The following is a 133002-nucleotide window of genomic DNA, read 5'->3' as shown; positions in this document are numbered from 1 at the left end:
TTTTCTTGCCATTTCTCTCTGCTGTTCTTTGGCTGGACTTCACGGTAGGAGTCACAGAATCACAGAAGTAATTAGGTTGGAAAAGACCTCTAAAATCGAGTCCGACCTATGACTGAACACCTCCTTCCAAAGTGCGGTACCTCCAGGCACAGTGACTACACCACCTTCCCGAGCAGACCATTCCATAAGGAACACATCCATGGAAAACAGGCACTGGGGTTATTCTGTGCATCCTCAAAGAAATAAAATTTCACAAATCTTTGAATTACGAAATCACCTTTAAATGCTGTTTTAGTAGCAGCTCTTCCCTATAACTTCAATTGCATGTTTTCACTGAAAAATCAAGAACCTAACTGCCTAGATAAGTTTTATGCAACTAATAAATTATATTTTCTGGGGAAATGGCAAAAGAGAACATGTTTGGGGCATGAGGAAAAGTCTAGCTCAGTCTCCAAAAAGGAAAGCGTTCAATTTTGTAATCCATATAATCCTTTTGGATAAGAAGTGACAGGACACGCAACTCAATTGCACTGCACCCAGATCCCATATTTATGGCAGCAGCACTTGTGAAAGTGTTATTATTGGGGCTCAGTTCAATTACAGCATCCTGGAGTCCAATTTTCTCTTCTACTTTCAGATACAGTCCTGGGCCCATCAAAGTCACTGTCAGATTCCTTTTTGGTGATGGAAGGACTTCATTAATTTCCTGCTTAGTCTCCGTCTAAAGGTTAATTGCTTTGGAAAGTCAGAAGGAAAATTACTTGGCACCCACAAGTAATCTTAAGCTGCAAACACTGATTCAGCTCCATCAGTTGCTGTCATCACTGTCTTTTTTCTTTTCTAGGCAAAACGTGTTTTTCCCCCTGATCTTCTCCACAGTCGCTATCTTCTCAGTTTGTATTAGGGCATTCCCAGTGTTCTTGCTGAGGCCTTGGGGGTGCTGATTCATGGCATAATTACTTGGTTTTGACACTCCTTACACTCCTTGCCTGCATATCCGTGTATCATGCTCAGTTTGCAGAGGTGTGCTGTTGACACCTGTTCATTTAGACTCCCACTGTGCCTCCCTCACCCTTCTCCCCTTGCTGCCTGTGTTGTCACAGCTCAATCCTCTCACTTCCAGTGAGGTGCACTGAGCTCTCTTCATACAGGTCTTCTGATTTCTCCCTCTAAAATTCTCACCATCACTGCTGAAGTGCTCGCAATGCTTCTCAAGTGGTATTTTTGGACCATGCAATCTCCACCACAATATCCAGACTGGACAATTCCATCTTGTGTAGTGACAGAGGTGAAGTATCACTTTCTGCTTTCACAGAGCTCCTTCGACTGGGTCCCTGCTGGGCCAGAGGCCACTGAGACATAACTGTGTTAATGATACTGGTCATTTCTCCCTGAGCTCTTCCTACTCTGGGGCCTTCCCAGTCCTGTGCCTGGTCTGGTGCAAGAGATTAGCAGGGCATCCTGCAGTTCCTCTAGGGGTGGTGAAGGCTGGAGACAACACCAAACCTCAACTCTGAAGAAGCTTGTACCAGCTGTGAGTGGGTTCAATGTGTCACATTTCAGAGGAGAAAGTGCACATTGATTTAGAGCATCTGAGACAGGAGATACAAAATTCTGGGCAAGAACAGCCTTTACATTAGGGACAGTCTGGATCCATGAGTAAACAAGCACAACAGAGAGACCAGCCTCCCACACAAAACGTCCTGCTCTGTCTTTTCCCCAAGAGCCACATTTCAGGTAGATAAGTGTGAGGTATAAATGGAATTTGGCTTTAGCCAAATTTGGCCAGCGTTAACCCTGTCCCTGTCCTGGGGAACACAGAGCAGCTGCACTAAGAGAGTGCTCACACTGAGCTACAGCCTCACGGAGTAAATCCAGAAGAGAGGAAATCATGGGGTTTGCTCTAAAAAAGGAGACAGCTCATGGCTGAGGTGGAGTCCCCTGGCTGGAGGAGTGGTTCTTTACAAGGACCATGAGCCCTTCCCTGGTTACACCACAGGCTCCACTTTTCAAAGAAAGCTCTGCAGGGGCTACAAGGACAGTTTGTTCCTGTGTTTTGTAACTGCTTCTCTGTAGAGAGAGGATTTCAGTCTCCAAAACACTCCTCTTGCACTAAGCTAGTAAACACCACTAGCAGGTAAAAGAAGTGGAACAAGCTCTTTGACAAAGATGTCAGTTGCCAAACAGGGAGGGCTGGCTCTGCTCCCCGTGCAGCAGCAATATCAAAAGAAGCTTTCCCCAGCAGATGGCACAAGAGCTCGAGCTGCTTCAGTCTCTGCTCTGGCAGCCCCTACCTGCCCTCAGGTGTGCTGCTTCTGGTACAGGAAAAATGAACTGGAGATCTGTGCTAAAATAAGTGCATAAACCTTTGCTCAGAAATGCCATCCTGACAGATCACTCAATTTTTGTGATTTTTTTTTTTTTTTTAATTTTGGTAATTTCTGTTGAAAGTAGTAGGTCTCAGCTGCTGTGGGTACCAGAATCAAACAGTTGATGGCACTGCATGATCACTGTCCCTGCAGTTATGTCTCCGTCCAGCCTGACTCAATGAAAAACAAGAGTGTTTCACTTCCATGCTGTAGGTAAGACACTCACAAAATGTAATTGCCACCTATTAAGTATATTTAATTTCTTGATTGTTCTGATACTCATTTTCCCAATCTTCTGCTGTATGTATGAGAATGTACAGCCTGTTCAGTTGTTCTAGAGCTGGATCTCACAGATCAGTAAATAGTGGATCAGGTGATGGATCCCAAATGGAACTGGTGGTTTATGGCAGCTGACACAACTGCCCTGCTGGAGCTGACAGCTGGGATGTCCACCAGAAGTCTCATCAGTATATTAAGAATTCCATCATTTGTCAATGCTTGTTGTGGTGTACTTTGAATAGCACATGGTAGCCCTAAGAAGGAGACTTGTAAGGAAGCAACAAGAAATACAAAAGAGCAAAACAGTATTTTTTAAATTAATATTTTTGCAATAGGAAATAAAAAAAGCTCCAAGGGAAAAACTTCTGCATTTCTTGTCCGTGTTGTATTTTCTTTGTGCATAAGCTGCTTGTGACATTACAGAGTATTTGATGAAGTTAAAACTAGAATTAGGTTAGTTAGAACTAAAATTACAACTGGGCTCAGGCATAAATATCTTGCATAGGATAGAACTATTAATAAGTTTAATTGAAGCAACATTTAAAGCAAAGAGCAGCAGGTTTTCCTCATGGTCCCTGCCAACTAAATGCTAGACTAAATAATACTTTTTTGGGCATCTTTCAGTCCTTCCTAATGTCCAAGGAATGCAAGTGGTTTAGTGAAGTTTCTCTATTAAATGTGATTTGGACCAAAGTCAAATGGCTGTTTTAATTTGAAGGTGTTTAAAGGTCTGAAGGTGACTTTAGAGAACACAGTTAAGAGCATAATTGCAAAGCAACTTACAAGAAGTAAATGTAGGAACATGAAAATATAAATGACCTAAATAGTATAAAATAGTATGATGTGAAATATGGTTTGAACAAATGTCTTGGATGGGATAGGAATTCAGCTCCAGGAATGCAATTTTGGCAGTAGTGCCCCAAACAGTGAATGCTATTTAGGGAAATGCACTGAACTCTGGGTCATGAATTAAACTCACGTAATTTATGTTCTGCTCATAAAAAGTGGCAGTGCAAAAAACAAGCAGAAATGGAATGGAATATATTGCTGTAAATTTTGTATCTGCTGGGACCTGGAAAGTCGTCGTGTACTTCTGATGCCAGGTAATGCCTAAGAAAAATTCAAGCCAAGGAACACATTGCAAACCCTTCAAAGCTGCCAACTCAGTGACCCTAAGGAAATTCAGTTCCAAAGCAGACTGTGAAGAGAGGTTTGAAGAGGTGACTTCCCAAACCCTGAACTTTATTTATTAGCTGTTTCTGACAAGCTGTAAAGAAAGGCAAATGTCCTGATGTTTTGAAATTGCATGGCATGCATTCATTTTCATAGGAAATGCTGATCTTTAGGAAATACCAATATTATTCCATTTCCTGATTTCTCATTCTTTTCTCTCTTCGTATTTAATACCAGTCTGCTCAGCAGAACTTCCAAGCCAGTGTCTCTTCCAAGACTTGGCTGCCTGGGTCCCACAGAGCTCCAGCTTCCTCACAAGCAGCTATCTTCCAGGTGCCTTTGAAGTGGGATTTCTTCTAGAAAAGCAGCTATGGAAGAAATAACCCTCCCTGTGGTAATGACAGTTATGTCTGCTAAAGTTTTGATAACATTCCACTCCTTAGCATGTGCAGGTCAGCTGGAATTCTTTATGGGGAGATGCAGCCAGACAAGAAACCTCCACTTGGCAGAGGGATGGGTCCCTTTGGGATTTGGTGAGATCAGCTTGGACAAGCCCAGGCCCCTTATGGCAAACTGGGAGAAAACTCTTCCTAATAAATGGAGTGGTGGAGCTCCTTCTTTGATATAATGCATAGGGGAGCCTGGCATGACGTTTTCTCTGGATGTCTCTGGGGAAAAGCAGCTTCTTTCCCAGCAATTATGTATCTGTTTCAGGCCATACTTCAAAGTCCAGCCTGGGTTTTTGGTGTTTACTTTTCTCCTTTTAAACAGGAACTATCCAAAGGGCTAAAAATCTGAAGTTTAAAGAACTATACAAGCTGCCTGGAGCTCCAAAGTGTTTCTTTATAATTAGTATAAATGCATTAAATATTTAACCTTCATCCTGTGAAAACCTTGACTTTTAAAAAAGAATTTACAGCACAGGGTGGAGTTTTATCTACTCCTAAATAGGACAGCAATTTCCTTCTTTCCATTTCTGCCCCAAATCTCAAATTCCAGAGTGCAATGAATCAATTGCAGAGGAGGAGATGACTGTTCATCCACCTCCCCGTGCAATTGACTCTCAAAAACTTGATTTTTCTAATACAAATCAGGGTGAGAGTTCTGAAGTAGCATGACTCCAGCTGAGTATCTGTTCTTTATTCTGGCTTGTGTTTCAAGGTGTCTTTTTCTTAATAAGCACCTACCACTAGACTGTTAATAGTTTAACAATCCACAGCTTCCAAGGAAATGCTTGCCAGCAGTCAGAGCTGGAAAATAGTTCAGAGAATGGCATAAGCCTGATAAAAGGATTAATAACTCACAGCCCTGAGAGCTGTGAGTTCAGTATTGTCTGACACTGGCTCTAAGGATTATTTTGTGCATTCAGTGCTCTTAATTGCTTTTTCTCCCCGGAAGTTTGTGTGCAGCTCTGGGATAGATTTGGAGAATTTTTCCAAACAAACTGAACTAGATTTCTTCCTAAATTACATTTAAACTCTGGTCCAGTATTTGAGCTGTACTGAGGGGGCTGAAAAACAGAGAGGGGAAGCAGTGACACGTCTTCTCACAGCAAAAGTAGAATATTTCTGCAGAATGAGACTGCCAACCATTTCAACCTAGCTCTGCTATACCACTTTTACTGGAATTCTCCCGTCTGTTTCTCTGAAAATGAAAGTCTGTTTCTGCTCCTGCCACCTGCTATTTCCATATGAAAAAGCTGTTTGGTTACAATGAAGGTACCATTTCTCCCAAGGGCAAAGTAAGGACGTTTCATCACGCTGCTTGTCCTGAAATTTCAGTAACCAGATTCAGTATGTTACCAGATTTGATCTACTTTTTCACAAAGCTTAAACCCTTTAAGGGAAACCTCAGGTTCTGTCTGTGAGTACTTACAAAACAAAATCATTTCCCTGCTGAACTGTAAGACAGTCTGATCTGGCAAAACAAAAAAGAGAATCCAAAACCAAGATTCACTTTAGCTTTGAGACTTGCCCAGTGACAAGCTTTTGGAAATCACAACGATCTCCAAGCACAGACCATATTTTTATCCCAGGCAGGATCCAACAACAGCATAAACAAAATGTTCCTTCATGCTGACCTCAATGTGAGCAATGGGGGACAGTTGAGATGGCCAGAATTTGGGTTCCTGAGCAAGTCAGCATTTTGCAATGGTTAAACTGTCCCTTAACTCCAGGAGAGGCTCTCCAGATGAGTCACTTTTGACACCCACCTTTTAATGAACCCCTTGACATCATGATCTTTGTTCTCCTGCTGTCCAGGAACAGAGCAAGAAAACAGTCTGAAGGCTGATACTGGGCCACCTGAGTTTCCTCAGCAGGATTCCTGGAAAAGAATCATGGAAAATTGATCCTCCTCTTAACATTTGTATAGCTGACTCAGTATCTAACCCATGACAGAGTGTACTCTGGAGGTATGTGACACCCAGGAGTTTATAACAAAATCATTTCAGTGTTGCAGGCCTGGATTCACTGCAGGAGATTCCCAAATGTCTGATAAAGGCTTTGGCAAGTGAAGGAGTAGGGGGTCTGCTCTGGGTCATTTGCTGCACTTTCAGCTGTGCCTCAAGTCACCTTTTCTGAGCAGTGCAGACACGAACGCGAATCAGAAAAGATTGCACAGTTAAAAAGCTCTTTTCAGCACTGCATCCTTTTTCCTATAGCCTGGGCTGAGATACATTCTCTGCTTTATCCAGGGTTAATAGGTATTATCAGGGATGGAAGGGTACAGGCTGCACTGAACACTGAATAGAAAACATAGCTGAATTTTTTCTCAAATCCCCAGAAAGCCATCACCTGTGACTAGAGCTCTGGTCAGGATACTACAGCTCCTTGGAGACTATATAGGCTCATAAAAACACACTAAGGCCTCTTGCTGCCTCTTTGACTCCTTTAGGTTACAGCCTAAGTTGAATCCTGCAGGAATGAGGATTGAGGCCTGTAGCAGACTGAGGCTTTCTTGAAAATCCCAATGACACACCCCTATTAATATTAAAGACCTGCCTGGTTTTTGCAAGTCATCTTTATTTCAGGCCAGATTCATCTATCAGATACTCACAGATCAGCCAAAGGCCAGGGCAGTATATGGGAATGTGTTAACAGGTTCACTCTTAAATTGCCAAAACATTATCCAATTATCTGTGCTAATGCCAGCTGCTTGGAATATGGAAAGCTGCTAATAAAGAAAAGACTGTGGTAAAGAAATGATGAAATGAGAATAGCTGAAGATGTTTCCCCAGGCTGGGTGAGACAGAGATGCAAAGGAATAAAAAAGTCATCACAAATGAATACCTAAACATTTTGCAAACATGAATGTATGAAGGGATGAAGTCATTGTAGCCCCAGAAATAAGAGGCAGAATGTGTCTTTTTGGTTTAAATCGGTTTTCTGACAGATTTCTTGGAGGTAGCAGCACAAAAGTGCTGTAAGCCCTTAACTACAAGTGCTACCAGCCACTAGATGTCCCAGAGCTGCACACAAACTGCACCCATCAGCTGCAGACAGAGGAAGGGCAAACTTGGTGGTACAAGAAACAAGGTATAATTTAACAGACTAACTGATTTATCTGCAATCAGCACATATATGCCTTTCTTTAGGGCTTGTATTGTACCTCTGATGGTGCAAGGAAATAAGGGATCTGAACACATGGATCTGAGGAAGACTTTCCACATCCCAAAGCTTGTCTTGCTTTATTTATTACCTTAAAGGTACAGCAATACCACACAGGAAAGCAAAGAGAGATGGAAAAGCTGACACTTCAGTGTTAATAAGCTCCTCAGAATAGCAATATGGAAGAGCAGAAGGCAAATATTTCTGATCTTGTCAAGCTGGTGTAACTGTGGGATTTGCACGTGCACATAAAGGTGCAATGTCAAGTTGCTTTTCTTTTCCTGTTCCTCATTTGTGGTTTAGCATCTTTGCTCAGCAAGCTGCAATGATGCAAGTTTCTATACACACATGCAGTGCTCTGCCCCCACTGTTTCTCCCTTCATGTAATTGCTTTGCTATGATATTCAGAAGTGTTGTGATTCTGCATTTGACTCAGGAGAAAGCTGTGAACAGCTCACTCAGAGGAAAAAAACAGAAAATGGCTCAAGCATGGCTTGTGCTCCTTCCATACAGAAGTGGTTTAGAAACATTCACCTTTCAACATGCTGATTCCCACAGGGCCTCCTTCAGCCTATGTTTAACTTCCCTTCACCTCCAGTTCCTGGCTAATTCTTCTCTCTGAACAATCTTTATGATGATCAGCCACATCTCTGCTTGTATAAAGCCTCCTGCAGCACTGGAGTGTTGTGGTAGGGCTCCCATATTCCTCTTCCCCGTGTCTTCCCTTCACCTCCAGTTCCTGGCTAATTCTTCTCTCTGAACAATCTTTATGATGATCAGCCACATCTCTGCTTGTATAAAGCCTCCTGCAGCACTGGAGTGTTGTGGTAGGGCTCCCATATTCCTCTTCCCCGTGTTGCTCTGTTGCTCAATGCATCAGATACAGCCCAAGCAGGATGACTGCCTGACATGCACAGCATACCCTGGCACTGTTCTGAACACACCCCTCAGACATGGTTGGGATCTTGGGGTGCTCAGAAACCCTGGGGAAAAATCCTCAAAGCCCACTGCTCTGCTTCCTGCTTGAAGTAATCTCTTGCACATTATTTTTTCCTGTTTATCAGGGAAAATAGAGACTGTGGTCCTGCAGCATTCCTAAATCTGTCTCGTTCCTATGGCACACACTTGCCACTCAGTTGCTATTTCTTCTCTGTCAGAGCAGTAATTTAATAATGCATACCAGGATCCAGCCAGCATGTCCAATAAAGGAACAGTAGCAATTTAATGTGATTCATGATCAGTCACAACTAAGCAACAGGACTAATTCTTTGGCATTCATTCCTGGGAGTAAAGATTCAAGGAAAAAAATATATTCTTGATTAGATTCAAAGAAAGTAGAGGAGTCTACAACCTCTTCAGTGTCAGAAAGGAAGGGAAATGAATCCAGGACATAATATTTTTGTAAGTGACCCCCTGCACTGCTGGATGACGAGGGAGAAAGGATTGTGTTGGAGAAATGTGGTACTGCCTCCTCCAAACCATTCCTGCCAGAGTCTAAAAAATTTCAGGAGACAAGGCTGGATGTGACAGCAAAAGGTTTTTGAGGTACTCTGATATCTTGCTTGCTTTCTTTTGATACATCAACTACTAAGCAGGATGAGATAGAAATGGGGTTTTGGATGCAGAAAGGTTGCATGGGGGAATCTGCTTTCCATTCTGGTGCAGAATGGTAGTGTCATTTATGCTTTGCAGGTCCTGAGGATGAATGAGAGAGAACTAATGAGAACATCAGAAAGAAACCATTTATTAATGCTTCCCTTGCTAGGAAAATCCATTGTGTCAGTCTCCTGTTCCTTCTACCTTACTTACAAGTCCGTGACACTGGATGACATTTTTAGCTTACTCATTTTATCAAGGCTGTGTGATAAATCACTGCCCATTGTGGGAAATGAGCTCAGCAACATTTATAGCAGTGGGGTTTAATGAAATCTTAATTTAATGACCTCTGAGTAAGAATAGAGGCAAATATATGCCCCTGTCAGGCACCCACATCCTGGACTCAATCAAATCCTGCCATCTACTTCTCTGGCTGTTCAGATCCTGTGCTGCAAACAGGCCCAGGACTCAGCTGATCCTCTCCTTCAGCCTAACGGGAGCGCCCAGAGAGTTCATTTCTGCAGCCAAAGCTGCAGGCAAGAGAAATACAACCTTTCCCCAGGATGCAGCAGTGCCAGTGAAAGAGCTGTCAGTCACCAGGACTGCCAGGCACGGGCTTTAGCTGATAGTTAATGCCATCTAAAGGCAGGCAGGGAGGGAGCAGGAGAGCCTGTAGCCTTGCTCTTCTGAAGCCTGGCTGCGACATAAGAGCCACAATCAAGACCTGTTACAGCATTATCACATCACATTCATCTGACAAATCTGTCATTTGGCCTGGGGAAGCCCCATGATGGGCAGGATGGCAGCCAAGCCTCCATCTATGCATGATGTGACAACCCTGTCACAGTGCCTAGGGACCTCCTGTGGCATGAGTGGCCCTGTAGTTAATGGCATTAACCCAGGCAATAACTGCAGGGATCAGGACAATGCCCTGAGAACTGCACCCCAAAATCTCAGTGATGACAAGTCCACAGTGCAGCTGCGCAGAGCTTGTGACCAGCAGGCAGCAAGACAGAGCACAGAGTGGGCTCCTGAGCAGGTGAGCTCAGACTGTCCAGGCTGTTATATTCTTTAAGTTGTCAGAGGAATGGTGTTACAGTCCTTCATAATCCATCCCTTCAATGCCTCTTTATCTACCCACTTCTCTTTCTATGGCCAAGCCTCTGTGCCCTTCTCTTCACATATGTCTAAATAAAGGAAGAAATCAGAAGAAACATTGGGGCAGCAGTGATACCTCTTTTCCCATGATCATCATTATTTGTCATATCTACCATCAGTTATGGTTTGTTTGTGCTGGGATTTGTCCAAAAACATGGGAATAAGACATTCCTCACCAGAGGAAACACAGAGTGCAGTTTAGGATGTGATGCAACAGGTGGGGGTGTTTCAGACTGGCAGGGAGGATTGGTCCCTGTTCAGATCTCTCTGGCCCTGGGCAGGAGACAGCCAGGGAGCCTCTCACCTGCAGGGAGGCAAAGAGAAAGCATTTGGTGTCAGCTCGGCCTGGTGACAAGGACAGGAGCGCTCCTCAGAAGTGGAGGAGTGGCTTTGCCAGGCAGCTGAACTCCTGGCTGGTGGGATGAGGCTGTCAGGAAGCCCGGCCAAATGTCTCAGAGAGCCTGTGACGTGGCACTTCTTTGCCACCACACACATACCATCTGCCACCAGCCGTCCCCAAGCACAGCCTCAAAGTGTGCTGCTCTGCAAAGCAAGGCTGCAAATTAGCTCTGGGAGAAGGAGGCTGGTAGGAAATGCCACCCCAGGCAGGGGTGCTGAGTGTGGGCTCTGAAGTGAGGTGGGGGCACTGCACGGTGTCCTGGCCACCAGTGTCTCCCATGGCTGAAGCCAAGGACTGCTCAGTCTGCCCAGCTCATACAACCACCATGTCCATGGGGCAAAACAAGTTCCTCATCAGTGGCTTCCTCACAAAATTCTGAAGAAAATCTCCTTAGAGAGAGAGAGGAGACAGCTCACAGTGACAGGCTGACTCTGGGCTGTGTTGGGGTAGTGGAACATGTGCATGTGCAGCCCTTTGCACCTTGGTTTGTTTGAGTAGATTTGGAGCCCAACTCACAAGCCAGCACAGGGTTCATCAAACTGCTGATTCCTCTGCCAACTTCATTCCTCTTCTGCAGCTCAGACACCCCTGATTTCCCCATGAGATGCTGCAGGGCTGAGTCAGGCTTCCATCCACAGCATGGCCATGGAAAGCACACTGGTCCCTGCCATGGGTGCACAAGATAGCCTGGAACTGGTGTTGCTTTCTATAGAGCCTGTCACCCATACATGGTCCTTTGCCTTCTTTACTGATAGAACTCCCCTTGAACCAGAAGAATTTGCCATTTTAAGTGGAAACACTTATTGATAGCACTGGGGTGTCACAGGTTTTACTGTCCTCTACCCTCTCCCTTTCCTCTCTAAATTTTCTTGTTGTTGGAGACAGCCATTTGCTCTGCCTGCCCCAGGGCTCAATCTTGGGGTTATGATTTCTCTAAGCAGTCCTGAGCACAGGAAAGCTATGAGCCAGTAGACTCTGAGCACCAGAGTGAGAAAATAGCAGACCCAGCCTAATCACCACCTTGGAGCACTCCCTTTACTTGGGAAACTGAGACTGGCGGTGGAGAGAAGTTGCTCTGTGTGATCACTGCTGCACATGGAGCAAACCTCTGCCAGGCATCTTCCTGGGTTCCCAGGCTACTTGGCACCTGTCTGCCACCCAGCTCAAATCCAGAAAGTTTGCAAAGAAAAAGAATGCCAATCTTCTGAACTGCTTACCAGTGAGTTCCTTCCCAAGAAGGAACTTTCAATGCCTTTCAATGCAGCTCCTGTTCTCCAAGGGGTTTATGGTAATCAGCTGCAGCCCAACAGCACTGTGAGGAGCCCAGCAAAGTCCAGATCTGTGACACAGTCAGCAAGGACAGAAAGAGCTGGCAGCTCAGGATTGCCCCTTGCCTGGCCTTCTGCAGACTGGGACTCCATGGAGCTGCATGGGGCTGATAACCTGCTGCACTGCTTCATGGGCACACCACAGAGCTGCAGGGACTGAGCCCCAGGACTCTTCCTCAAGAGGGTGGAATGTCAAGTCCAGCTTGGCCAGGAAAATCAATTCCTTCCACCCAAGGGCAGGGTGAGTTTAGCAGAGGACAACTAGCACTGACAAAGTTGTTTCTTGGAGAGTTGAGCTTCACCATGCAGGGCATTTTCCCTCCTCCCTCAGGAAACAGAACTGTGCTCCACTTTTTCCTCTAAGAACTTTCCTTTCTCCCAGCAGTCTTTAGTTAATGAGACTAACCCGCTCTAGAAATTCTGAAAAAAAAAAAGTAAATTGTTGCCAACTTTCTTAGAGATTTCGTTACAAGGAATCCAATAAAGCACAGAAATAGATCTGATTTGCTAGAAAGTAGGACTTTTATTTTCCCTAGAGCTTGTTCCTATTGCCATGGAGAAAGCTCCAACACAGTGATCCACCTGCACCTGGGAGTGTGGTGGGAACAAGCCCACAGGCAGGTGGTGGATCCCTGGCTCAGCAGAGCTCCTGGAGTGCTGGCAAGGGCTCCATGCAACTGCTCTGCTCACAATCACCTGGTAGGATTTTAAAGTAGGACAGGTGTACATTAATTCCATTTCTCTGACCCTCCTGCCAGGTATTAGCTGTACATGCTGGAGATTGTGCTGTGAATGATTGATGTAAACAGAAAGGAAAGTTTATACCAGACAAGAAGGAGTGACATGGAGTGAGCCACAAACAGCCCTCCAAAGAGGGAGCTGGGTGTCTGGGAGTTTTTAGATCCAGGCTGAAAGTTGTCCTACTGAAGTGGGAATAAGGAAAGCACCACAGCTGCACACCTGTTCAGGTCACTATGTCCAGCCCAGGAGAACCTAGAGCCCACCTGCACTCCCTGAGAAGGATATCTACATAATCCCATGTTTACAGAATGCCCACTTAGTGCTGGAGCTGGACACACTGGGATGAGTGCCTTTGCCAGGGAAACACACTCACTCAGGGTGACAGGCTGCCTGTAGCCCTGCACAGGCGTGTAGGACAGGAAACCAAGGAGAACAAATATCCTGTTCAAATACTGGAAGACAGCGTGTAATTACCTGAGCTGGGAGCAGGCCAGGCCTCCAGAAGCCATAGTGCTGCAAGAGCAAGAGATGAAAAATGTGAGGGAGTGATGGATGGAGGAGGTGGGGACCAGAGAACCAGGCACTGAATTTTACTCTATTTAAGAAGGCAGTGTCTCTGCACTGTGCCCATTGCTGGGGCTTTGATCCTGCAAGGATGGAGAGAGATGTGTGTGCCTGCTGCATCCTTCCCAGCCACTCCATTGCCCTGCAGGGCTGGAGATCTGCCCAGGGGAGGCTCTGGCCCAGGTACCCCTTGTACAACCCCTCACTGCTGTGTCCCAGCCACAGCCTCTCACTCAGCAGCTCCACAGGACTCTGCTCTGGGCGTTATACCCTGTGTGATGCTGGGATGGCACATAAGCATTTCAGCCCAAAGCAAAGCCAGAATCTGCTGAGGAGGATGTAGATGGGTTGGAGTAATGCATCACAAAACACTTTGGGAACAGAGCAGGGAGTCACAGCCTTCAGCTGATGGTAGGAAACCCCTGTCACTGGCCTGTGGTGCTTGCAGACACTAGTCCACAGTTTCAGCCTCACCTCTGTGAGCTTCCTCAGAGCTGGGTGAAACCTGCTGAATTCAGACTCCTGCAGGCATTTCAGGGCTATCAAGCACCAGGTCAGGCTGTGCTCTCTAACTCAATAGCTGCCAGCTGCTGTGTGCATCAGGGAAGTGGCTGTGCCAGGCTACAAACCAGGATGAAACCCTCTGCACTTTCTGAGCAGTGCCAGAGTCTTTGCTAGAGGAGCTCTCCCAAATCAGGCTAAACCCTCCTGGCTCAATTTTTTGCCCCTATTTGAAGGAATCTGGGTGCACACAGGATGATGTGCTGTTTTCTCAGGACTCTGCTGGGTTCCCTTGGCCGTCTCAGGCTGTGCTTCACTTCCCCAGACACTCGGAATGACTTGTTGTGTTTGGTGATTAAATGGACCGGGGAGGAGACTCTCACCTCACAGAGCTTGGTCCCACCTCCTGTGGCTCATTCTTCTTGTGCTGCTGGACCAGATCTATGACCACCTTGCCTCAGTGGAGCCCCTGGCTTTGGCTGAGATGCAGACCAGAGCCATGGCTGGCAGCACCTGGGGAAAGCAGACAGCTTGCTGGCTCTAGAGAATGTGTGTTAGCATTCAGGAGTTACTATCAGCCCTGAATCGTGTCCTATGGGATCTCACAGCTGCTGTTCAACTGATTCAAAGGCCAGCCTGGTCTCAGGAGCTGCATTTCAGTGGCCTTTGGAGCCCTGGGCTATGCAGTTCTGTCTGTGGAGAAGTGTCAGCCTCCACCACCTCTTCCTTCCCATCCACATTGCCACATATCCCTGCACACTTTTCAAGAACCATTTTTCTCCTTAATCATCAGCCCCAAGTTTCGAAGTTAATTGGGGCTGGTGAGGTATAAATAGATGCTGGACCAGATGGAAACTCTGTCGTGATTTATAGCTCGCTGAGCCATCACATGTTTCACTTGTACTCTGAGCAAGGGCACCATTAATTATGACACTGCCCAGGCAGATCGCAGGGGAGGTTTCAACAATGATTTTCAAGCTGAGGACTTAAATATAACCAGGTTGTGACGTTTTGCTGAGTGAGCGAAATGCAGGCAGGACCTGCTTGTTGCAGTGGCCCCGTTTCCAGAGCACTTCTCCAGCCAGCCCCAGGGGAGCAGGTGAAGCTGCTATTTTGGAGGCTTTTGCATGGACAGAGCCAACATAACCAGTCCTTTGCAAGGTCCTGCTTTTGTGCAGTAAAGCTGAGAGATGTTTTCTAAGCCCTGGGAAAGGAGAACTGCACTCCTGGCCTGAGGAAACAAAAAACAGAAAGGAGATGTGGGCATCCCATGGTACAAGCTCTGTGTCCTTGGCTCCACAGCTCGAGCTGGATATGGACTGTCATTCATCACCCCAGGGGCTGCAGTCCAGCTGATGAGAGTAGTGGAGAGGGACATATCCTCATCAGTGTTTCCAGGGGGATGTAAGGATCAAAGGACTTGCTGGAGGTCATCTGGGAAGGTCTAGTGCTGCACCAGGTCTCCTGAGTTTCAGGCCTCCTTTTATCACTGCCTGTTTCTCCTTGTAGCCCACATTTAAAACTTCTATTCAGTTATCCATTGTGAATTGGGATTTTGCTAATTAGTGGAAGAAAGGGAAGCTCAGGGCAAAGGGGGTGACTAGTCCTGCCTTTCCCCAAGCCCTTCCTGCCTCAGGAACACACTCCCCATCACTTGTGAAGCACCCAGTTCAACAACAGTTTGCAGTTGTCCTGATTTTCCTGGGACCTGCTGCTCAGAGCTAAAACAAGAACACAAGCCACAGCCTCCTCTTGCTTTTCAAAAGCATTGACCTCTTGCCTTCCCTGCACTGTGCATCTTCAAAATACAGACACATGCCCCTCCCTACTGCCAGATACGGAGAAATCTTTACAAAATCTTCCTTGGGAACCCTTTGCATGACAAACTGAATAAGATGTGCAATTGCAGAGCTATGATTTAAGAACTTAAACCCCAGCTAAGCTCAATAGAAGGTATCAGACTTAAAAACAATATGTAGAGAGAATTTAATCTTGCAGGGACTGCAGTTATTTGATGGGAGAGATTGTGTTTGGGATTAAGAGTCAAATTACTCCACAAGTTTTTATTAAACCTTTATATTTTCAGCTGTACCTTCTTATGGGTGTTTTGGGACAGAAGCTTGATTTTATGATGGTCATAAATCTCCCTGAAATAGTTTGGATTCACTGAAATAGGCAAAACATGAACAAAATGGATTTGAACTTTATCTGGGCTGCTGATGACTTAGAGCCCAACACAAACATTTCATTAAGGCATGCAATTTTCCAGAAAGCAAAAAGAGGTCCAAAAAATATCTAATTTCCCTAGTATTCCTAAAATCCCAAAGAAGCCCTGAACACATACACACACCCCTTGCTGGAAGCCCTCCTGTTGTGCATGACACTCCTGCTGGGAAGCACATGTCTGAGCATCCCTGTTTTGAATCCATCCCAGCATTGACACACCACAGAAACATTCACTTGGGGAACCAACGTCCTGATTATCTTAGAGCTCCAGGCAGCACTGCCCAGCTCCTCTGGGGGATGCTGGGTGGGATTAATGGGCTCTGTCAGTGCCTGGATGGCCACAACCCTGGCTGGACACACACTGTGGCTTTATGGTGGTGGGGGCTGGGGGCTCAGAGGCTGCCAGGGGTATCCACAAATTTCCACCTTCCAGCTGATGAATTAATCCAAACACACAGACATTATGTCCTGATGTGCAGTGGATGTATCTGTGCAAGACAAATGTTTGGTTTTGAGTGAGCATCATTGCTGCAGCAGAGAGGGCAGGAGCTGGGACAAATGTTTTCCCCACTGAACCCCACTGTCTCTGATTAAAAGTGGCTTTATTCAGCTGGCAGCCAACTCTGGGGCTGGGCACTGGACTCAGAGCTGAATGGAGCTGGCTGTCCCCAGCTGCAGGATGCATCCCTCTCCAGCTGTGTGATGGGTAAAGTCATGCTGTCAAACCAGCACTGCCTGCAAAAATACCTGAAAAAGAAAAAATGAGTGTCTCTGTTTGATGCAGGCAGTGCTGGCACTGAAGTCCCTGTGCAGCAGCTCATCCTTGGTGCCATCACCCAGCAGAAAGTGCTCTTCTTGCCAGGTGATATTGAACAAACCTGCTCCTGTCTCTGCACCTCTGTGAGTGGGGTGACACATGCAAAGTGCTTTAAGGTCTTCTCTGGGAAGTAACTCACTCCTGCTGCCAGACCTGAGAATGTGAACAGCATTTTATCTACAAGGAAGGCAGGTCCATGCCAGGTAAACATGGGTATAGATTACATGTCATTAAATGGACCATGGAGTCTGGGAGCTGGGAGAAGAAAGGACCAATCTGAGACAGGGAGCTAAATCCTGAGCACACACTGAGATGTTTGCAGGTCAGACCCACCGCACCAGGAACACTTGTGTGCTGTGTCTCTGCACCGAGTCTGTGCCACCTCCCCACAGGCAGGGCTCTGTGCAGGCAGTGTCACGGCTGCCATGGCAGAAGGAGGAAGGTCTGCTCCCTGTCACCTCCTGCTGCAGTGCTGCCACCTCACCCACTGCTCCATAATGGCTCACTCTTCCCAGCTCCTTTGCTGCTTTGCTCTTCCCAGCCCAGCCCAGCTACTTTATTCCTGCTAGGGTTCACACAGAGTCCTAAATTGGCTGAGTCTGGGCAATTCCAGCTTGTGCCAGGACCCAAAGACCTTTTCACCTTTGCACTTTTCATTGGGAGAGGATGAGACAAAGTGGGGCAGCATTGTGCACCAGGGTACCTGAGGTGAGGTGGGTGCTAGGGAGCTGCACCTCTGAAAGCATCACAGGTACATGGATGTGGGTATTAAAAGTTATTTGAGGAGTAGTGTGGAGCACACTGCCATGAAACTGTTCTTGTCATCATGGCGGTGGTCACTTGCCATTGCAGAATGATCCTGGCAAAGGTTGTCCAACAGCTGTGCAAATGCTGGCTGCAATCCTGGGCCAGCAGGGCTGGCCTGCACCACCCTCCCAGGGCAGCACCACCCTCCCAGGGCAGCAGGATCCTCCCAGGGCAGCACCACCCTCCCAGGGCAGCACCATCCTCCCAGAGCAGCACCACCCTCCCAGGGCAGCACCACCTCCCAGGGCAGCAGCATCCTCCCAGGGCAGTACTATCCTCCCTGCCCACGCCCACTTTTCTGCCAGGCAGCAGAAAGGCAAAGGGCAGGGAAATATTCATCAGGTTCAGGGCTGGCTTTGTACTCAGGAGAAGCCCTGTTCTCTCAGCAGGATGAGCACCTCTAATTTATGGTGGCAGAGGGAAGTAATTTGATGTTTTCTGGGGGATGCACCCTTCTGTCAGCCCAAACCTGACTCTGGTGGTGTAAGGCACTGGCTCAGTGGAGGGAGCTGGCAGGAAAGGAAGTCAAGGGCCCTTCCCTCCAGACCTTCGCCCAAGCAGCACCATCCCTGATGCAGGGCTGCTTCCTCCTCCCAGAGCCGCCAGCTCCTTCCCAGTGACCCTGGCTCACTCCCACTGCGGTTGCTGCCGTTCTGGGTGATTAATTCACTGTGAGTAATTTCGGAGCAGATGATCTCATTCATGTGGTTCCTGCTATTTGTCTGGCAGGGAGAGGAGAGGAGAGGAGAGGAGAGGAGAGGAGAGGAGAGGAGAGGAGAGGAGAGGAGAGGAGAGGAGAGGAGAGGAGAGGAGAGGAGAGGAGAGGAGAGGAGAGGAGAGGAGAGGAGAGGAGAGGAGAGGAGAGGAGAGGAGAGGAGAGGAGAGGAGAGGAGAGGAGAGGAGAGGAGAGGAGAGGAGAGGAGAGGAGAGGAGAGGAGGAGAGGAGAGGAGAGGAGAGGAGAGGAGAGGAGAGGAGAGGAGAGGAGAGGAGAGGGAAAGGGGGAAAGGGGAAAAGGGGAAAAGGGGAAAAGGGGGAGGAGAAGGAGAGGAGCATGATGTCCATGAGACTTGTCCCTCTGTACATGCCCAGGAAGCCCAGCACCAGTTTGATGACCACTTAGTGGTACAGTGCTACAGGCAGAGTGAAAGAAAATTTGCTGGCAAATTGGTTTTTCTCAATACAGAGCAATTTGATCATTTAGGCTGATAGGAGCTCAATTATGGCTTTGTAGCAAGGCCAGCATTTGGGACAGCAAGTGGCTCCTGTGGCTGAGGAGCAGTCTGGCTTGCTGGGCTCCTGGGGGGCTGTGGAGGGCCCCCAGTGTGGGATGTGGCCCTTGGGGACTGCCAAGTTCTGCCCCCACCAGGGGCTGGGGAGGCTTGTGAGGAGCTGCAGGGACTGACTGCAGTCCCCAGTTACCAGTAGGAAACCCCAGTGGATTTAAAAGCCTCCAACTGCCTGCTGAGAGAGTCAGAGACATTAAAGAAATCTGTGAGCCCGTGTTTGGAGAGGCAGGACCTGTGCTGAGGTGGCTGCTCCACATTGGCAGCATGGGTGATGGGAGGGCGAGGGCAGCAGCCCTGCCCTGTCCTGGGATGCACCACGAGCAAACTGGAATGAACCCTATGAAATGGGATGAGATTAACAAAGCAGCTGAATTATTCTAAGCTAATAAAGTACCAAGTGCGGATGGCTCCCACTATGAATACTATTAAAGAGAAAAACTCAGGGTAAATTAGAAGATTTGAAGCTAAGGCTTTTCATGTACAGAAGATGCTCTGTGGGGTGGGCAGCTGTCTCCTCTCCCTGGCTACCTCCAGGGGCAGAGATTTGGTGCTGTTTTTCAGCCCTGGAAAAAGGACTCTGTGCTCCTTTTCACTTATTTTTTGCTGTCTTTCCCTTGGAAACCCATGCTTGTTACTTCTTGACAGTGCCAGGTTTAGAGCCATGGGAGCATCTTCCTGCCACACATATGCCCATGCAAATCTCAGCTGCCTGGGGATCCATGTGCAGAATTATTTCCCAACCCCAGGAGTGGTGTGAGCCCCCAACCATCTTTGTGTTGGCCCCCTCTCACTGTCTGATGAGATCCTACTCAAAGACTTTCTGTGAAGGGAGTAGAAAACATGAGTTTGCTTCTGAGTTTTGGTGCCTGAAATAAGCTGTAAGCAGCAGTACACCTATGCTGTGTTTGCCATGGGAACGGCTGGGCTGTATCCCTGCATGCAGAAGGGCTCAGCAGAAGGCTGCATTTAAGGGCCAGATCCAGACCACAGCATGCCAAGGACTGTTTATCCATCCCTCAGCCTGGGGAAAGCATCCAGAGGCAATGAGTGGCTGCAGAGCTGGGGCAGTGCTTACCAGGGCTCAGAGCACCTGGGACATCTGTGCCATGCAGAAGGCAGTGACAGCTTGGGACATGGTGTTGACAGCAGCCAGAGCAGCTCAGGGCAGGGCAGCACAGCAGGCAGGACCCAGTAAGTGCTTAGAGGCACAACGTTTCCTACCCACCATGGTGTCTGGCTGAGGATGGGCATTTAAAACACATCCTTGTTTCAAGAAGGAGGAGAAGAAACCATGGCAGGATGGGGGAAGAACTGGTTTTGCTCCATCCACAGTGCCTGGAGCAATAGAAGACTGATGTGTTTAGTTTCTGAATTACCCTGATGAGATGTATAAGCTTGTTATTTGTTTTAATTAATGTGAAGGAAACTGTTAGAGTGCCAGAAAGTGTGAAGAGAGGGGAAGCAGAGAGGGGAGATGGGGTCATTTGGAATTGAAGCATCCTATTAATATCTCTGCTGTTAAATGAAAGGTCATTAATGATCCAAAGAAAAATGAGCGTGGAGAGAAACAAGAGAACCAAATCCCTCTCTGCCTCCCATCACCCACGTTGTTAACAGAACATCTTCCAAGCCCTGCTGTGGTCCTGCTGCCCCTTGTTCTCTGCTTTTTCCTGCTGTCTTTAATCTACCACCCTCCCATTGCTGCTGGATGGTGTGGGAAGTTTTCAGGGAAGATGAACACTGACATGAAGCACCTCAAAACTGCACCCTGCTGCTGAGATCCAGAGCAAGTCTCCTGCCTTTGTCCCAGGACATCACCTGGACACAGCAAATCTTGATCTCTGCTGAAGGCATCAAAATACCAGCCTTGGAGTGATGTTTAACAGGCAGAGGTGCTGCAACAGGCAGGAAAACCTTACTTAGTTTATTTGGCTAATTTTTTCTGCTCTTTTCGAGGTTACCATGACCAGTGTGCATTCCCAGCCCTGCTCTGAAACTCTGCTTGCCCAGGAATTGATTTGCCATGCCTGAGGTGGAAGCAAACACAAATTAAATTTAAGCTATTTGTTCAGTATCTCAGTTATGCAATTGGACATCATAGATTAGGGAAGGTGACCTCCTGTAGCACAGGGGGGATTTATTGACATGTTTGAACAAATATTACACTTCCTGGGATCCAGCACAGTTCAGGATAAAGGAGAAAAAGGTACTGGCTGGCTGCCCCCCTGCACAGACACCTAAACCCCAGTGATCTCTGTCTTCCCTCAGAGCCTCAGGCTGGAGGACCCATGATCTCCAAGGCAGGGCCAGTCCTGATTCCTCCCACAAGGAGGAAAAGGAGAAAAGGAAAGAAAGATAAATGAAAGGAGAAGGGGGAAAATGAGCCTTTGCAGGGTCTCAACTACCTGCTAAACCTGACCAGCCCCAGGAGATGCAGGATTTTGTTCCAGTCACCATCACCCACACTCCTGACTCCTGGGAGTTTCATGGTGTTGGTAAATCCAAGGGTTGGGGCTGTGCTTGCTGCAGGGAGGCTCCCAGGTCCAGGGCTGCTCCGAGGGCTGTGGCAGTGGCTGGGGAGCAGATGGAGGAGAGGACACAGCTCTGGGGACCACGGGCAGGTTCATTTGCTCAGGAGGCCAGGAACGGACCAGCAATTTAAAATTGAGATCTGCGTGCTTAAAAAAGAAAAGAAAGAGAAGAAGGCAGCCAGGGCTGGTGGCTGCAGTGCAAGCTGTCAGTGTGTGTTTGTGAAAAGGCTTTTGACTGACAGCAGAGTTGTCAGAGGCGTCTGATGTCAGAGCTGCACAGCGAGGTATCGAGGCACCCAAAGGCACAGCTTGCCAATGGCAGCAGCAGCATCAGCTGCCTCTGGGCACCCTGAGCTCTCCTCCTCCTCCTTTGTCACCTTGGCTCGATTTTGGAGCTGGCTGCCCCAGCACTGAACTGCCTGCTGCCTGTGCAGCTCCCAGGTGGAGGAGGAAAGGGGAGATGCTCCCTGGATGCCACATGGCTCTGGAGCTGTTGGACCCCCTGGGTGAAGACATCCTGGCACAGGCAGGGCAATGTCCAGGGCCACCTCCTTGTCACTGAGCCCTGACCTCCATGGGCTGGGACAGGCTCAGCTCAGGGAGTGGTAAGGGGAGCTGGGATCTCACAGTAGCACTGTGCCAGAACTGGGTCTGCCTTGCATTTCCCACACCCCTCCCACTCTTCCAAACCTCACCCAAGTTTGGAAGGTTTTACAAACCCAAGTGCTCCACAGCTCCTTCTCTGGCTCCATAAAATTAATGAATTTGCTGACTGCTGGAGTGTAACACTAACCCTGAGCCTTCCCACTCGCCTTGCCTCGTTCTGTGTCACCTCCCACACAACCTGGGCAAAGCCAGGGCTCTACCTGAACAAACCAGGCAAACCAGATGGAACCTAGACCTGTTTCTGCAAGCTTTAGCACTGAAAAAATACAGTGGCTGTGGCCAAGGCATGAGCAGGGCAGAGCTGGGACAGAGGGAGAGGCTGGGGCGAGGGCAGCACCAATGGCTCATGTTTGCTCTCTTGATGTGAGGTCTTGCAAATGGAAATGATTCTCCAGGAGCATCTGTTCCTCAGGCAGGGGCTGTACCATTGCAGGCATCCTCCAGAGACATCACTGGCACATTGTGCAAATAAATAAATCAATAAAAGCAGTGGCTACAGGAAGCGATTTGGCCTTCTGAGTCACCCAGGATAGTCACCCTGTGGCCTTGGATGGATGGGTTTTCAGAGCCTCGACACACCTGCTTGTTGCTGAAGTGGTTTAGCCCATCTGTTTAATGCTGTGCTAGCTGGGAAATTGTTTCTCTGCTTTAGCTTTAAATGATGATTTGTTGCCTGAAAGATTATCCTTTGTTTATCTCTGTTCTAGTGACCCGCTTTGCTGCCTCTGCTCTAGTCACAGCAGTGAGGGCAAAAGGAGCAGGAGATGTGATCATTCCCAGCCCTGAGTATCAGGCTGCTGATCTTTCCTCTAAAAATAAAATAAAATTCTGCCTCTTGTCCAGTTCATGGTTTCTGCAGAACACACAGCAGGATGTGGCACTCCTGAGACTGGAAAGGAGCACCTGAAAAATGGAATAGCTTGGGATGACCCCAAGTCCCAAAACCACCTGTGAGAGCTCCTATTTCATTTGTGTGTTCCTGAGAACTGCAGCCTGAATTCCTCTCTATTTCCTGACAACTTGGAGCAAGTACTTGGGAACCAGGTTTTCATGCAAATAAATTCAGAGAGGAGACGAAGCCATTACAAACAGGATTGGATCTCACTGAGGAAGCTTCTTGCAAGAATAAAGTGATGAAGTGACAGAATGGATTAGTCTTTAATTTGGTTAAAGCTGGGGTGGCAAATCTGCAGAAGGTCACAGTGACACTAAACAAGTGTCTTATACTAAACCCAGCTCAAGTTTTCATGTCTCAGTAAAAGAGCTGGAGCATCTATAACTAGTAACAGGTTATTTTTGGCATCCCAACCTATTTTGCAGCTCCCATGAGGACAAAACTGCTTCTCTTTGACTTTGCAAAGCCTGGATTTCTTTTTGTGTCGGCAGGATGCTGGGATCTGCATTTAAATTTTTCTGACACTGCCTGTCTTAACAAAAAATCACAGGTCCAGGCAATTACTGCTCTTGCTTGCTTTGCACAGAGCAAAGAGTCCAGTCTAGATGAGGGCTGTGTTCAAAATAACAACACAAAAGTTATGTTGAGAGACCAGCTTTGAGGGGATTGGAAAGACAGGTAGGTGTGGTGTGTCTTGGGAACATGGATTAGTGGTGGTCTGGGCAGTGCTGGGTTACAGGTGGGCTCAATGATTTTATAGATCTCTTGCCACCTGAGTGATTCCATGATTCAAAAGGTGCCACAGCTCTAAAAAGCCTCAATCTTTAGCAGACACAGTGGTCCAAGGGGTCACTCTGTCTCTGTTATTGTCTCACCACAGGCCACAGGGCCACAGACATTTGTCCAAGGTCACTTGGGAATCAGCAGCAGCGGGATGCCAGAGCTGGGCCATCAGTGTTTTATGTCATCAGACAAGTTTCCATGGCTCTCCCTCTTCCTCTGCTGTCCCTTCCTGGGCCCCAGCTGCACCCACACTATGTTCCCACTCTTCCTGAGGCTGTTTGCCGGATGGGTGCCAGATCTCCAGCTCTGCAACGCGTGGTATGACATCTGCTCTGCCTTCCCTCCCGCTTCTCCCAAACAGACATAGCCGGAAAAATATTTAAGCACACACAGAACCATCAAAATCAAAGTGCTTCACAAAATTTACTGCATTTCACTGGAATTTTGTTTTGAAATGAAACAAACAAACAAAAAAATTGGCAGAATCAAAACATCTTGTTTTTAGAAGAAAGAAAACCTTCCTGTTCTATTCTGAAAAAGCTTTTCACAGCTGAGGTTGTTTCAGAAAATAGCTAAATCAAGCAAAAAGCAAATTAAAAAATCAAAGTCTCTTGGAGATGGATCCAGTTTCCAGATTTTTCTCTAACTGGCAGCCAAGAGGAGCAGTGCCAGTGCTCTTTGGGCATCCCACAGGTGCTGGTGCAGCACTGCTCTCCTCTGGCTCCCTGTGTGTTCATGGATAAGACAGGGAAGAGCAGGGATGTGACCCTGGGATAAAACCTGGGAAAACCAGATAAAATCAGGGAAACCCTACTACTGATGAGGAGCTTCTCCTTCTCTCATCAAGAACAAACCTCCAGAATAGAGTTGTGCACTGGTGAGAGACGAAGAGCACCTAGAGGTGTTCAGACAGCTCCTGCCTCTTTTTGCTGCTTGAGGAAGAACTGGGTGGGTTCTTCCACTGCATCAATGCACCAAACACCCACAGCACCCACATAGGGACAGGAGTGTTCCCACACTGCCTGAGTCCTGTGCCAGCAAGGTGGGGACAACAGATCTGGTGCTGCAGCACCCTGCAGCCCCTCCCAACAGCCAGGTGATGGGAGCAAATCTTCAGAGCTGAAGGTTTCTGCTGCAAAATCCATCACAGGAGAATTTGCATGGAATTCAGATCTTTGCATGGAATTCAGAGCTCTGGTTTAACCCTGGTTTTCAATTTCTCAAAAAGTTCATCTCTTCCTATGTCAGTATTTCACATGACCTTCAAATATTTGGATGTGCAGCCCCTCTCACTCTCGTTGGCACAATGGAAAGCAGCCTTGTTAGGAGGTAGAGCCCCTGGCACAGGGAAGTTGGGCAGAAGCCTGTAGAGCCATCTGCTGGAGATGGGGAAAGTGTCTATGGGGGCAGCTCTTCCTTCTGTCTGACCAGGGCTCCACACTGCATGCATTTTGCCTTGGAAAACAAAAATCGGCATCTGCTCCAATAAGTGATTTGCCCAGGGCTGCAGTGCTTGTGCTGGAGAAAGAGCACATCTGTGTTCAAGATAAAAGTGGAGCAGTCAGTGGAGCTGGGATGCTGCACGGGAACAGAGCACGGTCCCAATGGCCCTGGAAAACAGGACATCTCCTGGGGTTACACACCCAGGGTGCATCCCTGTAAGAACTGACACATACAGGTTGAATTTGGCCCTTTGTTCAAGAAAAACAAAAATGTATTCAAGCCACTGGACCTCCCTCAGTGAGCTGGTACAAATGCTGAGTGTGTCATCAGCCCTTTAAGACCTTGGGCAGGTGCTGCTGGATGAACAAAACCTTCATCTCCTTTAGTGATGTGAATTTTAGAGAGACAGGAGAGAAAGAAACTAACAAGCTGTTTACAAAATAAAAAAACCCAAAACAACCCAAAACTAAACCTGGACCTCCAGGGAAGGGATTGTGCTGTCCCCCCAACCAGGAGCTGGAACAATCTGTTCTGATGCATTATGAGCAGTGAATCCCTCCTGCCCATATTTCTACATCCCTCACAATTTTACTGATATAAACTAAAAGCAATCTCAGACCTTGTAAGACAAGGTAGTTATTTCCACAGCCAGCTAGCAGCAGATTTATTGACCTCTAAGATGCATTAAACCATACTTGCTTTCATATGACAAGTGTCCTGTTTTATCAAAGCAGTTTTTCAGCAGTCCTGAATCACTGCTGCAACTCCATTTTGTCAGAGGCAAACTGAATATGTTTTCCACTGGAGTCAAGGCAACTCAGCACAATATCTTTGTGAAATGGGGGACATCAAGCCATTAATGATAAGAATTGAAGTAAAAAAAGGGCAGATTTTCAGGCAATGATGATAAACACTTCAATAGCTGAACTCTAAAGTGAGGGAGTCTTTTTGGCAGCAAAAGCAAAATATGGTAAATTGTTTTGTAGTACTTTTACTAAGTATTTGAATGAGTAGGCCTAATATTTTGAAGATTGGAAGCAATCTAAATGAACTTGAAAATTTTTCCTTGTGAAAAGTGTGAAACGCAGCCTGAATTGCATGAGGAATGCTGGCAACTGTGCCCTCAAACAGACTGAAAAAAGTGAATGATTTGATGAGACTGCAAATGTAAAAAAGAGTTGAAATTAAATGTGAAGAGGAGAATAAAAACAAGATGGGTGAGATAAGAAATGGAGTGATATATTCCAGTACTTGGGGTGAAATGTAGCATCTGTAAAAACATGAAAACATTATCTGGATATTCACTGGTATTACCAGTGAATCTTTATAGGCAGATGATAAGAAATATAATAACTCTGAGAGTACTAAAACAATCAATGTAAAAATACATTTCCAAGACATGCTTGTAGTGAATTTCATAGTGTGCTGCTTTAATTTTAAACTTTCAGAAGATATACATTCTGCCAAGTACAGATTCCCCTACATTTCCTTCTATAGTTTTCTATACTTAGAGATTTAATAGAGGAGTTACAACACTTGAAGGAGCAGTCTGTTGATAGCATATATAGATAAGGCATTTCGAAAGGTAGAGCAGTTTTTTTTTTATTTTAGGGCTGTCAGAATGGAGTTGTGAAGCTAAATGTGAGAACTACAACAGGTCATTGAGATCTCTGTTTATTTTCAAGCAGATGCAATGTTTTAGGGTATTATGATCAAACGTGTTATCACTTGGTTGATCAGCACTGGCCTTGCTTTCAGTTTGCAGTTCCACAGTTTGAGTCACAGCTTTGAACTATTTGTCTTGCATAGTGTTCTATAGACAATCTGTTAGGGGTTTCTTATGTAACATTATTCCTCTCAAAAATGCTGCATCATGAAGAATGTGCATAATGTATAACAAATTTAGCCCCTCTGCTAACTGCTGACAAGTGAATCTTCTTTTCATTTGGGGACAAAGTTATCCCAGCCTGGAGGAAGGAGGGAGGGAAAAGGCAAGGCAAAGCAAGAGAAAGGGTTAAAGCAGCTTTTGTGGCAGAGCAATAAACATGGAAATACATTTCACCAAACTGTTTTTAGCATAAGATGAAGAAAAGGCATTTTCTCCCTTCTCCATTGGCTTCTAGTGCGTTTCCCAGCACTGTGGGGCACAAAATCCTTTTAAGCTGAGACCATCCCCAGCCCAGGTGCAGGCACAAAATGAAGACACATCTGAAGTATCCTCAAGTTCTTGCAGGGATTTATCTGCACAAGTTCCAGCTGTGCTGCAGCTTCATCACCTCATTCCATAAATCTGCCAATGTCCACCCAATCCTGGAGCAAATCCATTTGCTACAACTTTTACAGGTACTGAAGCTCATCTGCAGGAAGCCTCACAGAGAATTATTTCTGTCCTCTTCTTATTAGAGACTCAGCAGACTCATTTAGAAGAGGCGTTTCACAAAGCAGTTGCCTCCCAGGCTGAGAACTGTGTGAAAGGGGCTGTAGTGCAAAAGTCACTGACCTCAGCAGCATCCATGGCCTGGATGGGCCTCTCCTGCAGGAAGCAGAAATGCTGGGATGAGGCAGGTGGCAGCAAGGAACATTTTGTCAGCATGATTACATGTTCTGGCAACAGAAGGACGCAAATCCTAACATTAAAACAAAATTAAATTACCATTCCTTGGGCTGCTGAGAGGTCTCAGCTCTAAGGGACATTTTTGGCAGAGATTGCAGCAAAACCAGTAGGTTGAGGGTGGTTCTCTCCCTCTGCTCTGGTGAGACCCCACCTGCAGGGCTGCATCCACCTCTGGGGACCACAGCATAAGAGCATGGAGCTGCTCTTATGAGCAGAGAAGGTCCCAAAGATGCTCCACGGGCTGGATCCCCTTTGCTTCGGAGACAGGCTGGGAGAGTTGGGCTATGCAGCCTGGAGCAGAGAAGGCTCTGGAGAGCCCTTAAACCCCTTCCTGTACCTAAAGGGGCTACAGAGAGCTGGAGGGGGGCTTTGGACAAGGATTTGCATGGATTGACAGGACAAGGAGAAATGGCTTCAAACAGCCAAAGGGCAGGGTTAGATTAGATATTAGGAAAAAAGTCTTACCTATGAGAATGGTGAGACCTGGCACAGATTCCCCAAAGAAGCTGTGGCTGCCCCACCCCTGGAAGTGTCCAAGGTTGGATGGGGCCCTGAGCAGCCAGGTCAAGTGCAAGGTGTTCCTGCACACAGCGGGGCTGGTACCAGATGTTCTTCAGGGTGCCTTCCAATCCAAACTATTCTGTAATTTTATAAAACCAAAACCAAACCAGCTCTCAGATAGCCTGAGCCCCAGCAGCACACTGGGCACAGAGCTTGTGTGCCCTCATTTACTTGATTTCTCCTAATGAGGGTCTGAGCTGTTTTAGTGCTGGAGGGACTGTCCTGGGCATGGGCTGGTCCCTGCTATGGAATGCTTCCCAGAGTGGCTGGGAGGTGTTCAGAACTGAGGGCTCCTGAATGCCAGGTGTGGGGGTAGCTCACAAATGTATTCTTAGCTAAAAAGCTAAATTCACAAACTCAGAATACCAGAAATATGAAATGTCTGTTATGATTCTATGTTTCTATTTTCTGTATTCCTTCCAAAAAACGCTGTAGTTGCACAGGTAGCAGAACTCCCCAGTCTTGGCAATGAATATTATTGCTACCAACAGCATTTAATTATTTCCTCTCCTTTCCTCTGTGCCTGTGTGAGTACTCAGGGGAACCAGATAGAGACACAGCCCTTTGAGTGTCAGCGAGAGAAGCAAGCCTGAGTCTCTCTAAGCCTGGCCTGGGATGGCTGCCATACTATTAATATGTAATTTGGCTGGGTAGTTCTGAGCAATCTTAATTCTCCAGTCATCATTGCTTGGTTATCATTCATACATTTCTATGTGCTAGTTTGCTTGGAGGAAAGAGATTGGACATTTAGAGTGGATGAGTCTATATTTTTGGAATTGGAGCTGAATTACCCACTAGTTGAAGCATTATTGTGTTTTACAATAATTGCTGATTAAAATTCAAATGCACTAAATTCCACCTGTCATTCCCAGCAGTGCCTCTCTTGTGACAATGCCAACACCACAAGTGGATAAGAACTAAAGGACCGAAGGAAGTGGTTTGTCTGCAGAATTCCATCCTTTCATTCTGCCAAAATCTGCCAAACTCCTGTCCCAAACCCTTGGGATATTTTCCACGAAATGTCTGCTCTTTTTGGTGCTTCACAGAATGAGAACCCCATGGTTCAGGTTTCCAAAGCAACCTCTGTGATTTTACACCCACCTGCCTGAGCTGCACCCCTCTCTCATGTGTGGTCACCCAGCCAGGTGCTTTAAAACACTGATGCTCATGGCTGGTGGAGTTTCCAGATTGGCTTCTCTCTTTTTTGGAGGAGCTAGATGGGCTGTTTGTATACACGAGCTCCTACTTAGTGTCTCTTTTTCTCCCAGCCACAGGATGTGCCCAAGTCCATTTCTTCAGCTTTCTTGAACTTGCCTCTGGCTGCAAAACTTTCTTGGACTTGTTAAACTCCCCAGTCTTTTTCTTCTCTTGTGCCTCCCACACTGCTGCATTTTTGGCCTCCTTCTTGCTTTTGATCTTCCACTCTCTTTTTCCCAGATCTCAAGCTTTTCCTCACTGTGCCTAGCCATTTCCCAGCCTGGAGAGCTGGGGAATAGCACAGCCCCCGGAGAGATGTTTTATTTATTATAAATCAGGGAAGTGGATAAGCAAATACTTGCTCTTAACAGCACTTTCTACATGCAGGTGCTTCCTCTTCCCTGTCACATGTGAGTGAATATTGCAACAGACAACATATCTGCAAATCACCACTACCCTGCACTTCATCAGTCTGGGTCTGCATTTTAGTCATCAGAAGAGAATCAGCCTGATTTAATATCCTTTTACTCATCCTGGCTGGCTGAACCAAAAAAAGCCTGACCCAAACCCCAGCATTGAGAAGGACACAGTGAAGCAGAAGATGTCTGCTGAGTTACACCCCATGGGAGTGTCCAGCCCATCCAAACTCCTGCTGCCAGGGGTTGGAAGCCACTGAATGGGCTGAACTCATGCAGTTTTAGCAGATACCAACAGTAAAAACAGAGTACAGCACGTGCTGTGAAACCTTGAGTTCAGGAAAACCCTGGCTAGACAAATGTGAGAAGAAGCAGGGCTAGCAAGGGACCCAAGGCTGACGGCTCAGCCTCTCATTACTCATCCTCTAGGCTCTGTCTCACTAGTCATTTAGCACCTTTGTGGGCTAGTTTTTGATAGCTAGAGAGGGAGTGAGAGAGATGTTACTAAAATAGCAGGATCTCTGCTTTCAGATGGGTGCCAGGTTTAAGTAAGTGCAGAGCATTGTGAAGGGCTCCACACAGGTATCAGCCTGGCTTGTTCTTTAGGACATTATGTAGTTCAGCTGTGCACAAACCAGAGCACTCCTGGCTTTTCTGGAGCCCAGCCAACAAAGGATGTTGTAAAAAACCTGTCTAGCTTATAATTTAATTTTGCTAAGTTTAGAATAATGCTTCTATTAGTAAAAAGCAGAAGGTAGTTTTGAGATTATGGCAGGAAATCTACAGTCAGTTCCTAGCTTCAATAGAGACTTTCCTTATACAGTGTTGGGCAAGCCAACGAAAACTCACATGCTTTGAACCCTGAACTGGTATTAAAAAAAATTATACTGCCTTCTGTTCTTTGTCTTGGCTACTTGGACAGTGAACACTTGGGGAAAAGAAAGGCTTTCACTCTGGATTTATGCTGTGCCTGGTTCTTCGAGGCGTCAGCCTGCAGTATTTCCTCTACACAAATAGCAAGAAAGAATATGTAAGTTAAAATGTGTATTGTTATGTAAGTGTACAACAACCAAGCCCAGTGAAGCTGTGGTGCTTGGTGTGTTGGGCACATGAACCAGTACCTCTGAGCATCACTCTGATTGATGCCATGCCATGGGACCACAGGCTCTTCTCTGGTGTTTAGTGCTTGGTTCTGTGTATCCACATTCAGCACATCTCACCTCCTGCCCTCCAACCTGCCCAGAAAGGCCAAGAGGAACTTCTAAGTGGAATCAATTAGAGATCTGAAGAGCATGGTCAAGTCTTCATTTGTTTTTGGGTGCTGGAGGACATCATGTGCTGCCAACCATGAGCTGCCTGGCTCCAGCATCAGCTTTGCTCAGGGCAGGGAAGGGGTAGCATGAGACAGGGAGAAGCCCAACCCTCCTCACCCTTAGGAATGCTGTAGTTACTCTGAGCAGATTTATGTATGAGATGTGTTTTCACTAGTAGAGCTTGTTTCTCTGCTGCATTTGAGCTCCCAGCATGTGGACTATTTTTTGAGCAAGCAGTGGGCAGAGAAAGCAGAAAAAGCAAACACACACAAATCAGAGAGTTTGGTTTTATTTCCAAGCAGACATACACAGAACCTTAGGGGGTACAAGAGGGAGAGGGCAGCATATCCTCTTGCTCCAGTATAAAAATGAACTTCTTAGGCTGACCCAGGCAACTAAGAGTAAAGGCAAAAATATAAACTACGTGACTAGTGGGAAGAGAAAGAGTCAGCAGGAAAAATCTATCAGAGCTTTCCATGGTTCAATCAGTCAGAGCCTGCTACACTGGGGAAACAATCAATTAGCCACTTCTGCTAGGGCAGCCACAGACGTGCTGTTCTGGTGGTAGTAAATCTTTGAGTTTATTTGTTCTTGGTTGCACTCTCAGCTTATTTACATCACAGGAATCTTCCTCCCTGTTTATCCTCGCTTCTGCAAGTCCCTCCCAAGGATCTTTCTGTCTGTGTCGATCAATGAAGAAGAACAATGAATTTCCAACTTCATTGCAAATCTCTATTTCCCTTAAACAGGCAGCCAAAACAGTTTCCTCCAGGCATCCAGAGGGCATTACACCTTTAACTGTCTCTCCGATTTCCTGCTGTCAATGCATTTTGTCTCACTTTAAGGCAGATGGTTTTGGTTTAGGGTGTTTTGACCCAATTTTGATCCAAGAGCCCTGCAGAACATATATTTTCTCCCATCCTGAGGAGCAAAACGTAGCAGTCAAATGAGAGGCAGATGACACCAAAGCTAAGGGATGATGTTTAGAGCCCTCAGCCAAAGCCGCTCTGTGGCAGACAGAAGCATGGAAGGACACAAGTATGGCTAGTCCCACAGATATAATAAAGAGGGAGGTGAAAGACAGCCTGGAAAAAATGCACAAAAAGGAGCATTTAGAGAGTGTGACCAAGTGGTGCTGAGTTGTGCAGGTGCAAGGGGCTCTGACTGTGTCTCTGGAGGAAGCTGGCAGATGGATGAGCATGGAGAAAGGTGCACAGAGGTGAGTGGGGATGATGATGGCTCTCCTCAGCACCTCAAAAGGAGATCTCAAAGCATTAAAAGCAGAAAAGTCTTCAGCCCTAGTATGCTGGTGAAGACAACAGTGTTGGGCACAGAGATTCACTCTCCAAACCACAGGCCTGTGTCTGCCATCACTGTGCTTTCAAGATTTAGTGAAATGAGCAATTTAGATGGCCAAAGCATAAAGCTGAAATTAAACTCCCAGTCCCCATTTATATTTTTTATTGCAGTCTTTAAATTAAAATAAAGCAGTTGTCAGCACTTTTAGGTAACTGCTGTGCCTGGCAACCTGGAAGAAAATTTTGACCCACAGATGCCTCTTGTTCCTCTGATCAAATGTGCTGGCAGGACTGGTAGACAGGAGCTGTCTTAACAGTTTTAATGCACCTAAATTTGTGCCTGTACCTGCTGTGAATGCCTTGATTGGTGCTATTGAAATCTCTTCTAAAACATATGGTAATACATTCCTCACTGATTCCCCTGCCTTTCAAAACTCAGACCTGAAGATATCATTTTCTGTAATAAGTTCATTCTGTTCCTTCTGCTTTACTGCCTTCCTGGCCTAGCTTTGATGAAGTAATTCAAATAACTTACTAACTCCAGAGCAAGTTTTGATTAGTTTTTTAATAAAATAACATATTTTCTTTTGGAAAGTCCTGCAAATTCATCTTGGCATCTGATATTCATATCATCTCTGCCATCCTGCATGCACGAAGTCCTGAAGAATCTGGATGTCAGGGCTGAGAGTGCACTAGTTGGCCCTAACAGCCCCAAAAAGCTTCATTCGGGTATCGTATTTACCCTCCATTTAGCCTCCAAGCCTGAGGGGCTTCTAGCTCTTGCCTGGGCTGTAGGTGAGACTGTCTCAGACCTGTTCCTGAGCTGATGTTTGGCTTTCCATGGATGACTTTGGAGTTGGTGTGTTGATGGAAGCCAGTGCCACCAGGCCCTGATCTACCTCCCACGGCAGGGGACTGTGCCTGGTCATGGGCTTGTCCCTGCCCTGTGCAGAGGCTGCTCCTGGCACTCCTTCGCTGGGAGCAGCCCTGCTCTGGCTGCTTCTTGGCACTGGCAGCCACAAATACAATACAGCTCTGGTAGGATTTTCAGTAGATAGAAGACTTTTAATGGGTTGATTTATTAACTGTTTGAGAATGGAGAATACAGGCTGTTATTGTGGAGCACTCAACATGTAGTAGTTTTAGCCCCACTTCTCCTAAGGGAGATATTGGACTTCTAATATGCATTTTTGGATTAGCACATGCAGGCCTGTCATTTCAGTGGAATGACATTTAGTTATCAGGATGGGGGGACAGATCACGAGGAACATCTTCCTTTGTTCCCTGAGGACAAAGGAGGGAACAGCAACCTTTCTGTGCAGACCATGTCACTAGTGGAAAACACTGTCTAATACCATCTCAGGGTTTTTTTGCACTGAAAAAAATAAGGCTATACTGCGTTTCCTTCCCCAAAGCAGGAATGGGAGATGTTGTGATGTCTGTGCCATAGGTAGCACCTGTGGACAGCTGGCAGTCTTGAGCCACTAATTCTCCATAAAGCTTGTTGGAAAAAAATGAGACTTGGGGAAGGATCTCAAATTCACTCATTTCACAGAGCACAGCAGCTTCTGTCCCACGGTGTGCAGCAGAATGGGCTTAATGCTGAGCCACAACAGGCACGAGCCTTCCTATTCAATGCAACACACCAAGGAAAACCTCCCAGTTTATGCGCTTTCTGCCTGGGAGCTTGTATACATCCAAATAGTGGCTTTTATATTTTGGGGAGGGATTTTTTGTGCGTCTAAAGAGAGGTATGTGGGAGAAGGCTGGGAGCCGACCTGCTCCTTCATTCACACCAGCACCACTTATATCCCCTCTGTTTCGTGAGAAAGCTTCAAGGTTCTGCTCCTGAAAGCTTCAAGGTTGTTTTCACTGAGATCAAAGCCAGGACCACGCTCTTCCTCCTGCATCTCTTCTTCTGTCTATTTCGCTTTCTCACATCAATTCACAAGCAAACCTGCACCTGCGTTCTCTCTGTGCTCGGGATGTGAAGGATCTTTTCCGGCCCGGGCAAGGCGAGAACAGAACCGGGGGTCCCCAAAGCCGGGCTCAGGCAAGGCAGGGAAGGCGAGAACAGAACCGGGGCTCCCTAAAGCCAGGCTGGGGGCAAGGCGAGAACAGAACCGGGGGTCTCCAAAGCCAGGCTCGGGTCCGCGGGGGAGACGCGAGAACAGAACGGGGGTCCCTCAGGCCGGGCTCAGGGCAAGAGGAGAACAGAACCGGGGGTCCCCAAAGCCGGGTTCAAGGCAGGTAGGGAAGGCGAGAACAGAACCAGGGGTCCCAAGGCGAGAACATAGCCGGGGGACCCCCACGTCGGGCTCGGGGCAAGAGGAGAACAGAATCAGGGGTCCCCAAAGCCAGGCAAGGGGCAGGGCGGGCAAGGCGAGAACCAGGGCTCCCCAAAGCCGGGCTCGGGGTATGCGAGAACAGAGCCGGGGGTCCCCAGGCCGGGCTCAGGGCAGGTGAAGAAGGGGAGCACAGACCCGGGGGTCCCCAGGCCGGGCGCGGGGCACGTGGGTAAAGCGAGAACAGAGCCGAGGATCCCCAGGCCGGGCTCAGGGCCGGGCTCAGGCTCCGGGCGGTGCTGGGCCGCCCCCGGGCCGCGATTGGCGGCGCTGAGGCGTTGGGGCGGGGGCGGGCGGCGCGTAGGGCAGGGCGGCAGCAGCAGGTGGCTGCGCTCTGCTCCGCGCCGTTCCGCGCTCCCGGCCACCTCTCCTACCTCTCCTACCTCTCCTCTCAGCTCCCCGCCGCCTCAGCGCGGCCCCGCCGCCGCCAAGACGCCGCGGGCCGTGCTCCGAGTGAAGAATGGGGCGGCCAAGCTCGCCAAGCCGCCCGCGGCCGCGGGCGAGACCCCCGGCGGCGCCCCCGGAGCCGGGCTCTTCATGGAGCGCTCGCAGAGCCGCCTCAGCCTCTCCGCCTCCTTCGAGGCCCTGGCCATCTACTTCCCCTGCATGAACAGCTTCGACGAGGAGGACGCGGGTACGGGGGACAGTGGTGCCCGGAGCTGTGTGTGTCGGGGCGGTGTGTGTGTGTGCCCGGGCGGGGTGGGCAGGCGGGGTGGGTGTGCAGCCACCGGCGCTGGCCCCGACCCCGCCGTGGGCTTGTGTTCATCCCGGGGGTGTGCGGGGCGTGCTGGGGACTGCTGGCCAAGGGATGCGTGTGCCGGTGGAGGTTAAAACTGGGAGTGTGTTCCAGCGGTGGAACACGCTCCGGCTGCTAATCGATAGCAAACACGGGTTGTTTGCAAATGGAGCGGCTAACGCTCCATCCTCTGTGTGAATGAAGGGCAGCGGTCAGGGAACAGCGTCTATTCTGCCGGTGGTATGTCCATTCTGATTTATACACCATCAGCTCTCAGGCCGATTGTTCCAGGGATTGTTAGCTCCGTACATCGTGCTGCCTTTGGAGAGGGGAATAAAGGGATTCAGTTTAATGAGGGCAGAGTAAATCCCAAAACAAAAGCCTTGCAGAATGGATGCGGTGATTTTTTTTGCCGGCATCAGAAAGACCTTTCTGGCCTCAGATCGTTTGCAGTACTCATAAAATGTGACCAAGCTTAAAGAAGGGCAGGGAAAAGCAGGAAAGGCATTGGGTTGAACGGTGGGGAAGGGTGGTAGGTGCTGGGAGTAGAGGGCAGCACAGCCTTTGCGTGGGTAGGGAGGATGGAGAGCGGTCACAGAGCACTCTGTCCATTCCCCATGGCTCCCTGCGAATTGAGGGGTGTTTTTTCCAGCGCACACTGTACCAGAGACTGAACCTTTAAGTGAATCTTGTCAGTGGGAAATAACAAAAGTTGGTAACTACGGTGTATTTTAACACTGACTGTCATGGTTGCATCCCTCAAAATGCCGGTATGCTCCTTTGTCTAGTGGCTCATCCCAAGATGTGCAGATGCCAGCAGGAATACATCAGCCTGCCAGCTGCTACACCTGTAACAATGTTGTTTTTAAAGGAGTTGACGTAAGAATCAATTCATCATCTGTGTGATTAACCTAGACTTGTCATCAGCATCATGCAGGGGTGGCAGGCAGAGGATTGTCTCCTCCAACAGATATGGCTTTTAAAATTTTTGTCTAAAAATTTTGCTGACAATTTATTTGCACTTCACTTCAGATTTGGTTCCAATGCTGAGGAGCATACAAGACAATAATGGGAGCTTTGGGAAGTCTCAGCGCTGTTGCTTCAGGAATGATTGATAGTGAGGCATGCTCAAATATGAGAACCCAACACAACGCCTGGGACAGCATTTCATTCCCTGGTGTCCAATCCCTCCTGCTCTGAGCAAGGTGATAGTTTAGGTGGATGCTTCCTCTTCCACTGCTTTTAAAAAAAAAAAAAAAAAAAAAAAGCTTTTTCACTGTATTGTATTTGTTCACACTGAGTGAATGTTCATGCATGAATGTTAATAAGCTGCTCTGAATAAAACACAAGTACTTGTCTCTGAATTAAATAAATCTACAATTAAGACCTCATTCTCCAGCAGCTTATGAGCAGACCTTGCCTGTGTGAGTTGTCTCATTAGTGAAGCTGCTCAGGGTGGATTCAGTGCGATGGGAATGTTGCAGTGTTGCTCCTGTATTCCGTGCCTGAGAGTGTGTGTTCAGACACGTATGAGCAACCAGCCAGGAAGAACATGTGCTGCCTTCTATTTTTGGTGTTAAAACTACAAGTGTATAATTTTCTCAAGCGAATAGATGACATGAAAGAGAAATTATAAGAGAAATGCTGAAATTGTGCCAGATAAGATTCTGTATATCCATGCACACTTCTGAAATTGTGGGAGATTCTGACCAGTTTGGGTTGCAGCATGATTTCTGTCAAAAAAATAGATCTCAATAGCTCATTCAGGGAGATGAATGCTGCACTTGGCAATATGTTCTCCATAGGAGGTGGCAGGAAAAAAATGAAATTGATCCCAGGGGCATTGACAAAGTAAACAATCCTATTTCAAACAGACACATCATCCATTTTGTCTGAAGCTGAGAACCACATCTTTAAAAGAATAGCTATCCTACGGAAAAAGGAGAAGAGCTGATAAATGGCCAAGTTTAAAGGAAATTTTACCTTTTCCTCTGAAAGAGGAAAACAGCTTAATGATCGCTTAAATCTACAAACGAGAAATATTCTTGAGGTGTTTCATTTAAGTTACTATCAGTGGGTTATATCAAAGCAGCCTAAAAGGAAATTTACAGATGTACTGAGAGCCGTGGCTACATTTGGGCAGTGGTAACAATACCTCTGGCTTGCAGTATTTCACCCTTTTAGTCTGGAAAAATGACTCTGCTATTTAAAAACACAGTATATACTTTTATTTATACAATATTTCCTTTTCTGCCATGGCTCTTTTGTTCTTCTTCACTGTCTACCTTGTGCACATAGGGTGAGAAGACTCTCCTCATCTTCCAGACTTCCTTTGCCTGGTACATCTGCAGTGTGCCTGACTGGATTTCTGGGCAGTGAACTGGGTGGAGATGATCTCTTAGTGTGCAGAAGCAGGCAGCCAGTGGAGGCAGGAAAGCAACAGGGCTTGGAGCAAGAGACAGGATCAGAGCATGAGGGTGATGGAGTTTCAGATATGTCATGTCCATGTATTTCTCCAGAGAGGCAGATGTGGACTTCAGTGTTCTAATGCCCTTTTCATTTCTCTGCTGTGACTACAAAGAAGATGCTCTGAGCAAATGCGGAGCTTTTTTTTGCCAGGAAGTTGCAGTGGGGCTTTGAAATAGCCAAAATGCACTCAGCAGTTCAAGGACTCGGGGTTAATAACTCTTTTGATCTCAGCATGGTAATGTTGCTGGCCTTCCTGCTGGCTGAGTGCCATTGCCTTTGCTCCACTGAGATCCCCAGCAATGTCACTGAAGTTTAAGGATTTTTAAACTGCAATTATTATTGGAATAATTGTTGGTTTAACTTATGCAAATGTTTATCCTACATTTCAGTTATGGAGTAGTAGAGTAAGAAGAGGTATAAGTCAGTCATGCACTCTTTGTGGGCACATTTCTAGAATGCCTCTTTCTAACACAAATTGTGTGAACACAAATCTTAGCTGTTCTGAGGATCTGCCATACACTTGGTCTTCGCTGGAATCAGCCATTTGGAATGCTGATATTCCTGTGGGAACATGTCAGAAGGAACCAAACTGCTGAGGACTGAACTACCAAGTGGCAAGTGTGTGTGTGAGTTAATAACAGGATCCATGATGACTGTGGGCACCTGACTTGTAAGCAGCTTGTGGTGCACCTGGATGCAACTCATAATTAAAACTGAGGGAACGGGGTGTATGAAATCCCCCTTTGACTGATGGTGGCCTTAGCAGAGCTCTCCCCAGTTCAGGATGAGAGTTAACCTTAAGGTTAATGGCAAGATGGAGAATCATCTTGCTCTTTGTGTGGAGCATGAGGTTTGGAAACCTGGCTAAAGCAGAACAGAAAGTAAGGTTTTTGTAGAGAATGACAACAACCGACTTAGAGCTGCACATGCAGAACAAGCAAGCTTTGGGCAGGAGAGAGGAGGTGGTTTGAGTAGCTGGGACAGTTGATGTAGCAGTGTTGAATCTGCTGGGAGTTGGGAAGTCAGAAGCAGTGCTCAGCTCTAGAGGGATGAGGATCCCATGTACTACAGAGGACAAGAACTACACCTAAAGAAAGACAGGTAGGGAAATGTGAAAAACCAGTGGAAGGGATGGGTTTTGCTTTCTTGTGCCTAAACTGCAGGACCCAGCAGCACTTCTTGGGTCTGGCTGTGTGCTCCAGCTGTGCTGTGGCCCAAGTGGGTGAGACACTGCAGTGCACCAGCTCCTTTCATCCTTCATCCTGTTTTTTTTTTTGGGAAGGACAACTGCTTGTACTGGCAGAAGGTATCTGAAGCATGCCCTGACAGGGATGCAGATTTGAATGTATGGAACTGTAGCTGTGGGTCACACTGCAAATGCAGCTACTCTGGAATCCAGATCCAGCATAAACATCTACACAAGGTTCCTTACACACACAGGTGTGAAGAGCAGGGCTGCTCTGGTCAGGGAGCAGGGAGAGGTACAGAGCAGCTGTGAGGGACTTGTAATTGTCCCCTCCCTGGTCAGGACCTCAGCACAGAGACTGCCCAGCTTGGCAGACCCCTGCCCTGGCTGCAAGACAGGAGAATCAAATCGTGTCTCAGCCAGCTGGAACTAAGTGTCTGGCAGAGAGAAAATGGTTTCCAAAGTCAAAATGTCTCCTGGATACTGACAGTAAGCCTTCCTTGTGTCAGCTGCTCATTCAGAAAAGAGTTGAATTAGAGATAAAATTCAGCCCGGGCTGCTGCTTTCACACATTATAAAGTACTGGCAGAGGCACTGTGTTACAATCAATTGCTTTGAAGAGAAGTATGTGAAATACTAATTTAATGGATTGATAAAAAACATTTAAACCATTGGAGTGTAAGAAGGGGCTGTGGACATTTAGGTTAGTTTAGAATATTATTTTGTTTGGGTTTTATCTATTGAATTTCCTAATAATTTTAAACATTGGCCTTCTCTGAAATTTCAAACATTAAAGCGTTACAAAGCTATTAAATAGAGAGAGACCCTATGTGTGTTTTCACGTTGCCATGGATATTTCTCAGTTGCAGCACTGTATTGGAGTGCATATGGTTTAAAGGAAAATAATGATTCAAGACTTAACTAGTCTGGCTTTACATTTTTAAAAAATATAGCCCAGTGCGTTAAGTCCTTTTTGTGCTTACTTAGGTTTTGCTTCATCCAAAGTTATTTTTTGGAGCTCTGTAAATCTCTAACCATTTTTATTAGTTGTTTTTAAGGTAGGTAACCATGCTCGTGTGGCAGACATATAGGGAACAGGGGAAATTATTCATCCATCTGGAATGTTAGCTATTTTTCAAATAAATCTTTAATAAATGAAAGGATAGTTTAGCCCTGTAACCCTGCAAAGATAGCCCATAGAGCTCACGTGGCCATGTATTACCCCAGGGGTGCCAGCTCTCTTGGCTGGTGCAGGAGGCAGCAAAATCCAGGGCTTTTCCCTCTTCTTGCACAATAAGGAGGGTATCTTTGGCTGTAGGTTATCCTAATGCTTGTAAGAAATGCCTCTCTCCCTGCTGGTCACATTCTATCTCTAGGTAAACATGTTTATTTCATAAATGGATTAATCTGAAATAAAAAATGAAAACAATTATGGAAGAGCTGTTGTCAGTTCAGTCTTCCATCAGAGGAAAGTGTATAAAAGGGACCAGTGGCCTGGAAGAAAATGCTGTGGATAGCACCTGCAGAGGCTAGTGATCCCAGACCTGGTTATGAGTTAATCCAAATCCTAAATACAGGAACTGATTCTTACACCATGGGTGCACCTGGTCAGGTAGAGCTGAACAATCCTCTCTGTGCACTGGAGGCAGCATTCTGCTCTTTGGCCCTGCTGCTGCTGCATGTGTGATCAGAGACTACAGACAACAGGTTTTGTCTTCAGTGGCCATGGGAGACTGGAGCAGAGCAGGAGCCCTGAGAATGAGTCAGCACTAGGAGCAAGGGATTCAAAACCTTGTCCTTGTTTGTGTTGCCGTAGGTGCTGTGGCTGCACGTGAGAGCCATGCACCTGGGCCAAGTTCATGCTGTGCTTGTAGAAAGGCAAAGCGAAATGTCAGCGTTGGTCCCAGGGTGCTCATGGTGTGTGGCAGAACCCAGCAGATGGGGCCGGGGGGACAGATGGGCGAGCACAGGGAAGGGTGACGTGGCACTGAGCAACTCTCAGCATGCCAGGCTGCCTGCCCAGGCCACTAGCTGCTTCCACTTCTGCCTCCCATGGGGCATCCTGCAGAGTCCTCCAGCATGCCCCAGCCTGGAGATCCACCTGTGCCGTGCTCAGAATTGTCATAAACACTGCTGTAAGGTGGGAGGAAGAGAGGTAGCTGCTCATCCGGGGTCTCAAGCACTGTGCCACAAAGTGCTGCCTAGAAGTTTCCTTGGTGGTCATCTGGGTGTGGGTTTACAGGGGAGAGGGATGTGGGTGAGTGGCTCTGGGCTGTCTCCTCAGCTTTTGCAGCACACACTTGCAGCCATGGAGAGCACAGCATTGTGTCTCCTTCCCTCAAAGATGTCCTGATGAGGCATTCAGAGGATGATGCTGAGTTCCAGCTCTGTGTGCAGTTATTGTTGAGGGTGGCTTAAGTGACCCCTGGAATATCCAGGAAAAGGATATCTGCTGTCAATTGATTTCTGAGTAGAAGAATCTGTCCCTGGAAAGCTTTCTGTTGAGGAGACACTGTTTTTCTATGGCTTCTATTTCATGTGCAGTTAATTCTAATGCAACATTTATAATTCAAAAAAAAAAAAAAAAATTATCTTTACTCTGTCAGATTCATGCATCAGGACAAGTTGTGAAACGCTGTAACTACTTTGCTTCAACATTTCTGTTTGACAGAATGTGTGGATCTGCTTTGTGTAGGGAGAATTAAGTTTGATTGGAGTAGTTGTTTTGAGGAATAATTTATCTGTGCAATTGTTTTCTGAAGCACTATTTGCTTATATTTGAATGCCTTCAGTGAGATTACAAATGTGGACAATTTAATTTAGGAAGTGGTCTGTAAGTCGTTGATGGTTTTGGTGGGGCAGTAAGACCTGACTCACTCAAGACTCTCAGCCCTGCCGTCTCCTCCTCTCTCCTACAGACATCTGCTGAGAGGCACCATTAGCATATTTGAATAAGGATTTCTGCTCCTCTGTGGAAGTGTTCAACACATTTTGAATATCCCATCTATCCAAATGATGTTCCCTTGGTGTTTGGTTTTATTTTCTGGGAGGATGCTATACTGTATGGCAAAACATGTCACAGTTGGGGTTCTGCAACACGATGATCCAGCAGTTGTGCCATTGCTTAAGTCGTCAGCTGATGGCACACAAATTAGGCACTCTCTGCTTTCCATCCATCCCTGCTTGCCTTGAAATCTGCATTTAAGTTGTATCTTTGGCTTTGCTTTTGCAAAACAGCTTGTAAAGACTGAGCAGGCCTGATACAGCCTCACCACACAGGGGTGCAGCAAGCTCTGTAGCCCTACCTTTTAGTCAAATCCAGCCACAGTTAAATCACTGAGATGGATAATATCAGTTCCACCTTCATACCATCAGGGTGTTTTATCAGCTTTGTCCAAAACACAAAGCACTCATACAGCCTTGCAGCCAGTGTGAAATGTTTGAGTGCTCAACAATTTGGAGAGTACATTATGTACAGTGGTAAATGACACATTTTTCTCAAAATTGTTTTATGACTAAGAGGAACTTAATCTATTGTCTGTGTCCTTATTCTTGTAGATGAGAGGTAGAGGGGTCACTTGTATCTATTCCCCAAGTAACTAATCTATTCCTAATCAGAAGGATAGTTTACCCTAAAATTTAGCTTAAATCTGAATGGAAATAGTGGATTGCTATTGCATTGCTCCCAGCAACACAGGAAGCAATTGACTGATGCTCTCTTCAAAGCAACTCTTCACATCACAGAACTGTTCCTTCGTGTCCTGATAACTCCAAGTCAGGAAATTACCTTAGTGACAACCATTGCTGCCTGGCATCCCTCTCCCTCCTTTTGGTATTTGGACCAAAGAAACCTGATGGATGGTTTTGCTTTAGTTGTGGGTTTTGGTTGATATTTTTTTTTTTGTTTTTTTTTTTGTTTTTTTTTGTTTGTTTGTTTGTTTTTGTTTTTTTTGTTTTTGTTTTTGTTTTTTTTTTTTTTTTTTTTTTTTTTTTTTTTGTTTTGTTTTGTTTTTTGGTTTTTTTTTTGTTTTTTTTGGTTTTTTTTTTTTTTTTTTTTTTTGTTTTTTGTTTTTTGTTTTTGTTTTTTTGTTTTTTGTTTTTGTTTTTGTTTGGTTGTTTTTTTTTTTTTTCCATAAAGCAGTTTTCGAAGTGTCCTGTTGGCCTTCTTGCTGGACTTGGGGATAGTGCAGGAGGAGCAGTGTGGACAGTGCCCTGGTAGCTATGTGGCCTTTTTCAGTGAGGAGTATCTATTTGCCACACTTTGTATGCAATATTCCTGTAAATACACACTCTTGCTTCTGGCTAACACTCAGGGTATGATCCATGCTGTTTTCCAGATCATTCCCAGCATGAATGCTGTTGGCTACTCATTCCATTTCTGGCATTTGTATGTTAATTTTTTCAGTGCTCTGAAATTACTGATTTTTACATGTGCCTTTAGTGATTTTCCTTGTGTTGATTTGGAAGGTTGAGCTATTTTATCCCATGAGTATTGGTCTGACTTCAATATCTGTTATTTAGCAAGACCTGTGCTTATTTTTGTGGGATTGGGAGGTGGGGTAAGTGTCTGTGCTAAGATGCTTTATTCCATGGGCTTCAGGAATACAGTAATGTTTGTGGATGATTTTGGGAGCTGGAGGAGATGTTCTGTAGCTGAGGATCCACAGACAAAGTGCAGCATCCTTGAAAACATTTGCTTTCAGTGCATCCAGAGTGGCCTGTTGTGTCAGGCACCTTCTCATCACTTCATTCTGCAATGCTCAGATCAAGGGACTGCAGGGTGTCATTACCATTTAGCAGCTGGAATGAGGATAATGGTGGTTCTTATTGTGCTTCACATTGGTGACGTTGATTTAAGAGGTTATAGTCTCTGTGCCTAAGGAGCACATGGCTGTGTCCCTCTCTGGAGCTGACCATCCTCTGAGCAGCAGCAGCTCAGACTTGCAGAAGGACCCAAGTTAGCAAGGAAGCAGCAGTGTCACCAAGGGACAGGAGTGTGGGGACAGGCTGCCCCTCTTAGTTTCCTGAGCAATATGGATGAGGCTGACATTTCCCAGTGGTGACAGTTCCCCAGTGGTGACAGTTTCCCAGTGCTGTGGGACTTATGCCAGCTGCCCACCAGCAGTATGCATATTTACAGTTAGCAGGGGATGTATCCTGCCACGTGGATGGAAAACATGTTAATTGTGTTGCAGCCAAGATGTCTAAGAAGATTAAGACTTTTTTTTTCCTCTGTTGTAAATCCAGCTCCTTGTTTAGCACTTCTCAGCATCCTGGGAGGATTGTGTGGGTGGGTTGTTGGTTTGTTTTTTTTTTTTTTTTTTTTTTTTTTTTTTTTTTTTTTTTTATTTTATTTTTACTATTTACCTTCCTTTTCTTGGATTTTACGAATGTCATCACAGCTCCAGCGAAAAGTTAGGAAACTTTCTCTCAAGATTTTAAGGTGGCTACTTTATATCCATGTTTGTGTTTTAATCAGATTGTCAGAAGAAAAAAAAAGAAAAGGCTTTTCCTTTCTAATGCCTGTTGGATTTCCAGCTGCTGTAGTTGATTAATTCCTGAAAGTATCATGACAACTCAAACCCAGTAAATTTCCCTGTCCCTTATGTTCAGGTGGTGCTGCTCTCCCTCTGGCTGAAGCCCTGCTGCCTCCTGCCATGAGACCTCACCAGTAGCCTGTGGGATTAGAGCAACTGCTCTGCACCACTTCTGCAGAGCCCTTCCACCTATATAGCCATTCGAATTAAATTCACAGTAAGGGTAGGCAGTGCTGCAGACTAACTTTTGAAGCTTGTCAGTATTCTGCTTTCCCTCAGACCCCCCAGACCAGAAGGAATTGCAGGAATTGCTGTCACAACCCACTGTTTCATTTCAGTGATGAATTTGGTATGTTTGCCAAAAACCCAGGCATATTTGTGTGGGTTGATCCCCACACATCTGCCTTTGTGGGTCACACAGTCCACAGTCCATCCCCTCCAGATAAAGAATTTTTGTTTTAATGTAAGTAAAGAGGAAAAGTACATTATCTAATGTACCTTGAGATAAGAACAAGCATTCTGCTGTGAGCATAGTTTCTACAAGAGTCAGTGCTTGTTTTAAATATTAAATGTGCAAAGTTGGGCTTTTCCAAAAATGTCTGTGAGTTTTGGTCTCTGGTATTTGTTGAAAGTGAATGCACTTTTTCAAAAATGCCTGTGAGTTTTGGTCTCTGGTATTTGTTGCAAGTGAATGGGATTTGGGGCTGTGTCTGCTTTTGTCAGTTCAGAAAGTCACCCCACAGCTCTGCAAGAGTGGGGCTGAGGCTGCTGCCCTGGTTGAGCAAAGCCAGCTGGAGCAGAGGAGCAGACCCTCCCTGGGGTTCTGCAGTTCAGGGGAGCTGATGGGGGAACATTGAAAACGCTGGTGTGCAAAGCAGGGTAGGCAGTGCCCAAAGCGGGCGTGCAGGCCAGCGCTCAGCCTGGCAGCCTGTGTGTGTTAAATCAGGGTGATTTATGGAACAGTTTCTGTTAAAAGCTTCCTCGTGCACTTTAGGAAGCGGAGCTGCCAGGTTGGTCAAACTCCAATGCCCAGGCAGTTTGAATTGGCTGCCGGCTGCGGTAACAAGCGTGGCGAAACTCTCGAACAGCCGTTTCCTCCTGCCTTTGCAGGCTGCCGCATCGGTGCTGCCTCTCGCAAAACGGTGTCAAAATGTTACGTGCTATGAGGACATTGCCATGGCAACGGTAGCATCCCATAACACCCGCTCTCCTACTGTGGTGTCAGCGCATGCTGGCGCCAATGTACTTTCCTCCTCCATCTGGGGCTTGAGGAGTGCTGTGGTACGGGATCGTTGATTTCTTCAGTTATGGGGCTGAGGGTGAAGGAGATGCTTTCACTGGGCTTTGGCGTGTCTTAAGTAAGACAATGATTCCTTCTTTTGGCATAGCAACACTCTCATGATCATGACTGGGCTCAAAAGCACTTGGGTTTGTGTTCTGCTGCACTGAAGAAGCAGCTTTCCCTCCATCAGATGGTTGCTGCAGTAGCTGTGTCCTACCTGGCATCGGAGGTATCCTGATCCTCTGTCACTCCTGTCAGGCAGCTCTGAGAACACTCACTTTGGAAAGGCACTCTGGTCTTGTTTTGGGACCAGTCCTTTCATCCCAGAGAAGCCTGTTGCTGATGTCCATCTGCAGCCTGCAGTGGTCTGCTCCCTCCTCCCCTTCCTAGCATCTGCCCTCCAGGGCTGGCTGTGGGGCTGGTTTTGGGCAGTTTCCTCACACCTTTAGGTGGAGTTTCCTCCATGGCTACCTGGAGGTTTCATCATGTCTTGATCAATGTTTTGGGCCTGCCTAAAAATATTTCAGTTTTACTGCCACCTCTGTGTCCCACCATGATTTGCAGTATTCCCCAAAGTTTATTTTCTCCTTGTCGTCCTATATTTCTGTATTTCTGCCAGGTAATGTCTTCCAAAATTAGTAGCATAGGTTTTTTCACACATATTTATTGGCTCTTTTCCCTTGAAAAGGGAAAGCTGTTCTCAATATAAGCTAGAGCCTTGGCAAGAAATAACAGAAGTGGAAATGTTTCCTGTATGGCAGCCTGTGGACCTTCCACCAGTGCACGTTTCTCACTTCTGCTTGGTATTTCATTAGATCAGGAGAGACATCTGGGATTAGTTATTGTGCATGTGAAGATTCTGCAAATGGCAAGGGCAAAGAGATGTTTAACTAAGGATTTGCCTACCCAGTGTGGATGTGCAATTCAAGGTATTTGGGTACACAACAAAGCTGTTCTTCACACAGTGGTGCTACAGCATAAAGGAATCATATGTGGTAAACCCCAGAGCTTTTAATCTTCACACCTGGTCTTAAAGGGTCTGAGAGGGTAAATGTGAGGTTTGAGAAAGTACCTGCTTAGGCTGGGGGAAGGAGCTGAACTTGATTTTTTTAATCATATCTGTTTGTCTGGGCCCACTTCTGAACTGTTTCACAACAATAATTCTAAGCTCTCCCATCTTGCCCACTGCTCTGCTTTAAGTTGTGCCAGAGTCCCAAGTTAATCATTCTATAAACTTGTTTTTCATCTGTTTCCACTGAATTCCTGGCATCTGCCTAGTTACAGAAGTAAGTCTGTTCCTGTGACCTGGCTGCTGAGTCTCTGCAGAAACGCTTTTACTGCTTCTGCACAGGAGACACTGCTATGTCCTAAACTCAGTTTTTCCCGAGACCCAATCCAAGCGCCTCTAAACCTGGCATCGTGTGGGCCCTATTTCAAGATTTTTCTATTTCTGTCTCAGTACTGCCTGGCTTACCTACTAAAACACTCTATGAAATATTGCATGGTTGGTTGAGGCAAAATCTGGCTTGTTGCTCTAGGAATAATACGAGGTAAATTATCCACAGTCCATTTTATTTGGTGAATTTGACTGTTTTCACAGCCTGTTCACTGCAGCTGTCTGCTGCAGAAAGGCAGCAAGCTTGTTGGACAGAGTGACTATAAAAATCAGGAAATCTTATTTCAGGCTGTAATTTTGTTTAATTTCCTGAGATCTAGAAAGCTGTATGTTTTCAAAAACATCTTTGTTCTGGAGCTCTAAGGCTGGATTTCCAAAGATTACCCATACAGAGTACTACCTGCATGAAAAAGGTTGGCAGGGCACTCAAATCCTGAAGCAAGGACAACATGATGGTCTGAAAATGTTTCATTGAGCAAAGTATTAATGACTTCACAGGCTTATGCCAGTTCTGTTAAGAATGTGCTTTTATATTCAAGCTGACCGAGACCGAAGTGTTCTGTGAATTTCAGTTATGCAGATTAAAGCAGTATTTGGCATCTGAAACTCAGTTAAAACTCAGTTAACTGGATTTTGCTGGCTTTAATGCTAAACTACTATGTCAAGAAAGATAATCAGCCTTTTATTTCAGTTTACAAGGAAGAAAAAAAGCTTGACATTTTGATACAAGTATATCTTGAAGGGTTTAGACATTATAAAAGATTTGGTGACCTGCTCTTTTAACCTCTTATAGTCATCAGATTTGAGAGGAAATTGCAGTCAAAAGTGAACATTTTAAAACTTGCTGATCTGAGTGGTCTAACAGTCAACCTGATTTTCCTCTTGCCATTCCTCTGTTTAGTTCTTCAGACCTGCAGGTGTTCAGTCCACTAAGGCTGCAGTGCAGAAAGGGGGAAAAGAGCTGCAGAACTAGGACAGACTTGGAGTATATTTAACAATGTTCTATTTCAATGTGACAACAGTTATCGAACACCTACAAGATTGCAAACTGTGATTCACTCAGAAGCTGATATAACTGATGTCACGTTGTATTAATAGCTACAGAATTGTAACTGCTTTTAGCAGTGAGATTCATTAACAGCCTCTACAAACACTCTTGACAATCAGTTGAAAACCTGAAAATATTAGGTGTATATAAAAATGGATTATGCCATAAAGGAACCTCCCTGTCCTGCCAAATGTGTTTACAGCAAGTTCTTGAGGGTATTATGCATAATGATTCCTCTTCATCACTTTCAGTAGGTCTTAGTGATAGCAAAAGGTGTTTGAGAGCTGATCCACACTCTAAATTAATTAGGAGCTGCTGATCTAATGGGGTTGCATGATGTGAGTGTATTTGGGGTTTATGGTGTGCATGGCATTTTTCTTGGCATGTGAAAACTGCACAACCTTCCCACATAGTGCTGATGATGTCTTGAAAGGTATTTGTTCCTTCACCTGTTCTAGCTGCACATTTGGGCTTCAGTGGGTGTGGCAAACCATGTCTAGACAGAACTCTTCATGGGGTACCAAGTGCAGGGAGTTCTGCTCCCCTCTGAGCCTTGCACAGTTTCCTTGGTGTGGGCTGATAGCTGTATCTGAGGAGATAGGCATGGAAGAGAAGGAAGTGTTCAGTTCTTCCTGTCCTTGAAAATACTGAATTAGTAGCTAATGTGATGGCATGTAATGGTGCTCTCCAGCCTCTGTTAGCTCAGCTTGGGCTGCATGAATTGGTTTCTCTTCCAGGCTCTTTGTAAACTTGTCTCTTCATTACATACATGTGGTTTTAAGGTTTGCATCCCCAGCATGACAGGTCAGGGCATGGTTGTAGAAGTGAAATGAAGACTGAGATTCAGGAGATGAAGTGTTCAGGGTGACATTTGCTCTGTGTCAAGTTGTGTAGTCAGGCTTGTCACTGGAAGTGAATGTGTGGACATATTAAGCTGGGCTGACATTTCCAGAACTCTGGGTATTTCTGACAGTTGTTCCATCACGAATGGCCACCTGCCTCCCTCAGTTCCATCTTTCCCATATATATCACAGTATCTCTCCTATTCCTTTTGGCCATGAATAAGTCCCTTATCTTAAAGTTTTCAGGTGATGTCGTCTGTCTCAGTCATCTGTCTCCAGGTTTTGGCATCTCTCATTTGGAGGTGACTTTAGTTTTGGTGGCCTGTGACTCTCAGGCTGTCACATGCAGACTTCTGGAGATGGAGTCTTCTGAGACTGGTAGGAAAGGTTGGCTCAGGACACAGCAAAATTGAAAATAACAGTCCTTTGAAAACAGTGCTGTCTGCCAAGGAAGCAAAAGTCCATATTTGAGAACATGGAAACCCTAGGCCTTTTTTTTCCTTTTGCAGTGTTCTTTTTTACAGGGTTGGAAGTCTTGGTTTTGTGTACATTGTTAAATGGTCATTTGCCCTTCCTCCCTAGAGTTACAGATGGCTGTCCAGATAGTAAATAATAAATCATCTTCCAGTAACACTGTTTATATTTTAAATATCTCAATAGCAAACGATTCATTGGGCACATAACACAGCAAGTGATCAAACCACGTCTGGCTCAACATGTCTGTTGAAACAGCCTATGACAGTTAAGGAGTGTAATTAGCAAGACACATAGAATGGGAATGAAAAAAGATGTGAATATAAGCAGAAGGATAAGAAAAGGATTAAGAAAGTAAATGACAAACCAGTAGTTAAATGGTGCATGATTAATGACTGTAGAAGTAAAAGGTTGACTAAATATTGTGACTCTGTAATGGCTGCCCCAAAGTAATAGAAAAATACTCTGTTCAAAAGAATCCAGACCTAGATTTCTATTGATGCATATGCTGACTCTGGGTTTAGACCTGTTTCTTAGACTTGGTTTAGGTGAGCATCCCCGGAGATGCTTTTGTGGTTGACTTGATGACCTGAGATTCCTCTTCCATCTTTAATATTGATGATCAGCATCAAGATATTACCACTCCATTGAATGGTGAATCCTCTTCTGAACTGTGGTACAGGTGGACTGTACTGGCAGTTTGCAGTGTGTCTGTAAAGCTGTTCTGAGGAAAATCGGGCTCCATGTTCAGTAACTCCCAGCTTACAGAGTTTAGCTTTGTCTCTGAGCACTAAGTTGCTTTGATTTCAATAATTCATCTCCCTCCAACTGCTTTATTGTCATTTGATTTATTAATGAGTTGGCTTGGGTACTGTCCTAGTGCTTTCTCCCAGCTAGGTGAAACGAAGCATTGTGCTAAGCACAGATTGTGGGAAAAGCACACCATTTCCCTGGAGCTGGACCCTGAGGAACAGCATGGTCAGACTGGATGTGCAAGAGCTGGAACTCCCAAACTATAACCTTGTTATCAATAGCTCTTCCCAACACTCATTCTTTCTCTCTCTTGTTGTGTGGGAGTCCAGGGCATTTCCCTGACTCCTTTGGGTATGCAAAACCCCCATGGCAGACCCCTCTGAGACCCCCAAATGGTGCCCAAGAGCTGCAGGGGCTGGATTTAGCTCCTTGGGAGAGTTTTCCAACACTGAGGGAAGAATTGCAAAACATGAAAGCTAGCAGAGTGTAAATTAGAATATTAGAATGTAGAATAAGTAGGTTTTTAGATTGTTTATATTAAGGGCCATGTGGTCAAGATGGAGGAACCTGGGTGTGGTGGGCCTCTTCTTCCTTCTTCTTCATGTCATCCATGTTGGGGAGGCATCCTGGGAACCACAGATTGGATGGGGAAAGAGCTGGACATTGTAAAGAGATTGCATGGCATTGGAAAAGGTCTGTAAACATTGTATACGTAGTTTTAGGTATAAAAGATTTGGCACAGCCCGCCTGGGGGCAGTTCTGTAATGGTCGCTCTGCAGAGCGGACCTGTGTCGGGCTGACTGAAACCTTTCAGAAGATAAGATAAATAAATAGCCTTGCAACAACACAAGGTCGTCTCAAGAAGCTTTCTTGCTGGGAACTCCGAGAGAAGCCAGACTCCTGACCACCTGCATGTCCTCTCTGAGGAGGTCTCACGCCTAGAGAGACCCTTGGGGTGGGACATTGTTGTAGAAGAACTTCAGGTCATGCTTTCTTTTTTCTAGGAGTGGATTGTGATGGTTAATTAGATAATGTTTGTAGAGCAGTGTACAAAACCTGCCAAGGGTCACTGTCCTCACTGGTATTATTAGAGCTGGAGGAAGATTGCCAGAAGGTATTGATTACTTGGTAAAAATAAACCCTTCAAACTTCTTTGGGTTTTATTTATTGCCGCTTTTTATCTCAGCATCCTGCAAACATTTCAGAGGGTGGATTTGTTTGCCAGAAGATCAAAACAAAATGTTGACAACTACTGGTGCCAATTTGTAGCCTCCTGTGTGGGCGACATCAGAGAAATTTGTGCAGTGCTCTGGAAAGTCTTTCGAGGCTTTGAATCCCCTTGGATCCTGGAACTGTTGTTTGAGCAAAGCATCCAAGTGTCCAGGTGGGATAGCACAGTGAGTATCAAGTACAGGAGAATCTCTTTGGGGCTTGCGAAACTGTATTATGTATAGAAGCTTGTATATACTTCCTGAAGCAGACATTTTAATTTGTTTAGTGAAGTCTGTCAATTAATTGAGTAAAGCTGACTTATGCAGTGAGTGCTGTTGAGAGTGCTGTCTGGCTTGTGGGAAAGGGCTCGGTGCCCTCTGTGTTTTCTAGTTCATCTATGAGCCATGGTTTTATACTTCTCACACACCTCACCATGGAAAACAAAATGTCACACTTTGAATTCATTAAGCAGCTGTGATTGTTGAGAGGGAAAGCTGTTCCATATGACAGTAAAATACGGGGAAAAGTCACTTATCCATAGCAGAAAATACATGGGAAAGACAAATATTGTGTAATGTTCAGAAGGGTCAAGTCATGCTTCATAAAGGGAAATTTCTAAAGAGGATGGATACAACAGGAGGACAATTCAATCAGGAATATTGCTTATGTGACAGGAGAATGTACTAGTCATTCATGGATCCAGAGGAATAGGATCCAGTAGTGACTTCAAATCAGGTGTGGCCTTGTGGTTTCTCTGACGAAAATGTGCAGTTTGAGCAGAAGTAAAATGTTACACTTTCTCCAAAACAGGCCAAGGACAAAGCATAGACTCCAAACATCCACACTTGTTCTGACCTAAAAATCACTTCAGCTGGGAGACTAAACCAGGAGGCTGCAAAGTGCTTTCTGTGCATGTGTCAGACCTGCAGATGGGTTTGCTTTGATTATCACAAGTGCCCTTCATGTTCATTCCAAACCATTAAGCTCCTTTGAATGAACATTTGGGTAAGTGAGAATTTTTTGAGTGGACTGACTGTCATTCAGCAATCTTAAGACCTGACTTAATGGAGCAAAGGGCACGTCTTGGCAAAGCTGGCCAGTGCTGCTTGAAGGTCCAGTGCTGGCCTGGCCTGGCCTGCCAACCTCAGGCACAGCGCACCTGCTGGAGGATGCACTGACCAGTGATGCTTTGGTAATCTTGAACAAGTACCAACCTCTTTCCTTTTAAAACTCAGGACAATTCACAAGCAAAAGAAGAGCAAGAACCATCAGCAGATGCTGTCAACTCACTCCCTCGGTTCTAGTCGCTCAGATTTGTTCCAGAAGTAACTGAAATGTGAGCAAGTCTTCCTGCTGCCTGCTGCATAAACTATGAGTGGAAGTGGCTTAAAAAAAGGATAGATGACAGAATTAGCATCTAGCTGTTTAGGTACATGGCTCGTGAAAGGGAAGAATGATGCTAGTTCTGGGAAGTGGCAAAGAGGTTTCTGTTACTCAGATTTCTGTTATTTCAGCATGTCACAGCCCATCAGTAACTTAAAGATGGAGAAAAAGCTATGGGAAATGGGATAGTAAATATCTGCCAGCACAATTTTAATGCTCCTTCAGTTGAGCTGTTTAAATGTAGTTTCCTGTTAGAGGAAACTACTGAATACGGATTTCAGTGCTTTTGCTGCTTGGTAGGTTCTCATATGGGCATTTCAAAATCATCCCTGATGGTCCAGACACACGTGGAGTTAGACATGAGCATGGTGAGTGAGAGGGAGCAGCAGGTACTATATAGGTGGGACAGGGCTTGCACAGACCATGCAGGGCACTCAGTTTGCACAAACTGTAGGGGAGGAGAACCTGAAAGCAGCTTAGGAAAGGGGTGGGAAACTACTGCAGTCTGAGTCTATGGCAAAAGGGAAGGAGTAAGGGATTTTTGTGTCTGTCAAGGTATCTGGGGAAAGTCAGGGAGATGGCAGGGTTTCTTAGGATGCTTCCTTAGGATGCTTTCTCTAGTCTTGAATTTTTTCCTCATTGATTTAATTCAATTTTCTTTTTGACCCCTCATAAATGTCCATGAGCACCCCAAAGTCCTGCAGTGAGGAGATACCCAGCAGTGCCACTGCCCCATTTGCGTCATGAGGATGTCTGCTAAAGTTGGCATGGTGAGTTCCTGGCTGTGGGTTGCCACAGAGCTGTGGCTGGGCAGACCCTAATTATAGCACATTGTGCTGGTTTAATGACAGTAATAGAAAGTCAATTTATAGGCAAGAGCAAATTGCCTTTTTATATGGGGAGGAGGATAATTCCTCCCATGTGTTGCATTATTAAATTTGTAATCTTCATTTCTAATGCTTTTCAAAAGTGAATATTAACAGAATCTAAAATGCAGCTCATAAATTTATAAGCTGCATTTTTTTCCCCCAAACTCTTCAAGTTCTATAATTTGTCTTAAAAAGTGAACTTCAGCAAGGTTAGGGTTTTTTTTTTTTCTTTTTTCACTTAAGTTAATAAATGAAAATCCCTTACTTGCTACCTACCTCTGGACAAGCTTAAAGGTTCTAAAGATACTGCATTTTAAATAGCAGAAATGGATATCTATTTCCATTCTTGCTGAGTGGAGAGTTCTGAGTTCAGACTTATTCCCTGGTGATAAAAGACACTGGAGAGTAAAAAATGACACGTTTTCATATGTCATTTGCTAGCAAGGAGGCTGTTGTGATGCTCTTTTTTGTTGCCAAGGAAACAGAGCCTTGAACTCCTGTCTCTGCAGGCAGGAGGAGGAGAAGGAAAGGATGTTATTTCACTCCTGAGCTCGATTTGTAATTGTAACTTGTGATCAGAGACTGTGAATGGGTTTGGACTGAGGGTCTCACCTTCAAGTTCACTTTCATAATTGTGTGTCCTACCTCCTTCTGTTTGTTTCCCTGTTGAAATGAGTGTGAAGGTGGAGCCTGGTGGGGTGGGTGGCTGGCACAGGTCACTGGCACAGTTACTGTACAGCAGAGTGAAACACAGTGCTCGGAGCACAGGCGGTGATGGGAGGGGATTGTACTTCTCTGACCATGCCAGTAACATCTTGAGAAATCCCAAGGCTTCCTTATGTCAGCCCAGTTGTTACATCTGAGAACAGAAACATGAAAGGTAGCTGCAGGTATCAGAAGGCAGGAAGTGACAGTGATGCAGGTGCTTTGTAAGTATGGTGTCCTCTCCTGACCTTCTTCCATTACTGTTGGACAGTTGTTGCCTGCACATTTTATAAAGAGATTTCCATCAAACTTTTTTTTGTGGTTACATTAAAAGTCTTTCTTCACTCACACACTGCCCTTTAATGCATGTTTGATCTCACTGAACTGCCAGTGTTGCCTACAAGGCTGATGCTGGCTGTATCACAATTCCTTCTTCATCTGTTCTCTTTGCTGCTCTTCTACTAGAGAGAGATTAGCAGGGTGCTCTAAAGCATTTTGTTCATCCTTGCTCCTTCTACAAAATTAGTTCAGAAGCATTTGATCATGGGATTTTGGTGAACTTTCTGCCAGGTACGTGCCATGGGGTAGCCATGCTGCAAACAGGCATTGCTTCTCAGGATGCTGCGCTGGTGTGTAGCTGTTGTTCACTGCGAGTGATTAATTCAAATTCCATCAATACAATATTGAACACTGGTGTGCCTCTTCTTCACAAAGGACTGATTCTTACTGCATCTTGTTGCTGATAATTGAGAAAACATGATTTTGGTGTTGTTACTAAGGTGTGTGTGAATCTCCTGTATTTATTAATCTGATGACTTCTCACTTCCATCCTCAGTAATCTGGAGCCAGACATGATATTTTGGTTGGTTTTCCACATTCTGCAGTATCTTTCAGCAGAGTTGAACATGTTATGTTTATTTTCTAGCTCTGGCCAAAGGGCTTTTTCTCCTCTATTGAAAGCTCAATACTCTGCATAGACAAATGGTGAACTGAATTTCCCAAAGGACTTCAAATAATCTGGGATGTTTTTCTATCTGAGTGCTGCTTTTGTGCATGCAGCAAGCAGATGGAGGAGGCAGTTATGTGTCTGCCATGTTCGTCTGTGGGAGAGTGTATCGCTCAGATGAGAGCCTGCATGTGTCTCTTCAGGGTTTGGGCTGTGAAAATTTTGCCTGAATATTTTTTCTTAGGTGTCTGCTAGTTAAATTGCAGCGCCTCTGTTTTTGGTATTGGATGATGTTTTCCATGTGTAACGGCCTGACTTGTCCCCAGTTGAAGATATTTATGATGCATGATTGGCAGGGCTGTTTGCAGTGATACAAACTCACTTTAATTTCTTAGTCACTGTGAATGACTTAGCATCATAAGGAGCTGTTACTCCTGTCCTGCTTCTGGGCATTGAAGCCTGACCTTTCCTTCCAGCTGTCATGAGATATCTGCAATGAAATTACTGCAGTCATGAAAGGCAGGGTGCTCTCCTTTCACTCCACCCAAGCAGTACTCGGCACTTGATCCAGAACCTAGATCCTGGAAAGGGATCTATGTGAGAAAGGCAGTGTGAGTGCAGTGGATCCAGTTGCAGTCTTTTGGGAAATGCAGTCACTCTCTTAGCTCTCCCTTCAGCACCACAGGTGTGCTATAAACAGAGGGTTTTGCACAGTTCTTGGTACCATTTGGGAAGAAAAGGGTTCCCTTTAGTGCACCTGTGGTGGGCTGTGGTACTTGCCTGGCACAACAGATGCTCCATAGCCATAGTCCTGTCACAGGATATCTCCATGTGAGTCAAAGCAATATGTAGAATTAGAGGCGAAGAACATGCTGGCTTGCTTCCTCTAGCATTTGCTACAGGTATTCCATGAAAACACTTTGGTGAAGCCTGACATATGTAGTTGTAACATCTGGTGAGATTGTCTGGAATTAGGAACTCAATGCCTGAAATTGTTTAACTTCTCTGGAAACCAGATCGTCGGTTCCCCCCTCTCTGTTTCCACAGTAGATCAAATAATTGCTTCCAAATGGACATAAGTTATTAAGCAGTGTTTATAACTAAAGTCAACTCCTGTGAATTTGATCATTCATTTCCTTAAGGAAAATATGATGAAGTAATTATAATCCAAGCTAAACACAAATCAAATGCTGTTCTAAACACAATTCTGCACCAGGATTCTATTTTATGAATGACTCCAGGGTTCTGTGGCTTTGAACCTGTTAAGGAAATGGGGCTGTGTTTTTAATTGTATTTGTAGCGAGTGAACAAAAGATTGCATGACTCATTCATTGTGCCAAGACTGTTGCTCTCTACGCTCACACACACGTGGTTTCAACAAAGCTGCTCGCTCCTGAAAGAGCATCAATAGGACACAGGAAAAGGGAGGAAATCTCATTATAAATACGCATTTGTCACTGCTTCCTCTGAATTTTGTCTGTACCAAAACAAAACTTTACCTGCTGTCTAGTAGCTGTGATTTTGAGGGAGGCAAATATTTCTTCAAGGCTTAAACTGATGTCTTGACCCTCTTCCCATCATTATAGCAGATACTTTCTAGTTTGAGCCAAATTTGGGGGAGGCGTCTAAGATGTGCAGAGTCAAAAAACGCTGGAAAAGATAGCTCTGGGTAGAGAGACATAAACTAGTGCCCCTGGAAGAAAAGGCCTGATACATAATCTCAGTTTAAAATTCACCTTGTGGATAAAAGCAGACCGCTGGAGCTGAGCATCTGGAGGGACAGAAATGTGTGTCAGCACCTCTGGGAGGTTTTGGTGGCTTCAGGAGGCTCATGACCAGGAGGAAAGCACAGCTTGCAAACAGGTTGCTGAAGTTACTTTGCCCCTGCTTGCTTCCCAAAAGTTGCCAGGTGAAGAGCTAAAAGGGCACAGCAGCTTCATGCAAAGTTTCTTGGCTTAGTGAAGTGTGGGCAGGGCAGCTCTTTCATCTCATGTAATCCTTCTCTACAATGGCTCTTTCTAGTAGCTTTATTTTTGTGAATTCACCTCACTTTTTTGATTTTTTTTCCAAATCAAGAGGTTTTCTGCAGCTCAGGCTCATTCATATTTCAGAACCTGAACTTAAGTAACATCCTCACTTATTAATAGTGTGGGATGGATGGCAGAATTAGGACATTTGGTTGCTCTGATTCAACTCTCTTGTAATTAAGTAGAGAGCCTCACCTGGCCTTCACAACTTATGTTGGTGTAGCTGGAGGACTTCCAGCCACGGGGACACAAATTGGCTCAACCTCTAATTCTCCTTGTGAATTAACAAGAAGAAAGCCCTGCGATGGTGCTGGCCCACTAACCAGCCACTCACCTTTCTACTTCAGTGTTTTCCAGATACTCATATCTTGATGGCTGGCAAAGTTCTAAGAGTTTAGAACTGAGAACATGTAGAACACCACTGGTTGTTGATTCTATGTAGGACACATCCCTCAGCTTTCTAGGGAGTGAATATTACAGTGTAGTAATTTAAATAAATCAGTTAAATTAATTGCATGTCTCAAATGTACATGTTCTCTGAGCCCATCAGCTAAATTTTCCTTGACTTGGTACATACTTGGACTACAGACCTGCAGGGTTTCCTAGGTGGGCTGATGTCAGAGGGGAGTTTAACTCTTGGTAAGACTTAAAACCCAAAATCTAAGAAGGGGAAAGATTGAATCCCCTAACTGCCATGCAGTGAGAATTCGTGTATATCTGTGGTTTATTGCACTGTAAATACCATAGTAAGATTACATTTTTAAGTCATCACCCCTTGCAAATGAAGAAGGATGAAGAGGGATGTGGGATGTGTCTGTCCCACACAACTGGAGCAGCATCTGCAGTTCTGTGCATGTCTATCCCAGGAGACCTGAGCTACAGACAGGGCAGTGTTCAGGTTTCATTGCTAGGCTGCTGCAGAAATATTACAGCAGTGAATTTTCTGGATGGCTATGGACATTTCTTTTAATCAGACTCTACTGCAAAGCCTGGCAGATTGGGGGAAGAGAAGGGGGCAGTGTGTTCCATTTTCTTATAAAAATAAAAATGCAAAAGCAGCCATCAGATGAAGCTATTTAGATCCTGCTGCTGCAAACAAAATAGAGACATGGAAAGAATTCTGAAGAGCTGGGTCTAGCTTCAAAGTAGTTCCCATGAAATACTCTGAAAGAACCAAACATTTTTGTTAGTGTTATGCTACTGCAACTTTTTTATAGTGAAAAGCTAAGCAATTTTTTATGTTAGTCAAAAACTTCATTTGAAAGTCATTGACAGTGGAACATACGTGTTTACCTTTTTGGCTGTTGGCTTTCTCTCATTTGACAGGGAAGGAAAAAATCTCAAAGTGATTTTCCTGGCTACATGTTTGTTGCAGAATTTTTTCTTTAGACACTTCCATATGAAAATTTTGGCCGTTACATTTTATTTCTATAGGTGAATTATCAAAAAGGCCAAAATTAAAAATAGCATAATGGGAACTATTTGGTTTTAACCTCAAAAGGAGGAGGAAAACTATGTTTAAAACAGGAAAATGGAGTTCATGAAGAAAGGAAGAAAAATTGATGCTCTACCCATGCCAAACTACAAGAGATGATAACATCTGGTGGGGTGAAATAGCTTAGGCCAGCATGGAGGGAAAAATTCTGCTTTAAGTGTCTGAGGAGTCGGGGTTTGGCCTGGGTTGTGGGGAACTAGGGAAGGCAGGCTCAGAAGGCTGTTCATTAAAATAACCCTGTGAATGATTTTTGGTCCTCTCCTGATGGTGAAGGGGGAAGAAAAGAGAGCCTCTGGGTTCAGGGGGAGTTGGTTTGACATCCACACCTCTGGGCATGGGTGTCAGCACAGGTGTGGGTGAGGACAGGCCAGTCTGAGCTCCAGGATGACAGGAAGCTTTTCTGTGCTAAAATACCCTTGTGGATCAGGAGCAGTGGGGTGGACTGGGGCTGTGCTGCAGTGGGAATTTGGAGGTGTCTCATTGGCATTTCCAGAGGTTTCCATCCAAGGCAAGGTGTCCTGAATGCTCTGCATTCAGCTGGAGTTGGTAGATGTAACAGCAATGCAAGTAGTTGCTAATTTTACTATTTTTCTGGCTCTCACAATAGGAGTTGCTTGAAATTTCCTAACCCTGTGAATGTACCTAACCTCCACAGATTAATAATTAACATGTTGAAATATTTTTTTCCATCCCATAAAGATTCTGTGCTTAATTTGGAAAGAAAGGGTGTGATTTTGTTGGTGTCTGAAACTGGGGCAAAGGGAACGAAGCATACAGCCTGATTAGTGCCCCTGCTTATCCCCAGCCATTTTCTGTCATTCTGGTGGATTACTGAGGCTGTGATGATAGTCTGGCATGTTCTGGAGCACAGTACAAACTGCCTCTCTTTAGGTGCTAATAATTCACACTCCATTAGGATGTTGATGTAGGGAATGCTTGGCAGGATGTCAGGGCTTGCCAGGCATGATGAGATTGAGTTCACCTTGTTAAACTGCATTCTGATGGGACAATCCAGTATTTATATTTTTTTTTTCCTCACCAGAAGCAGCCCCTTAGGAGAGCATCAGGACTTGCTCTGAACAGAGACAGCCCTGTAAAGGGGCCTGTGCTGCCCACCCTGGCAGCCAACAGCTCAGCGTGTGCCAGCCTGTCACAGGTGTTGGGTATTCATGCAAGGCTGTGGGAAGACTTCTCTTTTTCTCCTTTGAAGCTGAACAATGGAATTTTTATTCATCTCAGAACTGATTCATGACACACAAGTCTTAGTACATGTCATGGGGAATCAGCATCTGACTAAACAGGAATCTTTTTTTTTTTTTTTTTTTTTTTTTTTTTTAAACACTCCAGGAACAACAATGCAGTGACAAAGTTTCAAGTGGAGAAGTTAATGTACTGGCTCTTTTCTCAGAGTACCTGAAAATAGGTAGGAGGTGAAGTGGTCAGTGCTTTAGCAGTCTGGGGTGCTGAGCTGAGACTCCCACTGCTGCTTTTTGCCCACAGACCTGCCAAAGACCAGTTGTTGGACTTGGGGACTATCCTTCCCTCAGCAGATGATATTATCCAAATGGATGATTGATGTTTTCCCTTGTTTTTAGCCCCAAACTGATCTGCTTCATCTTTTCTCAGGGGCAGATCTTCATGGGGAAGAAAGCTAGTAAAAACTCTTAGGGTCAAAAGCAAAGAGTGAGGTTACTGGCTGTGGAAAATGAAAGGGCTTGTGAGCCCATGTTTGAGCCAAGGGTAGAGCAGGCAGATTCAGCATGAACTGAAAGGAGATAGCTCAGGGCAAATCTCTGCAGGCAATTGTGTCCTGTCCTGTCTCTGCTTTCTATGTGATCTATAACGTGCTCTGAAGGCTTCCTTGACTCTGCCAGATGGATTTTTCTGTGTTCCCTTGCTGCAGTTGTCAGTTCTTCATGCTTCAGAAGTGCAGGTTTGTATTTTGGAGCAAAGCAGGCGATTCACAAGCTGAGGAGCTCAGGTGTGAATCCAGAGAGCAGAGTCTGCCCAGGTTGATGCCCTGTAGCATGTTTGCCTGGGAATTGTTCCATACTGCTACACTTGGCTAAAAAAAGCAGTGGGGATGCAACCTCTTCACTCAAGCTTGGACTAACTTTCTTGGAAAATTAAAAATGTTATATTTTCCAGGGCTTTAGAATAGAAACAAATGAAAGTAAGCATCCAACTGATTTCCCTTCTTGATTTTCCTCCTGACACCTCAAGCTGAAGTTTATGAAAGGATAATAGCTGCCCACACTGTTTTGCCAGACCCCTGGTGTCTTGGGTGGCCCCTGTTGGTGCTGTGTGTCCATGTGCTTTGGGTGCCACTGTGCTCTGTGCTTAGAAGGGGTTGGGTAATTTAGGAGCCAGGCTGACTGAGTTGAAATTCAGTCAATGCCTAATCTCAGGGCTAAATCAATACCAATTAATTCTAAAGTACAGGAGGGTCTGTAGCACATATATCATGATGGTTTCTATTTGTGATGATAGCAAACTGCGAAGGAGGAGAAAATTGAAAACAAAGTGGAAAAGAGAAAGATGGGTGGACAGAAAGGAAGTGACAAGAGAGGAGACAGTGTAGGGGTAACAGTGAGAACGGCATGTTGCATGTTTTGTCTCTCAGAATAAAATCAATAAACATCTATCGTAGAGTAATTCTGTGTAGGAGTAATAATTATATAATCATGACCTTGTGATGAGCTATTGCAGGACTCACATAGATTTTTCAAGACTTGCTGGCCTCTGAGCATGGAGAGCCCTGTCAGTAGCAGAGAGGAAGAGCTTTGAAGAGTTGTGTGTGGGAATGATGTAGAAGAGGATAGGAGAAGTGCTCACTCTTTCCTTGGGGAAGAGAAGGGAGCAGCACGGCTCTTATTTTTACCATCCCCATGATTTCAGGCAAATCCAGTTTCTGGTGGCAGCTCTTCCACAGGAGTAGCATTGTCTTTGAGAAGAGCTGCCTCTTTTGTGGGTGTCACGGTGTGACTTGGGTTTGCCAACCTTAATATATATTTTTTTAGCGAAAGGACCCAGGAGTAGAGACAAGGCAGGCTCTAAACTTAAAAAGGTACAAGAAGAAATTTATTAATAACACAAAAAAAATCAGAATAAGATTCCTAGATTGTTCCCTCCTCCCCTTCATTCCACATTTCTTACCAACAAACATACAGAGAACACTTCAGTCAGTTAAACATCCAAATAATCAGTTAAGTTTACTTAAGAGAGAAAAGTCTCATTTTTACTTATGGCTTAGGGGGTGTCTTTACCTTCACAATCCACATCCGCCTGGGAAAATATTGCAGATTATGACTTTCCTCCCGTTTTTTCACAGTCTTTCCAGAGCTGTGCTATGGGTTATGTTAAACAATTGAGGTACTATTTTTAAAGGCAGGCTGCTGAAAAACAAAATTCTCTTCATCTCATTCTCTATCAAATGTCTCTGTTCATATTCCAGTCCCAGAACAGAGAGAGCTCCATTTCCCCAAGGCAAAAAGTCTTCTTCTCAAGCATCCAAACCTCCCCAAGTATATTTCACAGTTTAAAGGAATTTTAGTGAAGTCACAATCCCCTTAGCCCACAAAAAAGGTTTTTAGCTACTTATTCGTTGCATCTTTTCAATCTCTTCCCACCAGGAACTTTATCTTCATTCCGCTGACCTTTGTAGTTTCCATGCTTCATTTCTTCTCATTTAGGAAAGCTTAGGAGATTGAGGATCTTATCCAGGCATAAAGAAGTTAAAATTGTATCCAGATCGTGAAGAAACATGGGCAGCTGGAGGCCTCTTCTCAGAACAAGGAGGGAAGGGGGAAGGGAGAGCCTTTGGTGGCTCCCCGATCCCCCCCGCTCGGCCACGCCACGTGCAGAGTCGAGCCCGGGCCGCGCGGGGCCGCCCGGAGCTATGCGGTCGGGGAGTATTTGGGGGGGGGGGGGGGGGGGGCGGCGGCGGCGGGGGCCGGGACCATGCGGCCGGGCCGGGCCCCCCACCAAGCCGGGGCCGGGGTCCCAAGCCGGGCCCCCCGCAGAGCCGGGCTGCCGAGCCAGGCCCAGCCCCAGGCCGAGCCCGGAGCCGGGCGGGGGCCCCAGCCAGGGACCCCCACACCTCCGGAGGCCAGAAGCCGAAAAAGAGCAGAGAACCCGATCCACTGTGATTTGTGAAAGCGATTTAACTTTTCATTGGTTTCCCGAGCTGTACATCACCAGATCAGCTCTCCGATTGGTGCCAGCAGCTCACAGGGGAAGCTCCAAGACGGAAGAGCCCCTCCCACTCCCCAGCCTCATGGAGGCTGCTCTGAGGTGAATCCGCCCCTCCCCCCAAGCACATGAAACCAACACAGTGGGTGACAGCTGAAAGTTTAATTAAGGGAAACTCCAAAAGATGCTCTGCTCTGCATAGGACACCTGCATGCTCCCCTTGCTCCTCTTTGTTGTTACTGGGCAGTCTGGAAGGAAATTTTGGTTGGCTGGTCTAACATCACTCAAACATGAGGGGAAACATGATAATGAGACCTAATTAATAATGAACAAAATTATGGAATATAATTAATATCAATCAAGAAGAATGTAGAGAAAATGGGTCTTGTGATAATTTTTTTTCCTCCAAGTTTTAGAAGACAGATGTCTGGGTAAATATAATAAGTATGCTAGGGTTTTGTCCTAGAACAACATGACCCTAAAAATGTGGTTGTGATAAATGGATTAAAAACTTGTTTCACATATCAAAAAGCAGTTGTCAAAGGAAAGCCTCCAAGGCAGGAGGGGCTCTCTTGAAGGCCTGGTGGTGCTCAGTGTTTTCAATTGATTTGAAGCAAGGATGAGTTTAAACCTCATTTAATTCACAGGCCATGTGGACATTAGAAACAGAGTAAATAGTATTGAAGGGTGGGTGAGCTGTATAATGCTGTCTGGGGTTTTGCTTGCTTTCTCTTCAAATAAAATTAGTTTTTTTACATGTTTTTTAATATAATGTTCTGCAAGATCATACCAGCAGAACAGGCAAGGGACTGCACAGCCTCCAGGTGAGGTGTGATGTGACCAGGAGCTTACTGTGGTCTTGGGAGATGCCAGCAGAAGTAGTGAAGATGAGACTACAATTACCTCTATGTGCGTTTCTGCACTAAAATGCAAGCTTCAGTTCTGTTCTCAAAAGAGTGTTTAAAACATCGGGAGGTTGTTAGAAAGATTGAAGGCCAGGAGAAAAAAAAAAGTCAGAGCATGAGAGACAGAGAGATTTCAGTCTGTTTAACTTGTCAAAATAAGATTGAGAGATAATTCATCTGCACTGCAGAAAAGTCTTTATAGTGAGAACGCAAAGCAGCTCTTGGGGTGGAGCAGGGCACTAAAAAAACCTGATGTGTGGGAGGCTGAAACCAGGCAAGCTTAAGCCACATCTCTAAATGTCAGGTAGTAAAATAAACTGTGCAGGCAAATGGAGATTCTTCATCTCTCAGTATCTTCAAACCTAGAGTGGATAGTGCTTTAGAAGATATTCTTTAGCCAAACATAAATTGTTTGGCTGAGCAGAGCAAAATCGAAGCACCTGTCAACACTAGGAACTTGGCAGAGTGACTGCTGGGCCCTTCTGGTTGTTGGCATCAGCAAGGTTCTGTGTATCTTCATCCTGGGTATTTGACCAAAACATTTCTTCTTCCCAAGGTCATCCTGAAGTAAAATCCTCTCTTAGTGATGTGTTGTGCTGCAGGCTTGACTGACTGCTTAACCTCTGTTATTTGCTGCTTAATTGGAAGAGATGCAGGGAATAAACCTGGTGATGCTGCAGAAAACGTCGATACTGCTCTTACTTGTTTCAGATACCACTGACAAATTAAGACAAATGATTTTTTCAGGCAACACCCACATAGATGCATATAATTTACCTTCTGATTGGCAAAGGTGTCAAGGCACAAAGATTTCAGGAAGGGGAGAAGGCACAGCCCCTATGCCATGCTCCACACTGACCAGAGAAGGTTAATGGTAGGTGACTGCTGCTTGTGAAAAATTTTTGGCTCACAGATAAGAAGTGCAATGTCATCCATATTTATTTCCTTTCCAGGTGTGCTATCCCTGATCTGTACCCCTCCCAGCTGATGGGGGTGAATAGTTAGAAACCTATACCTCTTTTCTGATGGCATCTCTGGTGCTTGTGGTGATCTCTTACCCTGTTTCAGTCATGCCTGTGGCTGCTGTGGTTTGGGAGCTTGCCTTTTTGGCAAAACAAATTATTCCCCTTCTGTTCAAAGGAAACTTTCAGCTAAAAGAGTCTGTAGAGGGAGAAAGGTTGGAGAAACCTATCTCCAGAATGAGAGATCATTTGTAAGATGCAGGAGCTGCTGTGCATCTCTGTCTGGAAGAAGAGGAAGGAACAAAGGATTTTTGTTCTTTATTCCCATTGTCTTGTTTTACAGAGATTTTTGATTAAGCTTTTGCCATTTTTTCCTTTCCCTTTTTATTTTTTTTAATTTTTTTTTTAATTATTACTCTGTAAAAGCAGTCAGGACTACTGGAAAATGACCTACCCAGCAGTGGAAAGCTGTGCATGTGGTGCTCTACAGCTGAACTTGCCCAGTGCCAGCTAAATCTCTGGTACAGTGCCCTGGTGCACCTGCAGTGCTGCCTTTCCTTGCCTTTGGGCCCTTCTGCTTTATTTCCTTGGCTTTCAGTCAGGAGATGGTTGATAGAATAGAGCAAGCACCTTGTCTTGCTCCAAACCCTTGCTCTGTCCCAAGCCTCTTGTTTGTTGCGAGCTGTGGATGAACAGTCTTTTGAGTGTCTCCAGGCACATCTCATTAGATTAGGGAAAGGAGAGATTTTTTAAACCGATGTTGCCTGGCTGGGCAGTGGGGCATTTTTAATTTGTTTCCTACATTTGTCATTTGATGCTTTGACTCAGGCTGCCAGCAGAGCTCTTGAGAGGACTAAGCTCAAAGGGCAGGAGGATGAGTGTTCTGAGTGCACACATGAAGGAGGGATGGGCACTGGTGCGTGTGGATGACTCAGAGATTGTTTGTGGAGGCGAATGCAAGATGAATGAAATCAAGTCTGCCCCCATGGCTGTGGGCTGTGCCCTCAAAGGAGCCTACAAACCCCATCAGAGGCTCCAGTGAGCTGCACAAGGCTAAAGAGGGTGCATCAAAGGGAGCTGCTCTGCACTGGTTGGGAGAATAGGCACGGCCATTTCACCAAGCTTCGCTTTTGTTGATGCCCATATTGTTATTCTTGCCTGAAGATTTGGATTTTGAAAGCACATGAGAAATATGTTTTACATTTGTGTAACTTCCTGATTTATACAATGTGCTTCATGCATTACTCTAGGCACACAAACAGTACAAACTGTAGTTAATGTTAACCCAGAATGTGCACATTGGATCCCCTTAGCTCACAGGGACATGTGTACACAGGCTGCACCATATGTGGGGACAGCAGCTGGTACAGAGCCCTGAGGCCAGTGCGTTTACCCAGTTGGAAATCTCATGATAGTTGAGGAAAAGGTATTTTACAGCTTTATTTATAGGAGAATTTTTGTCTTTGTATTTCTATGTAGATATAATTGGAGAAGTTGTATAGGAAGTGTTTCTGATATCTTACCGATTTTTTTTTCTGAAGTTCCTCTTCACAGCAAGATCTAAAGAAAAGTATTTTAGGTCAAGCAGACTGCTACAAATAACAATGTATTTTAGGCAGGTTATTACAGATACCCTCATATTTCCAAAGTAGTTCAGAAAGTGATTAATGAGAAGTTCCACCTGAATATGAGGAAAAACTTCTTCACTGTGTGGGTGCACTAGAACAGGTTGCCCAGAAAGTGGTGGAGTGTCCCTCATTGGAGATATTCCGGAACCGTCTTGATGCAATCCTGAGCCGTGTGCTCTAGGATGACCCTGTTTCAGCAGGGAGGATGGATCAGATGACCCACTGTGGTCCCTTCCAACCTTACCCATCCTGTGATTCTTTGAAAGATTTGCTTTCTTTGATGTTTGGTGATCCTGAGTTCTCCAAACTCAGTAGCTGGGTCATTTCTCCTCTTGAGGTGGTACTCAAAAAGCTGGAAGGTTTCTGGGAGCCCTGTGGGTCAGAGGTTTGTTGCCTGAATCCAGGGTAATGACTGGGCATCTTTAGAGGATTTAGATAATTTTGCTTTGTTCTGAAAACTTGTAGCAGATGTGTTTTAGGATGAGTGCACTATGTGGGATGAAATCTGGAGCTTCCTAATGCCAGTTACAGCAATTAATAGTAATGGCATTCATTACATAATGAGGTTTGTTCTGAGAAACAGACTGCTTGAGATGGAGGATGAAAATAGCAGCTGTTAATTTCAGAGGGCTGAGCCTCTGAAGACTGCACCCAGGAGGAACCAGAACCTACTTAATTCCCTCTGTGCTGTGGCTGAGGGCATCTACCGAGGGGAGTAGTCCTCTCCAGGGCTTTCCACTGCTGGTGCCTTCCTGGTGCCACCAGGGAACATTTTGGCTGTGCCCAGCTATTCCCCTGTGGCCAGTCTGGGAGGGCTCCTGCTTTCACAGCACCTCTGGTGCTGCCCGGCCTTTTCCTCCCCTCTGCTCACTTGGTGACCACCAGGACTTCTCACTCTTTGTGCTGCTCCACACCACCTGAGGCAGCAACATGGGATTTGGGAAAGGCTTGGAGGCATCAGGCTGTAGACCTCAGCTGTGCCTGTGTTCCCTGACTGGGCAGCTCTGGGTGTAGCCAGCTGGTGTGGCAGCCTGTTTAGTGGATAATTAATTAGTACAAATGGTTGGAGTAGGTAGGGAGGGTGTGCATGGTCTGAGTACCTGCTGGGCCTGGCACAGTGGGGCAGTGAGTGTGTTCCAGAGGTGGCTCAGGAGCTGCTAATGAAGCAGGGCTGAGTAAGGAAAATGTTGTGTGACAGATGCCAGGCTGGCTTCCAAAGGACCTCCTCTGCTTCTCCTTGGCTCTGTCAGTGCAGGAGGCTCTGGGAATAGAGGCTGACTGCCTTTTCTCCCCTTGTATTCCTAGATGGTGATGGTCGGAGACTGAAAGGAGCCATCCAGAGGAGCACAGAAACTGGCCTGGCTGTGGAAATGCCCAGCAGGACCGTCCGTCAAGCCAGCCACGAGTCCATCGAAGACAGCATGAACAGCTATGGATCAGAGGGAAAGTAAGTCATCAAAAGGGAGCTGGGTAATTACTCATGGGATGCACTGTTCGTGTTCCTATTAATTTTCCTCCTGCATGATGGACGATGTGTTTTCTGACTTGTCTGTGTTGCAGGTGTACTGCCCATCCAATTAGAGCAGATCTCTCTGCATAGCTGGCACATACTTGACTGTTTATATACTTTTTTTAGTGTCCTCATTACTCTGAGCTGAAGCAGATACCCATTACTTTTAACCACTTTGCCTTTGGATGAGTAATTCAGGGTAACTAGCAGAGGCTCATTACTGCTTGTAAATTAAAAGCCAGTAGTTTTTAATATTGCACAATAGTTGTCCATTTCTGCTGTTTCAAAATAGCCCTTTCATTTGGGGCAGGGGGAAGTTTCAAGGTGCTGAAAAGGGTGAAAGTAATAAAATACATCATAGCATAGCAAAATTCTGATATCAAAATATGGATTTGGTATCTGAGTGTACCTCAATAAAAAACTTTATTTTATTTCATCTGGGTTACAGTGTCCTAAAATAATGTGTTTCAGGAAAGATTTTTGACCCCAAGAGAAACTACAACACAATTGCATTTAGACTTTATACCAGAATGCAAAGCAGGGGATCTTTAGGCCAGAACTTTGGAACCTGACTTGTCTCCAGTTCTGGTTTTTGTATTTCCATTACTTGAAGCCATATATGGAAATTTAATAATTTTACTTAAGATGACTGTTCATGGGAATTTTTGGAAGCAAAAAACTCACAGTATTTGAAGAAGGCAATACATACCATCCGATTTTTTGCTTTCTAGGTGTGACACCAGAATGTTTCTGTATCTGCAAGGTGTTCTGGTTAAGGCAAGGACCACACTTGGCATCACTCTGCATGCTCTCTCTAATCCTGTGTGATAGTCCAAGTGTACTGTACAGCTAAAGCACTGATATAGTCCAAAGGCACTCTCAATTAATGTGATTCTGGTGTTAAATAAGTAACAGGCTGTAAATTAAGAGAGACTTTCTTTAGCTTTAGAAGTAGGCTAATCCTGGAAAGGCATCATAGATCTGTGCTGAAGGTTCAAAATAGTAATGAGGCACAGACTGTGATAGCAATCTTGTCACTCCAAAGCTATGATGTATCTTATCTCTTCTGTGAGCTGCTGTCTCCAGGGAAATATTCCTGCTATACCAGCACAGTCTTGTGCCTTGGAGTTCTGCCTCCACTACTAGAAGCAGAGGATTAGTGATGAAATTCAGTCCCTGGGCAGTGAGGAGCAAGAATCTTTCATGCAGAGCAAAATTCTTTCCTTTTAATATTTACGTAGCTCCTGGGAAGGGGTGTAATTCCCTGAATGGTCTGTGTCCTCTCAATGCATACACCAGCAGAGGGGGAGTATTTCTGCCAACAGAATACTGCACCCCTACAAGTGCTGTCTCACCCTGGAGGCAGGTGACATGTAGCTATCACTCGACAGAAAAAGGAAAAGCCTGTCTTGCAGTCCAATTGCCTTTATTAGAACATGCTTAACGTTTGGTATTCCAACCTTGAATGCTGCCAGAACATCCTTGCCAGCACCTTGGCCAGGGATGGGGTGGTCCCTTCTCTTCTCTGAAATTGTGATTAAGTGGCTCCTGGATGCTTTGTTCCTAGGTGGGATAATTAATCTTTTCTGGGAACCCGATGGGAATTGCAGCTATCTGTCTGAGCCACAAGTGATAAGCAAACAGGGCTGAGAGTACAAAGAGCTAAGAGGGCTCAATTCTCTTGAAACATGGTGGGAGGGGAGTTTCTCTGCTTTCTTTTTCTGCAGCAAATAATGGAATTGTTTGGGGAATAGCTCTGAGGAACAGAAATGTGTTCTCCTAAATCAGATTTCTCTTGACCTCTCTCATTTGCTGTAGCTGTCTTCCCAGAGAGGCTGAATGAAGATTCGTATGTCTCTGTTAGCTGTGGCGAGTTGATTTTCTTTCTAATAAAAGCTGGGTTTGTGACTGGTGCAGATACTCCCAGGTCAGAGAGTTTTCACCAGTGACTGTCAAACCCCTGTTTATCAGCTAGGCAATGCTGTTCTGGTTCTTTCCACCCATGCATCCCTTTGGTGTGTTCACACCTGGAAGAAGATGGATTCAAAACCTCTCAACTTCCTTGTGTTTTTAAAATTCTTGTCGGTTTAAGGACTAAAGGGACAACTTCCAAAGATGGCATGCTAAATTGATCAAAGATTTGGTGAAACTTTGCTGCAGCATGCCTAAATACTTCCCTCAGCCATACAAACTGCTTTTTTTAAAGTGTTGCTCACTGACTGCTTTTTCATGTTTGTTGCAGGGAGTTGGTGGCAGCTGCCACAGCTGCTCTGTGCTAGTGCAAGGTATCAAAGTCAAAGAATATTCTGAAGTGCATGGTTTTAAGCAATGCTGCTTTCATGTGACCTCCAGAGTGCATAAAATCCAGATTTTTTTCATGGGGAGGCTTATAATGCAGGGGTATACCTCTGAGGTATGCTGTACCTTCTTTTGAATATTCCCTTTACCTGAAGATGAAGTATACTGGAGACTAGCTGGATTAAATTATGGATCTCCTGGAACTAATGCTCATACAGCATGCCAGGAAACACTGACATTGTCAACACACTGCTTCATGTAAATTTTTGCCAGACAAAAAATCCTCCAACCTTCTTATCCAGATTTTCTATTGCACAGTGGTTGTGTGCTAGTATAGGAAATTAATATAATGAACCTCAAGGTGAGACTTTGTAGAAGAAGAAGTAGATACTGACTCTGAACAAAACTGTTTTCAGTTGTTCCTATGTCCAGGTTTCATTCCCTCATGCTCTCACCAACCCATGCAGGCACCAAGCCTCGTGAATCCAGGTGCTGGAGCCAGGCTGGGTATGTGCTCCAGGAAGAACAAGGGGCACAATCTGTCAAGCCCTTGCTGTGTCTGCTGAGTTGTTCCTCTCAACACACTGGCTCTTAGACTGCTTTTTTTACACTTTCTAGGACTTACCTGCTGTTTTGGAGTGATCTTTCATCTCTGGGTCTTGGTCTTTTTCATATCTGTAGATCTCAAGCAGCACTGCCACCTTTTTGTTCCCTTTTTTTTGGATCTTTATGGCTACAGTCTGCCCTCAGACAGAGTATGGAAGTCCTGTGCTCTCTAACCTTGTTGTCTGTCCTTCCCCTGTCACTGGAGAGCAAATCTGCTTCAGGTTGGTTGTGCTTTCACATACACAGATGTTTCCATTCATAATTCATCCGGAACAATCTTAGCACTGGTTGCAAATCTCTGCAGCAGTGAATGTTTTCTTCTATGTCTATAATTAAAGATTTGCTTGAGAAAGCAGTTGCCCACTGTAGTAAGTGCCTATGGGGTAGTCTCAGGACACCAGGATTGCTTCAAGGATACAATTCCGAATATAGGAATAACTCACAAACAACCCTGTGAGATTCAGCAGAATCTCAGCTCCATCCTGGCTCTTGCATGATCTACATCTTGTTTTGGCTGGGTTTTGCTGCAGCTGCACGAGACCATGTACAGCATTCAAAAAAGCAGTAGATTCTGGACTTGCGTGTAACTTGTTCCTGCCAAACACTTTTCTTCCTGAAAATGGAGCAGAAAGATAAAAATGGACCTGGAACTAAAGCCTGCTAGCTGCCATAGTGCCTAGTGAGTGGTACTCATAGTGTTTTTGTTCTTGCTGGCTACTGCTGAGATTATTAAGTTCTGGAGAGATCGGGTGATTTTTACCATAGAAAAGCACAGCAGTGATGACTCACAAGGACTTGGAGGATTGTTCTTGTATTATCTGAGATGAGTGTGCAAGTCCAGCAAGGAATCATCTTGTTGTTAGCTGTTGGAGGTTGAGTGTTTTCCTATTACTGTGTCAATTTAAAGAATTTTTCCCATTATCATGCCAATGGAGCTGGCCGGTTACACCGAGGATCTTTGATGACTCTGGACAAAAGGAGTGGGTGGGAGCTGGGCTTGAGGAGGGGCTCTCGTGCTTCCGGAGGGGACTCGTGTTTCCGGCGAGCTGGGAGGAGGAGCCCCCCGGTCTTAGAGCCACGCGGCCGAAGGCAGGAGAGCCAGACCCTCTGCCATCACCTGCCCTGCATCTGCCCTGCTACAGCCTCCAGTCTCTGCGGACACAGCGAATCACCCAGACACAAATGGTGAGCGAGGAGCTGCCCGCTCCAGCCCGCTCCCACCCGAGACCAGCGCGGCCGCGGCCGCCCCTTCCCACCTCCGCTCCCGCCGAGAGAGAGCGTGCCCACAGCTAAAGAAAGGACTGGAACCGAGTTATCTGTTCTGTTCTGTTAGTAATTTTAACAACTGCTGTTGATATATTAGTAAAAGAGCTGTTATTCCTACCCCCTTGTCTCTGCCTCAGAGTCCTTGATTCAAACGTTTATAATATTTGGGGGGGAGTGGAATTCAGGTCTCTGTTTCAAAGGAAAACTTCTGCCTTTCTTGGCAGACACCTGTCCTTCAAACCAGGACATTAGCCATGTCACCTCTCTTCTCCATGGTGAGGGCAGTGCTGCCTGAGCTCTGCCCTGTTGTGCCCCAGGCAGGAGGCAGGATGCAGCCTGGTACAAGTGCCACCAGCACGGGCATCTCACACCTCTTGGCTTCCTTCTGTCTCTGGTACCAGTTCTCCTGCTGGGCTGGTGTGAGCCAACACTGGGACATAGGCTGGGGGAGCAGCCTGCCCTTCTCTGCTTCACTGTGGAACAATAAGTGACAAGAGAAAATACTAGCCTGGGTTGTGACCACATGGCCACGTGAAAATTTACTTCCCTTCACCAGAAATTATCCATCAGCATTCAGGAATGACCAAAAGACTTGATTCCTGAATGTCCCATTCTGGAGATTCATGTTGCAGCTATTCCCTGAATGTTTCTTTTTTGATTTCCAAAGCCAGGAGACTTCTAGACACTTTTATAACAGGTTATCTTAAGGCCTCTTTTATCCAAGTCCTTTTAAAAAAAGTAATTAAATGTTAATATCAGTTCAGGCTGTAAGAAATTGGTGTCTTTTGAGATGGAAACTAGGAAAGGCATGGAGATTATTTCTGTAATGTATCAAGAAATTCCTCAGCCTGTTTAGTGACAGCACATCCTTTTGTTCTGGCAAAGCTTGACCAGCACAGCTTGGAAAGGATGTGACTTTGAGACCTGTAATTACAGCAGGAAATACAGTGAATCCCATCTTCAGCAACCTCTTGGGAACAGACAGAATTGCTCACTGAAGACAGGTAGCTATCTTTTATTCAGTGCATCTGAGATGACTAGTGATTGCTGAAAATGGAGCTAGCCTGGCAAGGTGGGGAAGGGAGTGGGGGAGGTCTTTGTACAGAATTCACTGCGTAGTTTTTATAGCACTGTTTCAGTGGCAGAATTCATACAGCAGAAGGAATGGGATACGCGAGCTGAGTACAGTGTGTTACAGCACATAAGACAGCACGTCACAGTGCTAAAAATGCTACTGAAGGTGGAGTGGCCCAGAGAGAAACAGAGCTTGTTGAGAGGCAGAGTTGGAGATCTTGCCTGGCACAGGAGAGGTGTGCAGTTGGTGGGGTTAGGGTTTGGGTCCTGCAGGGATAGATTCTCATGGAAAGCCATCCCAGCCAAAGTGAAGGCTCCTGCAGCGTTCACATCAACTTTGACAGGTTAAGGGGCTGTGTGCCAGTCCCTGGACAGTGTAGTTGGATGCATATTCCTCGTGCATACCATAAATATTTTAAAGTAATGGTCATTGGCAAGTTCTGCCTTCCTCCTTAGCTGATAGATATCTGCTTGGCTCCTGCCTGTGAGATGTGATTTAAAAGACGTTAGCATGCAATATGGATGAGTGTGATTGTTACAGAGAACATTACTGCTCCCTGAAATTGGACTTCTGATGGGGTTTTTTTAATGCTCAAATAAAATAACTGTCAAATATGTTATCAGTCTCAGAGGAGACTTCCCCCTCCCCATTTCTTCTGGCTGAAGGAATGTGTTGCTGTCCTTGTTTTTTAAAGATAGAGCTGGAGAGTTTACCTCCATGTTAGATGTAGATGTGTGGTGTATCTGTTAGTTCAGCTGTGAAAGTCAAACCACTGAGATGCATGGCTGTGTTTAGGCAACTTGCTTATGAACTGCAAGTTTGTGCCGTGAGAGGACAAAAAAAAGATGGCCTTTTTATTTACAAGAACAAAATAATAATTTCTGAACCCTGGGCCCAGACACATCCCATGCACATACCAGACACAGTGGAGCAAGCCTTTAAAAATATATCACCTCTGGAGACCTGAGATGATGGCAGATAGGTGTTTGTGTGGATAATGTAAATGAATCCATGAAAAGAACAAGATAAAATGTTATCCTCTGAAAATAGCTGTTGTCTGGGTGTGCCAGGGGTAGCTGTGTTGAAGCTGTCTGGCCTCACCACCTCGCTGAACCCACAGCAGTTGAGTTCTGTGGGAGTCAAGGTGTGCAACTCGTGAAACAGAGAGACAGGAATGGGGCTTTGGTCCAAGGAGGAGGACACAAAATTCCCTTCTCATGAGAGCTCCTGGACAAAAGCTGTTACACCCAGCCTGTGAAGGGAGGAGATGAACACTTCGCTCTGTATTTCTTCTGCACATGCACAGCAGCAAGCGTGTGGCCATTACATATTAGTACAATCAAGACCAGTCTCGAAGTCATGTAACACTTAAAAAAAGGTCTTATATCAAGAGGAAAAGAAAGAGAATATGTGGTCTGTTTTTCAAACTGATAATTCACAAATTATGTTCAAGACTGATGTGTAAAGAGGAAGGACTGGAAAAAGATTTGGAAGGAAAAAATAAAGCAATGCACAGGAATAAACTCTCAGGGAAGGATTTAAGAACAGGTTAGAAAAGCAGGCTGTCATGGATGGTGTAAATAAGACTGCTCTGGCCTTGGGACCTGGGTGTGGACTGGCTGATCTGTGGGGATGCATTCTGACCATATTTCCTGCAAGTATTACAAGATTTTGACAAGCTGATTCTGCAAATGCTTGCAACAGCATAATGGGATACCTGGCATGCAGAGTCCCAGAAGCAATTTAAAAATAGATTTGGAAAAGAGGTCAGACAAACTCCTCATGGACAGGAAAAGAAATTAATGATACATTTTCCCTAAATGTCTCTGCCTTTGCACACTCTGCATACTAATATGTAGCCACCAGCAGGCAGGAGTGTGGAAGGCAGAGCCACATATGCTGTGTGAGAGGGATCAGCACAGCTGCTCTGCATTTTCTCCATAGCATTTTGCACTGAAATCAGTGTTGTCCATCTAGGCATTCAAATCCTGACCATTTTAAAAGCAAACTCTGAAAATCTGGTTCTCCATGCAGTTATAAGGAGCAGGTGCTGTGCCATGAAGGAAGCGACTACGTGATTTACAGAGGGGAAGGACATGGATCTTTGCAAGGACTAGGTCAGGAAATGCTGCTACTCTGAAAGAGCAGAGAAGCAAGCAGCTGGCAAGGAGCCTTTAAGCCAGCCACTCTTAACTTACTCTACAGAGGACAGATTTCATACACCCTGATTACAGCATGCATCACAGTCTTCAGTCTTCAGAGGCTGCACAGATTTCCTAAATAATCAGGATTATGAATGCTGTGTTTAAAAGAAGAAGGTCTGGGCAGTTTCAGCCCCAGTTTCAGCACACAGCTTCTAAGATCCATAGCATGTACAATATGCTGACTTGGAAGGGACTCATGAGGATTCTTAAATCCAGCTCCTGGCCCTGCACAGATCACCCCAGGAATCCTACCATGTGCCTGAGAGCAGTGTCCAAATGCTTCTAGAACTCAGTCAGTCTTGGTGCCATAACCACTGCCCTGGGGAGTCTGTTCTAGTGCTCAACCACCCTGTGGGTGAAAACCTTTTCCTAATATCCAACCTAAACCTCCTAGCTCAGCCTTATACCATTTCCTCACAATCTGTCACTGGTCATGAGAGGGAAGAGATCAGTGCCTGCCCCTCTGCTTCCTCTCATGAGGATGTTGAAGACTACCCTTCAGTCTCCTCCAGGATGAACAAACCAAGTTACCTCAGTATTTCCCATAAGGCTTTCACCTCCAGTGCTGTCACCATCCTCGTGGCCTCCTTTGAACTCTCACTAGCTCAATGTCTTTTTTATCTTGTTGTGCCAAAAGTGCCCCCAGGACTTGAGGTGAGGCTGTACCAGTGCAGAGCAGGGCAGGACAATCCCGTCCCTTGCTGGCCATGCTGTGTCTGATGACCCCAGGACACAATTGGCCCTCCTGGCTGCCAGGGCACTGCTGGCTCATATTCAACTTGCCATCAACCAGGACCCCCAGCTCCCTTTCCACAGTGCTTGTCTCCAGCTTCTTGTTCCCTAGTCTGTACACACAGTCAGCTTTATTCTGCCTATAAACGTGTCACAAAAAGCCAGCAGTGGTTTACGGGCTGGGCCATCGGTGCCATAAAGCCGGGGTGGTGGTTGGTCCCTGCTCTGCATGGGGACGGCGTGCGGGAGCTGCCAGCGCTGCTGCGGGGTCGTGTCTCCCTCTCGCGGCTGTCCCTGCGCTCCCTGCTGCCACAAGGTATGTCCCCGCTGGCACTACGGTGTGTCCCCGCTGCCACAAGGTGTGTCCCCACTGTCCTGTCTGCAGAGTGCCGGGAGCCAGCTGTGCCTGCTGTCCCTTGTGCCAGGGACGGTTTGGGCGCAGCACTGGATAATTGATGCAAGTGGCTGAAATGGCAGCCTGTTTGCAGCCTGTGCTGAGCCTCGGTGGGAGCTGGTACCTGTACAGATAGGGTTAACGTTCATGCAGGTTTCTGCTGCATTGGTAGGCTCAGAGATCCCAGGGTCAATAGTAACCAGTGTCATCTTTCTGCTGTCCCTGCTCTGCCTCCTTGCCTACAGCTAAACACCATGGTGAGCATCCTCCAGCAAAATGTCCTTCATTTGTCCTTGACATGCTGGAGGCATTGCTGATCTCCCTGTGCTCTCCCTCTGCCTTCCATCCAATAACAGCATTCAAGTTATGACCAATTCCACAGCAAACCCATAATCTTTAACTCTGTTAAAATCATCCCCCTTTGGCTGTGGCAAAGCAGAGCCCATAAATCTAGTGAAAAGCAAAAGGCCAGAGAAAAGATAATTAATTTCACTTTGCTGTTCAAAGGCTGTGCTGCCCTTGCTCAGTAGAGGATTTGTGCCCTTTAGACAAAAGGCTGACAAGTCACCTGTTAATCTTCTCTGTGTGCAGCTCTTTGCAGCGTGAGATGGTCTTGTCAGGGCCCTGCTGGCTCTGACAGCTGCGATTTGCAAGTCATCTGCAAAGTACTCCCTCTTTATTCCTCTGGTTATTTTTAGCATTTCTCTTTAGATGAAAAAAAAAAAAAAAAAAAAAAAAAGACGTCTCATATCGGTGATAACCAGGTTGTAGTGATTGTTCCCCTGGAGGGAGAGACATGTTGGGCAATGGGAGGGGCAGGGCTTTCCAGGATCACTCCAGTGTGTGTGAAACACCTTCTGGCTGTCACCCAGGGTGGAGGCACCACTGTCACTTGCAGCACATCCCTTCAGCAGCCTGTCTCCAGCACATCCAGTGTGTGGTGGTTCCGCTGCAGAGCTGCTTTCTGGATCAAAGGCAGGTCAGAGCAGCTCAGTATATGCAAAGGGCAGGCACAAAAAATCTGCTGAGCCTGCAGCATTCTCCAGAGTGGCAGGGAAGGGCTCTTGGGAGCATCAGGGCTGCATTTAAAGAGCCAAGAGAAGTCACAGTGGTCCCTGAAGCTCTTTTCCTCCCTGCTTTAACTGCAGAAAAAACAAGTGAGTGAATCGGAACGGTGTGTCCCACCAGTCTCACCATACATCTCACTTCACCCTCCAGCTTCTCTCTGAGCATTTGACAGACAGCTCACCAAGCTGGATTTGAGCAGCCAAAATTTAGCCTATTCTGCTAAATGGTTCCTGCTGTTTTTAATTCACATTCATACTAAATTTCTGCAGTTTTATTTTCCCCTTCGCTCTCCCCTCAAGGGAGAAGCAGTAGCTTTCTTGGAGATAGCTTATGATTTTTCCAGACAGAAATCGTTTTCATTCCAGGGTTATTTGCAATACCCAAATATATGTCCAGGAACTGGTCAAAGCCAAGATTTAGAACTGCTGCTTCTAGTGTCTAATAAAACAGCACTGCAAAAGGTCAGCCTCTGTGCAATGTAGCAGCCAGTTCTACCAGTTAATGGCATAATCTATTATAGAAGTAATTCCCTCTGTCTTCCCTTCCCAGTCAAATATAACAACAGTGGGGAACATTAACTGTCTGATGTAATACTGAGTTTCTTATAGTGCTAGTAAACCCATTAACTAGGGCTGTCATCCAGACTTGACCTTGGCCTGTGTTTCTAAGTGAGCTTTGCCATTCCCCTTGGGATCAGCACCTTAATTCAAGCAGCTGCTCCACTGCCCTCCTTGTGAGGGTCTGTGCTGGTGGCCCAGCCCGGGTGTCCCTGCAGCAGTGTCCTGCGCACTCCCTGTAGTTTGCACTTCAGAGCATTTATCGTTTCAAGGTCATCCAGAGCTCTCTGACTTTTGAATTTATGGAGGATAACACCAGCCTTTGCTTTGCTGTAAACCGTTTCAGTTCCCATTGTTTCACCTTTAGCCAAACAGCTCTTGTTTATGTACTTTTTAACACTGTCCTTCATACTCTACTGCTTTTTTCCTCTATATCATTGATGCAGGCTGCAGCATCAGCTGCTCTGTTAGCAAGTGGTTTTATTTTCTCCTGTGCTGCCTCAGCTGCTGGGCAGAGCTTTTGCTAGCAGCATTCATAGATAGTATCACAGAACAGCTTGGAAGGGACCTTAAATATCATTTGGTTCCAGCCCCTGCCATGGGCAGGGACACCTCCTGCTAGACAAGAGAAGGGGTAGGCTGGTGTGAGAGCACATGTGTCTTCTCTCTATACAGGTATAGTGCAGAGGAATACTTGGCATCAGCCTTTGATGTTATTCTCTCCCTGGCAGGTAGGAGGAAGTGGTTTAGTGAATTATTTTGAGTGTTCAGGGGTTTCTCTTCTTTTCTGTCCTGCAGCATACAGAGTTTCTGTGGGTGGTCTTCTCCCACTTTTGTATCTTCTCTGCAGTAACATGGCTGGACTTCCCCCTAGAGAGAAGTTAGTTGCTCCAAGACCTGATTCTGGGTGTGCTGTGAACTCTCATAGCCCTCAGCTTCACTCAATTCTGAGTTTCCCCTCCTCTGTCCTGGTCCTCAGCATCTTGCTAATTAGCGCAAGCATCTGTTCTGAGCACAGCAGTAACATTTCCCTGAACGGCTGGGAGTTGTCTTACCAGATTGTTATTTATGTGCTCGTTCAGGTCACACACTCCCCAGGGCAGGAGCGAGACCCAAGTTTGGCCCATTTGTCTTCCATGAGTTGAAGAGAATAAAGAAAACATTTACCTTCTGGCTGATGATCTATTCATCTCCTGCTGAATCTTATGTCTTTGTCTGTCAGGTCTCCTTTTTCCTGCACTATTTTGAGTTCTCTAGGCACTAGTTTTCATCCTTTTTTGACTCTGTGTGCAGCCCAAAATGCCTGAGCCAGCAGGTCACGGAGTCTCGCTGGTCCTCATGTGCACCAGGGACTCACTTCTTCTCTCCTTGTATGGACAAATCACAAGCCTGATAAAGCCTGTCTGGCTATGGGCTCCCTCTTCCTCTGCTTCCCCCATCCCATGGCCCTGCAGATTTTCCAGCCCTGGGCCTCTCTCTCTCTATGCACAGTTTATTCTGGGGAGCCAGGCCACAAATCCAGTGCCTCTGCCCTGGTCTCAGAAACAGCAGGGCTGACAGATGCCAGGTAAGTGGTGGGGCAGGAATTGTATGACCACATGGAGCAGAGTGTGGCCCTAGACATTGGGGATGCACCTTGTGCTGTTAAGTGATACAGGAAACTGAGAAAAATGTTAAGCCTTCTCTGCAACGAATGCCAAATAAATTCTGCTGTTTCTGTTGTATCTTAAAGTATCACCTGGAGTGTTGGGGCAAACAGTAGATGCAGGGTGGAAAAAGCACTGAACTGAGGAAAATACACCCAGCAGAGCCCCTCCCAAGCCTGTCACCTGGGATGCCAGGGCTCCGTTATCCCTTTTCACAGAGGTGAAATTTTTAAAGAGCTCTAGGGCAGGTTTTTCCATGCTTATGGCTCAGTAGCTCTCCCTGTGTATCAGCAATAACCGGGTTTCTCAAAGAGCCAGTCAATGTAGAGGGGAGGTGCAATATTCAGTGGAAAAGTTGGGCCATTTGATGCAGTGCCCCTGTCACAGGGAGCTAAGCCACCCCATGAACCCATGCCAGTGACATGTCCTCTTCAGTCCCCATGTGTGGTGAGATGCTGAAGTGTGTGTGCTGGCATCCTCCTCCCTGTCAGGATAAATAAATATTCCCATGGGCCTGAGAGCAGGTCTGCAAATAGCTAATGAGAGCTGAAATTCCAACCTGAAATTAACACGCTGCTGGTTGAATGGGGTTGGAAAATAATTTATTTTCTTTTTAATGTCTTTTAAATGTAACTGGCTTGCAGAGGGGCATCACCAAGTCTTTGTGGCTGACTCAGCTGTCCCCATCCCTCCCCGCAGGCAGGGCTTCTCTGTGCTGTCACTTGTACCCAACCAGCAGCCTCCTCACAGCCTCTTTGTGAGAAACAGATCTGGGGAGCAGGGGGCTGTATCATTCCTTGGGTAATTGCCCCCCTTCAAAGAAGTTTGGAGAAGTGGAGGAGGTCTGTAATTGTGCCTGGCTTTGGCACGCAGCAGGCAGAGAGCAGCACCTGGCGCGGCAGCGTGGGTATCCTGGCACAAAGCTCCTGACGTGTGGCTCAGCCTCTGTGTCATGGCTTGGCAGATGCCTGTGGGACAAGTGTAGGTGTCAAATGCTGGCCTCAAGCCTCCTCCTTACCATTTGCAGCAAGTTCTTCTACAACCTCCAAAGCAGCTGTGTGAATCAGGGTACAACTGGGTAAATCTTGATTTGTATCAGTGTACCACAGAGTTCGATGCTTTTGTGTTGCTCCACGTCTTAGTGCAGTGACCAGCACCTGTAGCTTGCCATGGGCCAGCCTCAGTCCCTGGTGATGAGATTTGGAGGCTCTGTCCTCCCAACAGCTTTTGTTTTGCTGTAATGACTGTGGCAGAGATGCTGCTTGTGTTTGAGGATGTTGTTCTATTAGCCTTGCCACCCATATTCAGATGTTCTTTGTGCCTACAGTCATGGAAGCTGATATGAAAACAGTGTGTGGATAGGGTGGAGGCATCTGGTGTTGAGCAGTAGGAATGGAACCCTCTGATCAAAAAGGAGATGTATTGCTTTGTGTGTCAGTGTGATAAATAAATAAGGAATTGAGTCCTAAGAGGATTGATGCTTGCCCTGCTCATCTCACTTTTAGCTACTGCTCTAAATGGATTATTTCCTCCTTAGAAATTAGGATTGGAAAGGGATGGCTACCAAGAGAGATCCTATAAGCAGTTCTAGGAATCTGTTACCTGAAGAGATGACAGACCAGATATGAGCCTGAGATGACAGAGATTTTCCTTAGAGAAAATGAGTTTTAGATAAACAAATATTGACCAGCTGGTGACTGCAGCCATTATGGGGTTTTTTGGACGAGGAAAGAGATTTTAAATGGATTCCATGCAACTAAACTGTGGAAATCATCAAGTTTTTCTCAAAAAAAAAGGCTTCCGTAGATGTAATTCATTTCAAAGATATATTAAATCTGCTTCTTTAGTTACTGAGTTGTTTTAAAATGCAGATTAACCACTTGCCAAAATTATTTTTTTTGCAGCCTGAATTTCAGTGGAGTCCATCTGGCATCTGCTGGGCAGTTTAGTGACTTTCTGGGGAGCATGGGCCCTGCACAGTTTGTTGGCCGTCAGACCTTGGCCACCACATCGATGGGTAAGAACACAAGGGACTTGAGTGGCTTTAACTGAGTCTTGAACACACAGCTCCTACACGCCTCCTAATAATGTGTCCAGCTTCTGCTGATCTAACACTGTCCTGCTCCATTTCTCTGTTAAATCCAGTGAGCTTGGCTGAAAGGTTTTGCTGACTGCAGCAAACATGACATTAGGAGGAGAGCAGCAGCTTTGTGTTTTTCCCCCTCAGCTCTGAAAGGCACAGACTAAGTAAAAATGCAGCTAAAATCCTGCAAATGGATCCTGTGGGGTTTTTATTTCTCTCTAAGGCCCACCAGGCTCTGTAAAAATTTTGTTATGTCCACCATAATTGCATTTTCCAAAACAGCCTACAGTCCTATGTTCTTCCATTTGGGAGAGATGAGAAGCTTGCTGCCACAAAGAATAGGAGACTGAGCCACCAAAGCCTTTTTAGAGGGCTCCCAGTTGAGTTTGCTTTTGAAAATGTGGCCTGGAATCACTGTGGAGCTGCTCCAGAGTAATACTGGAGGAAATCAGGCACATAGTTTGTTACAGCTTGTGCAGGAGGGATGTGAAGATTGTTTTTTAAACATTTTTGTAACCCAAGGATGTATTATTTTGAAAGTCTTCTATATTTTGATATTTTGGTATAGGGGATGTGGAAATTGGCTTGCAAGAGCGAAATGGGCAGCTTGAAGTGGATATCATTCAGGCTCGAGGACTGACACCAAAACCTGGCTCCAAAACACTGCCAGGTAGGATGTTTTGATCTCCTGACGTACTTCCCTGAGCCCCAGCCTCCCACATTGCTTGTGAATAGGGAAAATCTGAAATTTTGCTTGGCAGGACTAAGCAGCCTGTGCGTGGTACTGAAAACAAGGCTGCTTGGGCAAATCTTTTCCTTGCTGTAACTGCCCTCTTTAGAAACACCTGACACATGCACTCCATCTTTTTTAAAGTGAGCATGAAGATTTTCTTCGTATTTGACCATGTTTCTTTTTTCCAGCTGCTTACATCAAAGCTTACCTGCTAGAGAATGGTGTGTGCATTGCGAAAAAGAAGACAAAAGTGGCTCGCAAGTCATTAGACCCTTTGTACAATCAGGTGTTGCTGTTCGCTGAGAGTCCCCAGGGCAAAGTATTACAGGTAAGATGAGCAGGTCTCAGGTCTGCCCCTCTCTCTGATCCACCTCTCATGGAATATACTAAGTTCTGGCATGCTGGTTAATTAACATAGATGGGAAAAGGCAATGTTTTCATCAAGCCAAATGCACTCTATCTGAACTTGACAAAAGGAAAGGAATCTCTTTTTCTTCACACTCAAGCTGATGATTATTTAACACTCTGCCAGGTACCATGAGTCCCTACCAGGAAAGGATTGATTTTAAAATTTTTAAAATTTTTTTTCCCCCCACCCAGTTAGGAGATGTGTGGTACCTATAGGTGCTAAATGATTTTGCAGGATAGGTTGCCTTCCTTGTTTGTACACCACACTCGGGCACTCTGCTTTGCCATCACCCAAACATGTCCTACCCTTTTCTACCTCTCTTCTGTTGCTGCCATGTGTTTTCTGCCATACTCGTATTTTCAGCTCTGTACTTATGTTTCCAGAGGAAAGAGTGATTTGCATTGTTGGATCATGTAAAAATAATTTCCATCCGATAAAGCCTGGCTAAAATCTCTTTGTAATACTAATGTATTTAATCCACGAGTTTCTGTTGTTTACTTCCACTGGCATGTGAATTACCAGCTAACCTGCTGGACCCTTTTCTTTAGTGACTTCTCATTTACCTTGATTAGAAGCATTTTTCCCTGATGCAACCAGACTGCACATTTATGACTGAAATGGAGAGGGACCTGGCTTGGTCTGCTCTTGCCTTGTGTGGGTTTCCTTACCTGTCTAACTGCCAGGAAAGGCACTTATTCCAAGAATAGATTGAGGAACTTGGTTTTTTGCTGATGGCCATGACACCAAATCTGTTGGAAAAGATGAATCCCTGAGACTCCCGCACAAATCCACTTTGTGCAGTGGCTTGCTCCATCTCCTGCTGGCCTAGCATGTGAATTTTTGGTTTTTGATTGACATTCATTGTCTCTCCTACCTCATTTTACAGAAAACTATAGTGTTGTGGTTGTTAGCAGCCTAGGAAAAGAAGCTGTCAGGATTAGCCAGAGATCACTAATTGTCATCATAACCCATCCTACTCATCCTCTCCTCTTCAGAGCACGGACTCACTCTGCAGTCAGTCGTCACCTTTGTCTTGAGCCACACAGGGCCACCTGGCCAAGTGCAGACCTGCAGCATGCCTTAGCCCATGACCCTCACTGCATCTGTTCTTCCACCCACTGGTCTCCATCGTGTCGTAAGTGTGATTCAGCTTTCCCTGCTCCTCTGCCAGCTCTTCCATTAGCCCTTCTTCTGTGTCTGTGAGACATTCTTGGCTGTCTATGCTGCTTGCCCTGCACGTCACTCAACGTGTGCCCCTCGTGTTGTGTCCCTGGCTCCTGCCCTTCCTCCAGGTGAGTGACCATGCCTCATCTCCATCTGCCTCGTGGCACGAGCTCCATGTGCAGAAGTTAAAACATGCTATTCTCTTCAAACTGTTTGCTTTTGGCCTGAGTTGTTGCCTACCTTTTTTCTGTTGGTTTATTTTTCCAGATCAGGAGCTCCTCCTGCATTTCTCTCCTAGGACACCTTTTGGTGTGTCCAAGGCCTGTTATATACCAGGACCAGATTTTACGTGCAGGTGTTGAACTGCAGTCCTGAGGATACTTTGTGCAGGTGCTGCCCCTGCCCTGCAGAATGGGATCTTATCCACATTCACCTCTTTTCCAAGGGGGTGGAAAAACCCAATAACATTAGAATTTGTAAACGTGCTTAAAATAAAAAAGTAATGTTATAAGCCAGAGCTTCATATCACCTGTTGATAGAGAAAATAATTCTGGTCTTCTCAGGCTGTAGTAAAGCTCCAGAAAGTTGGATGAATAGGATTGGTCAGACTTGTGCTTCCCAAGGAAGTGTGAAAGTTGGAGGATTAACTGTGCTCCCCCTTCTTGTCCCTAAGGTGATAGTCTGGGGAAACTATGGACGCATGGAGCGCAAGCACTTCATGGGAGTCGCCAGGGTTCTCCTGGAAGAACTGGATTTGTCCACTTTAGCAATCGGCTGGTACAAGCTCTTCCCAACTTCCTCGATGGTAGATCCCACTACAGGCCCACTCCTGCGCCAGTCCTCACAGCTTTCCCTGGAGAGCGCAGTGGGACCCTGCTGTGACAGGTCTTAGTGAGTAAGGAAGGGGGAACTGCTTTTGTTTTTTAAACATGCTGTCAAGGTTTTGTTTGCTGGAACTCTGACCTCAAGCGCAATGCATGTTCAATCAGTTCTTGTGGAGCTGGAAGAGGAGGATTAACCAGTGACCTTAGACAGAAGACAAGGGGGAGGGACTGTGCCCTTTCTGTCCAAGGAGGAGGTGCCGTGGGGCATGAGTCCTAGTTGTCAAATTAGACATACACCTCTTGTTTCACTTCTCTCGCTGTCATTCTTGGACCCTTGTTTCAGATCAATATCAACCCTGGAAAGTTGCAGCATTCAAAAGAATTTGGAGGGAGTAAGGAATGGATTTCTCTTAGTTGCGCATCTTGGAAATTTCTAATATGAGTTCTTTCACAAGAAAGTACCTGAAAAATTTAGAGGTCATCATCTGGGCTAAAAAGACCAGGAACAGAAAGTTTAAGAGGAAGCATTAGGTCTTTTTGTAATGTCTGTCTTTCTGAGAGGAAGAAGAAAAAAGAAACCTGCAACTCTTTCTTTAGAATCAGTTCCCTGTCACTGAGTCATGTTAGCTGTAACACTGTCGTTGCTGTGTTTTCAAACTGTGCCAAATTACCAGCAAGTGTCTTTACTGCATTACGTGTCTAACACTGCTGATGAAGCATACTTGGTGGGAGAACAAGTAGCGCCTACTTAGAGCAGACAGTTTAAACAGAGTTCGAGTTTAGCTGGCTAATTAACCACAATTTTGCTTGGAAAAAACCCCCAAAACACTAGAAGTGGGAGCTGAACATCACACTTGCAGCTTGAGGTGTTTTTTATTGTCAGATAAGACATTCTGCAGCTTGCTGACTCCCTTACTTGTTGCTGTGCATTTTTCAGTCATGATGTCTTCTATCTCCTGCTTTTTTCCTTCATCTCCTTGATACTGGTACATATCTGCTGGAGATGCTGCCCTTCCTTCCCAGACCTGAAGCAGGACTGTTTTATTCTGCCGCAGGAGAGGAAATGGGGGGTTCTGGGGTGCAGGAGTAAGTTTGCCATCTGAGAAGAAGGTGCTGGAGAGCCCATAACCTTCCTTGTGGAGAGAGGGGAGCTCTGGGTAGTCTTGGTACTACACATACATTGTCAAGTGTCCTGCAAGAGGAGGTGTGATCCCCAAAGTACAGAGAGGTAGTGGGTGAGAATGTGATGACACAGTGGTCACAGCACGTGTGTTGTGTTCATTAAATGAGTAAAGCACATTTTCTGAGCTGTGGCAGCTGCTGCCAGCAGAGCCACGTGCTGGAGGAAGTGTGCTGGATCCTTCAGACAAATAAGTTATCCAGAATCACAGAGAATCTCCAAAGATTTTCTGTTGATAGCTCTGTTTTGTCTTAGTTCCTAAATGAGGATTTGATGACTGCTGTCCCAGAATAAGCTTTTGGAGATATTTTACTTTGTGGTTTGAAAGTGAAGGTCCCATGTCCCAAGTAGGAATGGGCAGATTCTTGGCCTGTCATCAGAGAAATGCTGAGCATTTATTTCTACATGTGGACCTCAGCTTTTTTAGAGTAAAAGCGCGAGTGTTGAGTGGATGGTAAAAGCAGTTGCTTTTGGTCCTAGCTTGTCTATGGCATTTTAAATTATTTTGAGATAAATTACAGGATAGATGCAAAAATTATATAGGCCTTACAATAATCTGTAAAAATTTATATAATATAAAGGAGAGGGAAGGAGGACAAGGGACATAGAATGACTAGTTTTTTGTGTCTTCAGTGGCAAAAGCCTCAACATTTCAGATAAATCTATTAATTTCCTTGATCAAATATGTCTCTGGCCTCTCACTAATTATTTTTTCTAATTGTATTAGACAATTTCTATATATTAGCTGAAGAAAGTTTGTTGCATGCTGGTCAAACTATGTTGTGGCACTCTATCTTTTATTTTTCTTTTTTACAAAGAAGCACATTTACTGTAATTCAAGTCAACATCTTTTCCTCTTGGTATGTAGTGAGTACTAGGCAATATTGTACAATATGTGTATGAACTAGAATAGATTAGGTAGATTTAGTGGTTTGTAGCACTGGATCTTTTAATAACTATGACTTTAAAAGGACTGTGTGGAGCTCCAGGTACACGCCAGACTTGGCAACAGGGCTTGTGTCTTAAATTATGCCAAAAGCTTTGTATTGGTACTTAGTTTGGACATTATCTACCAGTAAGAGCTAAGTTAATCCTGAGTTTCCTGTGTCCAGTAAGATGAATGCAGCATTTCTGCAGTTTTTAATGGGGAGTAGGAGAGTATATATGCCAAAAATATTTCCCCAGAAAACTTTGTTTAACGACTGTCTGTCAAAAAGCTCAGTTCCTGTGTGCCTGGCAGATGCAAAGTGTCTCCGTTTTCCTGCCCCTCTGAAAGCTCTGCAGGCTCAGTGATGACCAATTTAATTACATGGACTCCTTAACATCAAGGACTATCTTCCATCTGGTTTTAACCATGCTGAAAGGTCACTGTCAGGGTAAAATAAAGAAGTTATGGTTCTAGTTGTGTTAGTTTTGTTAACATCTCCAATTCTGTAATTTGGAGGCAGTTTCACAGTCTGCTGTGTCCTATTTTCTTCTGCATTTTTTACATGGTTGATTGTGGTCCAGTGCTTCTCACTTTTGTTTTACTCACTCCAAGTCCAGTTTCTCCCCAGTATGTGAACACTGCAATCCCTGGCTGCCAAGCACAGCACAGTCACATGAACAGCAGACTCACAGGAGCCCTTCTGTGAGTGCCCACGGGACACAGAGTGAGGCCAGGGGACTTGCACGCTACGCTACAGTTGAAATTCTTGCTTCACACATTTGTGTGATTCCTGCACTGGGCCATGGTGTATTGTAGTCAAAAAAGAACTCTTCTATTGCCCATTGATTTAAGACTCCCAGTGCAACATCCAAGACAAGTCTCAGGCTTGGAATAGCCTATTTTTATAAAGCCTAGCCCACTTTCCCCCCCCCAAAATTTGGCTGGCCAGTTTCTGTCTAAGGTGATGTGATGTGAAAGTTGGGATTACCTGTGTGGTTGTGTATGAAGCAGCATTTTGCCACAGTGATGAGCAGCTGAAAGCTGAACCTTTGTCCCCTTTGCAAGTCCTGACTGAGTCTGCTCCTGTGCCTGAGTCTTGCTATTGGTTACAGTTAGGGAGAGAGAGAGGAAGAGCAGGAGACTGCTCTTGATTTTGAGGGATGAGACTGAGGAGAGATAAATATCTGCCCAACTCAGTGTTGATTCTCTGTTCCTTGTGCATGAACTGCTATGTTGTAAAGGTAATGGGAGCATTTCTGGCCAAAAAAAACATGGAGAGCCAATCCCTAAATGTTTCCTGCATTATGGGAAACAGAGAAATCCTGATGCTGAGAGCAGAATGATCTCTCCCCAGTGGGAGTCCCCTGCACACAGGGAGAGCAGCCTTGCACCTGGCTTTGTCCTCTTTGTGCTCTGAGAAAAAAGCAGCCATGACCATGGTTGGTTCTGATTTGTTCAGGCAAAAAAAAGTTATACTTTCCCAGTCTCCTGGTGTTTTTTTCCATTTGCCCCAACACAGCTGGGATGGGCAAGGTCCTCATTCTGCGATTCAATCCCTGGGTCCTCATCCTGCTGCTGGAGCTGCTGGAGCATCCCTTTGCACTGCAGGCACTATGGGCATGGCCAGCATTTCTTGGCCATGGATTGTTTCAAAGGACATTGCAGAATTATTTGCTTTGAATGAAAATATATATTTATTGTTCCTAGCTACCGAATCCTTTATCATTGTACTGTTCTAAATTTGCAGGTGTTCTGGAGTATGAATATCACAAGTTCCTGTAAAGGAGCTGTTTTTAAGACGTTGAGGCAGTTAACAGAATCTCAACCTAAGCATGTTTAGTAATGTTTAGACAGCAAGACAACTTTTTTATGAAACTCATTTTAAGTTAGTTTATTACATGCTGTTGGTAATATTTTAAAACAGGAAAAATATTTTTCTTTAAAGACAAAATGATATGTATGTTTTTTAACAGGTAACATAATTTAGTGTTTTCAAAAATGTTTGATGTTCTTGGTATGAAGTTTACTCATTCTTTTGATTTCTATGTTCCTTGTTATATTTTATCAACTTTTTTTCCAAAAGAAAAGAGGCATATGCAAATAAACACCAGAAAAAGAGTCCTATAAGAAATTCTGTTCAAACTGGCCATAAAATTATTAGTAAATATTTGTTATTGTTCATTAATTCTCAGCTACTTTGTTGAAAGAATCGATGTTGTATTTTCAAGATGAGAACTACTTAGCTAGTTTTGTCATAATCCTGTACTCTGTATAAAAAACTTTTTATAAACAAAGTCTAATAGGCTACCAAGCAATAATATATTCCATTGGGTGTGCACAGATTGTGACTTGCAGGCTGTAGTACATATTGTTGATACAGTTTATAATTGTCTTCAATCTCAACAACATCACTTTTGAAAAAGATCCATATTAACTTTGACTGTAAAAAACACAGACTAGGCTGTTGCCTTGTGAGATATATTCATCCTATAGAATTCTTTGTGAGTGTCTGTGCCCATCGACATGAGATCTCTCTTAGGTGAAGAAAGAACAACTGTAGGTGACTTCATACTACAGAGGTGAAAAATAGTTTCAGTATAAACTTCATGACTGTTTCAATCTCCTTTTTTTCTTAAGCTATCTAGTATTTGTAACTTGAAGAGAATGGTTTCCACTGCCATTGTGGCCCTGATAATGCAAAAAAAGCCTTTGCACTCTGGGGCCACTTCAGTTCTGCCTGACAGCTGCCTTTTTCCTCGAGATACCTGGAGCAGGCTAAAGGGAGGGGTATTTTCAGAGCAGCAGCTTGGGCTGCTCTTCTTTAAAGGCTCTGTGGGTTATTTTGTCCATTTCATAGGTGGTATTTGTCCATATTGTTTGAAAATTCCACCCAAGGCAGAGAGGTTGCACCTTTGCAGAGGACCAAGGTGTAAAATAGGCACAGGCTGTTCTGTGCCTTTCTTTAGAAATTTGCTGGTGCTGGGCTCTGATTTTTCCAAAATGGCAGGATCGGGATACTGGATTTTAAGTCAGCTCCATCATTGTTGCTGTGCATAGAATGAAGGACCTTCAAAGCAGCATCCCAGTCCATTGCCTGTGGATTCCTCCCAGCATTTCCCATAGGACAGGTGTCCATGATATTCTCAAGATTGCCAGACTGTGCAGGCAGCAGGTCCCAGTGGTGCTCGGACCCCCAAGGAAAATGCTGGAAGAATTCCTGGTTTTTGTGAAATGCTTTGAATAGTGGGAGAGGTGTGAATGCAAAGTGCCATCAGTAGAGGAGTCCAGGGTTTATTGTGACCTGGAGGGAGCATCTAAAATGAAATTGAAGCTGCCAGATGTGAGCCAGGCGTTTAGAAAAGACGATGATCAGTGACAAGAGAATGACGAGTGAAAGGCTTTTTGTGTTTCCCCCAGTGCATACCAGCCAAGGCGTGTGTCTGTGAGCACGGCAATTCCACAGGAAGCTTGCAGGTGATTAGATGTTCTCAAAATGTGGCTTCGACTCTCACTGCCAGACTCCTCTGCTCAGTGGCCACGTCCCAGTGACCAAGCAGCCTCACATCCCTCCCCAGCTGCTCACCCACAACAGCAGCATCACTCTCATCCCTGGAGAACCTCAAGCTCTTCCCACACTACAGGCACTCTCTGCCCTCCCTTCCCCTTGGTAGCTGCTCTTATCCTAGTGGAGGAGAGGAACTGGGTAGAGTTTCTTTGTAGCAGTTGGTTCTTTGCACTTTCATGGCTGAAACAGAAGGACCCTGCACCAGCCCTTTCCAGAGCACCAGCAAACAGAGGCGATGACCCAAGGACTTTCCCCTTTGTGACTTTCCAGTAGCTAAAATGGCAACCAAAGCAGGATTGTTGATCCCAGCTTGGCCAGGTCCATGGACGGCCTTGGCATTGACTCTGGGTATGTTATGTGAGCTGAGCCCCCTGTGTAGGGGTGGGAAGGGCTGTGTCTGGCAGAGAGGCCATGTGGGCACACACTGAGCCACGTGGGAGCAGAACCAAACAAGGGAATGATTGAGGCACACCTTGCTGAAGCCATCCCAAGAGCTGGTTTTTCTAGTTGCTTTGGCACCAAATGTTAGGATATCTGCCCACTGGGACTCCAGGTCCCATTAAATGCCAGCCTGCAGCTTCAGCAGTTTTTTTTATTTGGGGCTCCTGATCCAGTGCTGCACACTGGTCTCTACTTTGGTGATCCCATCTTCTTGACCTGGAGCTGGTTTTGGCTTTGGAGCCAGGGCAAGGGCGGTTTGGAGGGTGAATCTTAAGGCATGTTTCCTTAGCCTCACCACACTGGTTTTGTCTTACTCCCAGTCCCTGCAGGCTGCTCCCTGCATGGTGCAAGGGCATCCCAAGGATGCAGTGCCTCCCCTGAGACCCCCTTACACAGCACTGACATGGCTTGCCACCCAACCAGGGATGCCCATGTCCTGCCAGTATTTTGTAGCAGTCCTGCTTTCAGACTCCTTCCTTTCCCATCCCTGGAAGGAGCCAGGGCTCTTCTGCAGGGGCTCAGCAGCCCAGGCAGGCAGGATGTGCCGTTACTGACAGCCAGGGAGCTGCCTCTGAGCTGGCCAGGGAGAAGGGGAGCTTTCCTCTGCCTTCCCTTTGCTTTCCCCAGCACCCTCTGCTCTCTACATGGGTCCCCACTTCCCTCTTGACACGAGGCCTTATTCCAGCCCTTCGGGACTGAGGCTGCCCACGGCATCTCTGCACTGAGCATCCATCCCCCTGCCTGCAGGGAGCCCCGGGGCGTTTCGGCAGAGCTGGCCTCTGCTCAGGGACAGGGCCACCCAGCCCATCCTTGCTCCCACCCCACTCTGCCACCGTGATGCAGCTCTGCCCTGTTCCCCTCTGCCAGGGCCTGGCCACTCTAGGGAAGTCTGCTTCCACAGGTTAAAACTTTTTTACTTCATTAATTGCTCCACAAAAACCAGTAACTTTGCAGGAGCACTACAACACTCTTCTTGCTTTTCCCTAGGAGTGGGGGCAGCTGAGATCTGCTCTTTTTGGCCTCTGTAACCCTCTCCAAAACTTTCTGGAGGTTTTTAACATCATTTGGTGAGATGTAATCTCTGTGGAGCCAGAGGGAGCACAGGCAATAGGGCTGGGCAGCCTGCTTGCCCAGGTGGCGAGTGGTGTGCGAGGTGCCTGGGCTGCCTTGGGTGGAAGGTGGGACACTGGCCACTTGTCTGTAGTCAGGAGAGGATTCTGCTATACTTTTTTCCTGTCTGTAGGTTTTATTCAGACAATATGTAATGATTGAGTGATTTACAATTCAGTGTTAAGCTAATGAAAACGTTGATAATGGTGATAATAAAACCTTTTTTTTTGTATGGTGTGTTGGAGGTTTTCTATGGAGTGTCTCTGCCCTCTCTGTTGCTACCACCATTATCTTCAACCTAGGATTTCATCTGGACACTTCCTTGTGCCTGTAGAGAATAAGAGCAGCTCAGCCTGGTGTATGTTCTTCCCACTGTCACCCCAGCTCCCTCAATCAGCCCCAGCTTCAAGCCTGCATTTCCCTGAGCCACTTCTGGATGTAATTTGGCCGTGGGCATCTCCAGGCACAGAGCTAAGCTTGCTCCCACTTGTGCTCTGCTCACCACCCCAGTCTAAAGCTCCTGCTGTTTTCCTTCCAAGACCCTTCATGGTCAGCCCAGGTCATTCAGGGATGATTTTGAAACCCTGGAGATGAAGACTCTACTGGCAGAAAAAAACACCCCTGGCCCAGGCTATTGGGAACATCCAGTGTGGGTGCAGGGGAGTCTGAGGATCCTCAGATGTTAGTGGGTGTGCAACTGATGCCTTAATGACCTCATGACTCATGAGCCCTTGGGTGAGAAATGTTGGGGGGTTCCTGCTGGAGGGGTCTGTGGAGGACCTGGTGGTGCTGAGAATAGGCACCATTCTCTGGGGAGCCACTGCAAGTCCTTTTCCTGTGGGAATGAGGGATCAAAAAGTTCACTAAGAATTTCTTAAAAGGTGTTTGTCATGCCTCCAAATCCCTCTGCAGGTCATCAGGGTGAGACCAAGGAGCAGCTTCCCACCTGCCCCAGCTACAGCCTTGGGGGAGCAGTGATGGAAGGGGGAGGAGGAGGGTTTCTCTGGAGTGTCAGGGGGCAGCCCAGCACTCCCACCCTCCGACCACCACCAGCTTCCCCAGCAGGGTGGGACTCAGGCTGTCACTCAGCACCCAAGCAGCGCTGCCTGGAAGTTCAGGCCACATAGAAGCAGCAGCAGCCAGAGCAGGTGCTCAACTTTCTGCACTGTCACCCCACCAGCAGCACTGCCCTCCAGGGTGTGGAGGTCACACCCCCAGCCCTGCTGCCTCTGCCAAGCTGTGCCTTTGCATGGCTGCATCATGGGCTCTGTGACACAACCATGGAGCCAGTGATCTTGGGCAGTGCTGTGCTGAATTCAGAGGGAGAGTGCAAGGCTGGCTTAGCCTCTGGATTCAGGTTTCTCCTGCTTCCAGCTCCACCAGAGGTGGATTTCACCAGGACAATACCATGCAGGTCTGACTTGGGCAGGAATTGAAGACCTCCTGCTTTCCACAACGGTGGATGAGGGTGAGAGATGCAGCTCCATCTTGGCCAGTGGGAGTATGTCCAAGGCTCAACGTGGAAAGAGGGAGATTTCCATCTGCTCAGCTCTGATGGCAAAGGGCAGCACAGCACAGCCCAAACTTTTGGCTGGAATCTGTGGGGAGTGTGGGGGATATGGGACATGGCAACAAAAGGGTTGAGCTGGTGGGATCAGTGTGGAGTGACACACTGAGGAGCTGAGAAGTCAATGAAAGCCTCATTTTTAAGCCTGTTTTCCATGCTCACAGCTTGCTTTTCCCACCCACCCCTCCTCCCCCTTTCTCTTCAAACCAGTGCTCACCCAGCTGGTGCAAAGCAAGGCAGTTGCTGGAGACCTCCCAGCCCCGGGAATGACACACACCCCAAAGGGCCTGGGGAGCACCCAGATGAAGGTGTCACAAACCAGTCCCTGGTGGCAGCACAGCAGCACCTGCATCCTCCTGTCTGCCTGCGTGCCCAGGCTGTGCAGCCTGCCACAGGGAGCCAGCCTGAGGTCTGGGCCTTGAACACATCCCTTTGCTCTTCCTTGGGACAAATAATCAACCACCACCAGATGGATTCACCTTTTATTAAGCTGCCACCCAGAACAAAAGGAAGAGGGTGCAAAGCCTGCCCTGAGACCTTTCCAATGCTGGCAACTCTGCATGCCTTCCCCACCAGGAAAAGGGGCTATTTCTCCACAAAAACCCCCTCAGAGGGTATTTTAAATAGAACTGAGAGTGAAAATGTCCCTTATTGGAGAAAAAAGAAGTAAAATAAATAGAGCTCCTACCACTGTCAGAGCTCTGCTTTCATGCAGATGAGACAGGATGGACAAAGGGGTCACCAGCTGGAAAGAGTCCCCCCAGGTGTGGCTGTGCATGTACCACATCCCACATGGGGATGAGCATGGATGGGACCACCCCCACCTCAGATAACCCCAGCAGCAACAAGCACAAACCCATGGGCTCACAGGGACTGGAAGGAGGTGAGGAGCCAGCACAGCTGCTGGGCTGCCAGCTGGAGGAAAGGTGGGGAAGGAAGGGGTGGTTTTAGCTAAGAAAAAAAACCAATCTCCTTAGGACCAAGCCCTTTGACTGTGTTGTTCAGGAAGGCTCTCCATGGGGCTGCCCCTAGTACAGACTGGGCTCAGCGCAGAGGAGAGCTGGGGCTGGGCTGAACTGGACTGGAGGAGTTCAGCTTCCCCTGGGAATGGGGCACAGTGTCCCTCCAGCCATTTCAGCCAGGAGGACCTGCCCGTGGTGGTGAGGTATAAGAAGCAACGTGTGCTGGTGGGCAGGTGGGTGAGTGCATGGGCCTCCAGCTTCCAAAAGCACTGAGCCAGGCACAAACCTGAACTCAGACCCAGAGGGCTGCTCCCAGGAGATGAAGTTCCTCCATGAAGCTGTCCCCGTGTGCTGAGCTTCAGTACTGCAGCCCGTTCCCTCCTGCCCACCTCTCCCTGCCCACCCACCAGCTGAAAACCCTCTGTGTGGCACTGACTTAACTGCACCTGCTGGCAGGGGACAACTTAAAGGTCCCCAGCCCTGCAAAGCTTGCTCACACACTCTCAGCAAATGCAGCCCAGCTCACAAAGCAAGAGTCATGTGCTGGCAGCAGACACAACCAAGGCTTAACAGGGTGGGAGGGCAGCAATGCACCCTGTGGGAAGCAGGGAGGTGGAAGAGCAAACCTACAGCTCGCTGGGCTTCACATTGGGGCGAAGGGGGCTCTTGCCAGCCCTAAATGCTTGAACATGGGAGGAAAAAGCAAAGAAAAACTAACAATGTCATTCAGTACCTGCAAAAAAGGAATCATTATCTCCCAACAGTATTTAGAGGCTCCTGCTGGGGGAAGGGAGATGAGCAGAAGAAATGAGTAAGAAGAACCTGCCATCTCTGTTCTTAATTTATCAGCGTAGTAAGACTGGAGCGCTGAGCGCAGCTCCTAGATGGATTTCCTCCGCAGCCGGGGGTGCTGCCGGCAGCGAGTGCTGCTGGAAGACAAAGTGCTCCCTGGGGAGGAGCCGGTCTGCCCCCGCGTGCTCAGGGACACATCATCGATTTTGTAGGAGATGGAGTTGTAGTATACAGGGTTGGTGTGGCAGCTGAGGGTCTCGGGGTGGGAGGGCGCGGGGCTGCTGCACACCTGGGGTCTGTAGCACAGGCAGGTGCAGAAGGATGACACTGCCGCCGCCGATGTGACCGACTGGCGCCGCTGCCTCTCCACGTCCTCCTGCACCAGTGGGATCAGGTTCATCTGACTCGTCCTGTCCTCCGCAGGGAGAAAAATGGCATTGCTGCTGCGGCTCTCCTCTTTTGGCTTGAGGAGGATGTTGTTGCGGGCTCTCCTCAGTGAGGCTCGCTCCTCAGCGTCCCGCCTCTCGTCCTCCGAGTTCATGGTCAGGAAGCGCAGCACCACCAGGTTGAGGAAGGCGCCGATGACCGTCAGGCCCACCAGGATGTACATGAAGCTGAAAGCCACGTACGGGGGCTTCTTCTGCAAAGCCTCGTTTTTCTGCAGAGCCACAAAGTCTCCAAAGCCAATAGTGGTCAAGGTTATGAAGCAGTAGTAATAGGCATGGAAGAAAGTCCAGCCCTCGAAATAAGAGAAGGCTGCGGCGCCAATGCACAGGGTGCCCATGCAGGACAGAAAGCCCACCAGCACCATGTTCTCCATGGAGACATGGGTTGTCCTCATGCCCAGACACTTCTTGATCTTCTTGAGCAGTAGCCTCACGACGGTGTTCATGCGCTCCCCCAGGCTCTGGAACATGACCAGTGTTAGGGGGATGCCCAGGATGGCATAGAACATGCAGAAGACTTTGCCAGCGTCTGTGCCAGGAGCAGCATGACCATAACCTGTGAAGGACACAGGAAAAAAGAAAGGTAGTGTCAATCCCTCTCTGGGGTTTCCAATGAGGCTGCCCCGTAACCAAGAGGAGCATTTAAAAAATGGGGGGAAGAATGGAAAATTACTCAGTAGCAGATCTGTAGGCAATGCTAGTGAGGCCATGGGATGCCCATCCTTTGGGATGATGTCACATTAAAGTATTATGTAGGCAGAACCTCATTTGACCTCTAAAGAGAGAAGGTACCCTCCTGATAGCCCCCAGTGTCACAGAGGCCAAGAGGAGGCCTAGAGCTGGACTGGGGTCTGCAAGCCTCCTGCAGCTCACCAACAATTCAGAGGCCATGATGCTGTGTCAGTGGTAGGTGTGCAGGGTAACCTGAACTCCACAGCGAGGGGGAACAGATGCTCTGCAAGATGCTGAGACCAACAGCATCAGATCACCCCGAGGGGAGATACAACCCAGCCAGGACCATCCACAATTACCCTTGCAGGGGCATTGCCACCTCCCCTGTCACCTGCTCCTCCTCCTCCCAAGCTGTCCACTGTCACATGCACATTTGAGTCTCAGCTCTATGAGCAATTGCTGTGCAGCCTATTGGACAGGAGCCAGAGCGACCCTAACAACCCTGTGCTATAGGGACAGTCCCCACCGGAGCAGCTGAATCTGGAAGGGCTTCTGCAGATCCACTCCAGATTTACTCCAGTGTCACTAAGACTCAGACCTAAAGCACCACCAGGCTGTTGGGGAGGAGGGGCTGTGCTGTTTTAGATGCAGGGTAGGGAGCATTTATGCCACTGCAGCCTTGTCAGCCCTTTTCCTGGAGACAAGGAGCTCCAGGAGGACAAGGTTCTCCTTGAATGCCTTCTGAGAATTAATTTCTCCACCTTGGCCCCAGTTTCAGGGCTGTGACTCAAGGACACACACAATTACACTGTGAGGCATAGCAAGGTATTCACTGCACTCCAGTGATTCTGTGCCCACCTCAATTACAGCAGCTTAGCAGAAATCAGTGGCCCCTGACCTCAGAGGATGGGTAACGAACACAGAGCAAGGGAGTCACGTGGCATGGGGAGTAATGGCATCCAAAGGCATCTGAGCCTTTTTTTTGAGTTGCTTTTACAAGAAATTACCAGGGCCTGAAACTTCCCTTCTGAAGGTGCCTGCAGAACAGTGCCAGCTCCTTCCTGCACTGCTGCCAGGCCCTTCACAAACAGCTATTTGTATTTTCACTTTCTGCAGGACTTTGCCTGATTTTGTATGGAGAACATGAGGGAAAACAGCCTCTTGTTACCCCACAGTCTTGTTCTAAGCTGTGACTTGGCTTCACCTCAGTCCTTGCTGCCCCTGGATTTCCAGGACACCTGGGGAAGGTGCTGCATCCAGTGATGGAAGGATCAGAGGAGGATAACCATGTTACCCTGGGCTCCTGAGCACACCTCCTGCTCCAGAAAACTCCTGCATGGGACAGGGCTGAGGGGCTGAGGACAGCATTATCCTTCACTGTGCTGTGCTCTGAACTGTGAGCAGACAGTGGGACCAGCTTCTAACAGCTCTCTCTGTTCACAAATTCACTCAACAAAAAAATGATGCATTTAATGCCTGCATGCCACATTTCATGAAATAGAGAGCAGACAGGAGACTGCAGTGACAAAACCTCCCAGTCAGATCCAAGCTGAATAACCAAGTGCAATCACAAGGTTCCAGGCTACAAGACAATGCAATGACAGCAATGAGGATGTAAAGATAATGATCCAGAAGAGCAGTAAGTGGAAAAACAATTGTTATACCCTGAGAGACTGTTGAAGGAATGTTTGACTGATGGTTTTGAAATGACAAAGGGAATTAGATAGAGTAAACACAGCTACTGTAACATTAAAACTGAGATTTGGAGCACAGCCCAATATAAAGAGATCTAACATGTCAGCGTTTGAGAAATACGGCACCTGGGCTGAAATTATTTATCACACGGGGTGTGTGATAAGTTACAGCCATTGTTTGTCACAGCCAACAGGAAAATCATGTAAATTAAGCTATAGCCTGTCAGGTGATGCTGGGGATTTTTGCTGAAGCCATTCATCTTTCCCTCCTGCTGGGGTCTGACTCAAATCATGCTGAGCCCACTGTGGTTTGCTGACCTTGTGTGTTCCCATCTGCACAAACCCCACACCCCATCCCATGGGAGTGCATGGAGACCCCAGGAAAGGCCTGTCCCTCTTCCACCTCTTGTCCTTTGGTAACATAGTGCAGTTGATCCCACCAACCCTTGCCTTGAGGGATGATGCTTGCAGCTACCAGAGGTATTTCAACCAAGCCCTTCGGTAAGGCTAAAGTCCTGTCCTGAAGAACAGGAGGCAGCTGCTAGCTGTGCCAGGGCAGGATTTGGCCTCCGGATTCCTGCCTCCAAAACACATCTGCTGACTGAAATCCCAGCACAAGCAGTGACACAAGCACAGGATCCCTGTGGACCCCCATTGAATGCCAAGGGTGCATAGATTAATTAAAGTGGATTGATTAATTAAACAATGCTCAACTCCCATGTGGCTAATCTCACCTAAATTAAGGTAACCCTCATTTAATTTAGTTGCATTCTCTCGCAACATTGAAGCGGACAAACCAAGGCACTGGGCTCTAGTATGGGTAAGTGGGTCTGTATAGGGGAGTTTAATGTGAGTCAATCACTCCCCTCCCAGCTGGCACCCCGTCCCTGCAGGTTTCTGTGCAGGCAGAGCAGCAGGCAGTGGCTCGTGGCTCACTTGGCTCCGTGAAACAGGTCTCACACAACCAAACACCCAGAGTTTTGAGCCAGCAAAGAACAATTCTTGCCCAGCTCTTCACGCAGCTCACTGGCTACCTCTGCCCTCCCACTCCGCTGCCAACTTTGGCAGCTGCCTGCTCCAGAGATTCCCGCAAAAGCTCTGGAAGCTGCTGCCTCCCTGGGACAATATCGTGGCTTGCAGGCCCGGCCGTAGCAGCACCCCCAGGACAGGGTGGCCCCAGGCTGCTCCCGGGTGGCCTCGCCCCGCTCTGGGCACTCGGGTCTCACAGAGTCAGCTCGGGGGTAGCCTGAAGAGATGTCCCAGCCTTCCAAGGGTGACACCTACCTGTGCCATGCGGGCAGCCCCCAGACTGCCCTGGAGCTCCCAGGGTGCCGGAGGTGTGGGGCTGGACAAGGATGGGGTGCAGGGATATGGAGGGACATGGGATGCAGAGGCGTGGGGATGGAGGGACATGGGACCAGGGATGGAGGGACGCGGGTTGTAGGGAGATTGGATGGAGGGACGCGGGGTGCAGAGGTTCAGGGATGGAGGGACACGGGGTGCAAAGGTTCAGGAATGAGGGATGCCGGGCGCGCCGGCCGGGCTGCCCTCACTCACCGATGGTGGTGATGACCGTGATGGCGAAGTAGAAGGAGCCGGCGAACTTCCACTGGCGACCGGCGCGGTGCGGCTCGGCCTGCAGCACCAGCCGCTCCAGCTCCCGGTAATCGTCGGCGGAGAAACGGTACTTCCTCCGCAGCTCCCCGCGCTTCTGCTCCAGCAGCCGCTTGCGGCCGCTCTCTGCCTCTGACTCCAGCGCATCGAAGACCGCGGCGCCCACCAGCAGGTAGGAGAAGATGCAGAGGATGAGCGCGGCCGTGCGCAGGTTCTGCCGCTTCATGGCGAGGGGCGGCCGCCGGGCTCAGCCCGGACTCCGCATGGCCCCGCCGCCGCCGCCCCCCGCGCACCTCCGCCACCGCGCACCGCCCCCCGCGCACCGAGCCCCGGCACCCGGCACCGCGCACCGCCCTCGTACCGCGCACCGCCCCCCGCGCACCGCCCGAGCAGCGCGCACCCCTCACCGAGCCCGGGCACCGCGTACCGTACACCCTGCACCGCGCACCGCCCCCCGCGCACCGCCCGGGCACCCCGCACCGCGCACCGAGCCTGAGCACTCCGCACAGCACCGTGCACGGCCCCCCGCGCACCGCCCGCGCACCGCGCACTGCTCACCCGGCACTGCGCACTCCGCACCGAGCCCGGGTATCCCTGCGACCGCTCACCGAGCCCGTGCACCGCTGAGCCCCTCCTGCCTGCCCCGGGCACCGGCTCCTCCGGGCCCGGCTCGCACGCACACCTAGACTGGCTCCGGTGTGCCCGAGCCCTCCCTGCCTGGCAGCCCCGGGCAGTGCCCGGCTGCAGGTGAGCCCTAGCGAGGCCGCGCTTCATTCTCGTGCCAGTAGTAACAGCCCCGTTCCCCGAAGTTGCCTCTGGATGCTCCCACGCTGGAGGAGTTTCTCGTGCCTGTGCCCTCTCCGCCTGCCCTCCCGCAGCCTTTGGGCCTGTGTGGCTGTCCCGAAGCAGCCTGCGGATCATCCCTGCGCGGGCAGCCCTCGCTCCTTCTGTGCACACCCATGGCACTGAGGAACGCTGCTACTACCGGTGTTACCTGTGTAATCTATTCGTGTTACCAGTGCAATCTGTCTGTGTTATCTATCTGTGCTGCCTATGTTATATGTGTTATATGTGTTATATGTGTTATATGTGTTATATGTGTTATATGTGTTGTCTGTGTAATCTGTGTTATCTCTGTTCACAATGTTAGCTATCTGTGTTATCCATGAGTTAACAGTGTTATCTGTGTTATCTGTGTTATCTGTAATCTATGTGTTATCTGGGTTATCTGTGTTGTCTATGTTATCTGTGTTATCTGTGTTGTGTATGTTATCTGTGTTATCTGTGTTATTTGTCTGTGGTCCCAGTGTTATCTGTGTTGTGTTATTTGTCTGTGTTAGCTGTGCTGTCTGCGTTATCTGTGTCATCCTTTTTCCAGCTGGTTACCAGAGCAGGGAGTCTGGCCTGTGGTGTCCAGTGTTGTTTTGAGAGGGCAGAAAGGAATAAAAACACATTCAGTATTTCTGTTTGGCACATGGGTGAGAGGCTTCAGGCACAGGGGATGTGGGGCCTGTCCACCCTGTGCTGGTGTGGGGGGTCAGTGAGCTCAGCCTCTCTGCACTGATGTGCTGAAAGCCCATCAGCCTGGGACAGCAGGAGCAGGGAAATTAGCTGTGGTAGGAGACAGAGCCCACAAATTGAAGACCCTCTTTCTCATTCCTGGTTACCATAGCTTTTATGTAACTCCTATACTTCACTTTTAAAAACAGAAAGATACTTCTGAGTTGTGTGTTGCAGGAGATAGTATCTCTTTCAGGAAAATAAACTCTTCTTCATTTGGCTGGGAATAAAACACACAAGTGAAAAAAAAAAATGAGGCTTACATCCCTCTTCATCCATATTGCTTCTCTCTCTGGAGAGGAGAAAATGCTTTGGGATTTAGTTGCACTAATGAAGGTTTGAACTGGACATAAGAAAACCTTTTAAACCACAAAGGCAGTGAAACACTGGAACAGACTGCTGGGGGAGATTGTGGCATCCTGTCACTAAAGGAGTTTAAAAATAAAATTAGCAGATGTCTGGGTGTCTGCTGAAAATGCTCTGGGTACAGTGGGTGCTCTCCTGAAAGAGGGAGTGATTCAATGCTCCTCTAGAGCCCCTTCCATCCCTGTCCTCAGCATTCCCATGGCCAGCACAAGGGACACAGTGGCCTTTCCTACTGTAATTGTGAACTCTTTTTCACCCTGGCCAGTTGCCACTTCCCTCCTCCTTGCTGAGCCTCCGTGCCAGCACCATTAGTGAAAGTTGTTATTGGAGAAAAAATAGACTCGGGCATCCATCAGGAGCAGCACAGGCTGTTGGCATGCTGCTCGACATCGCAGGGCTTGCAGCCTCCTAAATCATGAGCAGAGCCTCTGCTGGAGGAATGTGTCTGGTTTGTAGTCTCAGTGGAGTGTTTGCAGCCCTGCTAAGGGGCTTGGGATGCTGTCAAACCTCCAGCCCCAAAGATGTGGGGATGCCTCCTGCTCATGAAGATGCACTTCACCTGGTGCTGGTATTTTTCTCCACTGGTCAGCAATGACTTCCCACCTTGGAGACAGGAACTAGAGCTGCTAACTGAGCTTCTGTTGGTTCCATTGCAGAGGAAGGAGATCTTACGATGCTTGCATCTCTAGGGGCCTGTCACACTTCTTTTAGGAGGGGTTCTGGGGCCTCCAGTGCCTTGCAGGTCAAATTCTGGGGTGCCCAGGTAATATTTGGAGGTTAAGCTGATGCTGTAGTTTAGAGTGGGACTGGAGGCTTCAAAATTCAAGCTGGGTTCAGCCTGCTCTGTTTCTCGCTGCTCACACACTGCTTTTTCCTGCCTGCAGTGATCACTGGGTATGAGTGGCACCAAACTGTGTCAGATGGCTATTGTGGAAGGCCATCCTGTCCTATTCCTCCTGAGGCACAGGAAAGTTTCAAGCTTTCCTTCTGGGAAACCATAAGTTCAACCTTTGTGTTTCTCCAGGCTTCACTGTCTTGAGGAAGGTCAAGCTGGAGCCATGGGCTCAGGGCAGGCAAGATAATGTACTTTATCATTGATTTTCAGTGAGAAGTTGCATTATGAGATTAAATATCTCATTTTTGTTGCATGGGGAGGTAAAGAAAAAGCAGGAGCTCTGAAAATAAAACGTAAGTCCAAGTGCTGTGTTTGTGTGGGGGGGTGCATACAGCTGGGAGTGAATGTGCCTTTTTTCCAGCCCTTTGGAGGTGAACTTTGAGAAGCTGCTTCCTCTGAGTCTAGTAAACAAAGTCAAATCTCATTTGTGTTTAAACCAGTGCCTAATTAATGTGTCTAATTGGTCCACATCTACTAATTCCAGGCTGGCAGGGAGTTTATTAAAAAGCTTTTCTAGTTCTAATGGGCTGAAATAAGCAAAGCTGCTTAGCAGTCTCAGATGAAAAGCACCAAACAGGGACCAGTTGTGTGGGGCTGCTTGAGTCAATGCCAAGCCCCACCAGGTGTCAGCCCCTTCCCTGGTTTCAGCTGTAAGGTGCTCCAGCTCTCTGAGGGCCTGAGGACCATCCTGATGTAGTCTGCTTCTCTTGGTTATTTTTAAACACCAAATTTATGTTTTTGTTTGCTTTAGTAAAGTCATCAGCTATTCCAGCTTCAATGCCATTAATACTTAGATTACAGATAGCCTGCCAAAGCCACGAGGTATTTCTGAAGAAATAGATTTGTTAATTTCTAAAAAGTATTAGGTATCAGGGTATGAATAACAACCTGCAGCTGCCCAGATGATGTTCTTAACCACAGCAGACCTCAGGCACTGCTGGGCTGCTCCCAGTCAGGCAACACTGAGAGCTGGCACAGAGCAATCTCTCCTTTCTGCCTGAAGGGCCATAGCAATGCCTTCCTCTGCAGACACAGCACCCCAGGTTGGATCCAGGCTGGATGTAGTGTTTGCAAATCATCCTGTAAAACATCCTCTTGCTTGCTGGAGCTGCCTTGGATCTGTCTTTTGGCCATGCTCAGAGTTACTGCAGGCTCAGGAGCCTCACAGCTTTCCCTCAGCTCTGAGAATTCCTGCTGACTCCCTTCTGGGCTCTTTGTAGCTCAGATGGCTGCAGGCATTTTGTTCTGCATTGTGATATGGAAGCTCAGCAAGGGAACTAATGAAGCACTGGATATAAAGTGGTTGTAAATGCAAATTGCCTCCACATGGTCTCCCATGGATGTAACTTCCAGGTTTCCAGAGCATCACTCCAGACAGGTGGACACAGTTCCATGTGTGACTGTCGTCAACCACCTTACCCAATAACAGCCATGCTAAACCTCATCATGCCACCTCCTAATATCCCAGAAGTCATTGGGAAGCCTTTCCCAACTACCCTTCCTACCGAAAATGGGTTCTGTGAGAGAACACACAGCCCCATCCTCTCACCCTGCTCCCCCCAGCAGCCTGACCTGCCAGTGGTTGTATGCAAAGCAGACCTGGGCTGGAAATGCTGACAGTACTCCTGACACTTCATGGTCACAAACTCTATTTTCAGCATAATAAGTTTTTTATATGCTTGGAAAACTGTCAGTTGAACATCAGCCAGGCACAAAGTACCTGCCATAAAGTGCCTGGACCACAACCAAATGGGAAAGGTGCTGCTCTGCTTTAGCAAGTTTTTGATCTTGGGTACTTTAGTTGGTTCATTTATTTTGTTTGAGGATCTTAACTTTAATTATAAAATAGTAAGATAAAATCATAATGCCTCTACTTAAAAATCTGTGGAATTATTTGCTGAAAGCCTGTTAAATCAAAGCCGTCAGCCAGTTTGGATTGGGCATTGGGACTGGGAGGCTCTGTGGTGCTGCTGCCAGTGCCAGAGTGGACTGGTTACTGCTAGGAGATCCTGGATCCCTGTGATGGAGGAGTGAGGCTTTGGAAGTGTGTCTGGATAAGGGTCTTGTTCTGGGCAAGGTGAATGTGGAGATGAGCTGCCATGGCCACCAGCACAGACTCAACGTAGGAACTCGAGCACAGGGAGAGCAGGGCCTGATCCCGGGCGTGCCTCTGCTCCCACCACGGTGACACCATCACGATGCTAAAAATGCCTTCCCTGCATCACGGCCTGTGGGATTGTCCTGGTTTGAAGGACAGGTGTCTGCCAAGAAAGGCAGAAATTTTCCTTTGAAGCACAGACCCGAATTCCACTGCCTCCCAAATATTATAAACGTTTGAATCAAGGACTCTGAGGCAGAGACAAGGGGGTAGGAATAACAGCTCTTTTACTAATATATCTAACTGTACCAGCAGAAACAACAGCAGTTGTTAAAATTACTAACAGAACAGAACAGATAACTCGGTTCCAGTCCTTTCTTTAGCTGTGGGCACGCTCTCTCTCGGCGGGAGCGGAGGCAGGAAGGGGCAGCCGCGGCTGCGGCCGCGGCGGTCTCGGGTGGGAGCGGGCTGGAGCGGGCAGCTCCTCGCTCACCATTTGTGTCTGGGTGATTCGCTGTGTCCGCAGAGACTGGAGGCTGTAGCAGGGCAGATGCAGGGCAGGTGATGGCAGAGGGTCTGGCTCTCCTGCCTTCGGCCGCGTGGCTCCAAGACCGAGGGGATCCTCCTCCCAGCTCGCCGGAAACACGAGTCCCCTCCGGAAGCACGAGAGCCCCTCTCCAAGCCGATCCCACCCACCCCTTTTGTCCAGAGTCATGAAAGATCCGCGGTGTAACCGGCAGCTCCATTGGCATGATAATGGGAAAAATTCTTTAAATTGACACAGCAATAGGAAAACACTCAACCCCCAACAGGGATTGCCAGGAAGGTCAGGGCTGGGGAGGGGACAAAGGCTCTGGGAAGGAATTAGAAATATGTCAGGATCTTTTGAAGGGTTCCCCGGTGACAGCTTTGCCCCTGTCCTAGAGGCAGCCCACGCAGTGGTAGCGCTGCACTGCAGAGATTGGGAAGGTCCTGCACAGCTGCAGGGATCCTGCGGGATACCCAGGGGCAGGGATGGGCTGTGCCATGCTGGGTGCCATGCAGTGAGCGCTCGGTGCCAAAGGTGCCTGCCGGAAGGGTGGGTGTGCTTACCGCGTCCCCATGGCACCACCCTTCCCAAAATGTCCCCGCCGTGGGCTGGAGGGGCAGGGGACAGCTCCTGTGCCTGCCTGGATGTGCTGCAGGGAGGAAGGGAGGCGGTTTCCCAGCTGAGCCCCACTCTGGCTGGGACGGGACCGGGGACAGCGGGGGCAGGGAGGACAGCCGGGGACAGCCGGGGACAGGATCGGGCACAGTCGGAGACAGGGAGGACAGTGGGGCACAGCAGGGGACAGCCGTGCACAGCCGGGGACAGCGGGGCACAGCCGGGGACAGCGGGGACAGGACCGGGGAGCTGAGCCGGTGGCGCGGGTGCTGCCGCAGTCCCGGCTGCGGCTCCCGGAGCTCCGATTCTTGGGCAAGCAGTTTACAGCGAATTGCTCCTTTCGATGATAAAAATAACCCGCTAGGAAACAAATCGGCCCCGGGACTTCAACTGGAGAAAAGTGCATTTATTAGTAAAACTCAAGATGTCCTTTCCTGTTTTTCTCTGAAGAACCGGTGCTGAGAGGTTGATTGAGCTTCCCAGCCAGGCACCGACTTATTTCAATGCAGGGTTTGATTCCTCCAAGATTCATTTTTCTTCCACTGCTAGCGATGCTCCATGGCTGGTCCCACACTCCACTGGCCAGAACAGCTCTGGGTTTGGGGCCACAAGCGATTTCCTGGCTAAGGGAGTTGTAAATGCCCTGTGAAAATGTTCCTGCGGCCCATGCCTGAGAGCACAGCGGGTTTCCAGTCGGGGATGAACAGAACAAAATAAAATATTTGTTTTCTCTTGCAGTCTAAGCACCATGTTAGGGACTTATTTCTTCCTCCACCTTAAAACTGCAGATTTTACTAAGCCTTGTTTATATACAAAGAGTTTCCAGTTGTTTCTCTCTAGGCTTTTCTCTGGAAGGACTAACTGGGGAGATAAGATATACCCTCTCTGAATTGCAAATGCAAAAATGTCGTGTGTTCGCTCAGCCCGGCTTCTTGCTCCCTGCTCCAGCCCTGGCCCTTTCTCTCCAGCCATGCTCAGGAGCTGTGTGGTACCTCGGACACATCAAATGGTGGCACAGGAATCACAGCTGTTCCAGGCATTGGGACGCCAGATCTGCCATGAATCAGTCAGAGGGAATTAAATTAACAATAGGCTTTTTTGGCACACCACCATTTCCAAGTAAATGGAAAAATAAACCAGAAGTTTCTCTGTGATCTGAAACATTTAACAGACTTTTAGGTCCTTTGTTTAAGTGTCTCTTGAGATGGGAGCTGAGCAGTGTCAGGTGGTGATGCTCTGGGTATCCCTTGGGCATCTCCACACAGGACCAGGCACAGACTCAGGGCGTGGCCATTTGGGGTTTCTGGCTTGAGAACCAGGTGTGAGCAGCCCCTTTATGGAGGCAAAGAGAAATTCCCCAGGCTGGGACTGGCAGGTGTGGCTGCAAGCCCAGCAGTCATTCCTGCTATGCCTTTGAGAGAGGATGTGTCCTGTACTCCCAGGCTGAGTCTGCTGGTGTGTCCATGGGCCACCCTCTGCTTCTACATGCCCCACTGGAAAGGGAAATAATGTTCCAGCTCGTGAAGCCTCTCTCCCTCACTGTGTGCTGTTGGTGTCTGCCTTGGGGCACCTGCTGGAGCTTTTCCCACATTCCAGCTCAGTGCAATGGGACAGTGGCTACAGGGATGGACCTGTTGTTTCAGCTTTGCACACATAAAGTTTCTTTCCTCCAACAGCCCTGAGGAAGCTGCAGCATCTCGTGATGGGTAGTGCAGACCTGCTGGGGTCTTGGATAGCCCCAGGCCCGTAGATGAGCTGCATCCCAAAGGAACAGCATCCCAAAAGAACTGCATCCCCATCTCCTCTGGAATCTCAGCATGGCCCTGTGTGGACAGCACTACACACCTTCAAAGGGAGATTTTTGCCTCCAAACCAAGTGAAACTTCATTCAGTGAGAATGCCTGGCTCTTGACATCCCCTCCAGTGAACCTGCCCCTGAGCTCTCCTCCGTGCCAGCAGCTTCCCATTGCCATGGGACTGTCTCCCCACTGCCTGGAGACATGGAGGCTCTGCAGAGTGAGTTGTGCTGGAAAGAGCAGACTGGGAGCTGTGGTGGGTGGTTCTCCCCACCTCTGCTGAGCACAGAGATGCACCTCTGCACCCCCACATGTGAGCAAAGACAGCCAGGACAGAGTTAATCTGTCTCTTGTCAGCATGGAAGCAGCTTTCCAAGGAGGAGCAGTGGTGCCTTTGGGAAGCCTGGGAGCTCTCTGATGCTCCTTAGGGTAAACTTTTTGCCCATAAGTCCAAACAAGCAGAAGAATTTCACACTGGCTGGGCTGTGCATTGGCACGAAGGGCTCTTCAGGGAGCCAGATTGGATCTGAGTGTCTCCTGCTCATGATAGAGCGGAGGTGTTGGGCAAAATTCAAATGATAGCTTCCTCCCAGGATTCTGAGGAGGCAGCACAGGTCGTGGTTCATTGAGCATCTCCTGGGGGTTTCTCACTGCCGCGCCTTGAGCAGAGATCCGAGGCAAAGGAGCGCTTGCTGCGGGGGATATTTAAAGGAATGGCGTGAAAAATGGCACAACTCTTTTATACCTGGGCTCGGCGAGTCCTCCAGATGCGTGCCCTCAGGGTGCAGCTTCAGCGGCTTTGTAGCGCACACACCGATGTGTGCCGGGGGGTGGAGGGGCTGGGGCTGGGGATGGAGGGGCCGGGGCTGGAGGGGCCGGGGATGGAGTGACCGGGGCTGGAGGGGCCGGGGCTGGAGCGGCCGGGGATGGAGTGACCGGGGCTGGGGATGCAGGGGTCAGGGATGGAGGGGCCGGGGCTGAGGCTGGCCGGGGCGGGCCGGAGCTCCTCGCTCTCACGCTCCTAGGTCCCTCGCAGCACGGCATTTATAACTGCACGCACTGCAGGAGTACTGTTGGACTGATGGCTTCACACAGCCAAGCTAGTGTTATTCTATTTCTGTGATTTGCTCTCTTCTGCACAAGCTGTTGGTCCCTCGGATGCCAAAGCACTCCATGTAGTATAGACAACGACTCAGATTTTTCTCTTTTATTAAAATATTCACCAACAACACCCCAGTGGCAGTGTATATTTACCATCTTTCCCAGTTCACCTGGATAATTGCACCTACTATTCCTTCCCAGTCGGATCGATACCCTTGGTAAATAAGATAACCTGTCAGCTCTGTTGTCATGCAGCCAAAGGTACTTTGGCAATAAAATTGTTTTGCTGGAGAAATAAATGCCTCTCACAGAATCTGAGGATGTTGTGACCTTTATTAGTGACCTGAATGACTCATCCCTTTATGTGTGTACACTGCAGCCTCCCACCACGCTGTAAAGGATGCCCCACAAAGTCCTGCTACTGTGTGCTTGGAGCAATGGGGAGCCACGTCCTGTGGGAGCCTCCTGCTCTGGCTGCTTCTCCTCCAGCTTCACACATGGTGTTCACACCTCTCCTGGGCCTGAGGGCTCTCCTGTTATGGCCATGTTTGTCCAACAGGGACCTGGACACCATCTCAATCCCATAGTGATGCCCCCAGCACCCCCAGCCCCTGTGTGCAGCAGCTGCTGCTCTCCTGGGCTGTGGAAGTCTCTGACACAAAGGCATGAGCCCACACTCTCAGCACAGGGCAGCCAACCCACACTTGTTTAGCAATCAGGGCTCCCTGATTGCTAAAACTGGCCATACCCACACCCCTGAACTGAGTCAGAGCCAGATTTTATCTAATGTGTGCAAAATGAAATAAAGAATTAATCAGAGTTGAGTTCTGTGCATTTAGATGTTGCTGATAGCAATATTTTCTTCTTGTAGAGTGTTTTGCATGCCAAAAAAAACCAAAACAGTTCTGCATTTTAGAGGAAGAAAGTGGTTGTACATCTGTGCATCTGTACGTGTGCCTGTTATTTCTGCCTGACTGGCTTCCCTGGGCTGTCAGCTCAAAAGTTCTCTGTAACATAACAAACCTTGGCTGTGTTTGCAACATATCCTCAACCAAGAGCAGTTTATTTAATGAAGAAAGAAATGCTGCCAAATTTCCAGGCTTGATCCTGATCCCCTTAGTGTCAGGAGAAGAATTCCCACCATGTTTGATTTATTGGTTGGGTCTAATTTCGGTAAAGGAATTAAAAATCTGCTTTCAGCTTGATTTTGCAGACAAGACCATTGCTCCATGCTGCTGTGCCAAAGGGGCTGTGGGAAAAGCACAGAGTGCAGGTGGGATTCCTCTCACTTGCTTTTAGACATCTTCAAGGTCTGGCAACAGATAGCCAAGGGAGGGAAAGAGGAATGTTCAGCTCCTCACAAGCCAGGAGCCCAAAAGGGGTGATGATTCAGGAGGCAATCATGGCACAGCTTCTCCAGTGGCACTGGCCCCTTCCTGCCAGCAGCAAATTCTTGTGTGTGGCCCTGCCAATTTCTGGCAGAGTGTTGGGAAAAGGGGAAGGAGGATTATGACAGCTCCCCACATTCCCTGCCTGTTTACCTACTCCCAAAAGTTCTTCCCATGCCAGAAGTGGGACCTGGGACAGACTGGGTGCTGCTCCAGGGATGATCCCACCCTCTGGTGCCAGAGAGAGCCCTGGGAGGATTTGAAGGGGGAGCAGGATCCTTGCAGTGCTCTCACACCTCCATGTCCCACAGAGAGCAACAGCTGCTCTTTGGGAGGGAAGCAACCTCCCTGGCAGTGAGGGCAGGAAAGAGGGATGGAGGAGGCAAGGCTGGAGGAAGGAGGATGGTTTCATTGCCCCATCACCAGCTGTGTGCCAGGGGTTGAGCCTTAATTACACACACACCTAATAAAGGGAAAGAACTCATTCCTTCCAGTTCTGATGGGAAGCAGCACTGAGAATCAAGTGGACTGTGAAGTTACAGATTAAAAAAATAATTAAAAATTCCACCCCAAATATCTCAGACATCAGCCTAACACACAGATCCTTACTCGCTTTTGCTTCTTGGATAGATACAGAACACAGAAAAATGTGCAGATTTATACTTGCAACCATCCCTGGGGCTCAGAGATGCTTCTTAGGACACAGATCTTTAAATCACTATTAAAAGTGAAGGGAGGGGGCACTGGAGAAGACAAGAGGACACATCTGGGCACAAGGATGTAGGGGGTGAGAGCAGAGTTTGCTGGCACTCCCTCCCCAGCATGCAGTGATGCTTTACTTCAATCAATCCTGCCCAAAGTGGGGGCAGGCACAGGGTGTCACAGCTCCCACAAGCTGTGGGAGCCAAGGCTGCTTCTGTGGGGACCTGTAGCTCTTAGACAGGATCCGTGTGTGACGATAGAAGAGCTGGACAGCTTTCAGGGGCGTGGGTGTTTGTTGCGGAAAGGAGAAGTGTTCAGAGCTCTGCAGAAGCCCAGATGTGGAGCACGTGTGCAAGGAGCAGGTCTGATCCTAATGTCTCAATCTTCCTACTACAGAGAGAGATCTCACTGGTGATTTTATGCTTTATCTTCTGTTTTTCCTCCCAGGTGGGAGCTGGACCCAGAGTTTGCTGGACCCCTGACTGGTACTGAGCAGACTCCTCAGTGTGTGCCTGTCACAGATCACTCTCCACCCACTGCAGTCTCCCAGCAGTTCCCTGTCTGCAGAGCACTGGGAGAATCATCACCACTCCCTGCTCCAACCTGCAGGCCAGCTGGCTCCCAGCTTCCCATAAAGCTTTAAAAGAAGCCAGACGACTCACAACTGAAAGCATGAGGTGTTTATTTGCACTGTAGACATATTAACTGCATGGAGAGACAGCCGTGCTCCCTCCACTGCCCAGCTAAGGTGGGTCTGTGTGAGGAGCAGCTGACAGAGATAAATGTCAGGAAAGGAGCACAACATCCGTCTGTGGGCAAGTGCTTTCCCAGAAAGGGCTGATTTTAACTCTCAGTCCACTTCCTTCAGCTAGGCTCCAAAAGCTGCTGTTGCTGCAAATCACATTATTGAATTGAAATGTTCAAGCTGTTTGTAGTGGGTAACATAAAGAACAAAAACCAAAATGCTGCTTGGAAGCCTCTGCTCAACCCAAAGATATCTGCAACCCCTGGTGATGACAGACAGCTGCCCTTGCTATCACACCCTGCTTTCACAAGTTTTCACACCAGTGCTGCTTCTCTTTTTACTTGCACATCTAATATTTACAAGTCGTATCTAACGCCTTCGCAAGGCTGGATGCAAGATGCAAGCACTCACCTGAAGATTTGCAAATTCTCCTGGCATTTTCCCACTGAAAGCAGGAGTTCAGGCTACTGTAGTCATTCACCTTCCAAAATAAAACTCCAACCAATCACCTTCAAAAACTTTAAAATGCCCATTTTGTTAGCTCTGCTATGTGCTCTTCCAAAAGAAAGGGAGTAATGCCAAAAACGTCTTTTTCTTCTGCAAAGGAGGTGGGCAGTAGAGGATCCCACAGATTCTGAAACAGTTCAGTCACCCAGGAACTGGAACAGCTTAGTAATGTACTTAAAACCTCATTTTTTAATGAATATTTCCATTTCCAAACCTCTTCCCCTCTCCTTAGGTGAAAGAAGGAATCCTGTCTCAAACCCATGTAGAGTAGAGTAGAGAGGATGCAGTGAAGGGACAAGGTGCCATTCCCTCCCATCCACCTCTCAGTCACAGAGGAGATGGGAAGCGAGGGGATGTTAACCAGCTCAGACTGCTGCATGAGAGGCTGGAGGGAAATACTTTGGACTGGAGCAAACGTGATCATCTCTTTCCATCTCCAGGCGTGCTGCAGGCAAAATGGCTGGGTTGAGTAGTTTTGCTTTTTAAATCTGGTCCCAGTTTTGTCCCTGATGCTGACAGTCCTGTCCATCCTTTGTGTGCATGGAGCCCATGATGCTGCTGTCACCATCTCTGCAAAGCAGGTGCCAAGGTGAGGGGCTGCCCCCAGGGAGAGGCCAAGCACAAGCTGGTGATGCAGAAGCAGGGGTTTCACGTGTCAGAGCTCATTAGAAGCCTTTCCATTACAAAGAATGGTGTCACTCTTCTTCTCAGCTGCCTGGCAAGAAGTTTTGCTCCCGAAGGATGACCTCAGGCACTGCCTGGCACTTTGGTGGATGGTCCTCACTCGTGACCACCAGTCTTTGCTGGTAACCACATAGAGCAGGGGGTTGAGAGCACTGTTGAGGCTGGCCAGGCCTCGAGTCACCTGGTAGGAAATGTAGACATCCTTTGAAGCCTGTGTGCAGGACCTTGGTGGTTGCCAGCGAAAAACCAAGTTGAGGTTTCTGAAGATGTGGTAGGGGAGGAAGCAGATGGAAAAAAGAACCATGACGAGAACCACTAGTGCAATGCTTCTCCTCCTGAGGCTGGAGTCCACGCTGTCGTTCCTGCAGAGCACAAACACCACGTGGCAGTAGCACCCGATGATGATGAGGAATGGGATGACAAACCCAGTCATGGTGACAGTAAAAGTGTAGGGCAAGTAAGTGCCCAGGTGCTCCTGCCCTGTCGTGTCATGGCACTGCGTCCCCGCATCATTCGTCTTGTTGAAGGCAAGATCAGGAGCTATCTGTGCAATGACCCACACCCAGACCGTGATGCTGAGCCACGCTGAAGAGGCGGCACCCTGGCACCCGCCCCGCGCCTTCAGCGGGTGCACGATGCCCAGGTAGCGGTGGATGCTGATGCAGGTGAGGAAGCCGATGCTGGCGTAGAGGTTGAGGTGGAAGAAGCTGCGGGTGAGGCGGCACCAGGCCTGCCCGAAGATCCACTGTCTGCCGTGCCGGTAGTAGCTGACGAGGAAGGGCAGGGTGCTGACATAGAGCAGGTCCGCCAGCCCCAGGTTGGCCACCAGCAGGCTAAGCGGCTGGCGGGCACCCTCGCGGCGCCCCGTGCAGAGGTGCCACAGCCCCAGCCCGTTGCCCAGCAGCCCCAGCGGGATCACGGTCAGGTACACGGCGGGCAGGAAGCGCTGGGCGAAGGCGGAATCCACGGGGCAAGGAGCCCGAGTGCCATTGCCGGGCCACGTGGAGAGCGCCTCCGCGGCCATGGGGCGCTGCGGGCTGGTGGTGACGGGAGCACCGCTGTCCTCGGGCTCGGGCTGCGGCTCGCCTCGGCTCTCCGCTCCCGTGGGACCCGAGGCTGCCGGACTTTCCCTGGGGCACGGGAGGATGTGCCGCAAGCAGCCCCAGCGGAGCTTCCGCCGCTCCCTGGGCGCCTCCCCCAGCCCACTTGAGGCACTCGGAGCCGGGCTCCGGGACACGCAGCCCCTTGGCTATTTTGGGTGCTGGGAGTGCCCGGAGCGAGCAGGAGGCAGGGAGCTGGCACAGGGATGTCTGAGGACGGGAGCCAGAGCTTGCGGACTGTTTCTGTTCTCCCCTACTCGCGGCCAGGAGAAACCTCCCAGCTTTCCAGAGCGGGGAATGGAAGGCTGCACCCCATGAGCCGCTCTATACCCGAGAGCCTTTTTCCCGGCTCCAATGCTCAGAAATACGGGGAGCAGAGGTAAGGAGGAGAGAGGCAGTGTTCCCGGGGCTCATGCTGCTCTCCGGGTGCCGCAGGCGGTGCCAGCAGGCAGAGCTGGACCCGGCTGTGTGCCCTGCACAGGCAGAGCAAGCCCTGCTCAGGAGCTGCCCCCTCCCTGCTCCTGCTGCCTACTTTACCTCCCTCCCCAAGCACAAAACCCCTTTCCCCGTTCCTCCTTGCAGCCGTCCCGAGCAGTGCGGGGAGGACGTGAGATGGTCCGTGCCCTTCCCTTCCTGTCACAGGGACCGTGAGGCAGGAGACACCCAGATACTGAGAAACTGGGGCAAGAACTGAAACCAGCGACCCCGAGGAAGGGCAGCCCCGATTGCATCGCTGAACAGCTGCTGCAGCACAAACGGGGCCAGAAATCACTCTGATCTGGAGACCAGGAGTTAACAGGGAAGCAATCAGCAAGGAGGTGTGCCCTGATAAGCCACAGGAAAACGACCTTGGGGAAATGACTTGATGTGAAAGGCTAGGCTGTGGAAGGGCCACAGCCGCCTGCTTTCCGAGAATTGAACCCGGGCAGGGAGTGGGAGGAGGCTGGTAGGTATCTCAGCAGCTGTGGGGAGGAGGAGGGGGAGGGGGAGGGAGAGGGGGAGGGGGAGGGAGGGGGAGGGCGAGTCCAGCTCAGCCATCCCCACTGCGCATCCATCCCTCCCTGGGAACAGCTGGACATCACCGCGGCTCGGGGGCACGGTGGGGAAGCCCAAGACGCAGATGTGGTGGTGGTTAGCTGGGTGTTGAGTACCAGTGTGTTTATTGACTTGGGAAAGCGCTTGCTGGAGCAGATAAGCCGTAGAAAACATTGTGTGTTATTTCCTGCCTGTGTTATAAAATCTCAGCACTATGCCGCCGAAGAGATGAAGTGCAAAAGGTTTCCATGTGGTGAAGATATGGCTTTTCTGCGGTTTGCAGAGCTGCTGGTGGTCTGTGCTCCTGGAGTGATAGCAGCAGCAGGAAGGAGTCCATGGGGGTGCACCGCACAGGGAAGTGATTCTCCGTTCTACCCTGCTCCTGCCCCCTTCACCTCCGTGCACTTCACCTGCTCCTGCAGCCTGGGCGTGGGGTGGGACTTGCAGAGCAGCTTTATGGAGGTTTGGAAGGGCAGCGAGAGGAGAGGAACAGACTGGGAGCAATTCCCTTTGTCCCGGAGCATCAACCTTTGGGGAAACTGAGGCAGAGCTGGCTAGGAGGACTTCTGTGATCATGGGAACGGTCATGAGCTGATGTCAACAATGAAGTCAAAGCTTTCCCTGTCCCCAGAAAGAAAGCTTGGAGCTGGTGCCTGTCGTGGGAAGAGAGGGGCAGGGCATGGGGAGCACTGCCCATGAATGGCTGGAGCCTCATGCCCTCCACATCTCCTGTTCCCTGGACCCCTTGGAGACACAAGCAGTTTTTCTCTTGTGCCTGCCTTCTGGGTTTTTTAGGTGTTCGCTTGGCCCATGGTTTCACTCACAATACAGGTGCCATGGTGCAAACATCCTGCATGGAGACACTCCCCTCTGGCTCCTGGCTCCTGGCTCTGGCAGGCAACAGCAGTGCTGGTGTCAGGATGAGAACACAGGGCCAAGACAGCTCCTGCAAACACGTAACCTGAATCATGTGATTCCAGGAAAAATAAAAAACCCATTTGATGCACTTAAATTTTTTTTTTATTTTTATTTTTTCCAATTGAACACTGCATTCCTGTGCTCAGTTTCTGGAAATGTTTTACTTTAATAAGGGGCTCATCTAGCCCTCTCTCACCCAACTCTATGCATTTAAAAATCATTACTTATGAGAATGGCTTGGAAAAGAAATTCTGATGCATGTTGTTTACTCATCCAGTATGATAGTTTTCCTTCAGCTGCTGCATGTGCTGGCACAGAAATGAGCTGTGATCTGCTGCTCATCTCTGGCTCAGGAGTGTGGATGGCAGATCCCAGGCTGAGTGCAGATGTGGCCTTGTGCCTTGAGGACAGGAGTGAAATTTCTTTTGGTTTGGCACATTATCTGCCAAGGAATATTTCTCTGTTGCCCCACATGAGCAGGCAAAGCCAGGACCCTGCGTCAGAGCCTCAAATAACCATGTTTCCAGGGTAGCAGGGCTTTAGAGGGAAATATTGCAAGACTGGCAATCAAATTGCAAGAGCTGATTTCCCTGTATTCATAGGAAAAAATAACTCTGATTTAATTGGAATCATTAATTCATTATTTAGATGCTTAGTGAATCAGGGAAACATTCTGCAGGGGAAAAAAAAGATAATTATAGCAGAGGTATGTTGAGTCATTTGTTTGAGATTGGAATTGCATGTTGCTGTCTGAAAAGTAAGCTTCTGATTTTTACCATCACCCAGAGGTGGCTTTGCAGGATCTGGGAGTGTGTGACAGCCCTGGCAGCTCACCTGGTCTTGGTGGCTGAGTCCCAACATGCTCAAAACAAGAACTGGCTTAAAACCAGGATTTTCAGTACCCACAACATGCTTTATCCATGTCAATCAAAAAACCTGGTAGTTTTGAAGTCTCCATGAGCTTTAGGTCACCACTTGTTTGGCATGGCCCCCAGAGAACTAGAAAAGTCAACCAAAGCTGTTTGTTCTGTGATTTGCTGTCTGCGGGAGATTCACCATGTGCCTGTATCAAACAGAATTAATGATTTGTATTCAGGCTGAGCACCAGATGATTGCAGTAAATAATTCTCTTTGTAGGCAATGTTTTACTGCGAGAGCAGTGAGGCTTCTTTTTTTCTTTCTCTTTTTATTTTTCCCCCCAAGAGGTGACTGAACCACATCCTTGACTTTCATTTTATTTTCAGTTCCTGCAAGGCTTGAGAGAGTGGGTGAGTTGCCTTGGCCCTGCTGCCTTTTCTGCTGCTGCTGGGGAGGCTTTTCCTTGGGCTGGAGAGAGTAGCTCCCCTGCCATGCAGCCTTTTGCCCCTTCACCTCCAGATCTGCCCTGGCCAGTAGTCAGCTGGTGATGGTGTTTGCATCATGCTGGGGAAATCCCAGTCTGGGGGAACTAGGGGAAGTGTGGGCCTGGCAGTAGGAGGGATGAGCTGGAGGGGAGTTTGGGCATTGATTTTTTGGGAGGCTGAGAGGAGGCTGTGCCTGTGGCTGCAGGTGCAGCAGCAGTGCAGTAGTGCCATGCCCTGCCTTGCTTCCTACCCATCCCAACACTGGAGACCTGGGCACTGCTATGGCCAGGGCTGTGCCAGCAGCAGAGCTTATGGCTGGGTAAGAGTGAAGGGTTTAAACCAGGATATAATAAACTTTAATAATATGTTCAGTGTTTTAATTCACTTTTTTTTTTTTTCTTTTTCCTTCTCTTAGGTCAGTCTAAGCAGCCTGAATTGAGGTGCCTCAAGCTGCCCCACCCTGTACCAGGACTTTCCTGCATCCACCGAGCTGGTCTTGAACAGTAGCACTGGGCTCACCCTGCAAAGACAAGCTCCGCACCTGGATGAGCACATCTTTATTTTTAGTTCCAGAAATACGCATCTAAGTCCATCTCTCACCTGGACACGCCACAGCTCCTTCCAGCCTCCCTTCCCGCGGTGGAACGCGCGTTCCCTCTGCACATCTGTGCGAGGCCGTTAGAGGGCATTTGGGTTTCACTTCCCATCACCAAGAAGGACTTTTTACTGCGGGAAAGTACAGCCAGAGCAGCTCTCCTGCATGGCTGGAGCAGCTCCAGCCCGTCGGGAGGCGGCACCGACTCATCTTTGCGATTTGTTTTGCCTTTTTCCCGCTTTCCCCTGTCCCCGGCTCGCGGGGAATTGTGCTTGGATGGCGGGCGGTATGTCTGGTGCGCCGGGCGGAGTCTTCGCTGTCTGAGCTCTTCGCTGGCCGAAGCCCTGCCAAACCATCAGCGCTTTGGAGAGGAGGAGGCCAGGCAGAGCGGGAAGGCTCGTGTTTATTCTGGAGGGATGAGGGGAAGGTGAATTAGAGCTGCCATCAGGAGCAGCCTGCCCATGCCCGGGAAGGAGGCTGCTGGGTTGCAGGGGGTACCATGGACTGGCTGAGCTCCTGCGTGGTCCAGCAGCTCAGCCTGGTGTGGCAGTGATTCATGGGGTGCAGCTTGATGACCAGCTCCCTCCCTGTGGGCTGGGTATGAAGCTTCCTTCCAGGGATTTTGGCTTCCAGGTGCTGGACATGGTCTCTCTTGAAGTCCCTGCAAAGCAGAGCTGCATGATGTGGCAGAGAAGCAGCATGACCCCTTCAGAAGCCCCACTGATCCAGGAAAGGACCAATTCCTGGTTTCTCAGGTGTGTTTATGCTTGGAGCAGAATTTCCCCGTTTCATTCAGCCTAAGGAACTCGGAATGCTGCCCAGTAACTCTGCCTGGGGCAGAGGGCTGGGGTGTACAAAGGAGGCAGATGATTGGTGACACTGGGATCTTGTTCTCTTGTTCCCAGCCTCATTTGCAGCCAAAGTTGATAATTTCGTCTCTGTTTTCCCAATGGAAACATCCTCCATCTTCACCATAACCACAGTGCCATGGGTTTGTGCCAGACTCTTTGCTAGGATGAGGCATTGGCTCCAGGGTGAATCCGGGGTGGGCACAGCTACAAACGAGCTCCTCTTCCCCTCTGGAAAGGCAGAATGGGGATCAGTGGGGAGATGGAGAGGGGTGGTGGTGTGTCCCCACAGCTGGGGAGCAGAGCCACATGGCAGTGACAATACAGGGGGAAAGAAGTGGCCAGAAAGTGCCACCTTCATGCCAGAAAGGCAGGTTAGCACTATGTCCACACTGGGGTTGTGTCAGGCTGATAAACGGGTGGCAGAGCCACCTCCCGGCTATGCCCAGGGAGCCCGGCAGGAGCTGCAAATCCATCTCTGGCCATAGGGGCAGCCGGAGCTTGCCTGTGTGAGATCCACAGTGCTCTTGGATTCAGACATTCAGAGACCCCAACATTCTGCTCTGCACCTGCCATCGGCTGTTTCCCAAGCACAGTTTCAGGGGATGTTCACGTGTTCCTGAGACACGGTCAGCTCACGGCTGAGGGGGGCTGATGGGGGCCCGGAGGCATGTGGGGCACTTCCCTTGGTCACTCAGACGCGGTGCCCGGGGGCAGCAGCTCCCCCAGCCCAGACTCACCGCGGGGAACGCTGCCGGCAGGGCCGGGCAGAGTCGGAGCATGCAAAGCCGCCTCTGGCTCTCCAGCCGGCAGTAGCGGTTCTGGTTGGACACGCGGGTGGCAAAGCCCAGCCCGCAGGTGGCGGAGCAGGCGCTCCACTCCGTGCCCCACTCCTGGCAGGGGTGTCGCAGCAGCGGGGACACTGCCCCGGGGACTGCAAGAAACGACACGAGGGGGGGAAAAGGATGGTTGGAGTAGGTGCTGTGCAGTTCCCTGTGGTGCTGCAGGCACATCCCTGGGCGGCAGATAAACGTGCGAGGTGTCTCCTTCTGAGAAGGGGGGGGAAGGGGCCATCTCCAGAGACTGGCGTGGGCATCCCCTTCCTGAAGCTGCCTGCATCTCACCTGCTCTGGCATCCCGGAGGAGGTGCTGGTCCTGGGCTGCACAGACCCACTCGGGGCAGCACTTCCCCAGGATCTCCACGCGCCGGGGGTGGGGGCAGTCCGGGGTGGGCAGCCGAACATCCTCCTGGCACAGCGGGATGCAGTTGAAGCCCCCGTCCAAGCAGTGGCACTGAATTTTGCAGCTGGGCTGGAAAATCTCCCCATCTCGATAGACTCGGCCGTTCACCTCGCAGCCCTCCTCATCGTCTTCAACTGCAAGTGACAGCCGGGGAGCCCGTAAGGGACAGTGACAGAGAGATGGGGATGGCAGGGATAGTGCTGGGGTGACTGTGGGGCTGAAAAAAGGGATTGAAGTGGGGGGACCACAGAAGTGACTGAGTGGTGTGCAGGGCAGACATGGGAATGCAGCAGCATATTCACCACCCAACCTCCCCCCCATCCTCATCTCTCTGTTTATTCAAAGCAACAGCTCACAAGCTGTGAGAGCCTCCCCACCCTTTGGTTCTGATCCTGCCTTCAGGCTTTCTGGCTAGGAAAAGTTTATCTGAGATTTCTCTGCAGGACTCCCAGGCTCCAGGCTTGGCTGGGTGACTGCAGCATCCCTGGGACCCCCCTGTCCATTCTCACTGAAACTACCCTGAATTCCCAATCAGAAAGCAGCACAAGAGCTGGCAGGAGATGGGTCACAGCCCCGTGGCTAAGCTGCATGTATCCTCCTCAGGAAAGCTGCTTTCCTAGCTCTAAACACTTCCCTGGTGGTGCTGCGGGATGCCTGTAGCCATGTGAGGTCATGACTGGAGCTGGGCTGTGTGCTGGAGTGCGCGGGTATCCCCAGGGAAAATGGGCACCCCTGTGCTCACAGTTGCAGGTGCCTCCTGTCCCTGCAGATGCTGAGCTGTAGTCACAGACGAGCCCCTGGCTCTGGTCACACACGTGCAGGAAGTCGCAGGACTCTCCCAGGCGTCGGGCACAGATTTTGCAGCAGCCACACCCATCCAGGACCAATGGGGACCCGCGGGGACAGTGGGGTGGCACCCAGGGGCAGTAGCATGGTCTCCGGCACAGCTGGGCACAAACCTGCGGAGGCAAAGCTGAATCCATACAGGTGGTTTTTGGCTGCTTTGTCACTGGGACAGCCCGGTAATCTTGTCTCAGTCATGGGGGCAGATTTTTGATGGAGGGAGGTTCTGCAAATCCATGGGAATATCTCAGACCATCCTGGAAAGCTACTATCCTCTTTAAAGGGCACCTAGGGAAAACCACGGAGTATCAAGGATGCTCAGAGGCACAGCACTCTGCAAGATGGTGACTTTAATGTGCCACTGCTCTGAAGACACAGGAGGAAGACACATGGAGCTACAGGCTCCCAGGCAGTGGTGGTTATTTAATGAGGTCAGCAGCCCCAAGCAGCCCAGTGGGAGAGAGGAAGGGAGGGATGGAAAGCTGCCCACACCCATGCCTGCCCCCAAGGCAGCAGGCTGTGCCCAGCTGGACAGGTGGCTTTGCAGGGACTGAATTCGCATGGTGAGTGCACAGCACCTCACTCCTAGCAGTCTTAAGAGTTGTCATTCAAGCCAAGAAACAGGACATTGCATCAGCAGTGGGGATCTGAAGCCAGGCAGACCTCACTGCAATCCTCACTGCTCCAGCTGCATCCTCTGCTTGTCCCTGGCTGCAGCATCCTCACCTGGGCTGACCCACTGGGTGAGGAGCCCGGAGACAGGCACGTTTTCAAGGACTGGGAGCTGTTTTCCCTCGTGGCTAGACTAAGTAATCACCTTGGCAGGGCTCAGCCAGCTTGCCTGCTCAGCCAGTTGTCTGCCAGGGAGGTGCCCATGGGAGTTCACCTGGGCAGGTGGATGTTTGTACCCTTGGCTCATCCTTGCACAACCACTCTGGCACCACCAGCTTTTTCAGGCAGCTCTTGAGCTCTCATCATGTCACATAAGACAGAGATGAAGCCATGAGAGTTGGCTCTGCAGTTTGGAAGTGAATCCTTTGCCAGTACTGGCCTGACAGTGCATGTGAGCCCCCTAGCAGCCCTGCTGCTCAGCACCATGCACATGCTGCTGGCTGCAGGGCCAGTGTGTGCAGCACAGCAAACATGCAACCAAAACATTCATCCCTGCCCTGCTCCAGGTACTGGTGTGACTGCTGAGTCAGGAGAGCGATGGGTTCAGCCAGACCATGTAGGTTTTAGATACCACTTTTCTTTTTCTTTCAGGTTCTCCCTGTGGCATCAGGTCTGACATGATGAAAGAGAAAAGCTACTGCTCCTCTATCTATTCCCCATTTGCAGCAGTTCAGATGCTTCTCATGGGGCTGTAGAAGTGTCAGTGCCAGTAATTGGAGTTAAAATATATCCAAAATGGATTGGGTAATCTGAGTCTTGTTCTAGCTCTGACAGTGAGCAGCATTATTAATGTGACAGGGACTTAGAGACTGGCTGTGGTGGCCAGGTTTGAGCTGGCAGCACGATGGTCCTTGGTGATTCTCCAGGCACTCATGAGCACCTGGGGCAAGAATCATTGCTCTGTTACAACTTACCCAGGCAGCCAAGGGCATTTTTCATCTCTCAGGAGGTTGTTATTACAAATTGATGTTTTAGAAAGATTAGCCAAGCCATAAATCCATTTCTCCCTGCTTGTAATTTACTTGTCTTTAGATGACAATGCGACTCCTGTCAGAGATCTGAACTTTCTGGGAAAAGAGTCAAATAGGCACGACATTGCCACAACGTCCCTGCATGGGGATTCAAGCAGCAATTGGAACTCGGAGCAAAGATGCCCCAAATTTTTCAACATTCCTGTTCTCTGCACAGGCAAATATTTTCACACAGAGTCTAAGAGAAAAAAAAAAAAAAAAAAAAAATCTCTACAACAACCCAAATCCCATCAGAGGCTCTAGCTTGGCTTGAGCGTTCCAAGAAGTGGGGAGAACTGAGTAATGGCAGGGCTGGTGCTGGTGGCTTGGCCTCTGCCTCGGGAGCCTGGGTGAGGATGGAGGAGCCTGGGGGAGCCTGGAGGAGCCGCTACCGCCCAGCTGCGGCTCGCTGGCTCGGGGACACTGAGAGCAGCCCAGCCCGGAGAGGCGCAGGGACGGCGAGCAGCGCATTGCATTGCTGGCATTCCTGCGTGCTCCAGGGACTCGCTCAGCGGAGCCTCGGGCCCAGGAGCACTCAGACCCTGCTGTTGCATCCCAAACACCTCTGCCCTTGCATCAGCACAGCCTCCTGCCAGTCCCTCCCGAACCCCGCTTTGCCAGAACCGGGTGCTCCACGGCTAAAGCTGCCCCATCTCCCTTACCTTGGAGAGAATGCAGAGCAGGGAGAGAAAGACGAGCTGCTTCTCCAGCTGGAGCCTCATGGTGCTCTGCCCTGTGCCACTTCAGCACATCACCCCCTAGGCAGTTTGGAGGCAGTGGCGTGTTCAGGTTTTAAAGCCCAGAGTAGGTCCTGCTGGTGTTTATACTCTCCCTGCTCTGATGTCACTCACAGGCTCCAATATAAACATGAGTAGGTTTGGACAAGCCTCAAGATTTTTCTTTTTTTTCCTTTCTTTTTTTTTTTTTTTCCAGCCCACATTCCAGCTGCCATTTCCACTCTTCTCAAGGTGAGAATATGCTGTCCACCAAGACAAGGAGTGAAGGGAAGGGATGCTGTGCTGTCCCTGGAGATCCAGGCTGGTGGGGTGATTCCCTCCCTTCTAGCCTGGGAGGGAAGCTTCATGCCCTATCCTACTGATCAAGGTCTGCCCAGGCAGAGCTGGTATATTCCTCCTGGGATTTGAAGGGATTTTCAGGACTGTCCCTGCTGCTGCTGTGGATTCAATGTCCTGACCAGGCAGCAGCAGGACACCCACCCCTGTATTTAATGCTGCATCTAGTCCATGGCAGGCTGGGGAAGAGGGTCAGTCACCCAAAGGAGCTGGAAATTAATTTGCTGTGGTGGTGGTTGGTGCTGCCACATCATCCCCATCCTGAGAGGGACTGTGGCCACCTGGGGAGGCTGCTGGGGCGGGGTGGTTGGATGCACATCCAATGGTGTTGCATTGTCCTGTGTACCTCATGCAGAGAAGACTGCAGTCTGACCCTGCTGATTTCAAGCCTTGCAAATGCAAATTCAGCCCCTGAAGTGTTATGATCATCTTAATCAATTGTGAAGACTAGATATCCAAGTTTGGGGAAGGAAAGCTGATGCTCAGCCTTTGCATCCCAATGCTTTCTCAGTCTGCCCTGTGCAAGTTTTTCTCTTGTCCCCAGTGACTGAGGATGTGAGGCTTTTAGGAAAGACAAACCTAAGCACCTCAACACCTACACTAGACAAAGCCACTTCTCCATATTCCCATTCCCCAGATCTTATCATGAGATGTGAGGGGACAATTTGTGAGCCCAGAGCTCAAGAGAGAGGCTTGAGCATAAGGATGCCGGATGTCCTGCAGCTCTCCCTGGCTCCACCCCTGCCCTTCCTGGTGGCTGTGCACAGACTCCCTGTATCACTCAGGCATGAGGAGAACTGCTGCTGGATACCAGGTATGTGCTGGCAAACACACAGGAGGTGCTGGCTGCTGTAAGCAGGACATCAAAACCATGCAACTAAGAGTGATGACCCATCTCTCCTTCCAGCCTTTTTTTCTTTCTGATTTGCTTTTGTGAAGCAGTTTCTCTGTCACATGAGCAGCAATCCTGACTTCAGCTCCGTGCTTGCCAGAGCCTGGAAGCCAGGGCATGGAGCAGGGTGGGCACAGCAGGGAGGAGCACAGACTGATCTCTCACACCACCACCCCAAATCTCTGCTTTGGCTGTGCTTCATTAGCTGCAGCCAGGCTGCTAAGGAGGTCAGGGCAGCTTGTGGGAATACCAGGACACTTTCCAAAGGCTGTTGTCACTTATGCAAGCTCTGGAGCCGCTGCTCTGTGTGTTAGAGCTCCAGCTTTGTGCATCACCCGGGCCATGCCTGGAGATCCAGGGAGCTGCTCTGGCAGCCCTGCCTGTGGCAGAGGGGACATGAGGATGGCACATTGCTTTGAACTCACTGGGAGAAGGGTGGTTCAGGACACACTGACAAGTGCTCACAAGCTCGAGGGTTTGATTGTAAGGCTGGAGACACCTCTCAAGTTCCACTTTCTGCTCCAGAGCCAGTGCTCTCCCACTGGCTACAGCTACTGGGAGTGGCTTGGGAGAGCCAAAGCGCCAATCCAACCCGGCCACAGGGGACAGTTCGATTAGTTATTCCAGGCTTGTGTTTATTAGGGACTCCTGATTAATGGCCATGAGTTCATTTCCCAGTTAGAAATCAGGTGCCAGTGCTGGTAATAGAAATAAAAACTTCTCATTTCCCATGAATGACCCTTGGAGCAGCCGACAGACCTGTGTGTGAGGTCTCAGGGGACAGCAGGGCACACCTGGGGAGGCTGAGGCTCAGGGCTGCCTAGGAGACATTAAACCTGATGTGTCTTGACTGTAGGGTCAGCTCCTTTCTTTGCTGTCTCCTTAGCTCTGAACAAGAGGGGACCTTAGTGAAGTCACATTGCTGTGATGGTTTGCCATCACCAGGAAGCTGTCAGAGCTCAGGCAGTGACAGAGAGCCTGAGCCAAGCCTGAGTCAAGCCAACACCCCCAAATCAAGCAGTCAGAGGGAGCCAAACACAGCATCCCTTGCCTGGCAAAATGCCCACGCTTCCCATGGCACTGGCAATTCTCACTGGTACCTTGCTGGGGTTTGGAGGTGCCCAGTGGAGGGATACCCACAAAGTGTCCCAAGATCTGCCTTCCCAAAGAGGATTCACATGGCTTTTAGCTCCCCTTCTCCCATCCCTGGGTCCCATGTGCCTGCCCAGGTCACAGTGCTGGCACTGCAGGGGCTGCAGGCAGAGACTGGCACAGGAATTCAGCCCCTGCACCAGTTGTGATGTGCAAAGCTGCACCAGAACAGCACATTAGCAGTTCACTTTATAAATACTCAGTTATACCCCTTCCCCTCTGGAGCATGTACCCTATAAGGGTTCTGTACCATGCGTGTGATTTCAGAACTAGTAATTAAGTCCATATGTCTCACTCCACATTTTCCGTGGTATTATTTTCAGGTTTTTTGGGGGGGGTTATAATTTTTTTTTTTTTTTTTTTTTTTTTTTTTTTTTTTTTTTTTTTTTTTTTTTGTGGTCAGTTGTGCAAGAACATAGTTGATACAGGGATCTGAATACATCTCCTTTGAGTTAGCCGCTGGCAAGCTTTGCTGTTTCTATAGAAATGAAGGAACTGCCCCAGTGAATTTACATTGTAGAGAGCTGAATTTTTCATGTGTTTGCTGTTCTAACATGCCATTGTGAATAACACAGAAAAGCTCTCATTTGCACACCCTGCTCAGATGAAATTGCATCCATCTGGGATGGATATCGAGCATATTCTCCCTTCATGCCTTTCTTTTGCAGAAGACTCCCCTTCTTTACTCTACACCATGTGCTAAGCACCCTCCCTAGAGCTGGAGGAAGTCAGAGCAGCGCCTGGATGTCCATCTCTGGCGGGGAGCAGTGAGGCTGTCCTGGCTCCTGGTGTGAAAATGTGGGTCTAGGGTGAGCCCAGCTCCATGGCTTAGTGGGAAGAACATTCCCTTTACTCCTGGGCACTCCTGGCTCAAATCCCCACTGCAGAGGAGAAGGGCTGCCCATGGAGGGTGAGCAGCCCTGGTAGAAAGGTGGACATACATCCAGCTTGGAAAAAACCAAGAGCCCTGAGCTGAAATGGAGATGCCTTAGATCCCCTTTGGCTGTTAGACACTTTGGGGTGGCTGCTGGATGTTTTTCTTTAGACTTCTGGAAAACACCATGGCTTTGGGAAATTTTGAAATATCTCTGCTTTTGGCAGGATGGGAGAATTGTTTCCTACCCAGAATGAAATCTGGCTCCAGTTTCAAATAGCAAGAGCTGAGAGAGGTGGTGATGGCTATTTCCACCCCTATCTGGGCACTTTTATTCCCTCTGGTTCTCACATCTTAACTGGGCAGCAGACCTAGGCTGAGAGGACTGGGCACCCCAAGGGACAAGGATGGGACAGGCAATCTTTTACCTTGAGGTCACTGCTTCCACCCCAGACCAGAGATGCAGAGACTGAAAGTACTTACCATCTGGTGCCTGGCCAAGTGACTTGGGAGAAAAGAATTCAGGGCTGCTGTCCAATTTCTGATGGCCAGGCAACTGCATCAGGAACCTTGGCTACATCTGGGACCAGCTGACCCCTCCAAGCTCCCAGTCCCGGTGGCCAGGCCAGCAAGGGAGTGGCCAGGCATTGCCCCTGCCAAAGGAGAGACAGAACCATGCCTGCTGCTGGGGACACTTGATCCTTCACCATTTCCCAGACATTTTTAGGTAGGTTTCACAAGAATGAAGCACTGAAAAATGGGGCTTGGGGCTGGTTCTGCTCTCCAAGTCTGACATTGCCAAGAGGAAGGAGCTGAGGGATTACATGAGGAGTAAATAGATTACCACAACCAAGAAAAGGCTTAGCTTAGCCAAAACTGTAATGAGAGCTCATCCTTCAGGTTGAGAGGCTTCTCATTAGCACAGCACAGCCTTGTATCAGCTGTTGTGAAGGGACAACAGGGAAAGATCAAACCCATCAAACCCTGGGCAATATTTCTGTATGATTTTTTTTTCCCCTGCAGTCCAGACAAGAGCAATTCATAATTGTCCCACTAAGTTAAACATTCAGATAACTCAAATATAATAAGACTTTTATAAAACATAGCTTGAAAACTTCAGCCAGATGAGGTTTACCATTATTATCTGGAAAACTGTGCCAGAAATCATCACAGATGCAATATTGTGATCCTCTCGGAGTTAATTTTTTTATAGAGTATCAAACATCAAACATAAACTTCTTTTAAAAAATATCTCTAGAAATTTTATCTTTCAGACAAGACATAATCCTGACCTTGTGTGGTTACTGACAGACCCTTTGTATTTTCCATGGAGCTGGATGGCTCACTCATGTTTCCTGATCAAATTGCTCATTCTTTTTGATTATCTCTATTTTTTTCGTGGTTTCAGGCTAAAAAAGACAGTGTTTTTCCTTTGGTTCTTGTCTTGCTCGAGGGTCTGTGTGTTCTCACACAGCTGCCACGTCCCCTGCAGCATCAGAGGCTGCAAATGGAGGCACTCACTGATGTGCAGCCAGTGATGCTTTCAGGTGTCTCCAAACTCACCTGGTAATTGTGCCAGCTTGCTTTAGAGAGGGTTTTGGTGATGGCTGTGCTCCCTTCCAGTCCTGCTTTCTGTCACTCTGGGAAGGCTTTCAAGGATGTAAGTTATGCCTGCATGAGGCAGCTAGTGTTGTTCCTGGGGAGCGTGTGGTGCTGGAAGGGGTTTGGGTGACACAGGCTGTGTCTGTTCCCAAATGTCACAGCCCTTCACATCCCCAGGGGTGCTCTTGGCTCGCCAGCAGCAGGAGCAGCTCAGGGTGCTGGTAAGTCCAGGATCTGGGACAGGGCAGTGCTGGGGAAGGGACAGTGACCTGGGGCAAAGACAGCCCTCTTCAGCTGGCATGTCTCCAGTGGATGCTCTCAAACCCCTGGGTGTGACTGGGACCCTCCCAAGGGCAGTGAAGTGGGCATTCCTCGGCGTCCTTGATGACTGGAAGGAGCCTGGCTCCTGCAGGAGCTTTCAGCTTTGACCTTGGGCACACTGGGGAGCTGGGCAGGGAGGATGATGAGCTGCCAGTTCACCCTTCACACCCAGCACTTGAAAACCCCAAATGACTGGTCCCCACCCAAGCCAGCTGCCAAGGGCACCTGCTACTTGTCCCCAGGACTCCTGGCAAAGGCTTTGCAGGTGAGTCCCACTTCCAAATTCCACCCCAGGGAACAAAGCAATGGCTTTTGACCAATTCCATCTTCTGACCAAGCTGAAGCAAGTGATGCCTCCATGTGCAGGAGTCCCAGGCCCCCAGCCCTTCCCTATGGCCTCACCTGATGCCAGAGACATCTGGAGACATTTCCCAAGAATGAACTTCACACAAACCACCTCCTCTTGTCCCTTTCCCCAGCCAAATCAATAAAGGCACGACTGAAATCTTTAGAGTGTGTGTGGGATCCAGCTGAGAAAAACAAACCTCTGGGTCTCACTATGGTCATGGAAGCAGTGATGTCGCCTGGAAGGCATGTACCAGGGAGCAGAGAGCACAGGGGTGAGCAGAGCAGCTGGGCACCAGCTCAAACATGACTCAAAATCATGGGAAATTATTTCTGATTAATGTAATTACTTCGGCTCCAGACCTGATCAATATGAGGAGCTAAAATGCTCATAAACCAGCCGAAAATGTGAACTATGCAGAATGATTTGTAAAAGGTGTTTGGCTGGGTGTTCTCTCCCCTGGCTGTTAGGCTGCCCAGGGCAGGGTGACCTGATGCTGTGGGAGGTGGGAGAGCAGTGATTTGCTAATTGCTAACTGGTAGCCCCCCAATGAGAATCCCCCCAAAGGAACAGGGAGGGGACTACATCATGCAGTCCTAAATCAAAGCAACCAGGCTGCTTGGCTGGGCTTCTTCTGTGCTCTGACCACAAAGCAACAGCACAGATTGTCCTTTTACAGGCTTAGGGTGTCATCGTCCCACCCCCCCCACCAATAAGTGTGGGGAGGTTCTGGGTGGCTGGCACCCAGCACAGCCCAGGCAGGGGCTCTGTGTGGGCACTGAGGAGGCAGTGGAGAGCTGCAGGACCATGGGGACACTGAACAGGACAGTGTCCTCAGACCTCCTGCTGCCTGAACCTCAGCTGTGCCACCAGTCTACAGGGGGTTGGAGCTCCTGCTGAGGCAGGGCTGTGTCTGAGGGAACAGGAGCAGATTGGGATGGGCCTGGGAGATCCCTGGAGAGCAAGGCCAGGTTAGATGGGGCTTTGAGAAAATTGCTGAAAGGTGTCCCTGGCCCTGCCAGGTGTGTTTAGATGATGGTCTTTAAGATCCCTTTCATCTCAAACCATCCTGTGATTCGAAGATGCCCTGCAGCAAGTCCCCAGGAATGATGCCTATGGCCATATGAAGGTGGTAGGAATTTTCCCCTGTGAAAGTGAGCTGAGGCTGGGGAAAAGGTGCCCTGGGGCATGAAGGTCTCCCATGAACTGGTGGTTTCTCTGACATGGGGAGGAAAGGAAAGAACAGCTATTACAGCCTTGGTTTTGTCCTGCTGCTCCCCAGGAAGACGGGCTGGGCTGGGCTGGACTGGGAATTGCAAGGCATCTTTCCTGTACTTTCAAATCAAGACCCTTTGGGGCGGGTTTTCACCTGTTGCAGGGTTTTGGGGAGAGACATAGAGAAAGGGAATGTTTGACTAATGTGGCCATCTGTATCTATTTATCCAAGGCTGGTGATGGCAGCTAGACTATGGCTTGGCTTGTCTCAGGAGCTGCTCCCAGCCAATTTGGAGTCAGCAGGAGCCCCAGAGGAGCATCTTACAAGGCAATTCCTCTCATGAACCAAGCTCCAGGAAGGAAAACATGGAACCCCTGTCACCAGGGCAGCAATTGGAGAGTGGAGGGCAGTGTGTGCATGGGGCAGCCAGGCTGCTGCTCTGCCCTGCCTACTGACCCTGGCTGCAGAGAATGGTTTGAGGTGATTCCACTGCTGTGTATGCTGTCCGTGATACTTTCCCAACACTATCTGCACATCCCTCTTGGGACAGAGAGCTCCCTAGGCCACATGGAGAACCGTTGCTCTGTGATTTTGCTGGAGAACAATGTAGCACAGCATGGTCGGTGTTAGGAGAGCATTTCCCTGGTGTTTGGCTGTCCTCTTCCCTGCCAGAAGCTGACCACATTCAAATCCTGGTTTTCCTTGCATTTCATGGTCCTGCTGAGCTGTGGTCTGCCCCTCATGCAGGCAAAGCCGTCCTGCTGGCCTGCCCCCCAGAAATGCTGCTCTGGATCATCTGTGGGAAGATTCAGCACAAACATTTGGCAAACCCAGTCCTAGAGTTTGAGGCAATGAGCTGAGGGCTGTGGAGCAGAGTAAGATCCTCTGAGCTGTGCAGGACAAGCCCAGCCAGGCTGGCACATGTGAGTGGACAAGGGACAGTGCAGAGGCTCTTGCAGAGCTTGTTCCGGGGATGTTCTGCTCAGCCCAGGGCTCCTGCAGCAAGGCAGAGCATCCCTCCAGCCCTGGCTGCTGCAGCCTGCCCCCATCACCCTGACCTCACAGTGCTGCTGTGCCTCCCCCTGCATCACACTCACCTTGTGTCTCCTGTCATGGCACCAAAGCTGCTACAGCCCACAGAGAGGCAGCTCGAAGGTCCTGCATTGTCACACAGCTTCTGCTTGCACCTGGACACATCCTCCACAGCCTGATTGTCCTCCTTGTTCCCATGCAGGACCACAGGCACCTGCTTTGAGCCAAATTTCCTCTCCCAGGACTTGCCTGCAGGGTGAGAGCCCAGCCTTGCTCCTCTTGCCTCTGAGCCCCGGCCCCTGGCAACATCTGCAAGGAAATAGCTGAAGGTATTGAAAGGGGAGGCAGGAAACACTCTGAATATTTTTTTTCCTAAATATAATGACACTAATGTTGTTTGCAGTGTTAAAAATAGAAATGAAGAGAACCTGCCTTTTTCCTGTTTGCTTTCAGCTCTCACTTTCCTGCCTGTCTCTGCATTCTGGGGATCTGTATATGAAAATAAACCCGAGAAAGATCTCAGCAGTGTGCAAAGCAAAGCCAGATGACCTTAGCATTGGCTCCAGCTTCCCCAAGTGGGGCCACGCTCCTCTGTGGAGCACGGGGAGCTCCAGGCTCTTGTCTTGGTTTGAAGGACAGGTGTCTGCCAATAAAGGCTGAAGTTTCTCTTTGAAATGGAGAATGTAAACCCCCTCCCTCCAAATTATTATAAATTTGAAATTAAGGGGCTCTCAGGCAAAGATATGGGAATTAGGAATAACAGTTCTTTACTAAGAAAATTAAAATAGAAATACAGTATTACAAAGAACAATCTCAAAAACACTGACAGAGTCAGAATACAACCTGACACCCTGTCAGTCAGGGAGTTGGTAGAAGATCTGCCAGTGTGCTGCCACCACAGAAACCCTGGGCAAAATCTCCCTGCTCCCATCTGTTCTGCTGTAGATATTTCCCCAGATGCCTGTGGCACATCCCTCCAGCATGTACCCATTCCCAGGTCTCCCTCCCAGCTTCTGACTCGGAGGATTTTGCTGCCAATCTCTCACCAGCTCATTACAAAGCAATGGTCATCACTGGATTCAGAGGCTGACGGATTCAAATTCAGCTTTGAGCCAGACCAGGATTCCCAGAACCTGGAGGATGAGGTGTGGGAGCCAAATCCCAGTCCTGAGCACACAGTAAACTGGCCACAGTTTCTGTGTCTGAAGAGCAACATGCCTTTAATTTGGGAGGCAATACCACACCCGGGTCAGCACGGCTGCCTGGTTGCTGCAGGTGTTCAGATGGAGATTTCAGCATTCATTTTCAGCAGAGCAGCCCAGGGAATGTGTGTCTTGGATGGAGGCTGCTGCCTGATTTATTACAGACTCAGCTCGAGGTGCCTCAGGAGAGTAAGCCTG

General features: G+C 47.9%; 4 protein-coding genes across 5 annotated transcripts; 1 reads left to right on the top strand and 3 right to left on the bottom strand.

Annotated features, from left to right (window-relative positions):
• Nucleotides 1-35207: 35207 nt before the first annotated feature.
• Nucleotides 35208-92997, top strand: RIMS4 (regulating synaptic membrane exocytosis 4). The gene is made up of 6 exons (XM_056507631.1): nt 35208-35550; nt 68268-68409; nt 82223-82335; nt 82970-83071; nt 83323-83462; nt 85381-92997. Exons 1-6 carry the CDS (start codon nt 35454-35456, stop codon nt 85597-85599), a joined length of 813 nt encoding a protein of 270 aa, XP_056363606.1. The 5' UTR covers nt 35208-35453; the 3' UTR covers nt 85600-92997.
• A 1794-nt stretch (nt 92998-94791) lies between these two features.
• KCNK15 (potassium two pore domain channel subfamily K member 15) lies at nt 94792-100828 on the bottom strand. The gene is made up of 2 exons (XM_056507691.1): nt 100446-100828; nt 94792-97078 (listed from the first exon to the last, which is right to left on the bottom strand). The coding sequence occupies exons 1-2, from the start codon at nt 100726-100728 to the stop codon at nt 96165-96167; spliced, it is 1197 nt and encodes a 398-aa protein (XP_056363666.1). The 5' UTR covers nt 100729-100828; the 3' UTR covers nt 94792-96164.
• An 11389-nt stretch (nt 100829-112217) lies between these two features.
• Nucleotides 112218-115106, bottom strand: LOC130261498 (P2Y purinoceptor 1-like). Its single transcript, XM_056507806.1, has one exon. It carries the CDS (start codon nt 114510-114512, stop codon nt 113460-113462), a length of 1053 nt encoding a protein of 350 aa, XP_056363781.1. The 5' UTR covers nt 114513-115106; the 3' UTR covers nt 112218-113459.
• Nucleotides 115107-117476: 2370 nt separating this feature from the next.
• Nucleotides 117477-123995, bottom strand: CCN5 (cellular communication network factor 5). 2 transcript variants are annotated; one of them, XM_056507808.1, is made up of 5 exons: nt 123757-123995; nt 121312-121528; nt 120452-120703; nt 120068-120261; nt 117477-119558 (listed from the first exon to the last, which is right to left on the bottom strand). In XM_056507808.1, the coding sequence occupies exons 1-5, from the start codon at nt 123814-123816 to the stop codon at nt 119535-119537; spliced, it is 747 nt and encodes a 248-aa protein (XP_056363783.1). In that variant the 5' UTR covers nt 123817-123995; the 3' UTR covers nt 117477-119534. The 2 variants fall into 2 exon arrangements, with proteins under 2 accessions (XP_056363783.1, XP_056363782.1); XM_056507807.1 differs by lacking the exon at nt 120068-120261 and having other exon boundaries at nt 123757-123990.
• Between the last annotated feature and the right edge of the window lie 9007 nt (nt 123996-133002).

Source organism: Oenanthe melanoleuca, chromosome 20 (genome assembly GCF_029582105.1).
Source record: "Oenanthe melanoleuca isolate GR-GAL-2019-014 chromosome 20, OMel1.0, whole genome shotgun sequence".
Classification (NCBI taxonomy): Eukaryota; Metazoa; Chordata; class Aves; order Passeriformes; family Muscicapidae; genus Oenanthe; species Oenanthe melanoleuca.
The sequence above is the reverse complement of the archived record's forward strand: the minus strand, read 5'-3'. Positions and strand labels throughout refer to the sequence as shown.

Bases quoted from the DNA above. Each gene is read 5' to 3' on its own strand.
- RIMS4 (XM_056507631.1), top strand. From the start codon at position 35,454: ATGGAGCGCTCGCAGAGCCGCCTCAGCCTCTCCGCCTCCTTCGAGGCC. The intron at 82,336-82,969 runs GTAAGAACACAA...ATTTTGGTATAG, and splicing joins CTTGGCCACCACATCGATGG to GGGATGTGGAAATTGGCTTG. The intron at 83,072-83,322 runs GTAGGATGTTTT...TCTTTTTTCCAG, and splicing joins TGGCTCCAAAACACTGCCAG to CTGCTTACATCAAAGCTTAC.
- KCNK15 (XM_056507691.1), bottom strand. From the start codon at position 100,728: ATGAAGCGGCAGAACCTGCGCACGGCCGCGCTCATCCTCTGCATCTTC. The intron at 97,079-100,445 runs GTGAGTGAGGGC...TGTCCTTCACAG, and splicing joins CACGGTCATCACCACCATCG to GTTATGGTCATGCTGCTCCT.
- LOC130261498 (XM_056507806.1), bottom strand. From the start codon at position 114,512: ATGGCCGCGGAGGCGCTCTCCACGTGGCCCGGCAATGGCACTCGGGCT.
- CCN5 (XM_056507807.1), bottom strand. From the start codon at position 123,816: ATGAGGCTCCAGCTGGAGAAGCAGCTCGTCTTTCTCTCCCTGCTCTGC. The intron at 120,704-121,311 runs GTGAGCACAGGG...TGTCACTTGCAG, and splicing joins GACAGGAGGCACCTGCAACT to TTGAAGACGATGAGGAGGGC. The intron at 119,559-120,451 runs GTGAGATGCAGG...CTGCCTTTCCAG, and splicing joins CCTCCGGGATGCCAGAGCAG to AGGGGAAGAGGAGCTCGTTT.